The sequence below is a fragment of the Nuphar pumila genome, chromosome 6 (genome assembly GCF_984573655.1).
Source record: "Nuphar pumila chromosome 6, dmNupPumi1.hap1.1, whole genome shotgun sequence".
NCBI lineage: Eukaryota > Viridiplantae > Streptophyta > Magnoliopsida > Nymphaeales > Nymphaeaceae > Nuphar > Nuphar pumila.
The window spans coordinates 95566266-95692795 of record NC_143254.1 but is presented as its reverse complement, the minus strand read 5'-3'; the positions used below and the strand labels follow the sequence as shown (position 1 = coordinate 95692795).

The 126530-nt window shown below is 37.1% G+C and overlaps 3 protein-coding genes and 1 pseudogene across 9 annotated transcripts; 3 read left to right on the top strand and 1 right to left on the bottom strand.

Annotated features, from left to right (window-relative positions):
• Window positions 1-5515: 5515 nt before the first annotated feature.
• LOC149835272 (uncharacterized) lies at window positions 5516-62294 on the bottom strand. 5 transcript variants are annotated; one of them, XM_090010475.1, is made up of 6 exons: window positions 62112-62294; window positions 61843-62022; window positions 61052-61127; window positions 18196-18843; window positions 7242-8137; window positions 5516-6106 (listed from the first exon to the last, which is right to left on the bottom strand). In XM_090010475.1, exons 1-5 carry the CDS (start codon window positions 62229-62231, stop codon window positions 7242-7244), a joined length of 1920 nt encoding a protein of 639 aa, XP_089866601.1. In that variant the 5' UTR covers window positions 62232-62294; the 3' UTR covers window positions 5516-6106. The 5 variants fall into 5 exon arrangements, with proteins under 5 accessions (XP_089866601.1, XP_089866603.1, XP_089866604.1 ...); XM_090010477.1 differs by having other exon boundaries at window positions 5516-6085; XM_090010478.1 differs by having other exon boundaries at window positions 5516-6063.
• A 5999-nt stretch (window positions 62295-68293) lies between these two features.
• Window positions 68294-96133, top strand: LOC149835271 (uncharacterized). 3 transcript variants are annotated; one of them, XM_090011782.1, is made up of 6 exons: window positions 68294-68408; window positions 68541-68567; window positions 68693-68755; window positions 95566-95644; window positions 95727-95772; window positions 95861-96133. In XM_090011782.1, the coding sequence occupies exons 1-6, from the start codon at window positions 68367-68369 to the stop codon at window positions 95868-95870; spliced, it is 267 nt and encodes an 88-aa protein (XP_089867908.1). In that variant the 5' UTR covers window positions 68294-68366; the 3' UTR covers window positions 95871-96133. The 3 variants fall into 3 exon arrangements, with proteins under 3 accessions (XP_089867908.1, XP_089867909.1, XP_089867910.1); XM_090011783.1 differs by lacking the exon at window positions 95861-96133 and having other exon boundaries at window positions 95727-95776; XM_090011784.1 differs by lacking the exon at window positions 68541-68567 and having other exon boundaries at window positions 68297-68408.
• A 3118-nt stretch (window positions 96134-99251) lies between these two features.
• LOC149835270 (uncharacterized) lies at window positions 99252-111552 on the top strand. The gene is made up of 4 exons (XM_090009551.1): window positions 99252-99480; window positions 100495-100977; window positions 101140-101287; window positions 111444-111552. Exons 1-4 carry the CDS (start codon window positions 99252-99254, stop codon window positions 111550-111552), a joined length of 969 nt encoding a protein of 322 aa, XP_089865677.1.
• A 6088-nt stretch (window positions 111553-117640) lies between these two features.
• LOC149835269 (protein GLUTAMINE DUMPER 5 pseudogene) lies at window positions 117641-118510 on the top strand (annotated as a pseudogene).
• The last annotated feature ends 8020 nt before the right edge of the window (window positions 118511-126530 follow it).

Here is a 126530-nt window from a genome sequence, read left to right as displayed (position 1 = left end):
AAAGCACCATGGAACCAGTCCATTTTGCCGACAACTTAATTTGACTGTGCTATTCATTATGAGAACTGGACGATTTCCAATGGGGGCTCTGCTTGTCTGGTAGCTGCAGCCAGTGTACGTCATCTTGTGTTGGAAAGTTGCATGTTCAAAATCCAATGGTATAGTTGTATAACTGGTAGAGGTCTGCCTAACCCCCCAGCTTGCCTTACAAAAAAAAAAAAACTGGACGATGCCCTCTTACTTTTCTTTAGTTTTTGTAATTTGATAACTGGAAGAAGCCACCGTTATGAAGTTTTTTTTTTCTTTGATAGGCAGAGTGATACCAGTTATACAAACGATACACTGAGATTTCAACTTGCAACGTCCCAATACAAGGTGACATGCAATAACTGCTCCTACTAGACAAGCGAAACGCCTTTGGTTATTTTATGAAGTTTTACTCGATGAACATGTAAAAAACTCAAGCAAGCAAGGGCACACAGAGATGCGCACTCACACACACAAGTGCATGCAAGCATATTTTTGTTGGTATAGTTATTTTACTAATTTAATGCAGCAGAAGGTTTTTTTGAGGAAAAAGTGTAAATAATATTGAAAGTAGTAATGTACAACAGAGGACGAGTAGTCCTCAAGAGAGAAGGGGGTGTGGTTATGGTTTACGAACCATAAACCACAACGCCCGATGTGTCAATAACAGTTGATGTATTCGACCCTCAGATGTAAACAAAGGGTGAAAATCATGCTTCCACTCCGTCTGTGGGCCAGCGAACATGGATCGCAAAGAGGACATCTCTCGTGATGATTCGAGCCACTTTGACATGGTCTTGACTCCATGTTCTTAAAAATCCTGCTGTTCCTTTCCTTCTAGACCCGAAACCAGGCTGTGCAGATCCACCACCTCCAAATAGACAACCATTTTTTTGAATGTTGAAGCGTAGGTGGGCCGAGTAGCATAGTTCTGAAGTCACCATCATTGATGAATGAGATGCCAGGCCAGGTCGCAGAAAAAAAATCCTGAAAGAAGCGGCAGTGCCAAAATAAATGGATGGGTTCTTCCTAGTTGTAACACAATGGGCATCGGTTGCCTAGTTGGTCTCTCTCTCTCTCTCTTCATTTGGGAAGTTTTTCATAAAAACATCCCGTCTGTAGCCTCGTCTATTGATAAAACAGCATAACAAAATGACAATTTGTAATCCTCCTTCCCAAGGCCGCACCTTTGCTTTGCCTACCCTCCTTGAATTGAAAAACCAACTCCATCTCTCTCTCTCCCCCCCTTGTGCAGAAGATGCCATATGAGTTGAATGATTGAGGCAGGCTACTCCAAATTCCATAGGTGGTGGCCCATAGCAATAAAGAATTAAAACCATATATGGACCCCACCAAATTTACAGTAAGTGGGACCATCCTGCAACCTCAATAGATTAGGTGTGGATGCAGACTTGTTGTTGGCTAATTTATCATGTTTCCAAATAGAGAAAATGGTTTTCGTTTGCGAATTCTTATTGACCCATATTTGGGTCTAAGCCCCGCTTTTCTGACACTGACTTGTAGGTTTCAAACTTGGAAATAGCGCCCTCACAAACAATAAAGGCATCCACTTTCGTTTCCTGTAAAGCTATGCTCTTTTATTAGTTTCTCCTGTCTACCTTTTGGTGAATTTTTGATCTCCACAAATTTGACTGTTGGTTCCTCTGCCTGCCATTCTACCATCCATGTATGTGTATCTCCTGTTTTCAACTCCTCCATCTTGTTTTTCTTCTTTTACCTTTTTTTGAGTAATTTACATATAGGCACCGATGGTATGATAAATTTGTGTACTGCCTCAGTTTCCACATATCTAAGACAATCTCCTGAGTTACTTCTTATATGACCTAACTTTAGTTAGCTCTTTAAGAACGACACTTTTATCATTTTTTTCTTTAAATTATTAAATTTTTAACTCTGTACAATTTCATATTTTCTAGCTATAGTTAAGGGCAAATAAGAGACACAACCCGAGTTCGATGTTCTTCAATTTGAAAGCCTTAAGTTTACCCACCTAGCCAAGTGTATGGAGAACTTGTGGGCTTAACCAACGGAGGCTACACTTGTTTGGTAGGAGCAGCTAGTGCACGTCACCTTGTGTTGGGACGTTGCAGGTTCAAAACCCAATGGTATTGTGTAACTGGTAGGGGTCTGCCTAACCCCAGCTTGCCTTTAAAAAAAAAACTAGCATCCACTCAATTTAATTGATCTGGAGAACCCAAGATCTATCTTTATCTCTAACTGTGATATTTGTCAAGTATGGACAAGAATCACTCAGTTTGTGGGGCAATTCCTGTTTCATGTCATCGTCCTTTTTAATGCAAGAAAGATGAGTCCAACCGACAAAAAATTTCTGGCAGTTGTTGGGTGAGATCAAATCTAGAGAGAGAGAGAGTATTGATATAGGGATAAAGAGTAGCTATAGAAAAATCTAGTACCCTCTTTATGTTTCCCAAGCAACATTAATTACATAAGAGAAGAAAAATAAGGCTATCACAGTTTGAACGTGTACAAATTTATATGTATGGGTTGTACAGATTATGAATTTACCATTCAGGGCAAGCGAATGGATTTTGTATAATGATAAGAAAATATTGGAATGAAATGCAAAACTCGACGAGTACAACTCGAATTATCATGTGCAAAACTCGAAGAATAGTTGAATTTTCATGTAGATTTGGGGTCATCAATATGGGCTATTAATGGGGAATTTTTATTAGCAAACTTTCAAAACTCATATTTACAGGTGTTTCTCGCTTGATCTAAGTCAGTAAATGTGATTATCATAGTTTATTCAGCTGAAAACATGTATTAAATTATGCAACTTTAATGCTCATATGTATTTTTAGGAAAGGAAAAAAAATCAACGGCTGAGATCGCACTAAAACTTAAAAATATATTCAAGTTTTTTCATTAATACAATTCGATCCAAAAGATATTTCGTAAATAAGTAATGACAAATATTTTTATTGGTTCAGATCAAATAAAAAATACTTGCAACTATGATTTTTCCTAAGAAGTGACTTAGCTTTTTCGGGGCAGGGTTATCCATGCTCTCCGCAATGCAACTCTCACAATGCATATAGAGTTTAGTCTTGGTGCTGGCCTAATGGTTTTATTAATAAAAGTTGTCACCCAACCACTTTTTAATTTTTCACCATTTCCTGTCATGAGGGGTAAAACAATAAAGATTTGCTACTAATAAACATCTTTTTATTTACTTATATAGTTTATTTATACATTTTTTATTTATTTGCGTTTTATAAATTTGGAATTTATTACTCTAATAAACTATAATGACAATGATCTCTTTATTCCCATGGTAATTTTGTTTTTATGCTTAATGTTTTTCTAGACCCTCACGAAGGATTTTGGAGAGAGAGAGAGACAGATTTTGGGTAGTAATGTAACATTGCAATCACCCAACAATAGCACTGCATTCTCCTTGTTCTCTCACCTTTTTATTTAATCCCATCTTTTAGAGAATTGATAAACTGTAATATAATCTTGATATTAGATGTCCTTTGTCCTTCTACTTTGGTGTCTTGTCAAAATTGGCAAGCAAAGTTTATAGTGTAGAACAAGCGGCCTTACCCTTCATGGAAAGTCAAGACAAAGTTGGTGGTCAAAACAAGAAAAAAGTTTGAAAAAGTTGTATTTCTTGACGCTGACAATGTATCTGAATTAATAAAGATGTATTGAAAAGCTTATTAGGACATTATGAGGTGCTAAAGGATTCAAAGGACATTATGCCATTTAAATCGAAATTTAATTTCAAATTGTTATTTATTTCTTTAATAGTTTGTGGTTTTGAGTAGTTTTGGTAAAGTAAGAAGTTTACTCAAGGTTTTTTGTTTTCTTTTAATGCACAAAAATGTGATTTAGAAGTTTATTTGTTGGTTAAGTTTCCGGTTCAAATTAATAGTTGAAGTCTATATATTACGTGGGTGTAATCAACTTCCTTATAATCAATCCATTTTTTAAATGCGTAGGGATAGGGGGTCCTAACACTGGCTCTGCCCAACGGTAGTCTTCTTTTTCACTGGGGTGCAATGCAATTGAAGCCACAGTTGGGGCTAAAGTGAGAATGCTAAGGGTGGATCGGAATACTCATAGGAAAAGCTTGCCATATCTCTCTCTCTCTCTCTCTCTCTCTCTCTCTCTCTCTCTCTCTCTCTCTCTCTCTTATATAGGTGAAACAACACTATTTTTTCTGTTTTCCAACAATGTTTTTTTTTTTCATGAGAAACAGCGGAACCACCCTCGTGATCAGAGACCTAGTTGCCAACTTACACTCAGTTGACTCTAGCCTTTTTTGCAGCATCAGTTAGCGTAAAACCCAATATCCACCAAGTACACCCGGCTTTGGCCTTGCAGCGAGAGACATTTTTTTTATAACCCGAAGAAACCGCACTCGACATGAAGACCTGATCGCGCTGGCTCAGACAGCCATACCTAAGGTTGTCTGGTCGGCAGCGTAACACTCCGAGGCTAGGACCCCTGCACCCAGTGCCTATACTAAGTGTTGGCTTGCACAGTGAGGCGACACCCATGAGAATTGAACCTTGACTGTGCGTCTAGCAGCCAAGGCCCCACCCCCACTACGCCAAACCCCCCTTGGGGCTTGTAGAGAGAGAGAGAGAGAGAGAGAGAGAGAGAGAGAGAGAGAGAGAGAGAGACCTATGAGCAAACTCCTGTACAAGATACCTCGCACGACACTCTTGGTGGAGCATTTCACCCATCAGTTTGAAGAATCTCAAAATTCAAATCAGAATAAAAGGTCATTACCAGCCAAATTTCTTTGTTTTACAAATGTTTGTAACATAGATGCAAGATGGGCAAAACGAGCAGGTCACATGTACAAGGTGTGACATGAACCAGATCGGATAAATTGGACGCCATGTACCCACTTGATTCCTGCTTTGCAAATCACAACCACAATTAGTGAAACATGAGAAAATGCTAGTGAAACACGAGAAAATGCAAGTATCACTTGTAACTCACTTTAGAATGCTTCTCCCTAAAATCCCATGAAATCGGTCACAAAACTGACCATGTGACCAACAATTACAGCTTTTGGATTCTCGACTATGATTGCGCATTGCACCTGTGCCTGAAGCAGACACACCACCCAAACCTTACTCTGATAAGATTTATGTGCTCAGCCAGTCATTTCAGCAAATGGTTGCTTCTTCAGCTTTTAACACCTCCCCTTTCTATGCTTCTCTCTCCCGATAGACATCTCCAGCTTTCTCTTCCAACATTTTTCCTTTGTATTTCATTCCATAGATCTGATAAGCACTATGTCCGAATGTACCCTTGGCAGATAAAACTTATATTTTTTTAGTTAAAATTAGCTACAACATCTTTATTTATTTATTTATAGTTCTAACAAAATGCCTAAATACTACTTCATTGTTGTTCGATATCAAATATAGGTATACAACATTCTCCTGCAAAAAACACCTGAAGAGTCGACTTCTCATGGAAATGATAAAAATGAGTGATGCTAATAATAATCAAGAAGTTAAGTTCGAAATTAAGCTTGTACTATACAAAGTTCAGAAACAAAAACAAGACAAGTTCAAACTTGGTAGGCCAAGCTCAAGGTAAGCTGGAGCTCGAGCTTGAACTCACTGAACAACCAAAAATTTGATTCAGATCCACTCCTTTACACGGTTGGATCTGTCAATGAGAGCATGCTTAGTGCAGATAGGCAAGTCTTCCCCAAACAGCTGCAGCATAACCCACATGAAGAACCTTATCGAGTCACCAGTCCATGGACCACAAATGGCCTACAGAAGATGCATCAAGAGCATGGCACGGTTTCTGCATAGAACGATCAGAGGCTGTGGCCTATTTCAAACTTTCTGACATATCTCCGGCACGTCCTAAATCTGTGAGTTGCTTCCATGTAGCAGCCTCGTTATTTCCATACAAAACAGTAAGTGTGGGCATGAGATCACTTGACAACAGTACGAAGAACTGCTTTATGTTTCACCTCTTCATCGCTTACAAACCAAAAACCAGCATCTTCTGCTGCCACAATAAAACATTCAAGCTGCACATAAAATTCAAGCATCTGCACAATAAACCAAGGGATTCAAAGTTGAACCTAAGAACATGCGAATTTGTAATCAGGGTGGCATAGAAATCAAAAGAGGTTGAACAAGATGATTAGGTGCACTATATAACACCTTTGAATCAGTTGTGCTTCCTTCTCGACCAGCAAGCTAATAGTGAAACCTCATATCAAACCCAACTACAAGGATGCTTTCTGACAACCACCCACGTCTATAAATCTCTTGGTACATGTGCAGGAATATGTGTTTCATCTATAGCCCCCAAACAAAACCTATATAAACAATATCAATATAAGTTTATATATATATATATATATATGTGTGTGTGTGTGTGTGTGTGTTTTGAAGATGCACTTCCTGATACAAGTGATGAAGTTGCATGATTACCTTGAAATATGAGAACAATCTTGGTTCTCTCCAAATTTTGTCAGGGTATCATCACTGCGTCGGTCCATGTAATGGTGACCAATGCTACAAATTGCTTGTAACACCAAACTGGAATATTTGCTAATTGTTTGGTCTGAGCATTGGAATACATATTGCACTGCTCAATTTCGCTTATTATGACCCACAGTTAAAAGAAAATATTGCAACATGTTCTTCAACCCCTACATAACGAGCATCATGCAACAATCATCTACTACATAGAGTGTTGCATAATGCTACGTCTGTTTCTTGTTCCATACATAAGAGGTCGAAACAATTTTGTTAGTGACTAAATATACAGTAAAACATGAAATCATTGACCCCTATGTATTGAATCATGAAAAATTGCCCTATTATTTCTTTGCCTTAGATGTAGCGTTATGACTAAACACATCATAGTCAGTAAGTAGACAAGTTCTTCTCCCATAGTTATTGTACTTCTGCATACAAAAAGGTAATGAACATAATCATACCGTAATGTGAAAAAACATGCACAAATTATGAAAATTGGATATCACGTAGTAAGATAAACATACATATCATCAGCTATATATGTGTAGCATATGATAGATATTTTACATGCATTCATTTCATACATACAAAATTGAAGCACATAATGATAACATTAATGAGAACAATCATCAATCAACACAATGATAACATTCAACAAACAACAATAATGTGTAAAGGATTATGAGAGATGCATACCTAAATCTTGGGCAAGAGTTTGTCGTCCAACCACTCGACCCTCAAATCTGGCTCTAAACATAAGAATACAGTCGCATTACTGGGGACTGTCAATAAATCCAATGCCTTCATGCGCATTTTTGCATCAATCTGTCCATTCTCCACCATTTCTTTTAGGAGAGTGTTGCATTTGGTTACAAGGTTGTATGGTGAAGCATCGCTGATATTCTGCACATAATTGCAAATGCTGCCTAGCATGTCTGAAAACTGGCTTTTACCTAATGATTTACGCTTCCTCCTAGTTGCTGGCCTCGCAGATGATGATGGCTCACTGGGGGGTGGACTGTTCAGTGGAGTCTCATCGCAAGGGATGTAACTATATGATGCCCTCTCCTCAAGGCCTTCCACTTGGACACCCTGCCCCGTTGTTTCTCTAGGTGGTGCTGGTGGTGGTTGATGAGATAGAGGACCCGTATGTTCACCTACAGTAGTGGATTCCCCAAAGATTTCAAGGCCTTGTTCATAGTACCTCCATTTTTCAGGTTTTTTGTATCTCCTTCTATCTGGGTATTTCTTCACATACTCGGCCCATACTTTATCATCCACGACAACCATTTTTTTCTCGGGATCCCACCCAAACCCACTAGTGTTCAACATGTGATTCAACACAGACATGTTAGGTTTAGCACGCTTCAGCTTGTTTTTTATTTTGTCTAATGTAAACTCAGGACCAAACTTTTCGATCATTCGTTTCTCCACCATCTTCATGGCTTTATCCTTCAAACCCCCACTTGTTTTCATTCCAGGTATTCGAGCTTGTTCTAGCATGCAATCGAACAAGTAGTCTGTTTGACATGCCTCCCATGAAAGTTTGTCTATGGAGAGTTGCAGTTCTTGCACTTCATCATCTCCCATCACTGATGAACATGCACATTCAAATATACAATGACACAAATTGGCAACACACAAGAATCAAGTTACAATGCAATTAGAAAATGCAGAATAGCTCTACAAGCTCCACATATCTTGACCAACCCCTATATTTTTGCATCCACACATGTAATAAAATGCCAAAATTTTAACACACAAAAGCCCCCAACTTCAAGCCATACAATCCATTTATCTTCACCAAACATTACGTCAAAAGGGTAGGCCCACACACTTTACATGCATATACGTAATAGAATGCCAAAAAATTAACACACAAAATCCCCTAACTTCAAGCCCTAGAATTCATTTCTCTTCACCAAACACTACATCAAAAGGGTCGGCCAACACATTTTTGCACGCATATAGGTAATAGTGTCAAAAAAATAACAAACATGGAAAAGCCCCTAACTTCAAGCCCTACAATCCATTTATCTTCACAAAACACTACATCAAAAAGGGTCGGCCAACACATTTTTGCATGCATATACATAATAGAATGCTAAAAAATTAACAAACACACAAAAGTCCCTAACTTCAAGCCTTACAATCCATTTACCTTCACCAAACACTACATCAAAAGGGTCAGACAACACATTTTTGCATGCATATACGTAATAGAATGACAAAAAAATAACACACACAAAAGCCCCTAATTTAAAGCCATAAAATCCATTTATCTTCACCAAACACTACATCAAAAGGGTCAGCCAACACATTTTTGCATGCATATAGCAATAGAATGCAAAAAATGAGCAAACACACAAAAGCCCTTAATTTAAATCCCTAAATTCATTTATATTCACCAAACGCTATATCAAAAGGGTCAACCAACACATTTTTGCATGTATATACATAATAGAATGACAAAAAATTAACAAACACACAAAAGCCCTTAATTTAAAGCCCTAACATCGATTTATTTTCACCAAACACTACATCAAAAGGATCGGCACACACGTAATAGAATGCCAAAAAATTAATGAACACACAAAAGCCCCTAATCTGAAACCTTAAAATTCATTTATCTTCACTAAACACTACATCAAAAGGGTCGGTCAGCACATATTTGCATGCATATATGCATCTACTTAAAACAAAGCAAAATAATGCAAAAATGATAAAAATGAAACCCTCAAAATCCACTTATTTTGCCTAGAACCTAACTCAAAGGGTCGGTTAACAGAAAGGAAAGAGGGAGACAGAACAATAGAAAACATTTGAGAGAGAGCAACATCGAGAGAGAGAGAGAGAGACTCCCTGCCAGGAAGAGGTGTGGTCATCGCTAGAGAGGAGTCGCTGCCGGCAGGGAAGAAATGAAAGGGGGGAGAAGAGGGGTAGGTCATCTGACGTGAAGGGGGAGGCCAAATGAGAGGGAGTGTCAGGTATTACCCCAGATTCCCTTTTTCTTTTTTTACCTGTTCCACCCATCCCGGACAGTGTTGGTACTGATATCGCCGATATTTTGAAAATATCGTGATATTATCTGTAATTTCAAGGTTGCCGATAATATCGTGAATATATTGCGATATTTTCAAAATATCGGCAAATAGAAAATATCATGATATTTTCTGAGTTTTTTTTTTAAATTAAGTTTGCATTTCATATTTTTCTGTTTTTTTTTATATTTTAAAACCTTTAAAACATGTTTCTTTATATTTTTGAGAGAAAAATAATATAAAACTTACTATTTTCTTAGGTTTTTTGTTGTTATTTATATTTTTTCAATTTTTTAAACTTTCGAGATTTTCCTGAGGTTTATCAACTATTGAAAATCTCTCCGAGAAATACCCTCGCTGAGAAATTACCTTTAATGATACAGGTGACTATGATACACACACACACACACACACACACACACACAGGCTAATCATCACGTGAGTTTATGGTGATATTCCACATGTATCCCATTCAGCTTGAAACCCAAGCAAACTCTGATAAATTTGGTGTTAAACAAAAATTGTAAAGATCGATGAGATCACAATTATGTATTGAAGAACAGTAAATAATCATGCAGACTGAAAAATAACTAAAAAACTAGTTAAGATATCTTCGTTTACCAACAATAGCAAGACTATCTGATGAAGTGAAGGGAAGCATGCATAAGTACAGGAAAATCAACGGAAAAATGCACTGGAAATTGAAATACAGACAAAAATCTGTCCGCAAAAAGGGGAAGCCATATATCATGAAGAATTTTAATATGCATTTTTGAAAGACACCCTGAGCAAGAGTGGCTGAGGACAAAAATGAGACAAGTAAATTGCAGTTTTGATTCCCCTTCATCAAACTTGTAATTGGGTCCAGTTTTAGACCCAAGACAACACCAATTTAAACCAGGTCCAACACAAAGTTCAATACATAAATTCCACCATCACACAGGTCATCAGGCCCATAGTTACTTGGTTCTCTAACTTTGGGATGCAAACCACGACCCTCCAGGCACACCAAAATGCCTTTTTAGTTCAAATGATCTCACCCTGGCATATTAGGTCTTCGCACTTTGGTGACCCATGACCACAAGAAAAGATCCTGATCACTGTAATTGGGTCAACCAGGCCAGGGTCTATATCAGGTTGAGTCCATAATCAACCATATTTATGTTGGGACAGGTTTATAAATATAACAAGGTCCCAGACAGAATGGGCTTATAACATGCTGGCTCTATTTAGATTTGAAGATGGATGCAAGAGACTATGTGTGTGCTCTTCTGTTTGTGACATGGGAGTGATGGGACATGATTGAATCAAGTGCAGTTCAATTTGAAATTTTATAGAACTGATTGGGTTAGATTTTGTATCAAGATCCACAGGTCCATCCAACTAAGCTGCAGTTGATCCAACTATGTCAGATTGAGCAAACCCAAAACCCTTACGCTCGAGGGCTAGCAATCTTATTCATCAGTGTTGATCCCCCCGGGTAGAAACTTGGTGGTGATCTTACAACAACCAACTCATTGAGCAGACAAACTAAATCGGTGATACCCCAGGTACTGACAGCACCATAAAGGGGGTGTTTGTTACAAGGCACCATGATGAAATGCCCTCTGCCATGAAAGGGAGACTTTGGATGAAAAGGCATTCCCTAAGAGGGAAGGTGAGACTTGATTTTAATGGCTATCTGTCATTTAATAGGTGTGTCCCACCACCGAATTCTCACAGGGGTGTTCGTTTCACCCCTGGCAAGAAAGAGGCACCCTTTCCTCTGATAGAGGGCCTTTTTCACATGCAGTGGAGTGAAACAAACACCCCCTAATAGAATCCAAATAAGGGAACTCCAAAAGATATTTCATGATCACATCCACAAAGAAAAGTATTTGTCCAACCAAAACTTATGTGTAGATGGAGTTAACACTTAACAGCCAACATTTCTGCTTTAAAAAAATGTAGAAGAAAAAGCTCATGGTTTTCGGTAATACCCAAGTCCTCAACACTCCAAAACTGATTCTTCAGAACTCAAAGATTCCAATACGATGAAAAAACTCTAATGCAACCAAGAAACCTCTTTCTACCCTAGCTTACATGATCAAAGTATGACCACCAGGAGCATAAGCCAAAGCAGTATCAGACCAGAGCATCCATGTTGTCAATGTCACACAGGAAGTGTTATAAGGAGCGGAAGCAATTTCAAAAAAAGAGGAGAATCAGATGAACGACCATAAACATCCAGCTTTTATCAAAAGCATACAAGATTTTTCACCTGCAAGTGTTCGAGCTATTTATCTTGCTCCAAAAATATTAAAATTCTATGTCTACTTTACCATTAATAATTGACTGCACAGTATCCAAAAAGCCAGCATTTGAACAACTTTTGCAGCAAGAAAACAAGAACAAAAGAATCCAACTCTTACGCTTTCTCTCGGTGTCTCATACACAGATATGCAATCACTGTTAAAAAGTGTATATAATTATATATAATCTAATATATTTTATTATATATTATATTATATTATATATAATAATTTTATTTATTTATTTTTCTTCTTTTCTTTTATTTTTGTATTTATTTCTGTATTTTTAGGCTAGTCTAGCTCATATTGAACTAGATTCAAAACTAGTCAAACCTTTGACTAGTTTTGAGATAGCCGTTGGCGCTACAATTAGAGCCGTTGCACTAGCTCCAAATGACTCTCTTGTGTCCTCTTTAGTCTCTTTCTCTCCCTCTCTCAATGTATATAAATAGGGGTGTTCCCCCCTCTCTTTGTATCAATGCTTCTTAAGCATTTTCATGTGAATGAAATAAAGTTTATTATTTTATATTTGTGTTATTCCTTTTATACCCTTTTGTGAGTTTTGATTGTAGTGTTTAATAGACACTGATTGCAGGCATTTGTGGAAGATCCTCATTTTCTTACATGGTATCAGAGCTTGAAAGGTTGTAGATCTTGGAGAGTTTTCACCTCGTTTTTTGTGCCTCTTTAGCGAAAGTTGATTCATCATGATTCAAGTGCCTTTTTTGAAGAAAGCAAACGTTTTGGAGGATTGTTGGCTACTCAAAGATTGTGATTGTGCTCGTGTCTTTTCCTTTTTTTTTCTTTTTCTTTTTTCTTTTTTCTCTTTTCTTCCTTATCATCTCCCTTTCTTCCTCACCCTTGTAAAAATGGATGACAATGATAAAGTCACCATCACGGCCGTCAAATTAAATAATACTAATTATGTGATGTAGGCCTCAATCATAAAGCATCACATTTGAAAAAAATGGTTACGAGGAATAGTAGACGGTTCCGATTTGGAACCTAAACTAATTCTCATAAAAATTGAAAATGATAAAGAGGTGTCTTTCACACAATGAGAGCATTAGCCACTTATTAGAAAAAGTGAAAAGAATAAAGGATAGGGCATGCCAAAATCATGTCATGGCTAATTAATAACGTTGACATCAAGAAATGTTGTAGTTTAGCCAAATTCAATCATGTCAATAAGGCTTGGAAATATCTTAAAAATATATATTCTCTTAAAGATATTGCACATGTGTGCAATTTGCAAGATAAAGTTCGGACTTTGACTCAAAAAGAAAAAAATATTAGAGAATATTATAATGAGTTGTCTGAACTTTGGGAAGAGTTGGCTCTTCTTGAGCCAAAGTGGCATTGTCCCAAAGATATCGAGCTTTGCCAAAAACTCGATATGAAACATTTTTACCAATTCATAAATGGTTTGAGGTCAGAATTTGAAACAACGAAATCGGCCCCTTTACATAGCGGAAAAGTTCCCTCTATTATTGACACTATTGATGAGCTAACTATGGAGGAAAATAGGCTAAAAAAGAATACTCCAAAGAATGAAAAAGATTCTGTTCTAGATATATCTAGACCGAAAAATTATATGCGAGCTTATAAGCCACCTCATTTTGGTAGGCAAAATAATGATTATGATAAAAGAAGTCATTTGCCACCATTGTCATGAACCGAGACAATATAGGCCTCAATGTCCTAAATTAAAGAGAAAAGAAGAAAATAAGGTTGCATTTGTTGGTTCATCATAAGAATCGAAAGATCAAACCAATCAAGATGCACCTGTATCTATGGCACAATTAATGGAAATCCTTTAACCTCTTCTCAAAGGAACATCTTCCTCAACTAAAGCCTCAACCGGAGTCGTTGTCTCATCCTTCTCCAATCTCAGTAACTTTCCTTGGCTACTTAACCCTTGTGCTTCTTTTCATATGACTTCAAACATCAATAGTTTGTCTGAATGTCTTAATAATAACTCAAGTGTGTCAAATGTTTTCACAACTGACATCTCTTGAAATAAAAAGAATAGAAAATTTTGAAAACCTTCAAAAACCCAAAAAATTCTTTATTTTAAAAGTTAGACATATTCCCAAACTAAATCTAAATCTTTTATCAGTCTCTCAAATATCTGATTATGGGTGTAACATCGCATTCTCTTCTCATGGTTGTTAGGTACAGAATCGTCAGTCAGAGAAGCTGATTGCAGAAAGCCATAGAGAATAAGGACTATTATATGGATTTTTTGGAATTACCCAAGAATGACTTATTATAATGTTCAAAAAGTAGAGTTGGATCTATGGCACAAAAGATTTGGCCATCCTCGTATATCCAAAATCCAACACTTTACAAGTTTAGAAAAATTTTGTAATTCTGAAAGTTTTGCTTGTAAAGATTGTATTCTTTGTAAAATGAAAAGATTACAATTTCATGATAGAACTTTTGTTTCATCTAGACCACTTAAGTTAATACATTCAGACGTTTGGAGTCTCACACCGGTCACATCAAAAGGCGGATATGCATATTATGTATTTTTTTTTATGACTTCAATAGGCATACTTGGATCTACTTCCTTAAGTATAAATCTAAGGTCTTTTCCCACTTTCAAACATTCGACAAAATGGCTAAAAACAATTTTCAAAATGATATTTTTGTTTTTCGCACTGATTCAAGGGGAGAATTTATTTTAAAAAAATTTAAAGACTATCTCAATTTACATGGCATCACACATCAAAGATCTTGTCCACACACACTACAACAAAATGGTTTGATAGAACGAGAACACTGACACATTATAGAAACTAGTAGGACTTTATTGATAGCAAATCAAGTTCCAAAAGAGTTTTGGGCAGAAGCATCCCTAATTGCTACCTATCTCATTAATCGAATGTTATCTTCTTCTTTGAAAAATATAACTTCAATTAAAAAACTTGTCAAATTATCTCATGATTACTCTAGATTGAGAGTTTTTGGATGCAAATGTTTTGTTTTCACCAACAAAAATGATAAACTCTTCCTCTGTGTCATTCCTTGTGCCTCTTAGGTTATGCAGATAATAAAAAAGGCCATAGGTGTTTTAATTTTAAAAATGAAAAATTGTATGTATCAAGAAATGTATTCTTCTTGGAAAAGGAAAGTTTTTTTTTATTTTGAAAAGACCAAAGAAGTAACCGAATATTCCTTTTTGATAGATTGGACTTCAAAATCTGATGAATGTGGCTATGAATACGATCTAGGTACTGATGATTCTGATGTTGCTAATGAAGAGCAAACCCATAGGGACACCAATTTACAATACTCAAGACGTAGATAATTCAATCTTCCATGTGCATTAGAAAAATATTCTGAAGCACAAACCAGAAGGTCATCCAAAATTTCTAAACCTCCCAAAAAATTTGTGTCCTACGAATCATTTTCACCCACATATAAGGCATTTATTGCATTAATACCATGGTTGCCAGTTGAGGAAGCGGGAGCGGGAAGCGAGGCACTTTCAAAATTTTAGGAAGCGGGGAAGTGTGGGACCACTTAGGAGCGATTCGGGAAGTGTCTCGAAAGCGACCTAGGAAGCGTCTCGGAAGCGTCTCGGAAGCGACCTAGGAAGCGTCTCGGAAGCGACCTAGGAAGCGTCTCGGAAGCGACCTAGGAAGCGTCTCGGAAGCAAGGCAGAAGCGAAAAAAATAAAAATAAAAAATACAAAAAAATTGAAAAAAACAGGGGAAGCGTGGGGGAAGGGTGATGGGAAGCGCGCTTCCCATTAAAGGGAAGCGCGTCCCCCATTAAAGGGGAGTGCGCTTCCCAAAAAAGGGGGACGCTTCCCCCCACGTTTCGGAAGCGCGACGTTTCGCGCTTCGGTGAAGCGCGCTTCCCCTTTTAGCTAGGCGCTTCCGGTAACCCTGATTAATACACTCATATGTAGAACCTTCATCCTATACTCAAGCCAAAAACCATACAGAGTGGGTAGAAGCCATGGAGGCAGAATTGAAAACATTAGAAAGAGCTAACACTTGGACTATTCAATATATTCCACAAGGAAAAAAACCTATAGGTTGTAGGTGGGTTTATAAAGTTAAAACCAAGAGTGACAAAACTCTTGAAAAATATAAAGTCACATTAGTGGTCAAGAGGTATTCCCAAGAGTCTGGCATCGATTATGAGAAAACTTTTGCTCCAAATACCCGGATGGCCACCGTCAGGACACTAATAGCCTTAGCCTTTAGTAGAAAATGGCTCATATTTCAAATGGATGTCAAAAATGTTTTTCTCAATAGAAACCTAGTTGAAGAAGTTTATATGGAAGCATCACCTGGTAATAGTATTTCTAAGGGTAAAGTTATTCGTTTAGAAAAGGCTCTTTATGGTCTTAAATAGGCACCAAAAGCATGCTATGACAGGTTTAGTCATGTTATGCTTGATATTGGATTTAGAACTTATTTGACTGACACTGATTTGTTTATTACGATTTTTGATGCAGTGATTATTATTATTATTCTTTATGTGGATAACATGATCATCATTAGAGGCGACAAACAGGGAGTTGAAAACATTAAAAAGCTTCTTAAATCATTTTAAAACGATTGATTTAGGTTTATTGAAATATTTCTTAGGAATTAAAGTTGTTTATTCCCTTCGAGGTTATTTATTATTTCAATTTAAATTTGCTTTAGATATTGTTTCCAGATCTAGAATTACAGATGATAAGAGAGCGGATACTCCAAAAGTTGTCAACATCAAAATGAGAATCGATGATGGAGAACCTCTTGCTGATCTCTCTCCTTACAAACAGCTTACTGGAGCATTTTTCCATCTTTCTATTACTAGACCTGATATTGTACACGTTGTACACACAACTAGTAAATTTTAGCATGCTCCCACTTTTGTTCACATGAGAGCATTTTTGCGTATTGTTAGATACATCAAGTCTTCCCTTTCACGAGGCATCTTCTTGTCTGCTTCATCGTTATTAGATTTAATTGCTTATACTGATGCTAACTGGGGAGGTGATCCCAATATCAGACACTCAACCACTGGCTTTTGTGTTTTTTTAGGTGAATCCTTGATTTCATGGTGGTGCAAAAAACAGCAGAAAGTCTCTCTTTCGTCCACCGAAGCTGAGTATCGAGTCATGGCCACTACAACAATAGAGGTAGTTTGGCTTAGAAGACTGTTGGCTGACATGGGAGCTGAAGTGACACAAGCTTCATGCATGCGCTGTGACAACAAGAATGCGATCTATATTGCCAGCAACCGAACATTTCATGAATGTATCAAACATATTAAAATGGATTGGCACTATGTCAGAGAGGAATATCTACATGAAACTATTAATTTGTCGTATGTTACATCAGAATACTAATTAGCAGATTTATTCACCAAACCTCTCACTGCTCCTAGATTTCATTTCCTCTTAAACAAACTTTCGCTCATTGTACCGTAAGTTTGAAGGGGAGTGTTAAAAAGTGTATATAATTATATATATAATATAATATATTTTATTATATATTATATTATATATAATAATTTTATTTATTTATTTTTCTTCTTTTCTTTTATTTTTGTATTTATTTCTATATTTTTAGGCTAATCCAGTTCATATTGAACTAGACTCAAAACTAGTCAAACCTTTGACCAGTTTTGAGATAGCCGTTAAAGTTAGTCCAACGGCTACAATTAGAGTCGCTGGACTAGCTCCAACGACTCTCTTGTGTCCTCTTAACCTCTTTCTCTCCCTCTCTCAATGTATATAAATAGGGGTGTTCCCCCTCTCTTTGTATCAATGCTTCTTAAGCATTTTCATGTGAATGAAATAAAGTTTATTATTTTATCTTTGTATTATTCCTTTTATACCCTTTTGTGGGTTATGATTGTAGTGTCTTTAATAGACACCGATTGCAAGCATTTGTGCTTTCGTGGAAGATCCTCATTTTCTCACACACACATCATGTGCAATCCCATACACACACATGCATACATGCGAAACAAGTAACCCCATGCATACACAAAAGTACGGAGGAGACAACTCTTGAGTATTACAACTTGGCTGCAGGCAGTGAGAAGCAGAAAAATTATAAGGGACTTGAGCTTCAGGCTGAGACATAAATAAATAAGTAGAACAGGACTTAACACGGCCAATCTCATGTAGATGAGAGAAGCTTACCAACAAAATAAACAACAATGATGGTATGTGCACATCAGTGAGCATATGCATATTACTGTTACAGATAAAAACTAGACTAAATAAGGTTGCTGGTGACGCAACGCTGATATTCTGCACATAATTGCAAATTCTACATAGAATGTCAGAAAACTGGCTTTTACCTAATGATTTGCGCTTTCTCCTAGCTGCTGGCCTCGCAGATGATGATGGCTCACTAGGGGGTGGACTGTTCAGTGGGGTCTCATCACAAGGGATGTCACTATATGAACCCTGCTCCGTTGTTTCTCGTGGTGGTGGTGGTGGTGGTGGCGGTGGCAGTGGTAGTGGTGGTGGTGGTGGTAGTGGTTGATGAGATAGAGGACCCGTATGTTCACCTACAGTAGTGGATTCCCCAAAGATTTCAAGGCCTTGTTCATAATATCTCCATTTTTCTGGATTCTTATATTTCTTCCTATCCGGGTATTTCTTTACATACTCGGCCCATACTTTATCATCCACAACAACCATTTTTTTTTCAGGATTCCACCCAAACCCATTAGTGTTCAACATGTGAGTCAACACAGACATGTTAGGTCTAGCACGCTTCAACTTGTTTTTTATTTTTTCTAACGTAAACTCGGGACCAAACTTTTCGATCATTCTCTTCTCCACAAACTTCATGGCTTTATCCTTCAAACCCCCACTTGTTTTCATTCCAGGTACTCGAGCTTGTTCTAGCATGCAATCGAACAAGTAGTCTGCTTGATATGCCTCCCATGAAAGTTTGTCTGTGGAGGGTTGCACATCTTGCACTTCATCATCTCCCATCACTGATGAACATGTGCAATCAAATGTACAAGGATGTAAATTGGCAGCACATAAGAATCAAACTACAATGCAATAAAAAAAAAGGAGAATATCACTACAAGTTACACTTATCTTGACCAAAACCTACAAATTTTCAACGCACACAAGTAACAGGATGCCAAAAAATTAACAAACAAAATACCCTAACTTTAAGTTGTACAATCCATTTATCTTCATCAAACACTACATTAAAAGAATTGAAACACATTTGCAAGCATATACAAGATAGAATGTCAAAAAAATAACAAACACACAAAATCCCCTAACTTCAAGCCCTACAATCCATTTATCTTCACCAAACACTACATCAAAAGAGTCAACCAACACATTTTTGCATGCATATATGTAATAGAATGCCAAAAAATTAACAAACACACAAAAGCCCCCAATTTAATGCCCTAAAATCCATTTATCTACACCAAACAATATATCAAAAGGGTCGGCCAACAAATTTTTGCATGCATATACATAATAAATGCCAAAAAATTAACACACGCAAAAGCCCTAAAATCCATTTATCTCCACTAAACGCTACATCAAAAGGATCGACACACATATTTTTGCATGCATACACATAATAGAATGCCAAAAATTTAACAAACACACAAAATCCCCTAATTTAAAGCCCTAAAATTCATTTATCTTCACCAAACACTATATCAAAAGGGTCAGCTAACACATTTTTGCAGGTATATGCATCTACTTAAAAAAAAGCAAAAGAATGCAAAAATACCTAAAATGAAACTCTCAAAATCCATCATTTTGTCTATACCCTAACTCAAAGGGTCAGTTAACAGAAAAGAAAGAGAGGGACAGAGAGAGACAGAGTGATAGAGAACATTTGAGAGGCAGAGTGACATCAAGAGAGAGAGAGAGAGAACTCATTGCCAGGAAGAGGTGTGGCCGCCACCAGAGACGAGTCGCCGCCGGGAGGGGAGGAGAAATGAGAAGGGAGAGAAGAGGGGAAGGGTGTCGGGAGTGAAAGGGGAGGCCAAATAAGAGAGAGTGTCGAGTATACCCCCAACGCCCTTTTTTTTGCCCGTTTCACCCGTCCCGGATGCTGTTGGTCGGGGGTGATTTTATACAAACACACACGAAAACAGAGGCTAATCATCATGTGAGTTTATGGTGATGTTCCACATGTATCCATTCAGCTTGAAACCCAAGCAAACTACAATAAATTAGGTGTTAAACAGAAATTGTAAAGATCGAAGAGATCACAATTAAGTATCAAAGAACAGTAAATAATCATGCAGACTGAAAAAATAACTAAAAAACTAGTTGAGACATCTTCGTTTACCAACAGTAGCAAGACTATCTGATGAAGTGAAAGGAAGCACGCATAAGTACAGGACAACCAATGGAAAAATGCCCTGGAAATTGATCATGAAGAATTTTAATATGCATTTTTTAAAGTCACCCAGAGCAAGAGTAGCTGAGGACAAAAATGAGACAAGTAAATTGCAGTTTTGATCCCCCTTGATCAAACTTGTAACTGGTTCCAGATTTAGACCCAACCCAGACTTAGACCAAAGATCACACCAATTTAAATCAGGTCCAACGCAAAGCTCAAGGCATAAATTCCACTATAACACAGGTCATCAGGCCCACAGTTATTTGGTTCTCTAACTTTGGGATGCAAACCACAACTCACAATTCTAAGCACACCAAAATATCCTTTTAGTTCAAATGATCTCGCCCTAGCATATCAGGTCTTCACACTTTGGCAACCCATGACCACAAGAAAAGATCCCTACCACTGTAATTGGGTTAACCACGCCTGGGTTTATATGAGATTGAGTCCATAACCAGCCATATTTATGTTGGGCCAGGTTTATAACATAACCAGGTCCCAGACAGAATGAGCCTATAACAGGCTGACTTTATTTAGATTTGAAGATGGGCTATATGTGTGTGTACATGTGTGTGTTTGCTTTTGTGCTTGTGTTTGTGAGATCAAAGTCATGGGACATGCTTGAATCAGGTGCAGTTTAATTTAAATTTTTATAGAACTGATTGGGTATGATTTTGTGTCAAGATCCACAGGCCCATCCAACTAAGCTCCAGTTGATCCAACTATGACAGATTAAGTAAACCCAAAAACCGTATTCATTAGAACCATCAACATATTGACCCCCCCCCCCCGGGTAAAAACTTGGTGGTGATCTTACAATAAACCAATTCATTCAGCAGACAAACTGAATCGGTGAAACCGCAAATACTGTCAGCACCATAATGTGGTGTTTGTTACAAGGTACCATGATGGAATGCCCTTTGCCATGAAAGGGAGACTTTGGATGAAAAGCCATTCCCCAAGGGAGGAGGTGTGACTTGATTTTGACTAGAGAAAAGCTATCTGCTATTTAATCGGTGTGTCCCACTGTTGAAGTATATATATATATATATATATATAATAAGTAAAACCCATTAGCGGTATTTTAGTCATTTCACTCTATGTAATAGGTTGTGCCCATTAGGGGCACAACAGTAAATTGTTTTAGGTATTTTTTGTTTTTTGCAAAATTGTAAGTAGTGTATCGTTGCCTGTATCAGCCGGGCCAATAGTAACACCGTATCATGAATTTTTAATAAAAAAAATTAAAAAAATCCGAAAAAAAAAACAAAAAAATTTAGTAAAAAATCTAAAAATTTATATCACGTGAAATAATGATGAATTGCACAAAATACAGCCATAAAATCACATATGAAGCATTTATGTTTCAATGGGCCGCATAAGATATCATCAAACATCAACTAATATAGAACCATAGATAATATTGCATGCATATCTCGGAAGAACAATGCAAAATATTAAATATCTTGCAATCAAGAACATGCCACAAGACTCGTACTTTAATATTACATAAACAAAAATATTATGGCAATAGTTGCACTCTATTTTTAATTGGTTTTCACTCATTACTTGAGTGTCACATTTTCATGCCGGATGATCTTATGTCATCTTTGTTGGAGTGTGGAGCCTGATTTCTACCTTGATATAAATTTTTTATTTTCCCGCTTCTAATGGCCTCTAGACAAATGGAGAAGTCGGCCCACAAAAGGTATTTAAAACCCAAAATAAAAAAAAATAACATTTGGCCTTTTTAAAATGTGCCAAAAGTGTATTGTACGATACACCCGATACGGATATGACACTCGTATTGTGATACGAGTGTGTATCGTATCGTAAATGGCACAATACGGGCAACCTTGGTTTTTTTTATATAAATATCTTTTAGCCAAAAGCTAAAGGGCATTTAGGCCTTTTTTGATAAGAGTCCTTGGGACCTCACCAATGGCTTTATTTCTAGTAGTTGGGGAGGGTCCCAAGGCTCTCTCTCATGCTCTCTCATGCCTTTACGTATATAAAGGGGTTAAACCCCTTTTGTATTTTTATGTTTGTAAAGGGTTGCGGTAGGCCTGTGACAGCCAGCATAAAAACTTTGTCATATCCTATGATAATGAACCAATATGAGAATTTCGTTGGGGCGTTCCCTACTGAGCGACGCGCTGTACTCTCTAGGCCCGGAGGCAGTGATAAATGTGCAAGGGTTGCTAGGTCGTCGCCCAGAAGCGACGCGTCACACCGGCGCCCGGGTGTGGTGTCAAATAGGCAAGGGTTCCCTCACTTTGTTGGACGGGTGGGGGTAAAGAAGTTAGTCCAAGACCATAAAATTAGGTTAGCCACTTGGAACATAGGGTCTTTAACTGGTAAGTTGGTAGAGTTAGTAGATGTTATGTGTAGGAGAAAGATTGATATTTTATGTCTGCAAGAGACCAAATGGGTAGGTGAGAAAGCTAAAGTGATAGAACCTTGGGGATATAAGATTTGGTATACAGGAATAAATAGGAATAGGAATGGAGTAGGGATTGTTATGAGTTGTCAGTTTATAGATAATGTAGTTGAGGTCCGTAGGAAGGGTGATAGAATTTTACTTATTAAATTAGTATTAGGTACGGATATTATTAATATTATTAGTGTTTATGCACCTCAAGTAGGTTTAGATGATTCCATTAAGCATCAATTTTGGGAAGATTTAGATGGAGTAGTACAAGAGACATCTTATGGAGAAAAGCTTTTCATCGGCGGTGACCTTAATGGACATGTAGGCATTAGTAGGGATGGATTTGAGAATATCCATGGAGGCTATGGTATAGGAGAAAGAAATGAAAGTGGAGAAAGGATTTTAGATTTTTGTTTGTCCTATGATATGATCTTAGCAAACACTTGGTTTAGGAAGAGGGAGTCTCACCTAGTAACATTTAAAAGTGGGGTTAATACGAGTCAGATAGATTTTTTCCTACTTAGAAAGAGAGATAGGGGTTGTTGCATCGATTGTAAGGTTATACCAGGAGAAAGTGTAGCTACACAACATAGAGTCTTAATTTTAGATCTTAGAATTAGACAATGCCGCAAAAGGGATAGACATAGGATAGATCCTAGAATTAAGTGGTGGGCACTGAAAGGAGCTAAACAAGGAATGTTTGTAGAGCAGGTAGTTAAGGAAGTTGATTGGTGTCTCGAGGAGGATTCAGAATCAATGTGGAATAAGATAGCGGGTGGTATGAGAAAAGTAGCTAAGGAGGTATTGGGTGAGTCTAAAGGCGGTGCACCACTAGGTAAGGATACATCATGGTGGAACGAGGATGTCAAATTAGCTATTAAGGTTAAAAGAGAGTGTTATAGAAATCTAAGTAAGAGTCGTGATAATGAGAATTTGGAGAAGTATATGATAGCAAAGAAGGAAGCTAAAAAAGTTGTTCGAAACGCGAGGGCTAAGGTATATAAGGAGGTTTATGACAAGTTGGATACCAAAGAAGGCGAGAAGGATATTTATAGGCTTGCAAAGATGAGAGATAGGAAATCGAAGGATTTGGGTATGGTTAGATGTATCAAAGATGAAACGCAAAGGGTTTTAGTCAAAGATGAGGAGATTAAGGAGAGATGGAAAGATTATTTTGATAAGCTATTTAATGATAGTCATGCTCAAGATCTTGGAGACTTCTCCATTCCTTTTCATGAGATAAATCGTGACTTCATGCGCAAGATTCAAAAGAAAGAAATTGCAGAGTCTTTGAAGAAAATGAAATCAAGAAGGGCAGTTGGCCCAGATGGTATACCTATCGAGGCTTGGAAATGCTTGGGAGAGAAAGGTTTAGAATGGTTGACAAATCTTTTTAACTTGATTTGGCGAACAAATAAGATGCCTAATGAGTGGAGGAAGAGTACTTTGGTGCCTTTATATAAGAATAAGGGTGATATACAAGATTGCACAAACTATCGTGGTATAAAACTCATGAGTCATACTATGAAACTTTGGGAGAGGGTGATTGAGTCTAGGTTGAGGAAGGTTGTCATGATATCGGAGAATCAATTTGGTTTTATGCCTGGAAGATCAACTATGGAAGCTATACATCTTCTTAGACAACTTATTGAAAGATATAGAGAGAGGAACAAAGATTTGCATATGGTTTTTATTGATTTAGAGAAGGCATACGATAGAGTACCTAGGGACGTTCTCTGGTGGACAATGATGAAGAAAGGTGTTTCTCTCAAGTACATTAGTATAATTAAAGATATGTATGAAGGAGTAGTAACCAATGTCCGCACTTGTGGAGGGGTGACAACCAATTTCCCGATAACGGTTGGGTTACATCAAGGATCTGCTTTAAGCCCTTTCCTATTTGCGATAGTGATGGATGAGCTTACGAGATCAATTCAAGAAAATGTATCGTGGTGTATGTTGTTTGCTGATGATATTGTTTTGATTGATGAGTCTAGAGTTGGGGTTAATGCTAAGTTAGAATTATGGAGACAGACATTGGAAGCTAGAGGTTTTAAGTTGAGTAAGAGTAAGACTGAATATATGGAATGTCGGTTTAGTAAGCAACGAAGTAGTGATGGGAGTGTAGTGAAGCTTGGTGAGCAAGATATACCGGTGAATGATTATTTCAAATATTTGGGATCCATCATTCAAAAGTATGGAGAAATTGATGGAGATGTAAATCATAGGATAAAGGTTGGGTGGATGAAATGGAAAAGTGCTACTGGAGTGCTGTGCGATCGTAGAATGCCATTGCGGTTGAAGGGAAAGTTTTATAGGACGACTATTAGACCCGCTTTACTATATGGTACGGAATGTTGGGCTGCCAAGAGACATCATATTCAAAAAATGAGTGTAGCTGAGATGCGGATGCTTAGATGGATGTGTGGAAATACAATAAAAGATAAGATTCGGAACGAAGAGATACGTAAGAAGGTAGGTGTTGCACCCATTGAAAATAAGATGCGAGAGAATCGTTTACGGTGGTTTGGACATATTCGGCGAAGGCCTAATGATGCTCCAGTTAGAAGGTTGGAGAAATGGGAAAATATATTAGTTAAAAGAGGTCGGGGTAGGCCTAGGAAGACTTGGATGGAGATGATAGGAAAGGATATGAATGCTTTGAACCTCACCGAGGACATGGCGTTGGATAGAAATGATTGGAGGAAAAGGATTCATGTGGAAGACCCAAAATGAATTTCTTTTTTGGTTCATATCGCTGACCCCAATTGTTTTGGGATGAAGGCGTAGTTGTTGTTGTTGTTTGTTCTCAAGCATACTCTCAATAAACTCTTTATATTTTTTATGTTGTCGCTCTTGCCCAATGTTGTGAATAGCGTTGAGGCGTAGAGAGGCGTAAGACCCGCTCGTGAAGTGAGGCGTAAGCCTCAAGGCATAAAGCATGAGTTTCACAAAAATATTAAAAAATCAACTAAATAAAAAAACAAAAATAAATATGCATCATTTATGTGCTATTAATGAATAATTGGATAAAGTGAAAAATCTACACTAAATTATAAAATGAATTCCAAGCAACGACTACACAAATAATTGCTTGTTCAAAAATACAGATCATGTGGAGAAAGAAAATTGTTATCAATAATTATAAGCTAAACATCAGCAACTGCCACGTGTGCCAATCATCATTTCATCAATATCTTAGATACACCACATAACATTTGTCAATTCATAATTCATTAAGGAGAACACACAGATGAACTAATACAAATGGAGCACTTGGCATTTTCTTCACTTAACAATTAATGCACTTTCAAATATGAAACTATAATTTTAGGCAGTATTGAATAGATGCAAAGGAAAATAAATAGAAAAAATTATCCAATATGATCCAGATTTTCAAATATGCCAAACCAACTAATATTCCATGAATTTACTAATTAAAAAAACAGTTTTCAGAATCAGATATCAACATTAAAAAGGAAAAACAGGTGCTTTGAGAAGAAGGTAATATCTCTCGCTCTCACCAAAAAAAGTAAATGACATTGTAACAAAGGGAATCTTGTTGATATTTTATTTTAATTTTTTTATAAAACAAATGAAATTTTCATCAAACCATGCCTTCAACAAATTTAGTAGGTGATATGTATAATCCTTGATGTTTCAATTGAACTAAAATTGAATAATCATGTTTTACAGGTCAGATACTACAGCAGGAAAAAAATAGCAAAGCAGAAAGGACAGTTTGTGCATCAAACAGTTTTCTAGTCTACTTCATCCTAAAATAAATTAGAGGAATGTCCAACTCAAGAATTATCAAATCCGGCAGTGAAGGTAAAGGATAAATTTGTTAGGAGTTACCTGCATGTGTTTTAGCTTCTCTGGCTATTGAAATGTTGCAGCATAATTTCTTTCTAACAAGAGTCTTTTTAGAAAGAAATTATGTTACACCTCCACAAGAAGTTAGAGGCATAATGTCAATTGTTTACCAGAGTTACACCTCCACAAGAAGCTGCAACATTTCAATAGCCAGAGAAGCTAATATTCCAACTATTTCATACACACAAAACCAACTAATATTCCATGAATTTGCTAATTAAAAAACAAACTGTTTTCAGTATCAAATATCAACATTAACAGAATTTCTCCTAAATTTCTATGACATGATTTTGAACAAGTGTACAACTCTGTTCTCATTTTCATAAATCAAACTTATATTTGATCAGCATATCTTATATTGGGATTTGATATTACAATAACAATGCCTTCACAGTTCTCATTCCAACAAATTAGGTCCTGAAGACATGGACACAGTCACAGACATGAACACAACCAATTTCCATTCCACACAAATGGACCCCCATTGCGCACATGTACATGTTCAGATTTTAAACAGAAGAAAAAGAACAGTCGCCAGAATGGTCAGTCAACGAAAAATATTGCCGAAACAACGTTGATTCGTTTGTCGGAACAACGTGTAAGAGAGAGAGAGAGAGAGATGTCGATCAGTTGCCAGAATGGTCAGTCACCGGAAGATTTCATTGAAACAACGTTGATTCGTTCGCCGGAACGTGTAAGAGAGAGAGAGTATCGTGACTATCATCGGTTGGTTGTCAGAATGGTCAGTCGCCGAAAAATAACGCCACAACAATGTGTCGGTCGATCGTCAAAACGTGTGTGTGTGTGTGTGAGAGAGAGAGAGAGAGAGACAGAAAGTTTGGTGGAGACGACACCAGAAAGTATCGCTGGTGGAAAAGAGGTGGAGAAGGGGAGAGGTGGAGGAAGGGAGAAGGGGCGACGATGCCCTAAAGGGTCAGACGTCTTCTCCTTTTTCACATTTTTTAGACAAAAAAAAAGTTTTTTTAACAACATTAAGGTGGTCAAATGGGGCCTTTGACCACATTTGATCACCTTGTATACAAGGTGTGTGCCTCATGGTAAGTCGCGCCTTGAGGCAAAAGCACACTTCGAGGGGCATGAGGCGCACAACTCATGCCCCCGAGCGCTTTATAGGTACGCATTGAGGCACATAGCGTTGTGCCTTGCTTCGAGGCACGCTTTTTACGCCTTGAAGCATGCTTTCAACAACACTGCTCTTGCCCATAAGTGGCATTGTGTTTGTGATTGTATTTTGACCCATAAGTGGTCTCCATTTGTGTCTGTTGTAGTTGCCCATAAGGCATTTGTTTGTATCTCATTACATGGTATCAGAGCTTTAGTGCTCTTGGGTTGTAACTTGTACGTGAAAATCAAGAGGATCGTGAGATTGGTAGAGCATTGGTTTGTTGGTTTGTTACCTCGGGAAGTGTGTCATCCTATGGTACTTGGACACTTCATTTTGCCCTTCATACTTGTATCAACATGTGTATCTCCGTGTTGACATGTATTGACACCTGGACAAGCCATTTACCCTCTGTATATACAAGTTTGTATTCAATTTATAACTTATAAATTATATTTTTAATTTATAACTTTATATTTTCAATATATAATATATATTTTAAATATAGCATATATATTTAGATTATATTTAGTTTATTTTGTACTTATATGACATATATATAGTTGTGTTCCCGCACCCACATTTTTTTTGAAATTGTCGTGCCATACCCTCCGTACCCATACCCAGGTGACAAGTGCCATCAAACTTCTTCTAACACTTTTTTTTGTTATCTTCTCCTCTTCTTCCCTCTCTTTCTTGCCTCTCTCTCTCCTCTTTTATTCGCTATGGCCGATAAAGAAATTGTAACGATTATTCCCATCAAATTTGATGAGAGAAACTACAATATATGGGTCGTGGCAGTGAAAAGAATCCTCATGGTAAAGATATGTAGCATTTTGTTGATGGATCCGCATTGGAACCACAACCAGTTCTCACAAAATAGGTTATTGAAACCGATGGTGAATCTGAGGAGGAAAGTCTCAAGGGAGTTGAAAGAGAAAAGGCTATGTTTGAATACAAAACAACCTATAAGGAGGGGAAAGTAGGTCATGCTAAGGTTCTTTCTCTATTTATGGGTAGTATGCATGATGAGTCTTGCTCCAATATTCTTGAATTTGAAAGAGCCGATGAAGCTTGAAAATATATTAGACAAACATATATCCAAAAAGATGTTGCTCACAAGTGAAATCTTAAAAACAAAATACATAGTTGCAAGCAAGGAGATAAAACGGTGAGGGAATACTATAATACCCTCAAAAGACTATGGGATCAATTGGCTAAGCTTGAACCTATATGGGAGATACCTAATGACGCTCAAGAATGGAAGAAGTACAAGCATAAGGAGCAATTGTTCCAACTTTTTAGAGGTCTTAGACCTGAATTTGAACAAGTTTGGGTTAATATCATTCATAGGGAAAAACCTTTTTTCTTGCATAAAGTCTTGGCGCAAGTATGCATGGAGGAGACAAGGTTGAAATCCATGTCCGATTCTAAGGAGATTAAGGAGAACGTTTTGGTTGTTTCAAGACCAGGTGACAATACAAATGTTTACAAACCACCTCATTTTCCAAAACTCTATTATGGGAGACTTAGATATGACAACAAGAAAAAAATATAATTATATGTCATAATTATGGAGAATTGGGACACATTAAACCCTATTGTCCCAAATTTAAGGGAAGAGAAGACAAAAAGGTGGTATCTATGGGAACGTCTCACGAAGAAAGAAGTGGAACCAATGACGATTCAAAATCCATTGGAACTATCTTCTCTCAAATCATGAAGGCCCTTCATCCACTAATCAAGAACTCCTCTTCTTATCTTTCAGGAGTCGCGGTCTTCACATCTTCACTTTACGGTAAGGTTTCTTGCCTTTTAGATTCCAAAGCCTCTTTTCATATGACTTCACATAATTCTTTGTTTTCCGAATGTTAAACTAATTCAACACAAAATAATGGTTTTACCGTTGATAGATCATCTCTTAACATAAAAGGCCTAAAATTTCTATTCCAAAAATTAGATTTGACCCAAAATTAAATTTAAACCATATCTGTTTCTCAAATTATCGACCATGGGTATAGTGTCTCCTCATCTAAGCAATGTTGGGTGCAGGATCTCCAATTGGGGAAGGACATAGAGAATGAGGCCTCTACTACATGGATCGTATCCTTCCAAAAGATAATTTTTGTTATAATGCTCAAAATGTAGACATAATTTTGTGGCATCAAAGACTAGAACATCCTAGTTTATCAAAGTTATCTAATGTACCACATTTGAACAAATTTTGTAATGAAAAATTTCATTGTGATGATTGTATTCTTAGCAAAATGAAAGCCCTTTCTTTTCCTAAAAGGACTATCTTTTCTTCCAAACCGTTTGAATTAGTGCACCCGGATGTTTGGGGACCTTCTCCTATCTTATCTAAAGGTGGTTACTCTTATTATGTGATATTTATTGATGATTACACTGGATTTTCTTAGATATATTTTCTTAGAAACAAGTATGAAGTATTTGAAAATTTTTAAAAATATCATAACCTTGTCAAAAATCAATTTAAAATTGAAATTTCTATCTTCTGCTCCGACTTTGGGAGAGAGTTTATGTCAAATGATTTCAAAATTTAGTTTGAAAACAATGGGATTTTACATCAAAGATCATGTGCTTATGCACCTTAACAAAATGAATTAGCTGAAAGAAAACATAGGTACGTAATTGAGACCACTAAAACTCTTTTAATTTCAAAAAATGTTCCAAAACAGTTTTGGGTTGAAGTTTGTTTGACTATTGTATATCTTATTAACAGACTTTCATCATCAAAGTTTCAAAATATTTCTCCTTATGAAAAACTCTTTAAAATTTCTCCTAATTATCTTAGATTAAGACCTTTGGATGTAAGTGTTTTGTTCTCACCAGTGTTAAAAACGTTGTTGAAAGTGCAAAAAGCATGCCTAGCCACAAGGTGATGCCCTTGGTGCCTTGAGGCACAGGTAAAAAGCGCAAAAGCCCTCAGGCACATGCCTCATGGGTTATGAGGCATACGCCTCAGTCAAATGGGGATCAAAGCCCCATTTGACCAAAAATTTGGGGTTGCCCGCCCTAATTAGGGTCGAGCCTCTCACCTCTCGCCTCTCCCTCTCGATGTATCTTGTCCCTCCCTCTTCTCTCTCGCATCTCGCCTCTTTTTTTGTCTCTCTTTATGCCAAAAGGAAGAAGGAAAAGAAGAAGACTATCTCTCACTATGTTGCTCTATCTATTTTTTGTCTCCCTCTTTCTTTTCTGCTAACTGACCCTTTTGAGTTAGGATATAGGCAAAATGTGTGGGTTTTGAGGGTTTCGTTTTTGGCATTTTGGCATTATTTTGCTTTGTTTTAAGTAGATGCATATATGCATGCAAATATGTGTTGGTCGACCCTTTTGATGTAGTGTTTAGTGAAGATAAATGGATTTTAGGGCTTCAAATTAGGGGCTTTTATGCGTTCATTAATTTTTTGGCATTCTATTACGTGTGTGCATACAAAAATGTGTGTGTTGATCCTTTTAATGTAGTGTTTGGTGAAAATAAATGGATTTTAGGGCTTTAAATTAGGGGCTTTTGTGTGTTTGTTAATATTTTGGCATTCTTTTACTTGTTTGTTAATTTTTTGGCATTTCATAGCGTATACATGAAAAAATGTGGTGGTTGACCCTTTTGATATAGTGTTTAGTGAAGATAAATGGATTTTAGGGCTTTAACTTAGGGGATTTTAAGTGTTAAATTTTTGGCATTTATTTTTATAGTGTTTCTTTTATTTATTTGCATTATTTTGCTTTGTTCTAAGTAGATGCATATATGCATGTAAATATGTGTTGGCCGACCCTTTTGATAGTGTTTCGTGAAAATAAATGGATTTTAGGGCTTCAAATTAAAGACTTTTGTGTATTCGTTAGATTTTTGGCATTCTATTACGTGTGTGGAAGCAAAAATGTGTGTGTTGATCCTTTTAATATAGTGTTTGGTGAAGATAAATGGATTTTAGGGCTTTAAGTTAGGAGCTTTTGTGTGTTTGTTAATATTCTAGCATTCTTTTGCTTGTTCATTAATTTTTTGGCATTTTATTGCGTATATACATGCAAAAATGTGTTGGTTGACCCTTTTGATATAGTGTTTGGTGAAGATAAATGGATTTTAAGGATTAAAATTAGGGATTTTTAAGTGTTCAAATTTTGGCATTTATTTGTATGTTTAGATATTTTTTTTAGTTTCTCAACAAAAAATTGAGGCTTACACTTTACGCCTCGCCTCAGTTTTTTTTTGGAGCAATGCGCTATGCCTCAACGCTTTTCACAACATTGGTTCGCACTAACAAAAATGATAAACTCTCCCCTAAAGATATTTTGTGTGCATTCTTTGGATATGGGGAAACACAAAAATGATTTAGATGTTTTGATTTAGAAAAGGACACTTTTTATCTCAAGGAATGTTGATTTTTTGGAGAAAAAAAGATTTTTTCAAAATGTGCCTAAGAAGAACTCTGAGTATTCTTTTTTATTCGAGATGTTGCCTAAAAGTAGTGAAGATTCTTTATTTAAGGATGTTAATAATGAAGAGCCTCAACTCAATCTTCAGGATGGTGAAAACATTGAACAGAAAAACCTAATGTAATTCTATATAGAAGATGTGGAAATGATAGACAATTAAGTGCTCTAGAAAATTATTCCACCTTAGAAACCCATAGAGTTTGTCTAGCTAAGATTTTGTCTTACTTTGAACTTGCTGCATATAATCAAGCAAAGGAATATCCTAAATGGATAAAAGCTATGAATAAAGAATTAGGAGCCCTTGAAAAATCCAAAACTTAGAAATATCTTATTTGCATAAGGTAAAAAAAAAAACGTAGGTTGCAGATGGATTTATAAAATTATAACTAAGAGTGATGGGACCCTAGAAAGGAACAAGGTCAGGTTAGTTTCCAAGGGATATGCATAAAAATACGAGATAGACTATAATGAAACATTTGCAACTATAGCTAGGATGACTTCAGTTCGGACTCTTATAGTTGTTGTTGATGTTAAAGGTTAGGCTATCTAACAAATGGATGTAAAAAATATTTTTTTAAATGAGGATTTAAAAGAAAAAGTTTATATTGATGCACCTCCTAGATATGAAGTTCCTCCAGGTAAGGTACTTCGATTGAAAAAGGTTCTTTATGGCTTAAAAAAGACATATGATCATTTTAGCTCTGTTATGCTTAAACTTGGTTTTAAATCTTGTTATACTGATACTACTATGTTTACTAAAAAATCTACTGCAGGGATTGTTATTCTCCTTTGTGTTGATGACATGATCATCACAGGTGACGACAAAGGAGTAAAGTATATTAAATGTATTCTGAAAAACTACTTTCAAACGACTCATCTTGGATTTCTTAGGTTTTTTCTAGGAATTACAGTTGTTTATTCACCTAGGGGATATTTACTTTCTCAAACCAAGTTTGCTAATGATATTATTGATAGGTCGGGAATAAATGACGAAAAAAAGAAAATACCTTTAAAGTTACTAATGCTAAAATAAAGATTGATGATGGGACACTTCAGGATAATCTTACTTTGTATTGTCAAATGATCGGTGCCTTAACTTATTCAACTATTAATAAGCCTGATATTACGCATGCAGTTCATACTGCTAGCCAATTCCAACATTCTCCCACCAAGTTCATATGAGTTGTGATGAGGATTGTTAGATTTTTACAAACCTCTACCTCTAGAGGTCTTTTGTTATCCTACTTCTCTTCTCTTGAGTTGATTGTTTATTCAGACTCATATGTTGAGGAGGAGATCCAAATGATCATTGCTCAACTACTAGCTTTTGTGTATTTTTAGGTGACTCTCTGGTGTCGTGAAAATGCAAAAAACAACAGAAAGTAATGAAGTTGAGTATCGTGCAATGGCTACTACAACATATGAGATTGTTTGGTTACGAAGATTACTTGAAGATATGAGTGTACATGTGCAATCATCCTCAAGGTTATGTTGTAACAATAAAAGTGTTATCTACATAGCCGGCAATCACACATTTCACATGTCGAAATGGATTGTCACTATGTTCGTGAACATTACCTAAACAAGACCATCATTTTGCCTTATGTAGCATCGGAATTTCAGTTGACCTTCTTTGCAAAAGCTTTCTTCTCCCTAGTTTTATTTTTTACTTGACAAACTTTCAGTGATTACACCATAAGTTTGAGGGAAAGTGTTAATATATATATATATATATATATGTGTGTGTGTGTATTTCTTGATGTAATAAGTAAAACCCATTAGGGGTATTTTAGCTATTTCACTCGATGTAACAGGTTGTGCCCATTAGGGGCACAACAATAAATTGTTTTAAGCATTTTTTATTTTTTGTATATAAATGTCCTTTAGCCAAAAGCTAAAGGGCATTTATGCCTTTTTTGATAGAGTCGTTGGGACCTCCTCAACGGCTCTATTTCTAGCCATTGGGGAGGGTCCCAAGGCTCTCTCTCTCTCATGCTCTCTCTCATGCCCATCTTGTATTTTTATGCTTGTTTTCAAGCACTCTCTCAATACCCTTTATATTTTTTGTGTTGTCTCTCTTGCCCATAAGTGGCATTGTGTTTGTGATTGTATCTTGACCAATGTTGCGAAAAGCATTGAGGCAAAGAAAATCTTAAATAAATACCGAAAAAAATTAGTATACATAATTACTTTTTCCTAACACATAATTATACAAAAAATTATTGTTTTTTATATTCTAAATGAGTTCCACGAGAAAAACTACACAGGATATTCATTACCCTAATTATCTTCTCTACCATCAATGCTTAGTTTGTTTTAGACTTACCAACCTAACATCCTATGGACTAGGGGTGCAAATAGATCTGATATCGTCAAATATCCAATCCAAGTCTGGCATATTATTTTCATATTTGAATCATTCAAGTAAGATCCAAACATGCATTTGGATTGGACTCTGATTCGCTTAGCATAAAGCGCCTCTGTTGATGACCATCCATCTCAACGTATGTCAGAAAGAAACGTCGTTGAGACAAGGACGCATGAGCAGGTTCGACTTGTATGTTTGAAAATGTTTTGAAAAATAAGATATGAGGACACAATTTTTTGTTCTTAATTAATAAAAAACTATTTTTTTGTTATTTTTTTGTTAAAAATGAATTTTATTAAAATAATAATAAATAATGCATATTAATGTTTTAAAAATGCATTTTTTGTTATTTTTTGTCATTTACACCTCAAACATGCGCCTCAAGGCAAAAAGGGCCTCGCCTCAAGGTGAGGTGCGATTTTAACAACACTGGTCTTGACCCATAAGTGTGTTAAAACATATGTACTTAAGTATATATATATAGAGAGAGAGAGAGAGAGATTGCTTCATACCCGATAAAGGGTATTCTTGTATTTTTGCCCAATAGGGCCATTTTAGTCATTTATTTTTTCGTTTCTTTTTCTTTCTTTATTTTTATTTTTTTTACTTTTTCCTTTTTTCTTTTTTTTATTGGATTGCATTGGGATCCCAACTAAGAGTCGTTGGGACCCCCAACGGTCATTAATATGACCGTTGGGGGCTCCCAACAACTCTTAGTGGGAGCCCCCAATGGCCTCCCCTTTAGTTGTATAAATAGGGGTGTTCACCCCTTTGTAAGATAGGCTTTTCCAAGCCCTTATGCTCAATAACATCCTTTTTTTCTTTGTAAGCCCTTTGTTGGCTTTTGTATTTGTCCCTTGTGGGCTTGTTCGTTGTGATTGCACTTGTGGTTGTCCTTTATAGGACATTGGGTATGCTTTAGCATTCCTTATATCTTTTTCCGCTTCTTCATTACATGGTATCAAAGCAAGGTTGTGCTCTTGATTCTTGTTAAAGTTGTATTTGCTTTTCTTGTATCTCTCTCATTGTTCATCCTCTCTCTAATTCACCATAAAGAGTGAACAAAAGATAGATCTCTCTTTCAAGCTAAATGGTACAAACTATTTGGTATGGGCATCCGCTACGGAGAACAACCTCAAAGGCAAAAAGCTTTGAGGTTATCTGATGGCACCGTTCCGGAACCTCAACTTCATCTTACCAAAATGGAAGGAGGACAAGAAAAGGCTTTGGAAGGAGGTGCACGAATCAAGGCGATTGAAGAACATCAATCCAAGATTGAGGATTGGGAGAGTAAACATGCAAAGATACTTGCATGGTTTATGAACAATGTAGAGTTAAAAATTTATGCAAACATTGCCAAATTCCGTAAAGCTAACGAAGCATGGTTCTTCGTGAAAGGTATGTACACACAAAAAGACCTCGCTAGACAATTCTTTCTTCAAGAAAAGATTTGCACCATTAAGGGGACGTGTGTCCGTGACTACTTTAGCTCTCTTAGTCCCTTATGGGATGAGCTCTATCTCCTTGAACCCAAGTGAGTCGCTAGTGAAGATGTAAAACTTAGAAGAGAACAAATGAAAAAAGAACACTTCTTCCAATTTTTACATGGGTTTAGGCTCGATTATGAGCAAGTTAGATCTTCTCTCCTCCATAGATCTAAGCCCCTTCCCCTAGAAGACGCAGTTGCCGAAATATGCCAAGAAGAAACTCGTCTTGGCATGATAAAATGAGGAGATGAAGTCAGCCGTATCCAAACCCGGCAACCATGTTAAGACCTACAAGCTTCTACATTTTGGGAGGCAAAATGACTATAATAGTAATTATAAGAAGGTCATATGCCATCACTGTCAAGAACTGGGACACATAAGACCTAATTGTCCCAAGATAAATGAAGCTCCCAAACCTAGAGTTGTTTTCATTGATGAAACCACCCCAAGGAAGGAAGATTCAACCAAAGGAAAAGATTCTTTTTCTCTTGCTCAACTATCGGAGATGCTTTAAATTCTACTTAAATCTTTATCTACATCGGGTGTCGCCATTGCCTCTTCCTCTCCTCTAGGTATGTCTTCTTGGATCCTTGACTCAGAAGCTTCTTTTCATATGACACTGGTTGAAAATGGGCTATCTGAGTTACGTTCTAATTCAAAAACCTCCTATGTTTCAACTGCCGATGGAACATCTTTACAAATCAAAAGTGTTGGAACATTAAGCTCTTTTAAAAAACTTCTTGTGTCAAATGTTAGAGTCGTTACACAACTAAATTTAAACATTCTCTCCGTTTCTCAAATTTTTGATCATGAATGTGAAATCTCCTTCTCAAATAAGGGTTGTTCTATGTAGGATCTCCGGTCCGGGAAGCAGATTGGGCAAGGCCATAGGAGGGGGGATCTCTATTACATGAACTACTTGAAACTCCCCACCAACTCTTTTTGTAATTATGTCCAAGATAAAAATATTGAGACTTGGCACAAAAGACTTGGACATCCAAGTTTCTCAAAAATGTATTTTTTTCCCTTTGAGAAAACATTTTGTAACGAGAAAAAATTTGTTTGTAAGGATTGTATTTTTGGAAAAATGAAATCCACTCCTTTTCCAAATAGAACTTTTGTGCCTAAGAGGCCTTTTGAATTAGTTCATTCAGATGTGTGGGGCCCTTCTTCTGTCATATCAAAAGGAGGATACTCATATTATGTTACTTTTATTGATGAATTTACTAGATATGTATGGACTTATTTTTTTAACTTAAAATCCGATGTCTTTTCATTTTTTAAGAAATTTTATCTGATTGTCAAAAATCAATTTTTAAGTAATATCTCTATCCTTAGGTCCGATTCGGGTGAAAAATACTTGTCAAACGAGTTTCAAAATTATCTAGAAACCAATGAAATTTGCCATAAAAAAATCGTGTCCTAGAACTCCTCAACAAAATGGTTTAGCCGAAAGAAAACATAGACACATTTTGAAAACTGCTAGGACTCTTCTTATTTCAAAAGAAATTCCAAAAAGTTTTTAGGCCGAAACCGCTCTAACATCAATTTATTTGATAAATAGAATGATCTCATCATCTTTACAAAATATATCTCCCTATGAAAAACTATTTGAAAGAATACCTGATTTCAATAGGTTAAGAATTTTTTGTTTTAAATGTTTTGTTCTTTCACATAAAAGAGATAAATTGTCACCAAAAGCTATTGAATGTGTATTCTTAGGTTATGGAGAAAATAAAAAATAATTTAGATGCTTCGACTACAAAAATAACAAACTATATGTATCTAAAGATGTAACCTTTTTAGAAAAGGAAAATGGCTTTTAGAAAACTAAAGACATTAATGAAAGCGAATATGCTTTCTTGTTTGATCTTCTTCCTCAAGAAGAAGTGATTCCTATGTCACATGGGTGCGGGTGCGACACGGATGCGGCGCAATTTTAAAATTTTTGGACACGGGGACTCGGCTATATATATATATATATATATATATATATATATATATATATATATATATATATATATATATATATATATATATATATATATATATATATATATATTATTTTTATTTTATTTTATTTTTTAAAAAAAGATATTATTTTATTTTATTTAAAAAGTGCACAGTCACAGCACTGTGCACAGGCACTGTGCACTGTGCACTGTGCACAGGCACAGTAAACAGGCACAGGCACAGGCACAGGCACAGGCACAGGCACAGGCACAGGCACAGGCACAGGCACTGTCTCTTTTTATATAATAAAATCGTTTTTTTAGTTTTTTCAATAGACATTTTTGGACTCGGTCAAAGTTGACCGAGTCCAAAATGTGGACGGACTCGGCCTCGACTCGTTGACCGAGTCCGACTCGGCGTTGACCGAGTCCGACTCGGCGTTGACCGAGTCCAACTCGGCGTTGACCGAGTCTGCCTCGGCGTTGACTGAGTCCGACTCGGCGTTGACCGAGTCCAGGCCGAGTCCGAAGCCGCACCCGTGTCAGGGCGTGTCGACTCGGGTGCGGCACCTCCCTAGCCGAGTCTGTGTGACATAGAGTGATTCCTAATGAAAATTTGGTGAATGACCAAGAGGACACTCTCCTCTTAACAATATTGAAAATGATAATGTTGATAAAATAATACATGAAAACGATATCATCGATAGTAGACCAATTCAAACCTATATTCGGTGTGGTCAACAAGTTTCCATGAATGCCTTGGAAAAATACTCCCAAGATTTTAGCATAGAGGAAACTTCACTTAGAAGATCCAGTCGTATCTCTGATCCCCCTAATAGGTTTGTTTCCTATGATTCACTAACATCAAAATATAGGTCATGCCTAATTGCGTTACATTCATTCCATGAACCATCCCACTATAATGAGGCTAAGAATTTTCCCCAATGGGTTGAAGCCATGAACTTATAACTTAGTGCCCTTGAAAAAGCAAAAACTTGGGAAATAACTTCATTACCTATGGAAAAGAAATCTATAGGTTGTAGATGGGTCTATAAAATCAAAACTAAGAGCGATGGGTCCTTAAAACGCTACAAAGCTAGGTTAGTAGCTAAAGGATGTTAAAAGTTGTAATCTCATATATAAATACCCCATCATATGTAATCTTTTAGTCTAGTTACAGTAGGATAGCTAGTTAACTTTATTTTTTTGGTGTGGACCATAGTTAACTTTATTTTTTTGGTTTGGACCATTATAAGTTTATGCTTTTTGACTTGAAACCTTTGGACACTTTCTTAGACCTTTGTTTTTTGACTAAGTCAAAAAGCAAAGTCCATGAAAGAGTCGTTAGACACTCCAACGGCTCTATTAGAGTCGTTGGAGAGTCCAACAACTCTTTTTATGGCTCCCTTCTTCAACATTATAAATATGGGGTTTTGTCCCTTTGTAATACATACTTTTGAGTTGGGATTTCTCCCATTTTAATGAAGTTTATTTTTCTTCTTTGTGCATACCCTTTTTCGGGTATTTTGTATGAACCCTAGTGGTTCTAGTGCTTGAGTGAGCATCATTTGAGAGCTATTTTTGTTGTGGGCTTCTCTTCCTTACATGGTATCAGAGTCATTGGTAGAAGCAATCAAATTGAAGTTTTTTCATGCATTGGGAAGCGTGCCACTCAAGTTTCTTTCAAAAAAAGTGGTCACTTTGAAAGTGTAATCGTGTGAAGGTTTGAAAGCTTGGAGGATTACTTATATTCACCGTTTTGTGATAGAGTATTCTCTTCTCTAATCTCTCTTTTATATTTTATCATTCTCTTCTTCCTATCCTTTCCTTCTCAAATTGTAAAATGGATGACAATGATAATGTCACCATTAAGCCCATAAAACTCAATGATTCTAATTATGTCACATGGGCTTCAATTATGAAGCATCTCATTTGGGAAAAGGGATTATGGGGGTTAGTGGATGGAACCGATGTGGAACCTACACTAATCCTTATCAAAGAAGGAGAGAAAGAAATACCTCTCTCGGAGGTAGAAAAGGTTAAAGTCATTTCCACTTACGAAAAAAAGTGGAAAGAATAGAGAATGGGACATGCCAAAATCATGTTTTGGCTCATATCAAGTGTTGACATAAAGAAGTATTCAAGCCTTGCAAAGTTTGAACATACCAATGATGTTTGGGATTATCTTAAGAGAATGTACTCTCTTAAGGATATTGCCCACATATGTAATCTTCAAGAAAATGTTCGCAATATGATTCAAGAGGATAAGAGTATTAGAGAATATTACAATAGCTTATCCGAGTTATGGGAAAAATTGACCCACCTTGAACCAAAGTAGCATTGTCCACAAGACATAGAGCTTCGTCAAAATCAAGTGAATGCGGAGCATTTTTTTCCAATTGAAATCCGAATTTGAATCAACCAAATTTGCTCTTCTCTGTCGAGGAAAAGTCTCTTTCATTGAAGACACAATAAAAGCATTGAGTATGGAAGAGAATAGACTCAAGAAAAGAATTTCCAAAAGTGATGATGATTCGGTTCTAGCCGTATCTAGACCGGGAAATCATGTTCGCTTATACAAACCTCCACATGTTGGGAGAACTAATGATGAAAAACAAAGAAGCGACTTTGAAAGAAGAAAAGTCATTTGTTATTATTGCCGTGAACCGGGACATGTCAAAACTTACTGTCCAAAATTAAAAAAACCTTATGAAAAGAAAGTAGCTACAGTTGAATCTCCGCAAGAATCAAGTGAGACATCTATTGGAAACATGTCTCTAACTCAATTGGTGGAGGCACTTCAACCACTTCTCAAAGGAGCTTCTTCATCTACTGGAGCCGCTGTCTCTTCCGTCGGCATTTCCGATCCCGGTAAATCTCTTTGGCTCCTTGACTCTGGTGCTTCCTTTCATATGACACCCAACATAAAATTGCTATCACAATGTCATAACTCAAGTGGATCAAATGTTTTTATTGCAGATGGAACATCTCTTGAGACTACAGGAATAGAAAGTTTTGAAAATATTTCACAAAACTCAAAAGGCTTTTGTATTCCAAAAATTAGATATATTCTTAAACTTAATCTAAATATTTTATTTGTTTCTCAATTAACTGACCATGAATGTAATGTTTCCTTCTTTTCTCGTGATTGTCGAGTACAGGATCACCAGTCAGGAAAGCTATTAGGGAAGGCCATAGAGAAGGAGGCTTGTACTACATGGATTTTTTGAAAATACCCAAGAATACACTATGTTGTAATGTTCAAAAATTAGACTTAGGATCTTTGGCACAAAAGGTTTGGTCATCCTTGTATGTCCAAGATTCAGTTTTTTCTAAACATGGAAAATTTTTGTAATTTTGAAGCTTTTACATGTGAAAATTATATTCTTGAAAAAATGAAAAGACTACCTTTTCAAGAAAGAACCTTTGTTACTACACGACCACTTGATTTGATACATTCTGATGTTTGGGGTCCCGCACCGGTTATATCAAAAAGTGGTTTTATGTATTATGTGATTTTTGTAGATGACTTTACACAACACACTTGGATTTATTTTCTTAAACATAAATCTGAAGTGTTCTCGTATTTTCAAATATTTCACAATATGGTAAAAAATCAATTTAAAAATGATATCTTGATATTTCGCAGTGATTCAGGAGGAGAATTCTTATCAAAAGAATTTAAAGATTATTTGAACTTATATGGGATTTCACATCAAAAATCATGTCCCTACACCCCTCAACAAAATGACTTAACTGAAAGAAAACATAGGCATATTATAGAAAAAGGAAAAACATTACTCATTACACATCAAGTACCAAATTTTTTTTGGGCCGAAGCAACTTTAACTGTTGTTTATCTTATTAATAGAATGTTTTCTTCCTCGATAAACAATACTTCTCCCACTGAAAAACTTTATAAGCAAACTCCAGATTATTCTAGGTTGAGGGTATTTGGGTGCAAATGCTTTGTATTTACAGATAAGAATGATAAACTCTCTCCACGTGCTATTCCATGTGCCCTTTTAGGATATGCAAGTCATCAAAAAGGTTACACGTGTTTCGATTCTAGAAATAATAAACTATATGTTTCAAAAAAATATCATTTTTAAAAAACGAAAGTCCTTTTGAAAATAAAAATTCTATGAAAATAGACGAGTATTCCTTTTTATTGGACCTAGTTCCAAAGAGTAATAAAAGTGATATTGATCAAGATGATCAGAGCGATATGACTAACACAAAACCAATTAATAGCAATCAAGAGTGTATTCAATATTCTAGACGAAGAAACTTAGAAAGACCATGTGCCTTTGAAAAATATACAAAAGAACAAGACCAAATATCAACTAGAAAGTCCACTAGAATCTCAAAAACTCTTGCAAAATTTGTATCATATGAGTCTTTTTCACCGAAGCATCAAGCCTACATTGCCTTAATACACTCTTATGAAGAACCTTCTAGTTATGCTACAGTCAAAGATCACCCCGAGTGGGTTAAAGCTATGACAATAGAATTAGAAGCCTTAGAAAAGGCAAATACCTGGATCGTTCAAGACATTCCACCCAACAAAAAACCTATTGGTTGTCGATGGGTATACAAAGTTAAGACCAAAAGCAATGGCACTCTTGAGAGATTTAAAACTCGGTTAGTTGCCAAAGGCTATTCCCAAGAATATAGAATAGACTACGAAGAAACCTTTGCCCCAGTAGCTAGAATGATCACTGTTAAAATCTTGATAGCTCTTGCTTCTATAAAAAAATTGCATATTTTTTAAATGGAGGTTAAGAATGTATTTCTAAATGGAAGTTTAGTTGAAGAAGTATACATGGATCCACCACCAGGAATTAATATCCCTGAAGAAAAAACTCTTCGCTTAAATAAGGCTTTGAATGGACTTAAACAAGCTCTAAAAGTTTTGTATGATAAGTTTAGTAAGGTTATGCTTGATTTTGGTTTTCAATCTTGTTTTACTGATATAGCTTTGTTTGTTAAGAACTCTGATGTAGGTATTATTATCCTTATCCTCTATGTTGACGACATGATCATTACCAGAAGTGATAAGCAGGGAGTTTACAATATTAAAAAGTTTCTTAAAACGCATTTTGAAATGAGTGATTTAGGATTTTTGAAATTCTTTTTTGGTATAGAAGTTGCATACTCTTCTAGAAAATATTTACTAACTCGGTTTAAATTTGCTTTAGATATTATTGTCAGGTCAGGTATTTCAGATGAAAGACATGTAGACATTCTTGAGATCGTAAATAGCAAAATGAAGATAGATGATGGAGAACCACTTGAGAACCCAACACCTTACAGACAGCTTGTTGGGGCATTGTCTTACCTTTTCATCACTCGACCTGACATTGCACATGTTGTCCACACAGCAAGTCAATTTCAACATGCACCTACTACTGTTCATATGAGAACAGTATTGTGAATTCCTCTATTTGTAGAGGACTTTTTTTGTCTGCTTCTTACTCATTAGAACTAATTGCTTATACTGATGTAGATTGGGGAGGTGATTCAAATGATCGACACTCAACTACTGGGCTTTGTGTGTTTTTAGGAGAATCATTGATCTCTTAGAGATGCAAGAACCAGCAGAAAGTCTCTTTTTCATCAACCGAAGTCGAGTACAGAGTCATGGCTACAACCACCACGAAAGTAGTCTGGTTGAGGCGACTGCTGCAAGATATGGGTGTTGAGAGCACAAAAGCATCACGGTTATGTTGTGACAATAAAAGTTCTATTTACATTACAAACAATCGAACATTTCGCGAATGGACCAAGCATATTAAAATGGACTGCCACTACGTGCGTGAAGAATTTTTACAAGGCACCATTGAGCTTCTATATGTCCCCTCAGAATATCAACTGACAGACTTCTTTACCAAACCTCTTGCTGCTCCACGATTCCACTTTGTTTTAGACAAACTTTCGGTTGTTCAACCGTAAGTTTGAGTATGAGTGTTAAAAGTTGTAATCTCATCTCTCATCCTTCTCTCTCTCATCTTACTCTCTCATTTACGGTTCTGCGATTTGTTCTCTTTGAGTGTTTTCGGGTTTTCATTCTAGATTCTGATTCTGTCTTTCAAATCTGAAACTGAGTATTCAATCTTATATTCTCTGTGTATCGCATCTGTGAAACTGAATTGGGTTTTGTTTTTTGTTATTTCCTTCCTAAAAGTAAGTTGGGTTTGATTCAACGTAATTGTTACCTCTTGTAATCTGAATTGGGTTCATGCTAAAATTAGTTTTACGACTTTTCTTTGCTTGATCCCATCAAAGGTCTTTTCTTTCTTCATACTGTTGTGTGCAATCAAATAGATCTATGGGTCAGATCTGATAACTTGCTAGAGTTGTATATCGGGTTGAACTTGCTAGAGTTGCATATCAGGTTTACTTGATTCTATCAAAAAAAAATCTTTCTTTCTTGGTACGGTTGTGTGCAATCAAGCATTAGGCTTTGACATTAGATTAGATCTATACACCAGATCTGCTTTTTCTCATTCAAGTTAAGTACTCGAAATTCCTTCATAAAAAAAAGGGGAACGAGACTTATTGCATCGGTATCTACAGAAGCCTTCATTCTGTTATATTGATTGCACACGCCATTTTATTAGTCATTCCGTTCACCTAAATCTCTTTTACCTTTAACCATGCACTCTTCTTCTCAGTCATTTCTTTCATCCAATTTTCTCGGTCAACTCATTTCTGAAAAACTCACCAATTCAAATTTCCTGATATGGAAAAGACAAATCCTCCCTTTTATTAAAAGCCAAAGTCTCTCTGGACATCTCACTGGATCAACCCCAGCTCCTCCAGAATTTCTCATACAAAAAGTTAAGAATGGAAATGAGGCTGATTTCATACAACACATTCCAAATCCCCAGTATGAGTTTTGGATGAAGCATGATCAAACTGCAATTGCCTTTATTATTTCAACTATCTCTCAAGAAGTGTTAGTGGGAATTCCAGATGAATGCTCAACAAAGGAATTGTGGGACAGACTAGTAAAGACATACTCACAGATATCAGAGGCTAGAATTTCCTTTCTTCAGCGTGAGTTTCAACTCCTGACTAAGGATTCTATGTCTGTCATGGAATACTTGAATAAGGTTAAGACCATCAGTGATCAACTTGCAGTTATAGGGTATGAAGTGGCAGATAAAGACAAGGTCAGACAAACCTTGAATGGATTGGGACCGGAGTTTCATGTTCTCTCGACTTCTTTGCTATGTCTACCTGATCTACCAACATTTGAAGACTTGCAAGAAAAATTACTTCAATATGAGATGACTTTGAAAAGGATGTCACATGAGACTGATAGGTTCTTGCTACTGGTGTTTCCTTTGGACAGGGATATGGTGATAATAATTTTGGTGGCGGCAGAGGACGAGGATGAGGTACTCTAGGGGGACGTGAGCTATTGGCTACCCCGAATACTTTCTATCTTTATAATGCAAGAAACGTACCCACATGTTATCTTTGCAACAAGCGAGGCCACATAAAAGCTAATTGTTGGCACAATCCTCAAAACAAAGGAAAGTTCCAAAAGGGTGAAAGCTCGTCAGGACGAAAGGAGAATCCTCCAAAATTCGGGGGAGATGTGAAAGAGCTTCTCTTGGCAACGTTGTCTGAGCTTGATCTGAAATGTGATGATAAAGGGGTGTGGTATATTAATTCCGGGGCCGCTACTCATGTCACAGGTAATGCGGGTAAATTCTCTACTTTAACTCCCTATTTTGGAAGAAGTAACATTGTCACTGGAGACGGGTCACACCACCCCATTACTCACATTGGAAGTGTTTCTATCCCTTCGTCTAAATCCCCACTTCATCTTTCCAATGTCCTTCATGCCTCAGATATTACAAAAAATATTGTTTCCGTTTCTAAGCTTGTTGATCATACCAATTCTTTCGTTGAATTTACTGTCTTTTGTTTATGTCAAGGTTCTACAAACGAAGGAGACGTTTGCTAGAGGGGAACGCCAAGGAAATATGTATGTCTTCCAGGAGGACCCTTCTACTTGTGTTCGACCTACCTTGAAGCCATCTCCTCAGTCTATGTCGTCAAAGAATATTCATGTGTTCAATTTGCAATCTTCAAATAAATGTAATAAGCCCGATTTCTGGCATTTGCGTCTTGGTCATTGTGGTCGAGTCTTTGTTGAGAGACTAGTATCTGATGGTCTTATTCATGAGTCTAGCCTGATTCCTAGACCAGATAATAAAATGTGTTTGAGTTGTCAAATGTGTAAGAGTCATGTTCTTCCTTTTCATTCAATAAATGAGAGAGCTTCAAGGCCTTTTGAAATCGTCTGTTCTGATGTATGGGGATTGGCTCCTAATCCTTCCCATTCTGGCAGCAAATATTATGTTATTTTTATTGATAATTTCTCTCGCGTCACTTGGATATATTTCATAAAAAATAAATCGGAAGTCTTCTCTATTTTCCGTTGTTTTCATGCATTTGTCAAAACTCACTTTTTTTGTAATATTTTGCATTTCCAATATGACGGTGGAGGGGAATACTCCTCCAGGAATTTTATCAATTACCTCCAAGATAATGGAATAAATCGTAGAGTATCTTGCCCGCATACACCCAACAGAATGGAGTTACAGAACGGAAACATCGTCATATTATTGAAAGTGCCATGAGCATGATGCACGGAAGTCATACCCCCATAGGACTCTGGACAAAGGCTTTTCACTCTGTTGTTCATATTATTAATCGTCTGCCCATGAAGCTTTTAGAAAATAAATCCCCATATTTCATCCTATTTGAAAAGCATCCTGATTATGATGAACTAAAAATTTTTGGCTGCATGTGTTATGTTCATATTGACTCTTCTTTGCGAAACAAGTTTCAGGTTAAGACATCAAAGTGTAGATTTGTCGGATATGCAGATCATCACAAAGGGTACAGGTGTTATGATCCTGACAGCAGACGAATCAAGATATCTAAGAATGTAGTTTTTGATGAAAATGATTTTGGAGATGGAGAATATGTTTCTGCCCAAACTAATATGAATGCACTATTTTATGATCCATGGCTCAGTGCAGAACTCTTTCCAGCAATCAACAATGAGTGTTCTTCCTCCCGTACTCAAGGAACATCCTGTCAAGATGGACACAATGACATTAAGGAACTTAAAGTAGAACATCCTCCAAAGATTAACAAGTTTGTTGGGCAAGTTTATAGGAGAAGAGAAAGGGACTCACTCTTGACCCCGGATGGTATTGAAGAAGAAGAGGCTATGTTTCATCCATCCAACGACATTACTTCTCCAATTTCTAATCCAGTAGCAATTCCAATCATCATCAGACGATCTAAAAGAGCTCGGCATCCTATTGAAAGGTGAATCAATTATGAGAATTTCACCATGGATTTTCAGCTATTTTTGTCACAGATTGAGAAAGAGACCGAGCCTAGACATTTTCATCAAGCCATTAACTCCAAAAAATGGATTCAAACTATTAATGAAGAGATGAAAGCTTTGTACCAGTGTCAAACATGGACAGTTGTCCCTCGACCTCCAGATAAAAATGTCATTGGGTTACGATGGGTCTATAAGATCAAATATAAACCGGATGGGAGTGTTGAACGATACAAAGCTCGTCTCGCAACAAAGGGATTCACTCAAGAATTTGGACAGGACTATGTTGAAACCTTTAGTCCAGTTGTGAAAATAGGCAAAATTCGCATTGTTCTTTCATTGGTTGTGGATTATAGTTGGAGAATAAGTCAGCTAGATGTGAAGAATGCTTTTCTTCATGGGGATTTGAAGGAAGAAGTATACATGGAACAACCGTCAGACTATACAGAGGGAGATTCAAAGGAGTATGTGTGCAGATTAAATCGAGCACTCTACGGACTGAAACAAGCATCTCGATCATGGTTTGAGAGTTTCTCCTTAGAAATTCAAAAACATAGTTTTTATCGATCCCAATTGGATCACTCCCTATGTATTCTTCGAGGTAAGGAGTTTACTACTTTCTTGTTGATATATGTTGACGATATAATTATTACAGGAAGTAGTGAGAATCATGTTCAAGAAACTAAAGATCTTCCGAGTCATAGGTTCAAAATGAAAGATCTTGGGAACCTTCGGTACTTTCTTGGAGTAGAGGTGGATAATCAAGGAAATAAGCTTACCTTGACCCACCATAAATACACCCTGGATCTATTAGAAAATGGTGGAATGAAAGATTGCAAGCCTCTTGCTACCCCTAGTGTGCTTAACCAGAAACTAAGTGTGCAAGACGGAGACTTGTATCATGATCCCACCAAATATCGAAGTATAGTAGGAATGCTTCAATATCTTACTTTTATCAGGCCCGATATTACATATTCAGTCAATCAAGTTTCTCAATTCATGCATGAGCCAAGGACGAGACACATGAAAGTCGTAAAAAAGATACTGAGGTATTTGAAGAGTACTGTTGGAGATGGACTTTTGTACACCAAAAGCAGATCCATGAATATTGCTCATGACATCATTGTTTATTCAGATGCAGACTGAGTCGGGGATCCTGATGATCAAAAGTCAGTTTCAGGGTATGGCGTTTTCATTGGTGCCAATCTTGTTTCTTGGAGTAGTAGAAAACAGAAAGCAGTGGCTAGATCTAATACATAAACAGAATACAGGGCGATGGTAGCTGCTACAGCAGAAGTAATATGTACTAGACATTTCTTGACAGAGCTCAAAGAGCCGATTGCGAGTTGTTCTCTCTTTTGTGACAACCAAAGTGCCATTCAAATATCTCTCAATCCCATTAATCATAGCAAGACCAAGCACATTGAGATTGATCAGCATTTTATCAGGCAGAAGATTGAAGAAAAAGAAATTAAGCCCCATTATGTTAGAACAGAAGACCAAGTGGCTGATTTGTTTACTAAAGGACTCACAAAATGTTGTTTTTGGTTCCTAAAGAGCAAGTTGTCCATGATCCAAAATCATGCACAACTTGAGGGAGACTATTAGACAGTGCATTGTTTTGTATTTAAGTTTGGATCCGGATCCGGATCCAAACTATTTGTATGTACCATGCGCACATCATAATGGCATACTTGTAAATACTCTCAAAATCTGTATTAGGGCTTTGCCTATATATTAATGAAAAGGGGTCACGGTTTTTCTTAATGAAAGTCGTGACTCAATGCAGCCTCCTTCTCTCTTTCCCCTTGTTCGCAGATTCTGGAGAAAGCTAATACACCAGGAGCATAAGCCAAAGCAGTCCAGACCAGAGCATCCAAGTTGTCAATATCACACAGGAAGCGCTATAGGGAGCAGAACCAATTTCAAAAAAGGAGAAGAATGAGTCGATTGACCATAGATCAAAACACTCAACTTTTATCAAAAGCATATCTCAGGATTTTTCACTTGGAAGTGTTGTTCGGGCTATTTATCTTGCTCTGAACTTATTAAAATTCTAGATCTACTATACTATCAATAATTGACTATACTTCAGCATTGCAAGAAAACAAGGAAAAAGAAAAAAGAATCAACTCTTTCTCTTTATTTCTCATACACAAGTATCCAAGCACACACACACACACACATGCATACATGTGAAACAAGTAACCCAAGCATACACAAAAGTATCGAGGAGACAATGTAATGAAATGGTGCTCTTACAAGAAAGCACTAGAATCACGCAAGTGAAGTGTCTAAAAACACTCTAAGCAAAACCCACAAAAGGGTAAATATGGAAAAAGACAATAATGAAAGGAATTTATTCATAAAATGAAATGCATAAAAAACATTTTGGAGAAGTATTTTACATAAGGAGCTGCACCCTTATTTATACAAAAGCAAGAGGGAGAGCTCACAAGGAGCTCTCCCTTCTAGTCGTTGGACTAGTTCCAACGACTAGAAGTTTGGTCAAGTTCCAACCGGAACTTGACCAAATTCTATTATCTAGTTTTAATCGAACTAGATAATAATACAAAAAGAAAAAAAGAAAACAAAACAAAAAAATATTATATACAAAAATACATAATAATAATATTATTATATATATGTGTATTTTACATTTTAACACTCTCCCTCAAATTTATGGTACAATGAGAGAAAGTTTGTCTAAGAGGAAGTGAAATCGGGGAGCCGCAAGAGGTTTGGTGAAGAAGTCTGTTAACTGGTATTCTGACGTAACATATGACAGATCAATGGTTTCATGCAAGTACTCCACTTTGACATCGTGACTGTGAAGAATCCTTGCAAACAATCAAGTTTTCAAATAACTTGATAATTCAAATACTCAAGACATAAATGCACAGTGTTTATAAGATTTACACCACAAAAGAAATGCAATAAATGCACAGTGTTTATAAGCTTTACACCACAAAAGAAGTGCAATAAATGCACAATGTTTATAAGCTTAAGGAGACAACTCCTTACTGAAATTCACACTTTACAATGGGCTTCCAACCCTTATTTATAAGTTTTAGCAACTCATAAGAGCTGTTGGGCTGACTCCCAACGACTCTAATTAGAGCCGTTGGGAGTCAGCCCAATGTCTCTTATTCTTACCTGTGTACAACAGTAAGTGGCTGACCAGCTACTGACTTTGTACAGAAATAGTATATAAAAAAAAGATAAAATAAAAATAAAAAGTTACAAAAATAAGAAAAATTAAAAGGAAGAATTACAATCATATTCAACGACATGAATATGCATAAAATGATTAAAATACCCCTACAACTAATACACGAAAGAAATATTATATATATATAAGTAGATGGATACATGTACATATATATGAAATATATATGTATATGTATCTTATTTTATACATATAAAATATATATTATATAATACATTGTCTTATGGATTACAATTTAACACCCCCACTCAAACGTAGGGCATAATGACCGAAAGTTTGCCAAGAAGGAAGTTGAATCGCGGAGAGCACAACGATTTGGTGAAGAAATCTGTCAGCTGATATTTTGAAGTTACATATGGAAGATCTATGACTCTTTTCAGATATGCTTCTCGGACATAGTGGCAGTCCATCTCGATGTATTTGGTCCGCTCATGAAATGTGTGGTTTTTGGCAATATAAATTACACTCTTGTTATCACAGCATAGCTTGGTGGGCTCTTCTATATTAATCTTCATATCTTCTAGTAGCTGATGAATTTATACAATCTCCATGGTAGTAGTCGACATGGCACGATATTCAGCTTCTGTTGAGGATAGAGACACTTTTTGTTGCTTCTTACATCTCCATGAAATCAGCGAGTCTCCTAAAAACACACAAAAACCAGTGGTGGAGTGACGGTTATTTGGATCACCTCCCCAGTCAAAGTCAGTATAAGCAATTAATTTTAGTTCAGAAGAAGAAGATAAAAATACTCCCTTGTTTAGTGTGCCCTTTATGTATCTCACAATCCGCAAGATGGCACTCATGTGAACTGATGTTGGTGCATGTTGGAACTGACTTGCAGTATGAACTGCATGAGAGATATCTGGTCTAGTAATACTCAGATACATCAAAGATCCCACAAGTTGTCTGTAGGGGGTGAGATCGGAGAGAGGAATACCATCATCAATCTTCATTTTGGCTCCTATTATAGCAGGAGTTTCACAAACCTTATCATCTGTAATACCTGACATGTCAATAATCTCAGAGGCAAGCTTAGTTTGAGATAAAAAATACCCTCTATGAGAGTATGCTACTTCAATACCCAAAAAATAAGTTAGAAATCCCAAATCAGACATTTCAAACCTATCTTTCAAAATTGATTTTATGCTTTTAACCCCTTTAGAATCACTTTCGGTTATAAGCATATCATCCACATATAAGAGCAGAATGACAATCCCTACATTGGTTTTTCTAACAAATAAGACAGTGTCAGTGAAACAGGAAGAAAAACTATTTTCTAACATTACGGAGTTAAATCTATCGTACCAAGCATTGGGGGTTTGTTTTAAACCATAAAGTGTTTTTCGAAGGCGGAGCACTTTTCCTTTGGGAGTCTCCATTCCTGGTGAAACATCCATATATACCCTTTCATTCAGATCACCATTTAGGAAGACATTTTTAACATCCATTTGATAGATGCTTCATTTGTTGATTGAGGCAACGGTAATGAGACATCGAACAGTAACCATTCGGGCCACAGGGGCAAAAGTTTCTTCATAATCAATCTCATATTCTTGACTATATCCCTTTGCAACTAATCGAGCTTTATATATCTCAAGAGATTCATCGCTCTTAGTTTTTACCTTAAATACTCATCTACACCCTATTATTTTCTTACCCTTAGGAAGATCTTGGAACTCTCACGTTTTTGCCATGTTGAGAGCAGAAAACTCACATTCCATTGCTTTCAGCTATTCATCATTATTTTTGGCTTCTTCGAAGTTTCTGGGTTCTATATAGAAATGAATGGCGCTAAGGCATGCTCTATGTTTAGGACTAAACGAATCATATGAAATAAACCTACAAGACATCTTTCTACTTCTCTCAGATCTTCGTAGGTTTTCATCATTTGTTGAATTGGACCCACTAGGTTCACTGAATTTTTCAATTGCACTCCTAAAACTGTTTCTATCTCTATGGGTATATGTTATAGGATCTCTCAATGCTCCTTCATTTCTATGTTGGGAGATAGGTGGATGGGAAGAGCCATTTTCTTTGTCATTGACGTCATTATGAATGAAATCATCATCATGTTCTAACATTTCAAATAAAAAAGAGTAATCTATGTTTTCTTCAAAGGATTCACTCCTTTCAAAACCATTAACATTTTCCAGAAAACTCACATTTCTGGAAACATATAGCTTGGCATTCTTAATATCATAACAACGAAACCCTTTTTGGGTTTCGAAATATCCAAGAAAAGCGCAGGCGATGGCTTTTGGTGAAAGCTTGTCGTTCTTGTCAGTAAGAACGAAGCATTTACAACCGAAAATTCTCAACCGACTATAGTCGGGTTCTTTGGTATACAATTTTTCAAAAGGCGAGATATTGTTGAAGTTTTTAGAAGGTAGCCGATTTATACGATAGACAGATGCTAAAGCCGCTTCAACCAAAAAACCTTTTGGGATGTTTTGAGAAACAAGTAATGTTTGAGTTGTCTCTATTATATGTCTATGCTTCCTTTCGGCTAATCCATTTTGTTGAGGGGTTTTCAGACAAGATCTTTGGTAAAGAATACCATGACTTTCAAGATAATTTTTGAATTCACTTAAAAGGTATTCTCCACTAGAGTCAGTTCTAAAAAAATTTAGATTCCCATTAAATTGATTTTTAATCATCATATGATAGGTTTTAAAAATTGAGAAAACTTCATATTTGTGTTTAAGAAAATAAATCCAACAATATCTCGTGTAGTCGTCAACAAAAATGACATAATATGCAAAGTCTCCTTTTGATAGGACGGGTGCCGGTCCCCATACATCCGAATGGATAATTTCAAAAGGTCTTGTTGTAAACATAGATCTTTGACAAAAAGGCATTTTTTTATTTTCCCAAGAATACAGTCGTTACAAGTGAAATCACTTTTACATAGACTTTTAACAAAAGGTAAATGAGAAATTTTTGCAATATTTGGATGTCCAAGTCTCTTGTGCCACACATTAATATCATTTTGTTGGACAACATTACAAAACGGGTTCTTTGGAATTTGAAGAAAATCGATATAGTATAGATCGTCATTCCTAGAGCCTTCCTCAGTCAATCTCCCGGACCGGCGATCCTGTATCCAACATTTGTTAGATGAAAACTTTATATCACACCCATGATCCGAGAGTTGAGAAACGGAAAGCAAATTTAAGTTTAATTTGGGTATAAATCTAATTTTTGGAATAAAGAACCCTTGTTTTTCAAAATTTCTTATTCATTTTACTTCAAGAGATGTTCCATCCGCGGTTGAAACAAAAGATGGAGAGCGATTTTTTGAGTATTCGGAAAAAGAACTAAAACTTGGGGTCATGTGAAAAGAAGCACCTGAATCTAAAAGCCAAGAGGTCTTACCGAGAGGAGAAGAGGTTGACATGGCGGCTCCGAAAATAGCCCCTTTTAGAAGAGGTTGAAGTGCATCCACGATTTGTTACAATGAGAGAGCTTCATTTGAAGATGATGAGCACTCTTCCTTTTGAGGTTGGGATGTAGTAGCCATGGCAAGTAACTTTTTTCACTTTGGGCAAATAGGCTTGATATGCCCCGGTTCCTTACAAAAATGGCATAAAAGCTTGATATAATCCTTCTTCCCCCCTTGACCACTTGAGTTTTGATTCTTGAAGTGAAGAGGCTTGTAAGTCCTTAAATTGCTCCTCGATCTTGAGACGGCATTAACTCCTTCATTTTCTTCATTATTGGAAGGTGTAGCTAGAACACTGGGGTTGTTCTTGCTTATACTCATACGAGTCTCTTCTCCACTTAGTTTAGTAATTACATCTTCAAGAGAGGGGGAAGTGAAGGTGGATAAAAGAGAAGACCGGATTTGTTCGAATTCAGGCCTAAGTCCATTCAAAAAATTAAAAAATCTATCTTCTTTCAATTGTTTATGACGAAACTCTATGGCTTCTCCACTCCACTTGGGTTCGAGCATAGCAAGCTCATCCCAAATAGAAGAGAGTTCGGCAAAATACTCTCTTATAGTCATTTCTCCTTGATGAATAGTTAGCGCCCTCTTTTGGAGGTAATATTTATAGGACAAGTCCCTAGAGGTGTACATCTTCTCAAGGTACTCCCACGCTTGAGAAGCCTTCTTAAACTTGATAATATTGGCGTTAATTCTTGTTTCTACGGATGAGAAAATCTATGAGAGGATTTTAAAATTTCTCATCTCCCATTCTTCATGCTTTTTGGTGTAGTCTTCAAGAGCCTTGGCTCTTTCTTCGCCTTCAAAGATTTTTATTTCTCCTTTCTCCATCAAGGTTATCTTTGGCTCCGGTTCGAGAATCGAGCCTTGGACATATCCCCAAAGCTCTTTTCCTTTAATATGAGCCTCCATGTTTCCGACCCAAACGTGATAGTTGGACCCATTGAGTTTGAAGTCGAGAGAAAAATGAGTCTTTTTCAACCATTAGAGATGAGAGATGATGAAAAATAATACGTACCACAAAGGATTTTTAGACCTTTCTTGATAGAAGAGTCTTCTAAAATATTGGATGAACAAGAGGATCCACTCCAATCACCGAAAAATCGAGGGCACGCTTTTTGAGGGACCCGAAAAAATGAGAATCCACACAATCTTTCTTTTTCCAACCTTGCTCTGATACCATGTGAAGAATCCTTGCAAACAATCAAGTTTTCAAATAACTTGATAATTCAAATACTCAAGACACAAAATAAATGCAAAGTGTTTATAAGCTTTACACCACAAAAGAAATGTAATAAATGCACAATGTTTATAAGCTTTACACCATAAAAGAAGTGCAATAAATGCACAGTGTTTATAAGCTTATGGAGACAACTCCTTACTGAAATGCACACTTTACAATGGGCTTACAACCTTTATTTATAAGCTTTAGCAACTCATAAGAGCTATTGGGCTGATTCCCAACAGCTCTAATTAGAGCCGTTGGGAGTCAACCCAACGTCTCTTATTCTTACTTGTACACTATACACAGAAATAGTACATAAAAAAAAGATAAAATAAAAAGAAAAAGTTACAAAAATAAGAAAAATTAAAAGGAAGAATTATAATCATATTCAACAACATGAATATGTGTAAAATGACTAAAATACCCCTACAGCTAATACAAGAAAGAAATATATATTATATATATAAGTAGATGGATACATGTACATATATATTTATATGTATATGTATCTTCTTTTATACATATAAAATATATATTATAAAATACATTGTCTTATGGATTACAATCAATCTCAATGTGTTTGGTGTGTTCATGGCACGTCTGATTGCTTGCAATGTAGATTGCAAAACACATTCGTGAAGTTTGTATTGTTGCAGCTCCCATATCAGCAAGTAGTCGCCTGAGCCATACGACTTTCATTGTGGTGGTTGTCATGACTCTATATTCAGCTTCAGTGAAGGATAAATAAACCTTTTGTTGCTTCTTGCACCTCCACGATATTAGAGATTTACCTAAAAACACACAGAAACCAGTGGTTGAGTGCCTATTATTAGGATCACCTCCCCAGTCAGCATCAGTATAAGCAATTAAATCTATTGATGATGAAGCAGACAAGAAGAGTCATCATGAAAGAAAACTCTTTAAATATCTAATAATACGTAAAATCGTTCCCATGTGAACAGAAGTGAGAGCATGTTAAAACTGGCTAGTTGTGTGTACAACATGTGCAATGTCTGGTCGAGTGATGGAGAGATAGGAAAGTGCTCCAACAAGCTGTCTGAACGAAGTAGGATCATTAAGACGCTCTCCGTCATCAATTTTCATTTTAACATTGACCACTTCTGGAGTGTCCACCTTCTTATCGTCTGTAATGTCGGACCTAGAAACAATATCAAATGCGAATTTAGATTGAGACATCAAATACCCAAGAGAGGAATAAGCAACTTCAATTCCTAAAAAATATCTCAATAATCCTAAGTCAGACATTTCAAAATGAATTTTAAGAAGAGTTTTGATATTGGCAACTCCCTGTTTGTCGTCTCCAGTGATGATCATATCATCCACATAAAGAAGAATGATGATACCTGCATCAGATTTCTTAATAAACACAGTATCAGTAAAGCAAGAATGAAATCCAATATCAGTCATAACATGACTAAATCTATCATACCAGGCTTTTGGTGCCTATTAAAAGGGACTTCTCAAGACGAAGAGTTTTGCCCTTGGGGATAAAAATACCAGGCGGAGCATCCATGTAGACTTTTTCAACAAGACTCCTATTTAAGAAAACATTTTTTACATCCATTTGAAATATAGAGCATTTTTTGATAGAAGCCAAAGCAATTAAAGTTCTAACAGTGGTCATACGGGCCACAGGGGCAAAGGTTTCTTCGTAGTCAATTTCATACTTTTGAGCATAACCTTTGAATACGAGTTGTGCCTTATATCTTTCCAGGGTCCCATCGCTTTTGGTTTTGACTTTGTAGACCCATCTACAGCCTATAGGTTTCTTTCCAAGAGGAAGGGTTTGAATGAACCAAGTGTTTGGCCTTTTCTAATGCACCCAATTTTGTTTTCATGGCTTCAACCCATTCTTCATGATTTTTGGCTTCAGAATAGGAGGAAGGTTCAATATTGGATTGGATTAATGCAAGGGCTGCCCTATATGAGGGTGAAAAAGAGTTATAAGAAATAAATTTGTCAGGAAGTCAAGAAATTCTAGAAGTCCTTCGAGGGGGAACTTCAGAAAACCTTTCTAACGCACATGGAGGGGGTTGCTCTCCAAGTCTTCGTCTTGAATATTGCATACCAACATCCCTACTGGTTTGGTCTTTGCTATTAGTTTCAAAGATAATAGGGCTTTGATCATTGTCAAAATTACATTCAAAATCCTCTTCATCAAATTTTGAAGTTAAATCAATTAAAAAGGAATATTCAGTAATATCCTTAGATTTTTCACTTTCAAAAGAACTTTCTTTTTCTAGAAAAGACACATTTCTTGATACATATAATTTGCCATTTTGAAGATCATAGCACCGGTAGCCTTTTTTATTTTCAGCATATCCTAAAAAGGCACATGGGATAGCACGAGAGGAGAATTTATCATTTTTGTTTATAAATACAAAACACTTGCAACCGAAAACTCTCAATCAGGAATAGTCTGGTGCTAAATCGTAAAGTTTTCCAATTGGAGATATATTTTTTAAAGAAGAAGATGGTGCTCTATTGATGAGATAGGTGGTGGTTAGAGCTGCTTCAGCCCAAAACCCTTTTGGAACTTGACTTGCAATTAGCAAAGTCTGAGTGGTTTCCATAATGTAACGATGCTTGCGTTCTGCAAGATCATTTTGTTGAGGGGTGCGTGGGCATGATCGTTGATGAGTAATGCCATATAGATTAAGATAGTTTTTAAATTCTCCAGACATAAATTCTCCCCCTGAATCGATGCGAAAAATGGAGATATTATTACTTTGAAATTTGTTTGTAACCATCTTATGAAATATTTGAAAGTGAGCAAAAACTTTGGATTTATGTTTAAGAAAATAAATCCAAATGTGTCTAGAAAAATCATCAACAAAGATGACATAATATGCATAGCCGCCATTAGAGATAACTAGTGCGGGTCCCCAAACATCCGAATGTATTAACTTAAGTGTTTTTGTAGAGACAAAGGTTCTACTAGAAAAAGGTAATCTTTTCACTTTACCAAGAATACAGTCTTTACAAGCAAAATTTTCAGGATTACAAAATTTCCCCAAACTTGGAAAGTATTGGATTTTAGACATATGAGGATGGCCAGGTCTTTTGTGCCATAATTCTGTTTTCAATTTCTGAACATTTAAACAAAAAACATTCTTTAGTAGTTCCAAAAAATACATGTAATATAGCCCTCCTTCTCTATGGCCTTCCCTAATAAGCTTCCCTGACTAGCGATCTTGTATCCAGCAACCATCAGAAGAGAAGGATATACTACGTCCATAATAAAAAATTTATAAAACAGATAAAAGATTCAAATTCAATTTTAGGATATATCTAACTTCAGGAATACAAAAACTTTTGGATTTTTGAAAACTTTCAAAACATCCTACTCCTTTTATTTCAAGAGACGTTCCATCTGTTGTAAAAACCTTTGATATACTTGAGTTATTTTTAAGACATTCGGATAAGCATTTCGCGTTTGGGGTCATATAAAATGAAGCACCAAAATCTAAAAGCCAAGGAAGGTTACCTGGACCGAAAACATATGTGATTGCCGCTCTAGTTGAAGCTTCAGTTAAAGAGGATACCCTTTTGAGAAGAGGTTGAAGAATCTCCAATAGTTGAGCCATGAAAACTGGTGCATCTTGATCTTTAGACTCAGTTTCAATAGATGCAACCTTCTTCTCATCTCGCCTTTTTAGCTTTGGGCATTGAGGCCTATAGTGTCCTGGTTCATGACAGTGGTGGCAAATAACTTTTCTTTTACTAAATTCTCCATTCTGTCTCCTGAAATGGGGTGGCCTATAAGTATAAGTATGATTCACTGGTCTAGATACAGCTAGAACATAATCATCATCAGATTTTCGAGTATTCTTTCTAAGACGATTTTCTTCCATGGTTAATTCTTCAATAGTGTCCACAATAGTGAGAATTTTTCCACGATGAAAGAGGGCCGATTTGGTGGATTCAAACTTCGGCCTTAACCCATTTATAAACTGATAAAAGTGTTCCATATCGAGTTGCTTTTGGCGAAGCTCGATATCCTTGGCACAATGCCATTTTGGCTCTAAAAGAGCCAATTCTTCCCAAAGTTCGGATAACTCATTATAATATTCACGAATGGATTTGTCACTTTGAGTCATTGTCCGAACTTTCTCTTGAAGATTGCACACATGTGCAATATCTTTAAGGAAATACATATTTCTAAGGTATTCTCATGCCTTATCGGCATGTTCAAACTTAGCAAGGCTAGAACATTTTTTAATGTCTATGCTATTAATAAGCTATGACATTATTTTAGCATGTCCCATCCTCCACTCTTTCCATTTCTTTTCGTAAGAGGCTAAAGCCTTGATTTTCTCCTCTTCCGTTAACGAAACTTCCTTATCACCCTCTTTCTTGGTGAGGGATAACTTGGGTTCCGAATCGGAACCATCCACGATTCCCCATATGTGGTGCTTTATGATTGAAGCCCACATTACATAGTTTGTGTCATTCAATTTCATGGGTATGATGGTGACTTTATCATTGTCATCCATCGTTTACAAGGGTGTGAAGTAGAAAAGATAGAAGAAAAAGAATAGAGGAGAAGAGGAAGAAATACAATACAATGTCGGTAAAGTCCTTCCTCAAATGAATTCTCTTGTAGCCGATAGTGAAGTGGTAAAACACTCTTCTGGCAAGTGATAAAACACTTCTCTCCAAGTGACGAGACACTTTTTGTAAGAACAAGGTGATAACACACCTTTGCACAAGAAGCACGGAAATCGAAGCGAAAGCTTTTCAAGATCTAATAATTCTGTAGGCTTTGATACCATGTAATGAAATGGTGCTCTTCCAAGAAAGAACTAGAATCACGCAAGTGAAGTGTCTAAAAAACACTAAGCAAAACCCACAAAAGGGTAAATATGAAAAAAGACAATAATGAAAGGAATTTATTCATAAAATAAAATGCTTTTTTAAGCATTTTAGAGAAGTATTTTACATAAGGAGTTGCACCCCTATTTATACAAGAGCAAGAGGGAGAGCTCTCCCTTCTAGTCGTTGGACTAGTTCCAATGCCTAGAAGTTTGGTCAAGTTCCAACAGGAACTTGACCAAATTCTATTATCTAGCTCTAATCAAACTAGATAATAAAAGAAAAAAGAAAAAAATAAAATATTATGTACAAAAATATATAATAATATTATTGTTATATATATGTATTTTACATTTTAATAGACAACTCTTAAGTATTACAATTTGGCTGGAGGCAGTGAGAAGCAGAAAAATTATAAGGGACTTGAGCTTCAGGCTGAGACATAAATAAATAAGTAGAACAGGACTTAACATGGCCAATCTCATGTAGATGAGAGAAGCTTACCAACAAAATAAACAACAACAATGATGGTATGTGCACATCAGTGAGCATATGCATATTACTGTTACAGATAAAAACTAGACTAAATAAGCTCAAAATGTTCCCCCCAAAAGAAAAAAAAAATCTTAGCTAATCTGTCTCTTCAAAGTTAAAATTCTCAATAAGCTCATCAAATATTGCCATACAATTTATCCTCCTCTCTACAGTTTCTAAATTAACAATAGCCACCCCGTGAAAACCCGGAAAAGGTTAGCCAAGAAGCAGACCTTTCTTATCCACCTTCTCATAAGTAATTTTCACATCACAAGAACAATAACAAAAACATGAACATAAACGTATATCCACTTAATAATTATGATATGTTTGGGCAAAAGCAGTTTTACTAGCAAGATAGCTTTCAAATTCAACAAACCCCAAAAAACAAAAAGTTATTTGACCAGATGTTACATAGAGCTGAAGAAAATCTCCAAATAAAGCAATACAATTTGAATTTTGATAACATACCGCTCTTGAAAAATAGATCCTTCTTCGCCATCTCAGTATGCAAAACTGACTTTGTCTCGTTATCGAAAACCATGTCCTGTATACACATACAACACAAGGAAGATATAATTGTCTAATTATGAGGCTATTAGCAATACGACCATCATTTAGTCATATGATCTAACACATGGTACACGTTATAACACTATAACCGTATCGAAAAAGGTGAAATCTCGCAATGTTGTAGCCATGTATACAAACTAATAGAAAAAAAAAATCAAAAAAATAGAAAATCGAGTTCACCGAAAACTTGCCCATCTATATGAAAGTTTTTTCCAACACAAACACCAATGGCACAGTGAGAATTTGGGCAAGACTAGAGCATAAATTTAGACAACATACCTAACAATTGGACTTTCAACAAATAGGCTGTTTTTCAAGATCCTCATTCTCACAAGTGAAATAACCAGATATATGAACAAACAAACATAGCCTATCCAAATCCACAAAACACAACCCCACTGACTCATTGTAGATTATTCGTGTGCAATTTCATATAAGGTACATTCCGTCGGTTTCTTGAATTGATTCAGCATCTTTGAACTCGATTTCAGCGACCAGATTAGCGGCGACTTGGCCGCATCACTAAGATCTACCATATAAACGATAATCCGGCACACATCCTCGCGCAAATTAAGTATAGTAGCCAGAGTTTACAGGAGGAGCAAAATGCTCATTCAAGAATCAGAAGCGACGGGACGATCAACAGCGGAACGCATCGAACGGGGAAGCTCGTAATCGGTCCGGCGTACCTTAAGGGCATCTTTGGCGGCCATCGCAAACTGAGGAGTGGAGAAGAGGGCGAATCCCGTGGGCTGCTCGCCCTTGTAGTCGATCTGGGAGGCCTCGTAGCCCTGCAGAAACCGCAGCAGGTTCTGCAGCTCCCGCTCCTTCACGCCCTCGGGGAGGCCCGATATGAGGATGGTCCTCACCTGAACAACGCAGCGAGCAAGAAACACCCTCGATCGAGAACCGTAGGAGAAGCAGGATAGGGAAAGAAAGAGAGGTTAGGGTTTCGCACCTCGTCGTGGGTGGGCTGGGCTCGTGCCGGAGGGTTCTCCGACTGGATTGACGGAGCCGGCGACCGCGCCGGCGACGGAGCCCATCGCAGCGGGTAGGGAGGCGTTCGCTCTCCCGCCATCGTCCCCAAAAAACCCTAGAGAGAGATCGTCCCCAAAAAACCCTAGAGAGAGAGTTGGCGCGTCTGCTGCTGGTACGTTGCAAATGCTACAGACTGTGTCTGGGTGCGGGTTACCGACGAGCCGAGCTATCTCGGGCTCGACCCGTTTAAGCTCGGCTTGGGCTAGTCCGTGAAAGTAAATGAGCCGAGCTTGTACACAAGTTACGGCTCGATTTACAAAAACGAGCCGAGCTTGATCAAGCCACTAAACTCAATAAAGCACGATTAAGCTCGAAAAATAATGTATATAAAGTATATTTGCAAAAGTAAATTTAGTAGTTACTGTTTCACTAACGGGTAGTTTTTGAATTTTTCATCTAAAAGGTCACGGTATCAAATCTCTCGCCGGTATAATTTTTCAGCCCGTGTTTCTAGAATATGTATTGTTTTTCATCATAATAGTAAAAAATAGCCAACAATGAGGCATTTGTACACATTTTGAAGAGGTTGGGGTTTGAATCTCACCTTTTCAAAAGTGAAACATGCATGTTTTTTAACTCGGGTAAAGCTAGGCTCAACTGGAACTCGAAACCGAGCCAAGTTTGAACAACGTTGTTCAAGCTTGGCTCTGAGCTTGAGTCAAGTTTGAACAGATGCATTTTGAAACTAGCCGAGTTAGAACAGCCCAGGCTCGACTCGAACTCGGCTCATGTCCATGCCTATTTACCGGTGCAGATGGGGGTCAGATTTTGTTGGACCTCAAACCCTATCTAATATAAAGTTCTAAGATATTGGTCTCAGTATAAGATCCATATTCGGTTTTCTAGCTTTGGAATAGGTTAGTACTTCATCTTGGGGCTACATTTGGATCCCAACCAAATCCATCTGTTCGAATGTTTGGGAATTGGTAAAAGCATGGTTGACCAAACTTGGTGGCAGAGGTTTGGACACTGGTAGTTGGGATGTTGGTTTATGCATTAGGAAGAGGAAGAGAAACTTTTTTTCCTTTGTATTTGCACCAAATCTTGGATTCCGCAACTACCACCTACTTGAGGTGGTAGCTGCCGATTTTAAGATTTGGGAGCTACCACGTCTCCAAGGGTACATTTGGTTCAGTGCCTATTTGGAATCTCGGTGTTGGGATGGGCACTTATGGATTTGGTGGTCCCGATGCAAAATCTTGGTAAAACGCTCACGGTGGTACCGTTTGAAATCTTGGCCCTAGGATGGGCATTTATGTATTTAGGATGGAAAGTGAGGCCCTTTCTTTTTTGTATTTAGATTTAGTAACTGGGAAAGCCACTTCCTCAAATGCATAAACTTCATAAACGCTAATCCCAGCTACTAATCCCAAGTGTTACATGAGATTCACTTCCTAATACACTTTAAAAAGCGAGCGACCAAACATAAACAAAAAAAACTCAAAAGTGAGATTTAGAAAGTGGATCTCATTTGTGTGAAATTCACTTTTTCACGGTCTCATGAGGTTGTTCCTCTAAGAATGATTCATAATCAACTGCCTCCCTGCCCAGTTAAAAAAAATAAAAAATTTAAAACCCAGTCCTAGCCCAGACCTGACTGCAGCAAATAGTTTGATTTGTCCATATGAAATAGATTTTTATTAACAATTGTAGACATTTTTTATTTTATCTAAAAAAAAAATATTTGGAGGTGCTGCCCCTAAACCCCAGACTATCGCACCAATTTTTTTTTTTTTTTGCTACAACCCTGTTTGCCCCTTCCCATGAATCCTAGCTACGCCTCTGAACCTGATTTAGCATCACATGGGGTCTCAAACAAACATGAAAAGGTAACCCGTGAGAAATTGAATCTAGAGTCACTTTCTAATTTGAGTGAGATTCAGAATCGCACGAGACACCATGTGATTGTGAATCACGTTAATCCTGAATCACTTTTTAAAGGAGCAAACCAAACGTGCCCTAAATCTCATGAGATTTTAAAAGTTAACAGTAATTTTACTTTTAAAAAACACAACCAAACGCAGTCCAAATGCATAAACTTTCTATGGCAATTAGTTTTCACATATATTTACCGCCCTCGCTTATTTCAAGTGTGAAACCCTTTGTTTTCAAACTTCTTATCGGGTTTAATATTATCACTAAAAATTTTGATCTATATTTGAATGTACTACATTGACCAACCTCCTCATATTCACCTTTAATCATCCCAATCAAGATATTCCCTTCTTTTTTGAAAGGCAAGATGGGGTTCGATTATTATTCAATGTACCACTGGGTTTTGAACCTGCAACGTCCCATCACAAGGAGACTGTGCACTGAATCGCGATATTCCCTTGCCAATTTTGTGTACAGAAAAATTTTCAAAGCTTTGATTGGCAAGGGAATATTTGGAGGTTGGTCATTTTGTGGGCAACAATATGTTGTTTTCTGGCTTATGGGTCCTCCATTGCCTATGAATGGTATGTTCCAACTGGCTACTTGAGCTAAGATTGATCTGAAAGCTCAGAAGGTTCGTTCAAATAGGAGTGTGTGATATGTTGAGCGAGAGTTTGTTGTGATTGAAACGATAATTTTTCTTGTAGGGTATAACAATGCATGATTACATATGTTTACTAGGCCATTCTGATTCTCCAAATGCATATCTTACATTTTTATATGCTGAGTCCAGTTACTTGCTTCAATGCTCTCTATGGTAGCATCTATATTTAATGTCATGCAAAATTTCCATTTTTTTCATAACCATTTTTTTGTTACTTGGAGAAACTGCTTCGGGCGCAGAGACCTAGCCACGCTCGCTCAGGCTGCCGTACTTATGATCGCTGTACTGTCAGCATAAAACTCCGAGGCCTTACCTCTCTACGCCAAGGAGTCGCCAAGCTTTGGTTTATGCAGGAGGTGACACCCATGGAATTTGAACATTTGTTGTCCTTCAAACAGCCTAAGCACTATCTCACTATGCCAAATCCCTTGGGTCTATTTTTTCATAAACAATTGCTCGCGCAATGGGTAGGAAGGAGGATCGCATAATAGGGCAACACTAGATTGCGTGCTCTATTCCACTAATGGGTTCTTACCAAGGTTGAGCACTTGAATTGTATGTTTTATGACCCCTCACTTCTATTGGTTACTTTTCAAACATAATAACTGATCTATCCGGATCCATGCGTGGTAGGTGCTTAGCCCCTCCATCAAGTTCAAATGACTAAAGGCTCGTTTTTTAATGAGGAATAAAGAGTTTTTTTTTTTATGTATCTTTTCAAGATCTTTAGCAAACTTAGGTGAGGATCAAGTCCTCAAGCTCAATTGCTAGTTCAATCATGAATTGTGCTCATCCCAGCAAAATCTTGTAACTATTGAGAATGGGGATAAGACATTTAGTGGAGTTACGTGCTAACGAAAACATTTTCTTGCTACAAAAAATCATGCATGATATGGTTGATAGGTGGATAACAATACCAAGCTCTTCAATGTTATAGTACAATACAGTAGGAGGCTGCACCCTATCACCAAGGTTGATTAATGATAGCAAGGACGTTAGGCTTATACTGATCTTTAATAGATTCACATATTTTGTTAATAGAGTAGGTTATATATGGCCTTGGGAAGGTGACATACTATAAGGCTCCAATGATATTTTTGTATTGGGTGGCATCTTCTAATAGTGTCCCCTAGTGCTTAGTAATAACAGTATTATGAACAATCTGAGTAACCACAAGTTTACATTCTATCATGCTTATTATAAGCAAGAGATCCAAAATATATTTTCTTTGACACAACATTATTACTAACAGAGGACTCGTGAACCACTTCAATTACAAGGAAGTAATATAGTGGACTCAAGTCCTTATTTATCAAAATCATGAACCATATGTCCCATGTTCTCATAAGAATTTTCTATGATAATGATATCATCAATATATATGAGAACAAACATATGAAAAATAGTATTATGGCATATGGACATGAACAAGCCATGCTTGGATTCAATAAACTCCACATTTTTTAAGTACACACGAAGTATCTCAAACTATGTTCGAGAATCTTGTTTCAATCCATAGACAACACAATCAACTTGCATACAAAATTAGGGTGATTATTATCTTTAAAACCAGGGAGTTGACTCATATGAACCTCTCATTTTTGAAGAAAAATGTTATTAATACAACTGATGATTGAGCCAACCTAAACTAACAATTAATAAGACCATGACATAAGTGAATTTGATAGCAGGGGCTTAAGGTTTCAAAGTAGTTGTCCTCTTCTTCTTGAATTTACCCTTTGGCCACTAAATTTACCTTATGCTAAATATTGTTCCATTTGAGTGAATTTTAATCATGTAGATCCACTTACACCAACAAGCTTAATGACTTTATGAACAATGGTCCAAGTCTTATTTCGGTAAAGAGACTTAACATTTTTCTTTCACAACGTTACACTACTTTGGTTCGGTAACAACTTAACGAAAGGAAGACGGTTCATGTTTTTCTTGGCTCATTTCACTTAAGAGTGCAATGAGATATTTTGAGTTAAAGAATAATCTAGGTTTTAAAGTACCATGTTGAGACATTATGCTTGGGAGGTCAACAATAGAATCCACACCTGAGGACAAGGGTTTGTACTCATCACGACTACTTAAATGGTTAGGACAAGGGTTTGAGCCTAGGTGAGGGTGATTTAGACTTATTGAGATTTAAGAAAGATGTATAAGAGTACTGGGCAAGGCCTATTTTGTCCGAATACAATACATGAACACGTTGGTACAAGCTTTGGGTTGATTCACTTTTCTACGTATAGTTGATATTCTTAGAGCTTGAGTAGTTCTTAAGTTTGGAAGGGCTTAAGACTACTTCATATGAATCGGATGAACCCTGGGGCAGGGTGAACAAGTATGACGGTAGAAACTTGAAGATGGTGAAGACAATGAAGGCCAAAACGTATTTATGAGGAGAGATTTCTGGAAAATGAAGTAGGCAATTCCAATATTTCAATTCATGATTTAAGCTTACAAAATGCGCACTATATATTTGCTTAAGGGGCTCATAAAGTCATCACGTCTACCAAGAAAAACTTAAAAAAAATAAATACAAATCCCAAAACCTAAGAGCCTTTTACATAACCAAGAACTCTTATAAAGCCAAAATACTTTTTTTGGAGTCTTCCTCCTTTACACCATTCTAGGCTCCTCCTAATCCTAAGAGGAGGTTGACCCCAATGTGGCTCCCACATGGGTCAGCCGCCCCCCTCCTTGGATTCGGGTCCCACCTTGCTGCTCCACTTCACGCTCTGGACTGCCCAATGTTGAATTTTGGGTTGGACCCTTTCTTACTCTGCTCTATCTATGATACATATTGGGTCACGTATCACATTGTTTCACTTAGACTCATCATATGAGACTTTGAATAGGCATTCACGAACATGGATCAATTGAATACAGGCCAAGGTCCATTACCTTAACATCCTCTCTCAACCCGCTCAACTTCACCGAGAGAAATATTTTGATAGTGAAAGATCTTTTTTATAAAATTCATTTTTTTTTTTTAAATTTCTCTAGTTTGGAACGCTTGAAAAAATGTATTTTTTTCTTTCCTACTTTAACTTTTCCTACTATTTTCTCACTTTCAAACTTGCTCTAGTAGAAAAAAAAAAAGTGAGTACCCACGTAAAACAAAACATATTTTTTCATATTTAAAAAATGCAAATTTAACTGCAATTCAATAAAAAAGTGCAGTTTATATATTAAAACATCAAAACGTAATTAATATTGATTATTTTTTTTTTTTGTTGTCGACTCTATTTTTTTTATAAAAGGACTTTCGCTTACGTGTCAGGTCGTACCCTGCACCTTTGCAACATAACCCTAAGCATTTCATTTACATTTTTAAACGTTCAATCAGTAACCCTATAACCCTGGATCGAGATTCAGTTCCACAACATCAAATCCAGTTGTAGTCCGGCTCGGATTCGAACTCCCTGCAAAGAATTCGAATTCTAGATCGGACCTATCACAACCCGGACTTCACTGACCCATTTGGACATATCACGACCAGGTTAACCGCCCAACGAAAACAAAACCCCCGCTTAAGCCCTAAAGTCTCCCTCCTGCTTCCTCTCCTCTAGTTTTTTTCTTTTTTCTTTTTTTGGGGTTTCGATCGAGAGAAGCAGAGCAGCAGCAGCGATGGCGACCACGAAGGTTCAGAGGATCATGACACAACCCATCGTACGTATCCAATGCACCCTCTCTCCCATTTCTTTTTTAAATCGTTTATTTTTTTTTCATAAACCCTATTCCCCCCCTTCAACGGGAAACGCTAACTCTGGATTCCTCCAAATCTCTTCGCCTTATTTGCAGAATCTCATCTTCAGATTTCTTCAAAGCGTAAGATTTCGCGCTTTTATTCCGTTCGTTTTGATTCCAAGAAATTTCGCTCAGCGTAGAAATGTCGTTTTTTCTTTTGTTTTGTTTAATGTATGCTATTGTTTTCTCGTTCCATTTGTTTTCAGAAAGCGAGGATCCAGATCTGGCTATTTGAGCAGAAGGATCTGAGGATCGAAGGTCGAATTATCGTAAGTCGCGAGCTTTCATCGCGTCTTTGCTTTTGGAACTTGTATCTATGGGGGTTTGGTGTTTATGCCCACGTGCTACTGCATGATTCACTGTTTTTTCTTTATTTGTTTTCCTCTTTTTTTTGGTTGAAACTTCAATATTACGATTTGCTAGTTTTCCTGTGCATAAAAAAGCTAGTGATTTGCATTTGGATGTTGAATTTGATGTGTTTCTTTTTCATCACTACCTTATATTTGATGATTATATCGGTTCCCTTGGGCATCTGTGCTCAGATTCAGACTGATGCCTGTCAGACCTCGTTTGGGGGGTTGTATCGGTTCATTGTGTTAGAACATAGGTGTATATCAGAAACAAGGGGAGAAAAGCAAGTTTCATTGTGGTGTTCCAACACAACTTATCTATAGAAACCATCGGACATCCAAATATGTCATTTATTGTTTTTAAATAGCTAAGAAAAAGATCAAATGTGGCTTTCACTAATCAGTATAAATGCTTATAGGACACCAAGATAATGGTTGATATTTGGTTTGGATCTAGGTAGAACAAAATTCAATTAATTAGACGCAACAAAGTGAAAAGAAAAAAGAACAGAAAGAGGTAGAGTATTGTTATCATCGCAAAATTTTACTTTTGTAAGTCAAACTGACTTTTGAAAAAGATTTTGAAAATAACTCGCCTTCGTTTTTAAAATGAAGGATAATTCTGAAGAATGGGACTCGCCTGTCGGTACGAGGTTCAATCATTCTTGACGCCTTTACAAGGGGTAATCAAACCAAGGATCAAAAGTGTGATTAGCTTTGCTTAACTTGTCTAAATCGTGTTCTATTTCCTAAATGCACAAAAAATTAGGCATGTGCTATGAATTTCAGGAAAATGCAAATTTAAAAACATGATGTTTGCTTCAAAGTTTGGAAAATACTTGGAAAAGAAGCCCTTTGAAAATCGTGAATCCTTATTGAGAGAATGTTTCCGAGAAAATGAAAATCGATTTATGAAGAAATCTTGAAGTTTTGTGAAAATCGATTCTGGGAAAACTTGGATAATTCTGAGAAAAGTTTGAATTTTGAACTTTGGAATTGAAGATGTTAGGATTTGGAAAATCATGGGTTTGAACTTGAAAAATACTTGAAATATCCTTTGAAAACTCATAATTTTGAGAAAATCGATTTTTAAATAAGACTTGGAAAATTTTGAGAAAATCAATTTCTCTGAATTGGATTTGGGATTTGTAAATTGAATGAAATGAATGAATATGGATTTGAAAATCATGATTTTGAGGAATTGAGAAAATCCTTTTGTATTTTTAAGAAATGCAGTGCATTTTGAAGTTAGCCTAAGATTGTAGGCTGAATGTGGCTAATACGAAGATTACAAATCTGAGTCTCGTTCATATTCTGTCTATGACCATAAATACGAATTCCACCGAGTTTGTGAACTTCCTAAGAGTCTGTGCACGTGAATTTGTAAAAATGTGCATGAATTGACATACATAACAATTATATATCAAAGTTTAAACTATATGCAATACAATTTCTAATATAAGCAGAAATTGAAATTCTTATTCCAAAGTTTACATTTAATTTACATCACTAATTGAATTTAAATAAAGAAAAGTAAAGGAAAGTAAAGTCTTCAATATCCCTGCAAAACTAAAAAACTTGTTAGTGAAGATATGTCGGTTTTTTTAGATTTATCCAATAATATTTGGAAATTACTGGATTTTGCTAGATATAAGCATTTTTCATGATTATCTGAAATAAACATAATGAAATCTGAAATAAAATAAAAGAAATAATGAAAATGAGATTTGAAAATTCGAAATTGGAGTCAAAATGATCAAAATACCCATGATAGCAAGACTATGGCCTTGAAATCAAGATTTTCAGAAAGATATTTTGTAAAAATGTGGTTTTGAAATTCAAATGAGGATAAATTAAGCCAAAGATGATACAATATGATTAAAAATGAGAAAACCAAAGTTTGGAATTTCAAAATTGAGGTCAAATGACCAAAAAGCCCCCAATAACAAGACTATGACCTTGAAACCAGGGTTTTCAGAAAATATTTTGGTAAAAACTTTGAGTTTAGGGTTTAAAAAGATTCAAATGAACATAAAATTGAGCATAAAACATCCTAATATGATTCTAAACATGAACAAACCCTAAAAACATGAACTTACACACGAAAATTCAAAAATATCATGAAAATCACGATTTTGGCAGTGTTTCGGGATTATGCGGGCACCCTATTTTGCAATTTAATCCATTCAAGCATCAAATGAGATCCAAAATTCTCAAAAATTGGTATCTGCACTTGTTATCACCCTAGAATTGGATTGGAATCATAAAAATATATTTTTGACATTATTCTAATTAAAAAATTGCATTAAAACCCTAAAATATGCTATTTTTAACCCGCGATCACATACCTGTTTCAATGTCAGACCCGAATTAGGGGTCAATTCACCATGAAAATTCCTGAAATTTTACAGAGCAATAGTAGACAGAAAAACAAAGAATCTCCCTTTTACAAATCGGAAAAATCATCTCCGGTTAAGGAGATATCGTTATGACAATCTGAACTTTAATTTAACAAATATAAAATTGATCAAAACAGACACTTCCGGTTGCAAATACAGAAAAAAATAGCAGACTTCATAAAAAATTTCTGAGATTTCAGCAGTGAATAATAGACAAATAAACAATGAATTTCCTTTTTTATAGATCATGAATCAGATCTACGGTTAAGGATCTATGATCAACACAAGTTGAACTAGGGTTTTAGTAAATCATAACGAGTTTTAAAAAGTTGATCTGATTCATTTGACAGAAGAAAAATATCAAACAGTGACAAAAAAATATGAAAATGTTATAATAAATATATGACATTAACATGAAGCTACTGCACTTTACAGATCTCGAATCAGATATCGGATGAGAAAAATATCACATCTACAAGTTATACTTGAATTTGAACAATGATTATAATCAACAAAAATCCTGATTCGACTTTGTATTTTTCCAACAGGGTTCCCGAATCCCAAAGCTTCTGAATTTTTTACAGGAACTCACTAACACATCCATGGATTACATATAAAAAATTCAGAAATTTTTAACAAAGATTTAAATGCGAAATAACATGATTTTTTACAGATCTAGAATTAAAACACATGAAAATCCAATAAAACACTTAAAAAGCATGATTTAACAATGAAAAATAATAAAAAATATGTAAACAGCAAAACGAAATTTAATTTAATGCTGGAACACATGCAATGAACATTAATATGATAAAAAAAACAGGGAATCCATGGTTAGATTTCGATTTGCCCATTAAAAGTTGGATTTGACCCATTAAACGAGTGAATCATAATCTTTTTTGGGCGTTTAGCATAATAAATAAAAAAAATAAAACATTGTTAATGAATCAAAACGTGTAAGGCACCATCAAACATCAGCTTAACATCATTTTGAGGTCCTCACATGATTTTTTTGAAATAAAAGAAAAGAAAAAGTATGCTAAAAGAGGCGATAATGGTTATTTATGGAATAAAGTAATTAAAATGATGAAAATAATAAAATAAATTAAATAAAACCTTACCTTGGGGCTGCAACAATGGAGGAATGAGAGGAGGACCCTAAAGAGAGAGAAAATCATGAATTTTGAGAGGGAGAAAAGAGAAAAAGAGATCCTTTGACCCCCCCTTTAGGTCTCCTTTCATAGGTTTTTCAAAATCCCTTTAATTAGGGCCTAATTAATACACAACTTTGACTTTTTCAAACTCTATCTAAAACCACCGACGATTTTAATGAAGACTCCTAACCTAAATGGACTCTAGTTAACTATCTTAATTGACCTAATGAAACTCTAAATGACTTGGGAGACTCCAAATGTGATGCCACTTGGCATTTAAAAAAAACTAATTTTTAAAACTTTAAAATCAAGTTAAAAACAAAAAGTAAAATGGAGGTTTTAAAAACAAGCTTTGACTCACCTAGACATCTAACCTATGTAGGACACTGACTAACCCTTGTCTAACCCTGATTTCTTCAATTGTGGTGCCACCCCAAGTGGGCCCCACTTGAATTTTCAAAAACGATTTTAGAGCTTGAGAATGAGAGTTTTTTTAAAAGATATTAAAAAATAAGCTTGGAATTGAAAGTTTTGAAATGACACAGAGTTCTGACTGGGTCAGAACTCCTCCAGATATGGCGCCAACTAAGTGGACCCCACAACAGAGTTTTGAAAAATTTGAAATAAAGACTGAAAATAGCTTTGAAAATGAGTTAAAATCAACAAATAAAATTCAGAGGCTTGAAAATAGAGTCCTAAGCGAACTGAAACTCCGGGCTAGAGTCCTGCAATTCTAGGACTCTGAGATTTTAAAATTTTGAAAGCCAAATGAGGAACTTTTTGAAAGATTTTATCAGAAATGGTAAAATAAGTCAGAAAATGCAGTCAGGGTTAGAGTCTTAACTCAGTCAGAACTCTGAAATAGAGTCCTGAATTAGCTGAACTCTGCAAAATGACCTAATTTTTGAAAAACAAATGAAAAAGAATGAAAATGGAAGTAAAAACATACTTCAGAACAGACTCCTTACTGGATTAGGATTCTGGGACAGAGTCCTGATTGGACTAAAACTCTAGATTTTTTTGGTATTTTCTGAAAAACAGATGAAAAAACTTATGAAAACAGTGAAAATAATAACAAGTATTGCAATCAGAGTAGAGTTCTAATCCAACTGAGACTCTTGGGACATAGTCCTAATTGAAGTAGGACTCTCAGAATTTTGGATTTTCTGAGAAAACGAATGAGAGGATTTTGAAAAAAGAAGTCAAAAACTCAGAGTTTTAGTTGAACCAGGACTCTGTTTGAAGAGTCCTAGTTGGATCAGGACCCTAATTTCAATTTTGAGAGAATCTTTCAAAAATCCTTTTATTTATCCTTTCAGGAATCAAAATTGTTATACCTTTATTATGGGATTTCAAAATTCAGAGGTTTTATCCCAGAGTCCTTATAGAGTCAAGACTCTGTCCAAAGTTTCTTTTCTCGCTTTATTTTCACTAGTTTTCAAAAGCTTTATCTAAATCTCACCATTTGTTTCTCAGAAAACCAAAATTTTTCAGAGTTCTAGTCGAATTTGGACTTCTTCAAAGTCCTAGTCAGATCAGGACTTTGAACCGAACTTCAATCATATCTTGTTTTTACTTGTTTTCCCAGGTAAAAATAACGATGAATGATAGAGTCCTGATCCGACTGCAACTCTGAGGAGGAGTCCTAATCCGACTAAAACTCTAAAGTTTTGGCTAAAATGGAAGATTTTGAAAATCAGATGAAAAGATTTTAAAAACAAGTGAAGAACATGAGTAACAGACGAAATCGGGATAGAATCCTGCTTCAATTAGAACTCTGAGAAAGAATCCTAATTCGACCGAGACTCTAGAATTTTGGCTAAAAACAGGATTTTGGTAGGTTTTCCCAAAATAGGTAAAAAGGGTAGTAAAAAAATAGAGTTCTGATCCGACTAGGACTCTTGAAAAAGAGTCCTGATCTAACTAGGATTCTAGAAAAAGAGTCCTGATTGGACTGAGATTCTGAAATTTTGGACAAAAATGACGAGAATGGGCAAAAATATGACCACAACTGGTTTAAAATCAGAATGAAGTTTCAAAAATGTTCAAAACGATGAAAATACAGAGTCCTGATCCGACTATGACTTTGAAATTTTTGAGATTTCTGATAAATAAAGGGATCCAGAAGCGACACCACCTAAATGGGTCTCATGTAAGAATTGAAATTGGGTTTAAAACGAATCCAGATTGTTTTTTGAGGAAAACATTTCAAAATATAAGATCCTGGGGGTTGGAAAATGACCAAGATGTCGATTTAAAACCAGGTTTTGAAATTGATTTCGAAAGAAAAGTTTTAAAAACTCGAATCTGGATTTAATAGTTTGAAAACGTGAGTTATGGATCTCGATAATGAGATGAAATGACATACAATGCTATGCAATGCCATGAAATGACATGTTGAATGCATGCAGTGATATGCAATGACACATGAAATGTAAACACTGAATGAGAGTGAAAATTTGGGGTGTTTACAAGTATGTTCATAACATAAGGTGAAGAAAAGAAGAAGAAATAAAAAAATAAAAGAAAAAAGGAGAAAAGGGTCAGAGAAGAAGAAGAAGAAGAAGAAGAAGAAGAAGAAGAAGAATAATGAAGAAGAAAAGAAAGAAAAAAAGAAGCAACAACAAAGAAGTAAAAAAAAAAAGGTCAAGTGGGGGCTTCAACACCCATTTGGCGACTTATGTGTGAGGCATGCATCCCAAGCTTGAGGCATGCTTGAGGGGCAAAAGTCAGTCGAGGAGCGACAAGTGATCCAGGAAGCGGAAAGCGAGGCATTTCTAAAATTTTAGGAAGCGGGAAACACAAAACGACTTAAAAGGTAATCGAGAATCGAACCGGAAGCAACTTAGGAATCAAACTGAAAATAAACAAGGATTCAAAGGGGAAACAAAGAGGGAAACAACCTAGGATTCGAGTGGAAAGTGAACATGAATCGAAAGAGAAGCAAAAATATAATTATATATTTTTTAATTTATCAAAATATAAGATTTATGTTATCATTGATAAAATAAAACATGAGTAGATACTCGATAATATTAAAACTAATTTATTAATCTCAAAATTGAATCATATATGCAAGTGTAACCATTTAACAAATGCATTATGTTGCAAGCATTTAATAAATAATACATCAAGAAAAATTCATAACACATATTCCTGTTGCAACTATTAAAACAAATGCATCATGTTGCAAGCATTTAATAAATAATACATCAAGAAAACTAATAAATTTTATTAAGAAGCATAATTGTTTCAAGAAATGAATCAAATGATTTATTATTATAGGGTGTGATCTCTGCAAGATAGAAAAATCAATAAACTAAAAGATTACATGGAGATATGGTTAAAAATTTTAATGCACAAAACAAATTATGCATCACATTTATTTCAGATTACATTGAATTTGTTTTCCCTTTTTTTGGTTTTTTCCGTTTCCAAAGCTACTTGCTGCATAAATTAAAAAAAACAAATAATAAATTTTTTATGAACTAAATAAAGAGGCATTACATGAGGAGTCCATACAAATAAGTAAATATTTTAAAGCTTAAAAAATGATAATTGCTATCTATGTCACACAGACTCGGCTAAGGAGGTGCCGCACCCGAGGCTAAGGAGGTGCCGCACCCGAGTCGACACGCCCCGACACGGGTGCGGACTCGGCCCGGACTCGGTCAACGAGTCCAGGCCGAGTCCGTCCACATTTTGGACTCGGTCAACTTTGACAGAGTCCAAAAATGTCCCTAAAAAATCATTTTTTATATTTTTTATTTAAAAAAATATATATAAAAAGAGTCACAGACTGTGACTGTGCTGCAGTCACAGACTGTGACTGTACTGCAGTCACAGGCTGTGCAGTGTGCACAGTAGCACAGTCTGTGACTGTGCACAGTGCACAGTAGCACAGTCTGTGACTGTGACTGTGCACAGTCACAGTGCTGTGGACTGTGCCTGTGCACAGTCACACAGACTGTGCTGTGGCATTTTAAAAATAAAATAAAATTATATATATATATATATATTGCCGAGTCCCCGTGTCCAAAAATTTTAAAATTGTGCCGCACCCGTGTCGCACCCGCACCCGCACCCATGTGACATAGATTGCTATCAACATCCAAATTCTCAAATAATAGGGCAACATTAAATCAGGTTAGAGAACAATCATTATACAATATACAGTTATACACATAGTACACACTGTCAAATTCGCTGGATTTTATCTCAAAATGCAGAAAAATAACAGAAGAAAAGGATCCATACAACTAAGTATTTTTACGACATGACGACCTTATCAAAGCACAATCAGAAGTGCAGAACTAAATAAGAAAGAGATCCTAAGTACCTAGCATGAACTAGACCAAACATTTTAGCCAAATTAAACAAAAAAACAAAAAAACAGAACAATGTTGAGAGAGAGAGAGGTTGCCGTAGCTCGCAGCTGGAGGTCGTTGGAGCTCGAGGGAGGTTGTATTGAAAGAAAAAAACCATTTTACCCTTTTCCAAAACAACCTCTCTTTTATTATTTTGGTAAAAAAAATAAATTGAAGGCTAAAAAAGAAAACATGCTTCTTGATATTGGGAAGCACACTTCCCATTAGTGGGGAATCCCACTTCCTACCAATGGGAAGCACGCTTTCCATTTAAAACAGTCCGCTTCCCAGCGCGTTTTGGAAGCGCCACATTTCGTGCTTCTGAAACGCTCTTCGGGGAGCACAGTTCCCCAGGTCCTATAGCACTTTCGGTAACCCTAGGAAAAAGTGCACATCAAGGTTTATGGCACAGACCTCATCCTATTATTTTGCTTTATGCATGAGCCTTGAGGTAAAGAAGCCTACACCTCACATAGAGGCATGCCTTTTGCGCCTTCTGGCACACTTTTAACAACATTGATTTTGATATTAACAAAATAAAAAGATTTTCCAAAAAAAGTATATAATTTATTTTGTTATTTATGTTTACATATTTATATATTTTGTATCTTGTTATCACCTTGATATTTCCCAAGAAAAAAACATAAATTTTAATATGTTGCGAGCTTTTACCTCATTTAGAATTTCTTAGAAAATTAGATTTGTGACATTGCTTGAAAACAATGTGCTGCTCTTTGAAAGGAAAACCATTGTTGTCAGAATCACTGCAGTCGATCCATATCGGCCAAAAATCGATTCAGAAATCGGCATCGAGCTTATTTTATTAATTCTTTAAAATATTTAAAAATACTTTTAATATTTTTAGTATTAGTAGTATTTTAATATTTTATCGACACATCATCAGCTGGTAAAAAATTGGCTGATTCACTAGATTTGTTTAAGTCTGAATTGATCAATTCTTTGAATTGTTTTGAAAATCAATTCAACCCCGATATTGATCCTGCCAACATCGAGGAAAACTCACAAGTAGTGTTGTTAAAAAGTCGCTTCAAGGTGCAAAAAGCACCCTTCCAAGTGAGATGCAATCAATTTTTCCTTGAGGCACACCTATAAACCACAAAGGAGTATGAGTGCACCTCATTTACCTTGAGGCATGCCTCGTACCCATGTGTTCAAATGCGGCCAAAGCCCTCCATTTGATCCTTTTTAATTCACTAGAAAAAAAGGAGAGGGGGTTCCGATCAATTAGGGCTATCCTCCCTCTTTTCCCCTTTCTCCTCGTCCTTCTCCCTTCCACCTGTGGCAACGAGTCCGCCAAGATTTTTGGCCGTCCAGAAACCCATGAGTACTCTCTCCTCTTCCTTTTCTTCTTCTTTTTCCTTCTCTTTCTGTTTTTTCCTTTTCCTTCTTTTTTTCCCCTTCTTCCTCTTTCTTTTTTGTGGCTGTGCATATGATGTGTGCATATGATGTGTGTTTGTGCACGCACTCTGTCTGTGCACATTGTTTACGTGTTTGTATGTGTCTAGTACTGTAGTGTATATGAGAGAGAGAGAGAGAGAGAGAGAGAGAGAGAGAGAGAGAGAGAGAGAGAGAGAGAGAGAGAGAGAGAGAGAGAGAGTTGTTTCATATATATGTGTGTAGGTGAATGTGTAGTTTATTATGTTCTTGTGAGTGGTGTTTTGTGTATATAGTGTAATTGTGTGTAACTCTTTTTTTTTATAGCATGCTGTGGTCTACAAAATTATGTAACTGTGTTTTCTATATGTATGATATATGATATATTGCCTATATCTATGTAGAATGTTGATTCTTGCTGGTTATTGTGATTTTCTTAGAGGTATTCAAACTTTTCATATATATTACATCTATCTTAGTTTTTTATCTGTCACAGGGATTCAGCCTACCAGGTGCCGCACCCTCGTCGACGCGATGCCGGTGCACGTGCGGTCTATAATGAGATATTGCGGAAATATAAAGAGTGCTTATAATCCCTTACAACAATGAATAAAAGAGACAATATCACAAGTCCACTAAGGGACAATACAAGCACAAGCCTTGAAGAATGCAACAATATAAAAAACCTCTTATTGAAAAGAGAGAAAGCTCTCAAGAATAAAAATATACAAGGGGTTCACCCCTATTTATACAAGAGGGAGTGGAAGGAAAAGGAGGGCCAAGGGCCTCAAAAGGAGAGCCCAAAAGGGGGCTCCCATGGAGTCGTTGGGAGCCCCCAACGATCACATTTGTGATGATCGTTGGGGGCTCCAACGACTCTATGGTTGGAGCCCCTTTTGGTTCCTAAAAAATACAAAAAAAAAGAATTACATTTTAACAAAAATCGAAAATAGTTGTTTTCTAAAACAATTATGTGAAATTACAAAAATACCCCTATCGGGTATTGATGTAATATATATATATATATATATATATATATATATATATATGTGTGTGTGTGTGTGTGTGAAGTACATTTTAACACCCCCTCAAACTTTACGGGGGAATGACAGAAAGTTTGCCAAGAAAAAACATGAAGTGGGGATCCGGAAGAGTTTTAGTAAAGAAGTCCACCAACTGATATTTTGAAGTGACATACGGTAGAGCAATTGTTCCTCGTAAGTATTCATCACGAACATAGTGACAATCCATTTCAATATGTTTTCTACGCTCATGGAAGGTATGATTGCTTGCAATATAGATGACACTCTTGTTGTCGCAACATAATTTTGAAGCTTCGGTAATATCAACCCCATGTCGTTCAGAATGCGAAGCCATACAAGTTCCATTGTTGTGGTTGCCATAGCCCGATACTCAACTTCATTAGATGATAGTGAAACTTTCTGTTGCTTCTTGCATCGCCAGACAATCAAAGAGTCCCCTAAAAAGACGCAAAAACCAGTAGTTGAAATTCGATCATTAGGATTACCTCCCCAATCTGCATCAGTATAAGCAAGAAGATTCAAGGAAGAAGATGATGATAAAAATAGCCCTTTATTGATGGTGTTTCGAATGTAAGAGATGATCCGGAGAACAACACTCATCTGCATAGTTGTAGGAGCATGCTGAAATTGACTAACTGAGTTAACCAGATGGGTGATATCCGGTCTGGTGATGGTTAAATAGGTGAGAGACCCAATGAGTTGTCTGTAGGGTGTGGGATCTTCCAGAAGAACCCCGTCCTCCAACCGTAATTTGGCATTATTAACCTCAGGAGTCTCTACCTTTTTGTCATCCGAAATCCTAGACTTAGAATATATATATAACAAGCTTCATCTGTGACAAAATATATCCTCGAGAAGAGTATGCAACTTCAATTCTAAGAAAGTATCTAAGAAAACCTAAATCAGACATATTAAAGTTATTTTTTAACATATTTTTAACACCAATAATACTATTTTGATCATTCCCAGTGATAATCATATCATCAACATAAAGTAACAATATTACGATACTAGTACCTGCATTTTTAACAAAAAGCGCAATGTCAGTATAACAAGAGTGAAATCCTAATTTTATCATGATATCACTGAAACAGTCATACCAAGCCTTAGGGGCTTGTTTAAGGCCATATAATGCTTTTAAAAGCTGAAGAGTTTGACCTTGCTTAATATTAATTCCGGGTGGTGGATCCATGTAAACTTCTTCACTTAAACTTTCATTTAAAAATGCATTTTTTACATCAAGTTGATAAATAGACCATTTTTTGGTTGATGCGACAACTATTAAAGTCCTGACACTGGTCATTCGAGCTACGGGAGAGAATGTTTCTTCATAATTAATTCCATATTCTTGTGAGTATCCCTTAGCGACTAACCTAGCTTTATATCGTTCTCAAGAGCCATCGCTTTTAGTTTTGACTTTGAAGACCCAACGACACCCAATAGGTTTTTTGTGTGGGGGTAGATTAACTATTTCCCAAGTATTACCCTTTTTTAATGCATTTAGTTCAACTTGCATTGCTTCAACCCAATGTGATATAGATTTAGCTTGATTATAGTGAGCGGGTTCAAAATAAGAATGTAAGGTTATTAAACATGCTCGATAGTTGGGCGTTAAGGAATCATAAGATACAAACCTATTTGGGGGTATTGATATTCTAGAAGAATGTCTAACTTGTGGTTCCTCAATAGACTCAGAATTTTGAGAGTATTTTTTGAGGGCACTAATAGGGTTTTCTTGATTTCTTCTTGAGTAAACATTCATATTTGTATTATTATCATTTGAGGGTATTATATCAAGATGGGACGCCTCACATGTATCTTCTATGTTTTCAAGGAAATCTTCTTGTATGTCATCAATAAGCTCATATAAAAATATGTAATCAATTTCATTTGTTTCTTCTATTTTATCAAAACCATTCTCTTCTTCTAAAAATGTTACATCTTTTGAAACATATAGTTTATCATTCTTAAAATCATAACATTTATATCCTTTTTTATTTTCACCATATCCTAAAAAAACACATTCGATTGCTTTTGGAGACAACTTATCTCTTTTATGTAATAGGACAAAGCATTTGCAACAAAAAATACGAAGACGATTGAAATCGGGTGAAAGTTTAACGAGCTTTTCATAGGGAGAAACATTTTTTAATTTAGAAGAGGGCATTCTATTGATTAGATAAGTTGTGGTTAGAACGACTTCAGCCCAAAACTTCTTTGGAATATTTCTAGAAACAAGTAATGTTCTAGCGGTTTCTACAATGTGCCTATGTTTCCTTTCCGCTAGGCCATTTTGTTGAGGGGTCCTAGGACATGATTTTTTATGACAAATTTCATTTTGGGTTAAATAGTTTTGAAATTCGTTAGATAAATATTCACCACCGGAATCGGTTCTTAAAATAGATATGTTACTTTGGAATTGATTTTGAATTTTTCTATGAAAATCTTTAAAGAAGGTAAATACTTCCGACTTATGACTAAGAAAATAAATCCAAACATACCAAGTAAAGTCATCAATAAAAGTAACATAATAAGAATAGCCCCCTTTAGACATAACCGGAGAAGGCCCCCAAACATCCGAATGCACCAATTCAAAAGGTCTTGATGAAAGAAAAGTTCTAGTTAAAAATATAATAGACTAAATTTTTTCAAAAATACAATCTTTGCAACTAATTTCTTTTTCCTTACAAAATTTGTTTCCAAAGGAAAAAAGATACATTTTGGAATAACACGGATGACCAAGTCTTTTATGCCAAGTTTCTATATTTTTTTCTTGGACATAAGAACAAAAATAATTTGTAGGAAGATCGAGATGGTCCATATAGTAGAGGTCTCCCTTTCTATGGCCTTGCCCAATCCGCTTCCCGGACCGGAGATCCTGCACAAAGCAACCATTAGATGAGAAAGATATTTCACATCCATGCTCGGCAATTTTGGGAGACCGAAAAAAGTTTAAATTTAGTTTGGGAACAACTCTTACTTTTGGAACACAAAATTTTTGAGAATATTTAAAAGAACTTGAAATTTTTAAAAAGGTTCCATCGGCCGTAGAGACACAAGAATCCTTTGAATTGGTGCAAACATCAACAAGTGCATTTTCATGGGGGGTCATATGAAAATAGACTCCGGAGTCAAGGATCCAAGAATACGTACCGAGTGATGATGTAGAAGCAATAGCCGCACCCGATGTGGAGGAAGAAGCTTTTAGAATTTGTTGGAGAGCCATAAATATTTGCCCAAGAGTCTCTTTGAAGTCATTATTTTTGCCTTCATCTTCTTTGGTGGCAGTTTCTTCAAGAGAGGTCACCTTAGGCTTGAAAGTACCATTAAGCTTTGGGCAAGCGGGTTTGATGTGACCCGGCTCATAGCAATGATGACAAACAATCATTTTTCTTGCTCCATTATAGTTTCCTTGTTTCCCAAAATGAGGAGGTTTATAGGTTCTTACATTGTTACCAGGTTTCGATACGGCAAACACTTCATCAACATGTTTACTCATGCCAAGCCTTGTCTCCTCTTGTGTGATTTCGGCAATGACATCCTCAATGGGAGGAAAAATAGATCTATGGAGAAGTGAGGACCTCACTTGCTCAAATTCGGGACGTAGCCCAAAAAGAAATTGAAACAATCGTTCTTGTTCCATTTGTTTTTGTCTTAATTCAATATCTTCCATAGAAATCCATTTTGGCTCTAAAAGAGCCAATTCATCCCATAGTGGGTTTAGGGCAATAGTCTTGAATGCTAGAATCACCTTGTTTGGTGGTTCTAATCTTTTCTTGCAAAAAATATGCTCTTGCAAGATCCTTTTAGGTATACATACCCTTCATAAAGGACCAAGCCTCATTGGCCCGACGAAATTTAGCTATATTATCACATACCTTAAGCTCAACATTGTTCATAAACTACACAAGGATTTTCGCGTGATTGCTTTCCCAATCTTCCACTTCTTTTTTATGATTTTCAATGGCCTTGAGGGCGAGCATCTCCTTCAAGAGCCTTTTCTTGACCTCCTTAGTTCTTCGTGAGCATAAACTTAGGTTTCGGAACGGTACCCATGACAAAACCCCAAAGTTTCTTTCCTTTGAGGTTGTTTTCCATTGCCGATGCCCACATCATGTAATTCTTTCCATTGAGCTTGAAGGATAGGTCGATCTTTGCCTCCATGATGTTTCCAAGAAGTGAGAAGAGATACACAAAATATGAAATACACGAACCACACTTTTCCTTCAAGAATCAAGTGGCTCTGATACCATGTAATGAGATATTGCGGAAATATAAAGACTTCTTATAAGCACTTACAATGAATAAAAGAGACAATATCACAAGTCCACTAAGGGACAATACAAGCACAAACCTTTAAGAAGGCAACAATATAAAAAGCCTCTTATTGAAAAGAGAGAGAGCTCTCAAGAATAAAAATATACAAGGGGTTCACCCCTATTTATACAAGAGGGAGTGGAAGGAAAAGGAGGGCCAAGGGCCTCAAAAGGAGAGCCCAAAAAGAGTCTCCCATGGAGTCGTTGGGAGCCCCCAACGGTCACATTTGTGACTGTTGGGGGCTCCAACGACTCTATGGTTGGAGCCCCTTTTGGTTCCTAAAAAATACAAAAAAGAAATAAAAAAAATAAAAAAAAGAATTACATTTTAACAAAAATAAAAATAGTTGTTTTCTAAAACAACTATGTGAAATTACAAAAATACCCCTATTGGGTATTGATGTAATATATATATATATATATATATATATATATATATATATATATATATATATATATATATATATGTGTGTGTGTGTGTGTGTGTGTGTGTGTGTGTGTGTGTGAAGTACATTTTAACACGGTCAACCCGACCCTGGGTGCGGTTAACGCACCCAGGGTCATTTATGTCCAACTTTTGGACTTGAAAAAAAAAGAGGCCCGCTGAAATGGGCATGACAGCCATAAAACTTAGGAACTGGTTTGTCAACATGGCGAGTTTCGAGACACAACTCTTCAACTTTATTTACGGCAACCACATGCCGTAGCCAACTACCAAGGAGTCTCTTCTCCAAATCGTTTCTTTGGGTCAAGCGCAGGTTTGGGTGCTTGGTTCAACAAGAATCGATTGACAACAGTGAAGAGATCGGTTCCTTCTAGCGGCGAGTGCGACTCGCCGAGCTTCTTCTGTCTCTTGTGTTGCTTCGTGGTCGAAGGGAAATGATCCTCATCGAAATCTGCAGAGCGGATTGCGTTGGGGAGATACCTCCATCTCTTGGACAGGATGCTGGTCCTCACCGCAACTTTGATGGGGAGTGAATCAGGCAATGCATTGATACTACACCCGTGGCTTTCTTCATCATTCTCACCTTTTACTGAAGATCTGACACCTCTCGTAGTTGATGAGAGCTTAACTTTTCATGAAAATCTGGATGGTCTCATAGAACAACCATACTGTATCCTGAAAATTGAAGAGAGCACAAATGGTTCTTTTAAAATAGAGGGTTCAGGAACGCAAAAGGGTAATGATGCCCATGTTGGCCTGTACAGATTGCAGTCCACTGTACCTGCATGCAAATATTAAATCAGATTTTGATTTCCTTCGAGATATGCGCTGGGCTGGAGGTTACGTACTACAAAAGTTAATACAAAATATCTAAAGCCAATGAGCTGCCAGATTTTGGGGCAGGATGTAATGATCATTTACAATACAACCTTTCTTCAGGGATGACCAGCTTGGTTACCATTCAAAAGTAGCTCAGTTACGGAACTAAGAGAGAATAACTAAAAGAGTCGGATGGAAAACCAATCATATATGTCTTGGCTAGGGGGAAAATGGGGTCTCGCCCCGTTTGGACCGGTGTTCGTATCTTATTTGGTTCTTTTACATGTAATCAGATATCCATCAAATCCTGATATTTGTCTGATTCAATAGCAAAAAATTAAAACCATATATGCATCCAGCAGTGCTCGATTAAACTATTAAACTCGGCTCAGACCAGTAGAGCTTAATGAAGAAACTCGATTAAGCTTGGTTAATACAGTCTTATAATGATGAATTTTAGCATATATATAATTTTTGTTTTTTAAAATGTACTCACGATATTTGTTTTTATTTTATTAGTGTTACTGTTAACTGTTAAAACTTCAATATATATATATATATATTTTATTTTTTTACATTTTTGCCCTTGCCGCACCCCTGCACCCGGGTTTTTTGGAAGTGCCGAATCCCCGCACCTGCACCCATGTGACATAGTTTTTTATATATAAATAACACATTGCTTATTTGTCTTTTTTATTTCTACCAAAACTTTTTATATTCTTTGTGAAGTTTAAACTTTATGCTTCGAGGCTTATGTGTCACTTCTTAGGGGAGTCTTGTGCTTCGCTATACCTCAACACTATTCACAACATTGTTCTCGATGTTTTAGAAGACTTAGCCTTATTCACCAATCAGCTCTACTAGCACAAGGAGCCGCTCCCAATGACAACCTATGTGACAAGGACATGAATGCGAATAGGGACGCAACACAAATTTGTGCGTGTGTGTTTCAATTAGGACACAATGGCATGTGCATATGTGTCTATGCAAAAAAAAAAGTATATTATCAACCAATATGTTAATATTACTAATTATAAGTAGATATTTTGTGTATAGATAAGGCATTTCAAATTTAGAGAAATAGAGAGGGTACAGGGAGACAAAAATGAGGGGATATCAGTTTTCATTTTGGAGAAACTATAAAGGGGAAGAGGGGCCGCATGGCAAAAAGAAGGATGGATTGAATTGAGAGAGAGAGAGAGGTATTGTTATTTTAGTCTTGTATACAACAACAACAACAACGCCTTCATCCCAAAACAATTGGGGTCGGCGATATGAACCAAAAAAGAAAATCATTCTGGGTCTTCCACATGAATCCTTCTCTTCCAATCATTTCTATCCAATGCCATGTCCTCGATGAGGTTCAAAGCATTCATATCCTTTCCTATATTCTCCATCCAAGTCTTCTTAGGCCTACCCTGACCTCTTTTAATAATATATTTTTTCATTTCTCCATCCTTCTAAATGGAGCATCATTAGGCCTTCGCCGAATATGTCCAAACCACCGTAAACGATTCTCTCTCATCTTATTTTGAATGGATGCAACACCTACCTTCTTACGTATCTCCTCGTTTCGATTCTTATTTTTATTGTATTTCCACACATCCGTCTAAGCATACACATCTCATATGCACTCATTTTTTGAATATGATGTCCAGTTGCACTTTTCCATTTCATCCACCCAACCTTTATCCTATGATTTACATCTCCATCAATTTCTCCATACTTTTGAATGATAGATCCCAAATATTTGAAACAGTCATTCATCGATATTTCTTGCTCACCAAGCTTCACTACACTCCCATCACTACTTCGTTGCTTACTAAACCATAATTCCATATATTCTGTCTTACTCTTACTCAACTTAAAACCTCTTGCTTCCAATGTCTGTCTCCATAATTCTAACTTAGCATTAACCCCAACTCTAGACTCATCAATCAAAACAATATCATCAACAAACAACATACACCATGACACATTTTTTTGAATTGATCTCGTAAGCTCATCCATCACTATAGCAAATAGGAAAGGGCTTAATGCAGATCCTTGATGTAACCCAACCGTTATTTTAGTCTTGTATCATGTAATTATTTTAAAATAAATAAAATGATCACATTTGTAATAATTATAAATATATTTAATATTAACAAAAAACACATTTAAAGTTAATGCATATTTAACCACATTGGATGCTCTCTTTCTCTCTTTAACACAATCCATCTGACCATTGTCCCTCTCTCTCTCTCTCTCTCGCGCGCGCGCACCAGACTATCCTATGGCCATCCATCTCACATAGACATGCTGAAAAGAACAAGGGACATCATTTTTGTGTAGATTCCCATTAGGAATAATATATATGGGGACACAACACAGACATAAGTTGACATATCTCTACGGCATAAATCTCTCTCTCTTCATTTGTTTAGAAGACTTTGACCAATATTTTAGTCTTGATGGATCAAAATTGCCATTTTGGATGGGTTCTTGTGAGTGAGATTCAACACAAAGTCACTATCTTCAAGTAGGCGATTTTCCAACTAGAAAATTGGAGGAAACTTCAATTTTTCTTCCTGTGTTCCCACTTTTTTTTACCAACATTCAACTTGATTTGAAGTCCTTATTGGTTCTCGTGAGTGGGTTTCAGCACAAAGTCACCATTTAGAAAATTGCAGGATTTTTCAAGGTTTCCTCCTTTTTACCCTATTTTTTACTGGCATTCAACTTGATTTGAAGACCCTTTGCACCACCAAACCGTCAGAAGAACACCTGATTCGAGAAGCGCCATGGAGATTGAGGTTGAGGAGACTCACTCACACATGTGTATTGCCTTCCATACCTTCCATAAACATCTGACATTGGTGGTGGAAGATGGAGAGTCATCCGTGAATGGAGAAGATGGGGTGCATGGTAGATTAGAAGTGCAAAGAAAAAGAAGAGGACACTGGATAAAATCGTAAGAATTGTGAAGGGTAAAAGTAAAACTAACTTTTTAATAATTTGCAAGCTATGTCACTTGGGTACGGGTACAGGTACGGAGGGTACGACACGACAATTCAAAAAAATGTGGGTACGGGGACACGGCTATATATATCACATAAATACAAAATAAATTCAAAAGAAACTGAATATAATCTAAATATATATGCTATATCTAAAATATATATTATATACTGAAAATATGAAGTTATAAACTGAAAATATAATTATAAGTTATAAATTGAATACAAACTTGTATGTAAAATGGTGTGTCCGGGTGTTGATGCGTGTCGACACGAGGATACCCATGTCGACACGGGTTCAGAGGGAAAAATGGAGTGTTCGGGTATCATAGATTGCAAGGGAAAAATGAAGATCTGAAGTGAGAATACAAACTTTCAAATTAGGAAACTGACCACAAGTATGGTTTTGGTCATTGTTACACAGACTCTTCTAACAGGTCACCGCACCTGTGTCGCACCCGCACCCAGGCGGGTGCGACACTTGGACACAGCTTCCTTTGTGTTAGGTGAAGTCAACCACACTGAGGTCCATTTCTATCCAAAAGTAGATTCAGTTAACCCTAATCAAGTCCATTTTTATCTATTATATATATATATATACATATATATATAAATACATAACTGCACACAAATACACATAATGTTAACTTAAAACTGTTAAAAATTATATATATATATATATATATTGACAGGTTTTGGTTAAGAATAAGATAAATGATGTATTTGAATTACTAAATTTCCTGAGTGTGAATTCAGATTAAAAAAAACTGGGTATATTTTATTTTAACAATGTTTCAGTGGAACCAACATTGTAAAAAGTAGTTATCCACCAGTTTCTTATCTTTGATATATATTTTTATTAATTAGAGTAAGAGACTAAGAGGTGGAAACTAGCTTCAATCACGCATGCAAGAGGTTGACCGTAATATAGTGCCAACTTTCACTTCTAGGCCTGTTATGCTTCAACGTTTAATTACTGTCTTTGTGATTCTTCAATGACATCTTGTTCAAATGACAAGGTCTTACATCTGTACATCAAATGAGACACGTGTCTGAAGCTTTGAGGATATCTTATGGCAATCCAAGAGGTGTGCTGGGACACATTGACTCGTTATTTTGTGTACTATTTCTTATATTCTCTCCAGCTTCTCTAGAGTGACAAGCAGTGTAGTTTGGCTTTTGGCACTTATCACCCATTGCTGCTATTTGTTGCTGGTTTAGATTTTGAGAGCTTTAAAGTTATGTAGTTAAAGTTGTCCCTGGCCACCTAGGCCCATTAGATAGTGTCCAATACCTAGCCATTGCCGGTGCAAGGTGAGTGCCTAGGTGGAGCTGACTAACTGAAATACTAAAATTTGCTACAAAGTTGTATTCTTTTTTTTAGTAATATTATTCTACAACAACAACAACAACTACGCCTTCATCCCAAAACAATTGGGGTCAGCGATATGAACCAAAAAAGAAATTCATTTTGGGTCTTCCACATGAATCCTTTTCCTCCAATCATTTCTATCCAACGCCATGTCCTCGGTGAGGTTCAAAGCATTCATATCCTTTCCTATCATCTCCATCCAAGTCTTCCTAGGCCTACCCCGACCTCTTTTAACTAATATATTTTCCCATTTCTCCAACCTTCTAACTGGAGCATCATTAGGCCTTCGCCGAATATGTCCAAACCACCGTAAACGATTCTCTCGCATCTTATTTTCAATGGGTGCAACACCTACCTTCTTACGTATCTCTTCGTTCCGAATCTTATCTTTTATTGTATTTCCACACATCCATCTAAGCATCCGCATCTCAGCTACACTCATTTTTTGAATATGATGTCTCTTGGCAGCCCAACATTCCGTACCATATAGTAAGGCGGGTCTAATAGTCGTCCTATAAAACTTTCCCTTCAACCGCAATGGCATTCTACGATCGCACAACACTCCAGTAGCACTTTTCCATTTCATCCACCCAACCTTTATCCTATGATTTACATCTCCATCAATTTCTCCATACTTTTGAATGATGGATCCCAAATATTTGAAATAATCATTCACCGGTATATCTTGCTCACCAAGCTTCACTACACTCCCATCACTACTTCGTTGCTTACTAAACCGACATTCCATATATTCAGTCTTACTCTTACTCAACTTAAAACCTCTAGCTTCCAATGTCTGTCTCCATAATTCTAACTTAGCATTAACCCCAGCTCTAGACTCATCAATCAAAACAATATCATCAGCAAACAACATACACCACGGTACATTTTCTTGAATTGATCTCGTAAGCTCATCCATCACTATCGCAAATAGGAAAGGGCTTAAAGCAGATCCTTGATGTAACCCAACCGTTATCGGAAAATTGGTTGTCACCCCTCCACAAGTGCGGACATTGGTTTGTCATACATATCTTTAATTATACTAATGTACTTGAGAGAAACACCTTTCTTCATCATTGTCCACCAGAGAACGTCCCTAGGTACTCTATCGTATGCCTTCTCTAAATCAATAAAAACCATATGCAAATCTTTGTTCCTCTCTCTATATCTTTCAATAAGTTGTCTAAGAAGATGTATAGCTTCCATAGTTGATCTTCCAGGCATAAAACCAAATTGATTCTCCGATACCATGACAACCTTCCTCAACCTAGACTCAATCACCCTCTCCCAAAGTTTCATAGTATGACTCATGAGTTTTATACCACGATAGTTTGTGCAATCTTGTATATCACCCTTATTCTTATATAAAGGCACCAAAGTACTCTTCCTCCACTCATTAGGCATCTTATTTGTTCGCCAAATCAAGTTAAAAAGATTTGTCAACCATTCTAAACCTTTCTCTCCCAAGCATTTCCAAGCCTCGATAGGTATACCATCTGGGCCAACTGCCCTTCTTGATTTCATTTTCTTCAAAGCCTCTGCAATTTCTTTCTTTTGAATCTTGCGCATGAAGTCACGATTTATCTCATGAAAAGGAATGGAGAAGTCTCCAAGATCTTGAGCATGACTATCATTAAATAGCTTATCAAAATAATCTTTCCATCTCTCCTTAATCTCCTCATCTTTGACTAAAACCCTTTGCGTTTCATCTTTGATACTTCTAACCATACCCAAATCCTTCGATTTCCTATCTCTCATCTTTGCAAGCCTATAAATATCCTTCTCGCCTTCTTTGGTATCCAACTTGTCATAAACCTCCTTATATACCTTAGCCCTCGCGTTTCGAACAACTTTTTTAGCTTCCTTCTTTGCTATCATATACTTCTCCAAATTCTCATTATCACGACTCTTAGATTTCTATAACACTCTCTTTTAACCTTAATAGCTAATTTGACATCCTCGTTCCACCATGATGTATCCTTACCTAGTGGTGCACCGCCTTTAGACTCACCCAATACCTCCTTAGCTACTTTTCTCATACCACCCGCTATCTTATTCCACATTGATTCTGAATCCTCCTCGAGACACCAATCAACTTCCTTAACTACCTGCTCTACAAACATTCCTTGTTTAGCTCCTTTCAGTGCCCACCACTTAATTCTAGGATCTATCCTATGTCTATCCCTTTTGAGGCATTGTCTAATTCTAAGATCTAAAATTAAGACTCTATGTTGTGTAGCTACACTTTCTCCTGGTATAACCTTACAATCGATGCAACAACCCCTATCTCTCTTTCTAAGTAGGAAAAAATCTATCTGACTCGTATTAACCCCACTTTTAAATGTTACTAGGTGAGACTCCCTCTTCCTAAACCAAGTGTTTGCTAAGATCATATCATAGGACAAACAAAAATCTAAAATCCTTTCTCCACTTTCATTTCTTTTTCCTATACCATAGCCTCCATGGATATTCTCAAATCCATCCCTACTAATGCCTACATGTCCATTAAGGTCACCGCCGATGAAAAACTTTTCTCCATAAGATGTCTCTTGTACTACTCCATCTAAATCTTCCCAAAATTGATGCTTAATGGAATCATCTAAACCTACTTGAGGTGCATAAACACTAATAATATTAATAATATCCGTACCTAATACTAATTTAATAAGTAAAATTCTATCACCCTTCCTACGGACCTCAACTACATTATCTATAAACTGACGACTCATAACAATCCCTACTCCATTCCTATTCCTATTTATTCATGTATACCAAATCTTATATCCCCAAGGTTCTATCACTTTAGCTTTCTCACCTACCCATTTGGTCTCTTGAAGACATAAAATATCAATCTTTCTCCTACACATAACATCTACTAACTCTACCAACTTACCAGTTAAAGACCCTATGTTCCAAGTGGCTAACCTAATTTTATGGTCTTGGACTAACTTCTTTACCCCCACCCGTCCAACAAAGTGAGGGAACCCTTGCCTATTTGACACCACACCCGGGCGCCGGTGTGACGCGTTGCTTCTAGGCGACGACCTAGCAACCCTTGCACATTTATCACTGCCTCCGGGCCTAGAGAGTACAGCGCGTCGCTCAGTAGGGAACGCCCCAACGAAATTCTCATATTGGTTCATTTTCATAGGATATGACAAAGTTTTTATGCTGGCTGTCACAGGCCTACCGCAACCCTCCTCCTTTATCCGGGCTTGGGACTGGCAGTGTATAACTACACAGGCGGAGTTGTAATATTATTCTACATTTTCAGATTTTTAATTATTTTTTTTTGTCTTATTTTTTAAAGTAAAATATTAATTTGGGTTTCTAGGTGTCACGTAAGCACTAAGGGGACTTGGCACTTAGGTGCTGCCTAGTGCTTTTTGACTAGTTACCTTCAAAGTTGAGTGAGTGAGTGTGCATCTCTGCAGATACACATATTATAGGCACAATTATCGGTAACATTTTATAGTGCACCAACAAAATGATATCAAGGATAAAATACCATGGTATTTTTGAAAAATATTTCCATTTTTAACCAACTTGGTAATTTTTCCATAGATTGCAATATTATCATGTTATTTAACTTATTTTCAAACTAAATTTACTTCTTATTTGTTTCTACATTTTGGATATGATTTTTCTCTTGCTTTATTATTATAAAAGGAATTCTTAAGTCTTTTTTTTTGCATAAAACTGTTCTTTTGTTTTATTTTGTGTGTTAATTCAAGAGTTCAGATTTCTGAAGTTTCCTAGAGATTTATGAGAACCCTACAATATCCTGGGAAATTGCCTTGCTGAGATATGGTTATGATTGATGATCTTTATATGCGCCTATGTGTACATGTATGTGCACGTGTGTGGGGGCTGGGCCAGGGCGGGCGGTGGTTGAGAGAGAGAGAGAGGAAAAATATTTCTATACATGTATGTGCGTGCTCCTCAATCTGATTTCATTTTAGATTAATTTAATGTTCATCCAACTTATGGACTGTTGGTGTTGGTGACACCTTCCTTCAACTTCTATTCCATATTAATATTGGAAAGTACATGCTGTTAATAGCTATGTCACATGGACACTTCACTTCCCATGTTGACACAACAGGACAATTGGACACTTGATTGGCACAGTGAAACCAGTTTCACACAGTCAACATTGTATCATTAACTTTATCTATTTCCTTTGACTATCTTATTTGCTTCTTTTATATTTACTTGAGTTCTTTTTCTTTTTAAAATTTGTTATTAATTACATTACATTTCAATTTCAACGTAGTTTCATTATCTGATGTTCCTAATTATAATGATTTAGAATTGTTGGTTTTTATACACCCACACATACATCTGTGTGTGCGGCTGTCCTTGTGTCCTTATTTTTGAGAATCATCATATTGTACCAACCTTGTCTGCATTGTATCGTATTCTGCATCTGTATCCATGTGACATTGGTTAGCAGAGTTTCTCTAGTACCTTCGAAACCTTCTAATGCCAAAAATGTCTTATGGCAACCTGAAATTTGAGCATGTGTTCTAATTGCATTCGGTACACAATAGTTGGGACTTGTTGTCACCAAAGTCTCATAGGATAAATTGGATGGAGGTTGATAACATAACTTGGAGTTAATGATGGACTCACGCACACATGATTTACGTGTACGCACTAGAAAGGTTGCCTAGGTTGACTATATCAATTCTAAACTAGTGATATTCATTCATGATGAATTAATGTGTATATAAGTGTGCATTTGAGGCTCTGTTTGGGAACCCGAGTTGAAAGCTGCAGATGGGGATTCACCAAATCCCTGTCGGCTCTGCTGTTTGGTGTCAACGATTTGGGACAATGAGAGGAGATTAGAGGGGCGTTGGTGTTAAAATTTGTGGATTCCATGAGAGGACGATGTTGTCAAATATGCAGATGCTGAATCCGCTCCTGTCGCCCCTCTCGTCTCCCTCCTGACATTGACTCTCAAACAGAGCCTGATTCTTCCCCTTTTTGGCATGGCCCACATATAATGCAAATAGATTATTTCCTCACCTTTGTATATTTATCCTAAAAGAATAGGATAAATAGCATTGTCACAAATATCGGTGATATTTTCAAAATATTGCGATATTATCGCTATATTTTCAGCGAATGATAATATAGGTAGAATATCACGATATTTTGAAAATATCACCAATTTGATAATATCATGATATTTTGAAAATATCACCAATTTGATAATATCACAATATTCTCGGGATATTATCATGCTATTATCAATTATTTTTCAATTCTTAAATATGTTTTTCTTCTTTCTTTTACATTTTTATTTATTTCTTTTATTATATATGTATTTTTGTATAAACATGATATATTTTTTACTTATTTTTGTTATTTTTTAAGCCTCGAGATTTATCACCAAACCTATAATATTGTGAGAAATAGCCTCACCGAGATATAGCCGATACCGATATTTGTGACTATGATAAATAGGCTTTGACTATTTCTCGGTGCATTCAAATGCACTCTTGGGAGAAAAATAACTATCAATGTTTCAATGTAAGATGTTCCTAAAAAAAGATGGATCTCCATTCCATTTTCAGAGAGAGAGAGAGAGAGCATCCATCTAAAAGGTTGCAGAGGAAAGCAACAAATGTTGCATCGTAACCCCTAAAACACAGTTTCTTGGAATAAGAAACATATTGCATGCTGTCTCCAAGACTCAGCTTTTGCATGTGTGTGCACGTGCATTAGAAATCTGACAGGACACGTGTTTGTTTTAGGTTTGTAATGCCTTCCCTTTTTCATTGAGATAACTAGTATTTGTTTGATATACATTTCAAATTTCAAGTAATGTGCTTCTTAAAGTTGCAAAGCACATGCTGTTCGTATTATTTGTGAATCTTGTGCATTTGTGTTAATAAGCTAGCCAAGAACTTTTACTGATTGATGTCTAATTGCCAGAAAACTGTGTGATGCATTAGTCAATATTGGTGGTTTTTTAAAATCCACCCGAATGGTGCATATTCTGATAAGCTGACCTCTTTATTTCTTATATCTAAAAGTTTGTGGACTGTTCCATTATTAATTATTTTGGCTGCATAAATGTATTTGATTGTGAACTCATAATTTGCACCTAGTCAGATGATTGCATTCTTAAACATCTTTGTGGGCAATGGCAATCATATTTCACTATTTCTACCATGAAAATCTCAAGTTGTACGTTTTTTGTTATTTGACTTGAACTTCAAACATTGAAGTTTCTTATACATTACTACTGTTATGGCTTGAAGGTGCACTTGTTGGCCTTATAGGGGGCCAACCTTTCACCTCGTTCACTTTCTTTTCAATCTCTATGATGGACTGGCACTTAGTAGCAAAATCATGCATTGATTTGTTTTTAATCCTGGAAATTAATGTATGGTATGCGTTTCACAGGGTTTTGATGAGTACATGAATTTGGTGCTGGATGATGCTGAAGAAGTCAACATAAAGAAACACACAAGGAAGTCTTTAGGTGGGATAATTGGCACGTCTTTTTTTCATGTTTTTTATCATGCAATTGTTTTAGCTTATTATCATTTGTCTGTTTACTGAAGGGAAAATTCTTTTGAAAGGAGACAACATTACTTTGATGATGAATACGTAAGTGTTCTGCCTTTCCATCTCATGTGCCAGCCTAAATATCTCTGTATTCATTTTATCCAAATCCGCCTTGGCCTTTTCTTTACAGGGGAAAATGATGGAAGCTATCCAAATGCTTTAAAGAAAACCAACTGGAGTGTGGTAGTCCTAAAGAACATGATGTGATGATGTCTACATGTATTGTTGGGCATGCTTTTTTCTTTTCGTTTATTTTTTTTAGATTGTACATTGTTCTGTTACTGCTTTTTGTGGCGTTAGGACCACATGCATTTAGCAACCTTTTCAGTCTTTCCCCTTGGCGGCTATGGTCTGTTTTCCTCTTTTTGTATGAATACGGACAATTTAGTTTGGTATGCATGCATATTTATCATGTCTTGCATGACTTTGAGGTCTTCTTTTTGTCCACATTTGTCCATATGTGCCTCGGTCCCTGTTTGGTGGTATTTATCTCTTTATAGATAAAAATAAATAATGTCTATAAATGTTTATAAACAATAAATGTGAACAAATTACTGTTTGGAAGGAAAACCATTTAAAATAATGTTAAATATAAACTGTGGTTGGCTGGTATATGCTTTGCATCAAAATGAATTCCATTGGGTGAATATGAGTTTAATGGAACTAAAAATTGACACCATGAATCTGGCATGGTATTAATCTTGTGGATCTATAAGTTAAGAGCGAGTTCACTTTGTACCTAATTTGGGCTCAAATGGGGCGCCAGGAAGCACTAAGAGAGAAGTTAAAGATGTTTCTATTGTCTGACTTTTTTTAATCCAAACTAAGTTGAAGGGTTAATTTTAAGTTCTTTGAACTACCCACCTCTTTCATAAAAGGCTAACACCTTATCCATCTGAGCAAAGCTGCATGTTGTGATATATTTGTGAACATAAAATATACATATACTATATCCCGTGCATTATATTATTATGCAAATCGAGCTCAACTGAGCAATCACGAACTTGATTGCCTGATCAAGCTAGACTCATTTATCTACCCGAACAAGTTCGAGCTTAAACGAGTAGAGCCCAAGCTAGCTCGGCTCATTGTGCATCCTTAGTTCTAACTGAATAAGTAATGTGCATCCCTAGTTCTAACTGAATAAGTAATGATAAATACATCTGTTTGGATTAAGCAAATTACATATATAAGTATGTTTTTAAAGTGTAAGCGACAAGGGTGTGTTCAATTGCTTGTTCAAGATTGAACAAAATAATAAAACATAACATGCATAATACATGTTTTATATGTTCTGTAACAACCAAAGTTGTCAGTCCAGGAAGTGGGAAGCAACACTTTCAAAATTTTAGAAAGTAGGAAACTTAGATGACTTAGAAGTGAACCGGGAATCTTATAGGAAGTGATAACAAAAACAAACAAGTGACCTATGAATTGAACCAAAAGCAAATCAGAATTCAAAGGAGAAATGAAGATATAAACGACCTATGATTCAAGTGGAAAGCGAATATGAATATAAAAGAAAGCGAAAATATAATTATATATTTTTTAATTTATCAAAATATGATATTTATGTGATCATTGAAAAAAATAAAATATGAGTATCTAAAAACTGAATCATATATGTAATGTACAACCATTTAACAAATATATTTATTGCAAGCATTTAATAAATAATATATCAAGTAAAATTTAGAATTCATATTTGTTGAGGAGTATTAGGCGTGTGCCTATGTTATTTTAAAAGTAGTAAGGGGTAGTTTGTTATTTCCTATTGTTTCTGGGTCTTTATTGTAATTAAGTTTATTTTGGCTAATCTCTATTTAAAGGAGATTATACCTAATGTTAATTACTTTTTCGGGCATTGTATTATTCTTTACGTCTCACACAATATGGTATCAGAGCTCTTCTTGATTCTGGATGCCAGAGTCTCCCGCGTCTTCGTCTTCATCCTGAAATCGATCTGGTCGACATCTCAAAGCTAGCATATCGACTGGTTCTGGTGGATGTGGACAAAGGAGACCTATATTAGATTTGGCCTCAGATTCTTAGTCTGGTTTGTCACCATGAAAAGGATATGATCTGGTGATGGGACTTGAATATGAAGTCAGATCTTGTTGTTGCTCGTCGTGGTGATGAAAACTCCAAATTCTGTTGAAGATGGATCATCGTGATTTGGTTGATATCTTGGTGTTGATTCAATTGCAATTGGTAAATTAGAGCCTGTCACATGGCGTGAATCAGATTTGTCTTCATTGCAGATCAGATCTGATCTGTTGTGGACGTGAGTTGTTGCCGTTAATGTTGCTATGGTGCTAGCGATCAATAGTCTCTGAGTTGACGTGGATTGCTGTGCAGATTTGATCTGTTCTGTTGTGGATGTGGGTTATTGTTAAATTAGGCCTGGTGGATCTGATCTTGACTGTCGTGGTGGAGGGTTCAGTCTACCACAGTTAGCTGAAATTGATGCAGTCCAAAAAAATCTTAAATTTTTGGTAATGCACTTTTTTTCTTTGCTATTTTTTAATGGCTGAGTCTCAAAACAATGATAAGAAAGTAGAGTCATTGCCTGAATACAAAGTGTTTGTAAATCCTTTTCTTATGAATCATCTGTAAAATTAGATGAGACAAATTATACTAGATGGTCTCGTACTTTTATGATGTCTGTTTCAGGCCATCGCAGGAAGCATATCCTATTAGAATCTGAACCCAAGGAGAAGACCGATAAATATGCTACATGGGAAGAAGACAATGACATTGTTATGTCATGGATTATGAATAGTGTGCAACCACATATTGCTGATAGTCTCATTTATTATGCTACTGCAAAACAAATGTGGGACAATCTTAGGGATACATACTCTCAGGAAACCAATGTAAGTTGTATTTTACAGGTTGAATGCTTATAGACCTCTATATTGTGACAAATACAGAGCCTCAGAATTTTCAGTAGCAAAGGTCCAGATGCTGACAAGTTCTGATGTTCCTACTTTGGCTGAAGTATACAATCGACTTAGTAGACTTTCTATGTCATTGTCTCCGTCCCAATCTGAATCCCAGACTTCTGCTCTTTCTGTATCATCTGGTCATGGACGGGGTACTTTGTTCAACCTGAGAGGGAGAGGTCATGGTCGAGGTACTAGAGGTAGAAGCAGATTTCAATGTACCTATTGTGACAGACTTGGTCATTTGGAAGATAGATACTTTCACAAACGTGGTCGCCTTCCTGTTCCTTTATCCAAGGTTGCTCCTAAACCTCAGTCTGCCAACGCCAATACAGATGCTCCTGCAAACTTAACTTTTCAAAGGATACCATCACTCGTAGTTGTGCTGAATATGATGAACTAGTTGCTCATCGTTCAACCAGTTCAAGCTCTCCCATGGCAGATGTTGCATGTTCTGCAAGTGATGGCTTATCTTGCCAAGGTAGTAGATGGATAATTGAATCAGGAGCATCTAAACACTTGTGTGAAAACTCTCATGATTTTTTAAACTTGAACCCTATTTCAAATCATCGAAAGATGGTTCTAGCTGATGGTAGTTCCTCCCCTATTGTTGGTCGTGGAAATGTTTCATTATCTCCCACTCTCCAATTGACAAATGTGCTCCATGTTCTCTCTTTTCGACAAAATTTAATGTCAGTTAGCTGCGTTGCCAAGGAACTAAATTGTAGGATGATATTTGATTCTGTGTGTTGTATGTTTCAAGACTTGCTGATATGGAATAAGATTGGTGGAGGTTATGAGGAAGGTGGTGTTTATTATATGCATCATTCAATTGGAGCGGCCCATGTTGCAGTCGAGTCTTCGTCTAGTCTTTTGCTGTGGCATCATCGTCTTGGACATCTTCCCTTACCTAAACTTCACAGAGTTATTCCCCAAATTTCTTCATCATCTATCTTACAATATGAAGCTTATCAACTTGGCAAACACCACAGAAGTTCCTTTCTGTCTAGTTAGAGTCCGTCTAATAAAAAATTGTTTGATCTTCTTTATGTAGATATGTGGGGTCCTAGTCGGATTTTGAGTCGGTCTAAATGTTGTTATTATCTGGTCATTATGGATGATTTTTCAAGATTGTCTTGGTTGTTCTTAATAAAAGAAAGATCTAAAGTTTCAAATATTCTCCAATCTTTGATTATTGAAATACAAACTCAATTCTATTCATGTATCAAAATTGTCCGCACTGATAATGCTCTTGAATTTAAGACTAAAGACTTGTTATAATTTTATAAAGACCGTGGGATCGAGCCTCAAACATCTTGTGCCCATACTTCTCAGCAAAATGGGGTGGCCAAATGAAAGCATAGGCAAATTTTAAATATAGCCCATTGCCTAATGTTACAATCTAATATGCCTATATCATATTGGGGAGATACAGTGTTAACTGCTAGGTTCCTCATAAACTGCATGCCTTCATCTTCTGTAGGGGATCATATACCCATCCAAATCCTTCATCCAGAAGCTCTTCTTTTTCATATTCCACCTAAACTGTTCGGGTGTGTGTGGTTTGTGCATAGATTGAGGCAAAATAGGGACAAGTTGGCTGCTTAGTCTACCAAATGTGTTTTCTTTGGGTATCATAAAAATCAAAAGGGATATTGTTGTTATGACCCTATATCCAAAAAGGAGTATATTAGTGCAGATGTCTCGTTCTTTGAGTCTATTCCTTATTTCTCAAGTGTTACTCCCAGATTGCAAGTAGGTCAAAGTGATACTTTTCCTCTACCTGTTCCTCCATTTCTTTTAGAGTTTGCTCCTTAAGAGTCTCTTGTTGAGTATCCTTCTGTGCAACGATATCGGGACCCTCCACTGGTGTACTCACATCGATCACCACCTGATTGCATGCCTTCATCTTCCCCTTCTCTTGAGGTGAGTATTCCTGATCAACTAGAAGCTTCTGTTGTGGATGATGATTTGCCTATTGCTTTACGCAAAGGAAAAAGACAATGCACTTTTCATCCTATTTCTAAGTATGTTACAAATGTGTACCTTGGAAGGAACATGCGAAATTTCATCTCAGTGTTGTCTGCGACATCTGTTCCCTTCAATCATCATCACGCTCTTTTGGATCTAAGCTGGAAGCAAGCAATGCAAGATGAGATGGATGCTTTATTGTCACTTGGTACATGGGATTTGGTTGTTCTGCCCAATAATGCAGATATTGTTGGTTGTAAGTGGGTCTTCACTATCAAGTATAATTCAGATGGCTCCCTTGAGCGGTATAAAGCTAGATTGGTAGCCAAAGGTTATACTCAGACTTATGATATTGATTTCTTTGAAACTTTCTCGCCTGTGGCTCATCTTGGCACCATCCGATTGGTCTTATCTGTTGATGTGCACTATGGGTGGAGCCTTTATCAACTCGCTGTGAAAAATGTCTTTTTATATGGTGATTTAATGAAAACAGTCTACATGCAGCAACCTCCTGGATTCGAGCTTGAGGGCGAGTGTAAGCAGGTGTGCAGTTTGAAGGTGGCCATTTATGGTCTTAAACAAAGTCCTCGTGCGTGGTTCCAAAAGCTCTTTGAGATAATGTCTGCATTTGTCTTTGTTAGGTCAGTCTCAGATCATTCTCTGTTTATTAAAAAATCTTGCTCTGGGATTGTTGTGATGGTGGTATATGTAGATGATATCATACTGATAGGGAACAATGCCAAAGAGATTTCAGATACAAAGGCCCATCTTCAGACGCATTTTGTTACTAAAGATCTCGGTCCTCTCAGATATTTCTTGGGAATAGAAGTTTCAAGGAACCGTGAGGGTTTGGTATTGTCCCAACGAAAGTATATTCTAGATTTACATTCATATTCCTGTTGCAACTATTTAACAAATGCATCCTATTGCAACTTACAAGCATTTAATAAATAATACATAAAAAAAATCATAACTCATATTCCTATTGCAACTATTTAACAAATGCATGCAAGCATTTAATAAATAATACATTAAGAAAAGTAATAAAATTGATTAAGAAGCATACCTTTTTTAAAAAATGAATCAAATGATGTTAATTTGATATTGTGATACTTGCAAGATAGAAAATGAGAAATCAATAAACAAAAAGATTACATGGGGATATGGTTAAATTTTTAAGTGCACAAACAAATTACATATTTAAGCACAGAAAAGTAAAAACATAATTTAATCATGATTTACAAAACCTCTATTAAAGCTCAAGAACATTCAATTGGAATGTGAAATGCAAAAGCATGAGTTTATGGGCAATAATCCAAATGCTAAGCAACTTTTTATAAAATACACTTAGCTAAGATAATAAATAAATTCAAAACACATTTTTTATTTTTCAGATAAGGTTTTCTAAGAAATAATTAACAAGTTTAGTTGTAACTTGTAAGATTCATACTCGATATGACACAAAAAGCAAATGAGGATCACAAGAAAAAAAAAACAATATGACTAATTTTAGGTTTAAAATTTGGATTTTTTCATAATGACTAAAGCAAAGAGAAGAATTCATTGGTAATAAAAACACAATTTTCATCAACTGAGTTACATTAATTTTGTTTTTTAATAAAGAAAAAAGCTATTTCAAAATTTTATCAAATCAGAAATGCATTGCGAAATTTGAAACTAAAAAATCATATTTAAGAACAATACATAGAGAGTGAGAAAGCATGCAAGACAAAGAGCAAGCGACAAACAAAGAGCGAGAGAGTAAGAGAAGAAAAGAGACAGAGAGCATGAGAGAAAAAGAGAGCGAGTGAGAGACAAATAGGAGATAGAGAGTGAGAGAGGAAGAAGAGAGACTCAAGAGTGTAAGAGAGCGACCGAGAGACAAATAAATAAATAAATAAATAAATAAATAAATAAATAAATATATATATATATATATATATATATATATATATAGAGAGAGAGAGAGAGAGAGAGAGAGAGAGAGAGAGAGAGTTGAATAGGGGTTTGACTTTCTCTTTTATAGAGATCATTTATCATAATACCCTTTAAAAAAAGTGTTTTACAATTTTAATTCTTTTTTTTTTTGTAAAAAATCAAAACATGAGGTTAGAATGGGAAGATCGCTTCTCTAAAATGTGAAGCGAGCTTCCCATTTAGGGGAAGCACATTTCTCAATTAGAGGGAATTGTGCTTCCCATTTTAAGGAAGCACATTTCCATTATAAGGGAAAGTGTGCTTCCCAGGGGAAGACAATTCCCAAATTAAAAGTGCACTTCCGTGACATTTTTGAAGCACGATGTTTTACGTCTTGAGAAAACGCGCTTTACCATGTCATGTAGTGCTTTCGGTAAACTTGGTAACAACTATACTACGTCTAACATTTGTTTCAACTAGATATGAAGTTGTGTTCCTTGTGTTCGGTGTTTGATTTTTATACTGTGTAGGCAACTTGGACAAATGGATAATGTGACAGATAACTTCGGTTTGGATCGTATAACTCAATCTGCCCCACCATATGAGCATTTTAACATGGATTTTAGCCTTATATATGGATCTCAGATTGGATCTAAATACCAAAAAATGTTTAAAATGTGGGTAATTTGAGAAATAAATAAGAATTGATATTTTTTTGATATATAAATGCTTTAATCAGTGTCATATTAGATCTAATTATAAAAGATAATAAAACAATTATGGATTTTGTCCCCAAATATGGATCTCAAACTGAATCCAAGTACCCAAAAAAGTTTAACATGTTTATTATGAATTTTAGCCCTAGATATGAATCTTGAATTGGATGTAAATACGAGAAATGTTTAAAATTTGGATAATTTAAGAAAAATAAGATTTGATATTTTTTTGATATAGAAATGCTTTAATCAGTGTCATATTAGATCTAATTATGAAAAATTATAAAAGAATTATGAATTTAATCCCTGAATATGTTCTCAATTGGATCCAAGTACTAAAAAATGTTAAACATGTTTATTATGGATTTTAGCCCTAGATATGGATCTCAGATTGAATCTAAATACCAAAAAATATTTAAAATTTGGGTAATTTAAAAAAAAAAAGAATAGATATTTTTTTGATATATAAATGCTTTAATCGGTATCATATTGGATCTAATTATGAAAGTTTATCAAAAAATTATGGATTTTATCCCCAAATATGGATCTCAAATTGGAACCAAGTACCAAATATTTGAGAAAAAGTATGAATTCATATTTTTTTATATACAAATGCATGGACCATAAATAAAACATAAAACCCTAAAACGTAAGAAAATTAATCATAAATAAACCAAAAACCCTAAACTTCAAGAAAAATAAATCATAAAATCAAAGAAACAATAAATAAACCATAAAATTAAATATAAAAGGTCTAATTCAAACCCTAATCAGAGAAAACCAGCTATAATCAAATGCAAGAAAATTCCTAATCAAATTAACTATACAAACCCTAATTAAAAAAATTTGATTCAAAGCCCTAAACAAAGAAATCAAAGAAAAACCTTAATCAAATTAATTATAAAAATCTCTTTTTAATAAATTTGATTCATAGCCCTAATCAAAGAAAAGCAAAGAAAAAACCCCGATCAAATCAAAGAAAAGAGCCTCAATGGGGGTTGGCGTAGTGGGGTAGGGCCTTGGCTGCTACACAGGCAATCAAGGTTCGATTCTCATGGGTGTGACCTCTCTGTGCAAGCCAATGCGTAGCAGGGGCATGGGTCCTACCCTTCGAGTTTAACGCTGCCGGCATGATGACCGTAGGTATGATAGACTGAGTCAGCACGACCAAGTCTTTGTGCCGGGTGCACTTTCTTTAGGTTATAAATCAAAAAAAATTAAAGAAAAACCCTAATGAAATTAAATATCAAAATCCCTAATTAAAGATATTTAATCCAAAGCCTTAATAAAAGAAAATCAATGAAAAATCATAATCAAACTAATTATAAAAAGTCCTAATCAAAGCTCTAATATTTTTTTATTTAGAGTCCTAATCAAAACTCTAATCAAAGTCCTAATCATAGCCCTAATCAGAGAGAGAGAGAGAGAGAGGGTAGAAAGATGAAAAGGCACATGTTATCCAGCGCGGTCAAACACACCCTAAATGGTCTGGAACCTACAAATTATGACAATACAAATTAAACAAAATATAGATACTAATGATCCGCCTTAGTTAAAAATATGGAGGCCTTTTGTTTATGTTTCTTAAAGATTAATTGTAATAAGTTCATCTAGACAGCAACTACCCTTTTCAGAACAAAAAGAAAAAAATAAAAGCTAAACATGAATGAGTTTTAGACGGCACATACACTGTCAGAATCTAAACACTTCCAGACATTAACCAGCGGCCGACTCGCTCGGTAATGAATTTCCATTGCGGAAGCAACTCTTTGATAAAGTTAGCTACCGCAAGTGATCCTTAGAAGAACCTTTTATTCATTTTTCTTGTTACTTTTTCCTTCTTTGGCAGTTGTCAATTCTTGAATGAAAAATTGGAGGAGCATGTGATTATCTCACTAAATTGTAGTGAAAGCTATTGAAGAGTCTTGTATGCTTCTCTGAAGAAAACCACTTGGAATCTGGTGAAAGTGTGAGCTCGTGATTTTAATGATGTTAAGGTTTTGTCATTTTAGCTTCATGGGTACCTTAGCCTATTGTATGACATGCAGCAATTCATGTTGTCAAGGCCAAAAACCTGGTTGAGAAGCAAAACCAAGTTTTTAAAAACTTGGTTTTTGCCCCTTGTCACCCAAACGAGGCCTAAGCCACTAGCTTTTCTTTTCGGGAGTGTGTGTTCAAGGAAACCACCTCACTTAGATCATTGGTGTAAAAACCCTAGGTTATCCTTGCCCACTAGGGAGCTCTTCAGTGTTTTAGTGTAATAAGTGCAGATTCTGGAACTAATGAACCCATAACCTACACAAAGTATCTAGGTGATCAACATGATTGTCAGCTTCCTACTCATAATCATAATACGCGCAACTGGTTTCCCATGTTTGTGCAGGAAAAAACATGGGAAATGATTCTTGTAGTTCGATCAATTCGTCCAAGTGGAAGACTGCCATTGAGATATGGAAGGTGGGAGGGTGTATTTGCAATGGTGATCAAATTAAATATTCCATTAGGAGAATTTGAGGCCAAATCGTCATCAAATGGTAACTTTGGCATACTGCGTCAGCATGGCTGTCGTGATATTCTCTCTTAGGATTCATTGATTCGCATTAGTAGGCACAAAGAACTCAAGTAATAAGAGGACTGCCTTTGCTTAGATTCTGTGGAATAGCAGAATCAGAAAAGTTTTTTTGGGACGGCTGAACGGGATAAACATATATCCTCTGCACTAGAAACAAAAGAGAGCGACAGAGAAACTAGTGGATTGCCTATTGAGTGGGATTCATCTTTGCATATTTTTGGATCTTTTAGTGGGTATCCCCCTATTACATTCTTCTGTTAATCTGTCAAGTTCTCATGATGCCTTCATATGTGCTAACAACTCAATTTGAAAGTGAGGGGTGGCAGATCTTATATGTTGCATTACTGATATGAAGGTGAATTAGTAGATTTAATCTACATCCACATCACAAATATCATTTTCAGGGAATATTAGTCATTATTTCGACGGATTCTTAGGGAGTTGCTTTTCACACGGAAACCTTGAAAAAATCTTGGCAAAGGGAAACAAAAAAACAAAGGGCGAATTTTGAGTTTCTATTTGACCTTTGACATATCAAGATAATCTTGTTACAAATTCAGATCTCTGAGATTTTGCGGGGTGTAGCATACTATGGAAATTATGCCACGATAAAAGGCAAGTCTGATATTTTTGGAAGAATCAGCATAGTATGGAAAATATACCATCTTGAGAAATCTCAGTGAAACTACAGTTATATACTCGGAATATTTTTTTTTGACAGAGAAAGCTGGGGTAAGGCAGACCCCTACCAGTTATTACAATCATACCATCGGGATTCGAACTTGCAACGTCCCAACACAAGGTGACATGCACTAACTGCTCCTGCGATCGACAGATCCTTGCTAGGATCTTGTCGAATTTGCTGAATGACTGAATGTGGAGGGACAAGTATCAGCAGTTATACGTATGTGTCCATTGTCCAAGATGGTGTTATATACAAAGGTGGCTGAGAAATAGGGAATACTAAATGTTAACCATCCTGTTATTTATTGTAAGGGAAATTACTGTCAAATTATCATTTGCTATGGAACTAAGCTCTTTTATAATTACTGTGGTCTTGGGGCTTATAAGAAGGATTGTCAATGGGTCGGGTTTGACCCGAACCTGACCTGTATCAAACCCTATAGGGTCAGGGTTTGGTGATAAACAAGGAGGTCCGATTAGAATCCGGGTCAGAATAAAAGGGTCTGATTAATATATGAAGCCGGGTATGGTTTGTGAAATTTTATACCAGACCTGGGCCCAACCCGAGCTTCGACTAAGATCCAAATTTTCTCAATGTAGAAAAAATAAAAAAATATTATTTTACAGGGTATATTTCATATAGTCCTTATATGAGATCTGGGTTTGCTTCCACCTGGGTCCAAACCAAACCGAACTTGTTGACAGTGTTGACACCCTTAGTTATAAGTAATTAAGTATCATTTATTAGAGATAATGACAAACTTGTCCAAGAAGGATGGAATAGTAAAGGTGGCTAAGAAGACTGTGTTGGGAATAAAAGTGAGGCGAGAGACGTCATTCACATCCTACCTACAAGGGAACAACTTTGTGCACTAAGCCATAATGCTGTATTTGGACGGGATTCCAACATATCAGTTATTTGTAGTTGTGCCCTCCTTTGCTTTCTTTAATTTATTAAAAAGAAAGGCATACATATAAAAAAACTCAGAGATGCTTTTATGCAGTGGCATTGTAGTACGGTGATGATCTGGAAGCCGTCCATCTCACACATATCTGAAGAATCGAACATCAGATCGGAAACTGTCAGGCAGGTACTGTTCAACAGTATCACTGCATGAAAGCAATTCTAATAAATGTACTGTGGCACTTTAGCTTTCTAACACAAAAGCTCTGAAAAAAAAGAGGACATTCTTTCCTAGACTCCTATTAGATGCTGATAAGCATCAATCTCAGAGTTGCTTGCATAGGCTTGGACACTGTTAAAACCAGCCAGACTCCCGTAAGCCTTTGGAAACATAAGATGTACATTGAATTCCATTATTCCATCTATGCCAAATTGTTAGATGGCTAGAAACCTAACTCGATCCATTGAGCAAACTCCTCTTTACTTTGAATTTACTTTGCATGCTGTTTTGAAAAGGATTGGGGCAGCTTAGATGGTCTTGGTATTACACACACATTGTTCCAGAAAATTAGGACAGGTTCTTGATATTGCGTTGTGGAGCAGAATACAGTACACCAACTTGCGCTAGTGGGTGCACTCAAACGCCTCTTTAAGGTGTGTTTTGGTTAAGTGGAGAGTAGCTTGATATGAACTTGGATTTCCTTTCGAAGATGGAAATGGGATGCATCACCGAGATGGAGCCCCAATTGGTCCCACCCTATAGTATTGAACCCGGTGCGACTGCATTCCTGCTTCATACCTGCCATGCCCAAGGTGAATCGAGCTCATGGCAACCGGGGCCTTCGGGCATCCTGCTAACCTACTAGGTGACTCCAGGGTGGGGGTAGGGGCTAGCGACTCCATGGTTGAGAACTGAAATAGTATAACTCTACCAATCCAGCTACCACATTCGAACTGCATCAAGAAAATGGAACCTTCATTAATATGGTAAATAGGATTCCTAGGATTTGAAGGAGAATGGATGGATTTAGCATAGATAAAGTAAAGTCTGTTGGTGAGTCAATGCCCTGCATAGATGCATAGTGTGTTCCAGTATGTAGTATAAGCATTGGCAATCTCTGTCACAAGGATATTTCATTTTTGTGTAATGTTCCATTAACAATAGTATATAAGTGGACACTGCACTTGCATGGGGGCACGTGTGTAGTAAGAGCCGAAGAGACTATGTTACGAGGTCATAAAACAGGGGTACGTTTGGTATGAGGATATGTACAGAGTGAAAAAAAGGAATGGCGTTCAAGTGTTTTGATCCAACCTTTTTTTTTCATTTGAAACAAGCTTTGGATCATGCGGTTACGATGCATATCTAGATTTTTAAAATCTTCAAAGATCAATAGTCCACATTTATCCAAATTTTATGACAAACATGTTTTTAGATATAATTCCTGACAAACAAACTATGCAGAATACATCTATAAGATCTGTTGGATAAGTTGCAGCTTGCACTTATTGTTTTTACTGTGGATGTAGGTGCTCTTGTAGTACTCTATCATCACTTTATATATATATATATATAAAGGTCACTCGAATGTGAGAATTGAAAATATAATATAAGAACCAGAGTGTGTACTAGACATTTCACTACAAGAAAAACGTTAATTAGCGATGACAATTTACGACAGATTATTTTCGTAGCAAATTTACAACGGATTAGCTAGAGAAAACTAGTCATCCCTAAAATTAGAATTAGCTGCGGAATTAAAGATGAAAAATTTATGTCTTAAAATCCGTTGCTAATTAGCAACGAAAATATTTCATCACAAACTCCGTCGCAACTTTGCGACAATTTTTTTTTCGTGGCTAATTAGTGACGGATTTTGAGACTGAAATTTTCCATCGCTAATCCTTCACTATTTTTCAATTTAAAACTGCCCATTTAGGGCACAAAATTCTCATCTCGTTTTCCCCAAATATCGCCACCCCAAGCCCTTTAAGAGCATCGTTGTAGGTGAGGGTGGGCTCTCAGCGCCGCGCCTCTCTCCTCCCTCGTCTCTCCTTCTCCTCTGCGCCACACGACCCATCTCCCCTTCTCTGCCGACAACCTCCCCTTCATGCCACCGGTCCTCGCAGCATCGTTGGAGCCCTGACACCGTACTCATTTAGGTAACCCCCTAGATCCCTCTCTCTCTCATGCTCTCTGTCTCTCCCTGCACCCCATTTCTCTCTCCTCCCCTGCTCGCCCCTCTCCTCCTCTCCGGCTTCTACTGTTCCCCCTACGGCTGCCGACATGGAGAGCTGTTGGTGACAACGCCGATGACCTCCCCGTCGCCGTCTCTCTCTTTCTCTATTGCCTTTATTCCTCATCTCCTTACATGTGCCGATGATGCCCGACATCCTCTCGTCGCCCCGACCACTATTGTTGCTGCTCAGAAAGCTTCGTCGGTGCCTCCTCTTCGGGCGACCGACCCCGTCCCGCCACCTTTGGTGAGCTCCCTCTTTGTGTAATCGCAGGCCACTTTCGATCTCCTCTTTGCCTCCCATCTTCTTCCTCTTCTGAGTAGTCGCCAACAATCAAAGCCGCTGACGACCTTCATGCACCCCCGATGACCTCGGTACCCCTCAGCCCCTACCATGCACCCCCTTTCGGCAGAGGGCTTTGTCCCTGCCACTCGCTCTATGGCAGATCGACACCGACTGAGTTCTTTCGGTGGGTCGATATGGGCTGAGCATTTTCTTGAGAATTTTCTGGCAGTTGAAAATTTAAAACTTTTGATATTTTCTTGAGAATTTTCTAAGATTTTTTTTTTTAAAAAAAAACTTCCAAGAAAAACCTTGTCGAGAGTGACATTGGCAACTATGATTTTAAAAGTATTAGATGATGAAAACATTGGATTCAGTAATAATTCTATTGTTGCATGTCGTACGTCAATTGGTTGCTTCAATTAACTAGGTGTTTTCTATAATATGAGAATTTGAAGTATACTGTAGTGGCAAGTAACAAAGAAATTATTAGATATACAATTTGTGGTAGAAATGCATATGTGAAGATAGATGTTTGAGTTGCACCTTGACAATCTGTCCAATTCATTTTGATACAAAGTTTCCTTTGCTTTTCAAAATTAAAAAGTGAAGAAGAGAGAGATAATCAAGAAATGTTGTCTGAGATGGTTTGTGCATGTCACTTTTAGACCTTAAACAATAATGATAAAAAAGGGGAACATAGTACATGTTGGGGGAAGTATGAAAAGGAGACCAATAAAGACTTTTTTTTTTTGTATATTAATTGCTATTATTGATTTGGGGTCTCTGCCCTCCTTTCGTTGTGCTTTTGCATTTCCTTATTTCCTTAAGCATACATTTTTACCATCAGATTGTTTGACTATTATCTTGATTATTGCTTGTAATCACTAAACATGACTTTTATAGATTCTTTAACATTGTTTGGTTTCTTGACCATATAAGAATAACCATTAAGGTTATAATTCAACTGCCATTTGAAAACTCATCTCCTTCAAACCCATACAGTTAGTTGGTGTGCCATTGATTCTGATGGTTCTTTCCATTGTGAGAAATACTTGAAAAATAGGGAACTATCCTTTTCCATATTATTGTTTATCTGCCTATCCTGAAGTGTCTCATTAGATTGTTTCTCTTCAAAACTAATGAGTATGCTTTCCTTAAATTGATTTTTTTACTTCTCTTTCTTTGCTATGTAAGGGGGGCTTGACGACTACAGATGTTTTTGCTATAAAGTGGATAGAGACTGGTGCAATACACTTTGAAATGACTGTTTCATATTATGGGTTTGTCAGTGATGGTAATTCATTAACCGTGCTTTATTTGCTAGTGAACATTTGATTCCTGTCAAATAAATATTGGATGCTTCTAAAGCCCTTCTATTGCTTTGTTTTGTTGCACATGATTCTCTATTGGCACATAAAAGAGTACATGTTAGCCGGATTCTCCTCTTGACATGGGTCATATTTGCTTTCTGCATTTTGTAGATGTAATAGACTTGGAATTGCCAACTTAGGTGGTCTTGCCACTAATGCAAATGCGACCAACTGTCACATGGATAAGGCTTCAGATATGGGGATACAACCATTCTTGTGATGTTTTCGATATGACTGGTATTTAACGGGGGGGGGGGGGGGGGTGATAAAATCTATCTGTGTGACATAGACTTCCAGCTATTATGTGACATTTGTAGTCTTTGATTTTCTTATCCTAACTTTTCTAGAGACAGTAGATAGCCAATTTCTTCAATTTCAAACGGATGTGTTAAATAAATATTTTCATGTGAGGAAAATAGTGAGGCCTGTGCATAAGCATCTATAATATGACAATACAGGTGCAGTTTTAGTAGGGGTGATAATTGAGTCGGGTTGGCGGGTCAGCATACCTCAACCCGAACCTGACCCATTTAATAAACGGGTCGGCTGTGGCAAACATGAACCTGACCCATTTATTAAACAGGTAACCCGACACGACCCGCCAACCCGTTTAATAAACGAGTTGGGTTGGGTAAACAGGTTGGCGGGCGGGTCGGGGTCAAGTAAATGAGTTGGCAGGCGGGTTGGCGGGTCGGGTTTGGGTAAACGAGTTGACCCGCTCGCCTAACCCATTTATTAATTAGGTCAGCCGGGTTGGCATACCCCTAACACGAACCCGACCCATTTAATAAATGGGTTAGGAGGGTCGACCCGTTTATTAAACGGGTTAGTTTAAGCCAAACCCGAACCCACCTAAGAGGCGGGTTGGTTGGGTCGTGTCAGGTTTTGCCACCCCTAAGTTTTTGTATGAGTTTTACTTTTCGGTAATGAGTGTCATCTTGGATAGATGTCATTCCCATTAGCACTCTGAGTTCATTTTTTTTTTCTTTTTTTGTGCCAGCGCCACTACATCTATAATTGATTCTCCAAAAGCTGCTATTTCTCAGTAGACAGACATCATTTCAGATCCGTTTGAGTTCATTTTTTTATTTTTATTTTAATTTTACGATGAATTAGTGACGGATAATATTCATCGCTAATATTCAATGATGGATTTTTGATGGTTTGCGATATAATGTATTTCATCGCTAAAATAGCGACGAAATATAATCGATCGCAAAACCAAATCAGTGCTTATTTAACGATGGGCTCGCAACGGAATATGACATTTGCTAATCCGTCGCAAATTAGTGATGAAAGTAGCGATAGATAAGTTTTGCCGCTAATTAGCGACCATGAAATTACGATGGATGATATCCGACGCTAATCCATCGTCAATCCGTCGCTAAAATGTTTAGCAACAGATTAGCATCAGATATCGTCTGTCACCAATCCATGTTTTTCTTGTAGTGTTTCTAATACTTTTTTTTGAAATTCCGACACCACAATATATGTTTGGAGAGAGAGAGAGAGAGAGAGAGAGAGAGAGAGAGAGAGAGAGAGAGAGAGAGAGAGAGAGATCAACATTACTAAGGCAGGGAATCAACAAAAAGTTGAGCCCACAAAAACAAAAAAACAACAACAGACCCAAAACAAAGGGCCGAACATAAAAATAGGAGAACATAGAGATCAACTAGGTTCTTGAGGAAGAGAAGGTAGCTGAATGGGGTGGATAACATGGGAGCAGAGGCGCAGAATTGTGTACACATCAGCCAAGATGCAATGGATGAGCATATTGAAAGCAACCAAAATTTGATGGAAGATGGCATTGTTGCGAGTAATCCACACAACCCACCAAGAAGTAAGAAGCCAAGTTCTCCAGATCAACTGTCACTGCTTGCAACTGCGAACTCGCAGCAGACCCTACAGAAGGTCGAGCGTGAAGGATTCCTGTCGCACGATTACTTCAGGCTGATTTCACGTACTTTTAAAGAGATCCACAAAGATTGAGTAGATCCAAAAGAGATGGTAGGTTGATTCTTTTGCCGCTTGGCAAAGGACCCATTTACTCGGATACTGAAAACCCACCTTCTTGAGGAAGCTGTTTGTCTGTACCCTATCATATAAAATTAACTAGGCTAAGAACCGAGAGCGGGGAGTTAGCCCATTTGCCCATAAAAGATGCTCAGGAAGCCAATCAGCCCCAGGAGGAAGAATAGATCAATGCAAAGTTTTGCTATACAAAACACTGCTAGGCGCAATTGCCCATTGCAAAAACTGCACGTCAAGATCGGGATCACCATCTTGTATGAGGATAAAAGACACGACCTTAAGCCACATGTGACGCAAGTGCGAGATATGAAGCCTGCGGGGATGACATATATAATGGATCGACTGAAAACCGCACTTAGCATGAAGTAGAGGAGCACACAGATTGCCTGAATGGTGTGCCATCCAACATTGCTTCACGACTAGAGCAACCACACATGTCTCCAGAAGCGGCCGCAAAATCATACAAAACGGGAGCACGTGCGTTGGCTGATAATGACACAACGACCTTGACAGTAGAGATATTAGAAACATGAGCATGTGGAAATGGGATGGTGGCAAACTGCTGAACATGAGTGCCATCATCATAGGTCGGATTCTCAAAGCCTCGATAGCGCCAAACAAAGAGGCTCTTGGCGACAGAAAGGATCGAGAACAGAGAAACCACCTACATGAGAACATGAAGGATGGTGGATTCTAAAATAACAGGCTCTCGAGAAGAGCACCAACATCACCATGCGCCGTCAAAGCACTTCTGAAACGAGCACCAAAAGAGCAATCATTAGAGGTAGGATTTATACATTCTTCGAGAGCACCTATCAAAGATGATGATGTCGACAAAGAGGAGCGGGAAACGATTGGAGCACCGGGCAAGCTTGAGCGGCCACCGAAAATGATATTGCCGCTGGCTGCACGAAGGCTTTGTCGGTGGTTGATCGAAACCCAGATAGATCCGATTTTGAAAGCCTGAAAAGATGATTTGGGCTCATGCAGTTTGCCCACCTGCACCCAAGGAGAGAATGAGGCATGGTGTCAGGGCATATGTGATCTTCCACTATCCTGACAAAAAATCAACTTCTGCAGTAAATAGCAATTCAGGAGGATTGTGGCACGCTTACTCTTCCAGATTGGATGCCGTCGAGAGAGAAAAGAGGTGGTACAACGATGACATGCAACACGCTTCCGAAAGTTAAGGGAGAAACACTCAGTGCACCACCAATCCCTAGGCTTCACGCGGTGCAGCTGAGCACGAGAACGAAATTCGGAAAGAGAGAGAGAGAGAGAGAGAGAGAGAGAGAGAGAGAGAGAGAGAGAGAGAGAGAGAGAGAGAGAGAGAGATTGTTTTGTGCGAAAAAACCGGGCAATTCATTGTAGATCAATACTTTTCCCCTCAACAAACAAGAACCTAATTCAACTCATTCTCTGTGTGCCTCTCTCCCTTAAGCCCTGGACAGGTTGGCCGTGTCTTTCTTAAAAAAAGGATCGCATCCCATGACATATCTTTCCTAATTTTGTTATGTTGCCATCACAAGAATGACACACGAAGGAGGTCTGCCAATGCATCTCTCTCTCTCTCTCTAAATTGTTCGATTGGGAATGGTCACTTCTTTCCCACAGCAGCATTCCTTTCACCGTTATAATGATGAGCAAATAAACCTACCCAATGCCCAAAACAACCTCAAATGCAGACAATCATAAACAAACACCACACCACACTTTTCTTGATGTACAAGAGCCTTATCCTAGTAACCAAAGCAATCCACATCCAGACAAAGAAAAATAAAAAAATGAGTGCAGGGGCACCACCAGTACTTATTAAAAACCAAAGTATCATCAGCATCAGTTTTTTTTTTTTACTTTATCAAAGATTTGGCACATCCGCACTGCCCTCAAGAAATGGATATGATTCCCATGAAATGGACCAAATTTGTTTGTGGGCAATGAACTCCTCAATTAATTATCAATAAACCCATCTAATCCACATCAAAAGTACACATGAAAATATCCATTAAGATATAAAAATCACTATATGCTGGCATTAAGAATCCAATGTGCCAAAAAAAAGTTGGATTAATCATAGCATTGTGCTTAACAATCAAATCATCAACCCAACAAAGCAAAATGCCATCTGAGAAGACGATGTCACGCAACTGCGTCCCTCTTTCTGCAATTTTTTTTTTACCACCTTTAACGTATACTTTAAAAAAGAAAAGAAACTTTTCTTTATATTGAATAGTGGGAAGAAAAAGGAGAAAAAGTTTTTTGTTATATTGGTTTTGGCGAAGTCTCCAAAGTAGATTCTTTGTCCTTGCCGTGTACGTGGTGCTAACGTAGGTGGTGGCCGACTAGGGTCATGGAGGTGGGCCCGCCTATTTGGAAGCCCCACGTCAGCATATGGCCGGAATCCGGCGGTCGGCCGGTGGAGAAAAAGAGCATCTTGGTGGTGGGCAAAAGGACCGAGCGGGTGGATCCCACAGAATATCTAAACCATTGATGAGGGCGCCCACAGGAATATGTCTTCGGCGTGGGCCCCATGTACTCGTCATCCCGCCTGAGCGGAGAAAGCTTCTCGGCTCCGGCGTCAGACCCTTGGCTCCCTCGTGGATCACCGGGTCAATAACATGGATCTTGGTCTGTTGTATACTTTGTCTATCCGGGTCAGTGACCCATGGGTAAGTCAAGCTTGGGTCCAGTCCTTATCCTAAGGAATGTTGTCTGGCGTAGTGGGTCCGCTTAGGTAGTTAATCCGAAGAAGCCTCAGTTGAAACCCCACCCGGATCCAAATAAGGTCCAGACGGTTTTAATCCTGGACCAGTTAAAAGATCGCAACCCGCACATGGACCTTGCATGTTTTTGGAGCATTACGAGTGCAAAGCAGTGTCTCCATGCGATGAGTTTAGGATCGCCAATGGATCGTGCCTGATCAAGAGTGATCCGGGTACGTATGATCCCATCTTGTGGATTATCAGAGGTTTATTATCGTGGTGGGCTGTAGGGCCCATTTGCAAATCAGACAATCTTTTATTCAGACCACATCCGAACCAATATCAGTTATAGGCTTAGTCTGCCTCCTGCACAAATGAATAGCTAAGGGGTTATGACCAGATAAGCGAAGCCACGTGAGCGATGTGAAAATGAATCCAATTAGCTTAAGTCACTAATCTGTTTTGGATTGGATAATAATATCTTTCATCTCTGTAATTGAAATCAGCTAGGCCTAGATCAGAATGACCCGGGTACACTAATGCCTACATCCGACCCTTTGACCTGTCCACGATGAGGGAAGAGGTGGCCTTTGCCCAATACAGTTGGACCCGGGTCCACGGATCGAAGCCGTTAGTGAGCTTTTGCTTGGAGGCCAAGGCATGATAAAGAAAGAGGGGTAATCTGGTAAATGTGGTACGTCTCGGCAGACAAGTACAGCTCAGACGCCTTGATCGCCACAGTGGCGCGATGTGCGCTACCGCGTGTAAGTCCAAGCCCCCACATCACACGTCACGGAAAACTGCCTCAACAAACCCCAACCCCACGAACCACCAGTCGTATCGTCCATCTCATTTATACCCTTCGACTTTTCGGTCAATGACAAACAGTCGTACCCCCAGCCCCTTGGGTCTCGGTCGCTTGCTTGAACGCGCGTTGGTTGCGCTTGGTTGTGTGTTACAAACATGCCTTGCTCGGTAGTAGTGCACTTTGAGGACCAAGAAAAAGGACCAAATTAGTTGTGACAACAGTTTCTTTAAAGTCCTCCTTGCCGTCCCAACACAAGGGTGCGTATCCATTTTTGTAATTCACGATCCTCAAAGAAAAAAAAGGCCAGCAGAGGAGAATCATATGTCATTTCACTCCCCTAAGGGGCAAATGTGTACTAATAATAATCATAAAATCATTCACACCAACAATTAGTGCACAAACACTCACCTTTCCATTTCTTAATCATTGCGCTCTCTCCATGCACGAGTGGGATTCACTGTTCATGAGATAGAGAGAGAGGTTTCCAGATAAGTTTTTCCACAAAACCAGAGTGGGAAGTCTTTTTCACACGTACCACTCTCAAAAGCCAAACTTTGGGGGTAGGACGACACCCTCCGCCACCCCCCAACAAAACCCTAGCTTTTTCACATTGTATATAATTGTAAAAAACTTTAAATACACCCCACCACACCCCCTCTTTCACTCACCATCTGGGTTTTCCTCTCTCTCTCTCTCTCTCTCGGTGTTCCATTTCCCCAAGCCTCCCTCCACACATCCCATTTCCATTCAACTCTCATTTAAAAAAAATGAGGCCAGACAGCACCTTCAATGCAACAGCCCTTTCAGGGGTGCAGCAGCATCACCCCTCACCCTGGCACTCGCCTGTGCCCTACCTCTTTGGTGGCCTGGCTGCCATGATGGGCCTCATTGCATTTGCCCTCCTCATCCTTGCTTGCTCCTACTGGAAGCTCTCTGGTTACTTTGGCAGTGGTGAGGGTGGCCAGGCTGGTGATGTGGGTGAGGCTGCTGGTGACAAGCCCTTGGAGTCCATCAAGGTCTGCAATGATCACTTGGATGAGAAGATTGTGGTCATCATGGCTGGTGACCAGAAGCCAACTTTCTTAGCAACACCAATCTCTAGCAAACCCTTTTCCTTTGTTGAGCACAAAGAGGTGATGATCAAGAGCTGCGGTGAAGGTGGTGACAAGAAGCAGAGTGATCAGACCCAGAACCAAAACCAAAGCCAGACTCAGGCTCAGTTCCAAGACCAGCAACAGCACCAGACTCAGGGTGATGAAAACCATTGAGACTGTGAAGATGGGTTTGATAAGAAGAGGTTGGTTTTCATGGAAGAGGAGAGTTATAACTAAAAATATGTAAAATTTTCCTTTTCTTCTCTGTTTGTTGACTTGTTAGGACGGGAAAATGTAAATTTTTGAGTTGAGTTCAATGAGAAGTTAGAGGTTTTTTCTGAATAGCATTTGTTCCTCCTTTATCTCTCTTCTCTCTGTTGGTGTCTTGCTTTTCTCCCCATTTCTTTATTTTGGAAAGAGAGCATAAAAGTTTGATGGGTTATACAAAGCACGGGTGAACTATGATGCCCTCTCTTTTTTATTCAGCTTTTGCAATTAAAAAACTTTCCAGTTTTCGCCCCATCAATCCTAGTAACAGAGATGAAAAACTTCAACCAAGAAGCATAGGAAGGAGGCCTTTGGCACCCTTTTTTTTGTTCCTTTACACATCTTTTTCACTTCTTTTGTGAAATGAATGAACATCTTCAACCTTCGTTTCTTTGCTGTTTTTTCTCTGCAATCCGGCTGTTCTTTCTTTGGGGTTTTGTGTATGGGAAAGAAGCGGCCGTTAAAAGCCAAAAATTTCCGGCGGACATGCCGGAATTCCTCTTTGGAGAGGCGTTTCATTTGAATCTTGCAATCATAAAGAAGGAAAGTGGGCAAATGATAACGTAAAAATAGGAACACCAAGTTGGCCTTTCTAGAGAGCGAGAGAGAGATGGAGAGAGGCGGGACAGTACGGCAGGTGTGGTGCCACGTGTCATGATTTTTTATGTGATACGAACACGTGTGAAGAGAAGAATAAGGAGATTTTTGTCGGTGGAGGACACGTATTGAATGACTAATACGTTGTCGTTGTGTATGCGGCGAGACGCGAGCGTTGTTGGTCAGAGAGAGAGAGAGGCCAGAGATAGGGTGTAAATGAGCGGTTCAAACGTAATCGGATACGGACCGGATCAAGAATAAGCGGATCCGGAACCGATTTTAAGTTCAGAACCTAACACGGATCCGGACGAGAAACTGATGCGGTAAAGTTAATCCAGACCGACTTTCTTTTTCTTTTTTTTTTCAATTTTTTAATGGTAAGGAAACAAGCGTTTTACATGCAAAAATTTATAAAATGGGTTGGATTTGATTAGTATCTAAATATCGATCCTACAGAAAATTCTGGTTGGGGATCCAAATTTGGATCCAAATACATCTCTGAATCTTAAGATCACGGATCCATAAAGTATGTTGGATTCGGATTAAAAGTCCACTCTGAAATCAATCCGTTCACACCTCTACTGATAATCTAGCTATATTGAGCCAACTGTTTTATGGGTGGAATTGGATATGGGCTAATCCAAATCTTGAACCAAAACATATAAGTATGAATCCGACCCAAATATGCATATGGATCTTATTCTAAGATCTATCTTAGGATTGTCGGATCCGGAGTATGGTTCCGAGCAAAACCAATCCATTTTACCCCCACTTACAGATCTGGCGTTTCTTGTATGCGGAATGTTCTGTTGACAAATATTAGGTGTCAATCAGAATCGTGACATGTGTTAAAACCATTAAAATAATATTAAAAAGATTTTAAAGTTATTTTTATATTGATTAAATCAATTTTCTGGCGATACGATATGTATTGGACGATTCAGGTCGACACTGACAACACTGGTTCAAACATTAAGAGCTCAGTAACAAATATCGACACATTCTTGCCATAATATGGCGACAAATTGCTTGAAAGTTTAAAATGGCAATTTCTCGTGAGATTTTCAAAATATCAAGAGATTTATGAAAAAACATAAATACCATGATTTAAACGTGATATTTACATTTTAAATGGCTATTTATCATGAAAAAACTGTGTATTTTTATTTTTAAATAATTTTTATTAATATTTTCTTATAAAAATAATTTTTATATTTGTAATTTATTTTTTTTATTGCCAAGATTTTGCTGAAAAAATGTGAGATTTATGATTTTTTTTTTATTTCTCACGAGTTTTTAACAAACTAGATTTTACCGAAAAAAACGTTTGTCACTATGATTAAGAACGATTACCGAAAAAAAATTAAGGAGATCACCTTCTCACACAAGAACGATTACGAAAATTGGGCTTCCACCTTCCAAGCCGATGCTCATTATGCGAAGGTGAATCGAAGAATGCGAGCCACCTATCCTTCCTATGTCAGGGTTAAACAAAGCACATTCATGTGGATATCGATCTCACTCAGTCACTGACGCTCACACAATGCATGCAGAAAAACACAAGCACAAGAAGAACACCGATTTACATGGTTCGGTTAGAAAATAACCTATGTCTACCGTGCCTTTGTTCAATCTTAAACAAAGACTATTTTCTTCTTCTTATTTATATTCTGATTACAAGATGGGTTGTTCTCTTCACGATTTTTATATTTCAAAGTTTGCTGAACTTTCTTAATTGTAGGATTCAATAATCCTATCGTCTTCAGCAACTTATCGTTTTTTTTGAATTTAGTTGAGTTACCATCATTTTCCTTGATCAGCTTTAGGTAAGTCGATATCCCTAATTCCTTGAACGACTTCACCCATTTGCATTATCTTGAGAAACCCATTTTGAATATCTTCTCACGAGAGGCACCTGACATATTCATACCGTTAACAGCTCCCTTGCAAACTCAATGGTTCACTGCAAACATTGAGTTTGTAATGTAACGTAGAAAATCACTAAGTAGATAGTGGTTTGGTGAAAATATCTGCAAGTTCATCATTAGTGTGAAGATACTGCACTTTAAGCTTCTTCTTAGCCACCTTATCTTTGATAACATGCACATTGATTTTAATATGCTTTATTGGAGAGTGAAAAACGTGATGTGAGGCAAGATATGTTGCACCAATATTTTGCACTAAATAGTTTTAGAGGAGCCATATAATCCTAGTTCATGCAAAAGATAACTAATCCAGGTAACTTCGGCAGCGGAATTTGAAAGAGCACGATATTCTGCCTCGGTGCTTAAACGAGAAACTGTTATTGGCTTTTTCAAACTCCATGAAACCAAATTAGGATAAATGAAAACCGCATATCCACCAGTGAATTTCTGATCATTAGGACATCTTGCCCAATCCGCTTCAGTATATACAAAGACATCAAGATTGTTGAAGAGAACCATAGAGATGTTAGGAAAAACCACGAGCAAGAGACAATAAAAAAGAAACAAAGAACAAGAACGATCAAACAAAACACAAGAACACAGATTTACGTGGAAAAACCTCTCCTTAAATCCGAGAGAGAGTAAAAAACCACGGCCGCCCAGAGAGAAATATTATTACTCTTAACAGACGGTTACAAGCTCGGGAAAGAAAAGTGAGAATATAAACAAGGCAAGGGTGACAACCCTAACCCTAACCAAACCGGGTCGGATCCACTGAAAACCGGGTCCCAAACATAAGCCTCAGAAAAAACAATGAATCAGGCTCCACAACTCATCAAGAGAGACCATAGTGAATAGTAGCTTTAAGGTAAAGTAGGATCCATTTGACAGTTTGCCAATATTATGTAGTTGGCCGATACTTGAACTGACATATATACCTTATTGACTGCAAAGGCGACTTCCGCCCTAGTCAACATGATGTATTGCAAAGCACCAACATTATTGCGATAGAGTGTGGGATCTTCAATCGTAGAACCATAAAATGCTGATAGAGATGTGTGTGTTGTTAGGTGTAAGAAAGAAGGGAGAGAAATTCAAAGAAGGAATGGGGTGTTTAAAGATAGAGGTCTTGATGAGGTGGAATAGTCCCATATTGCTTTTGCTTGAGTTTTCTGAGAGCTTTATAAGCAATTAGTGGACTCATACACTTGTTCCTGAGAACAAGGGAGTGGGATGACCACCACACACACACACGCGCGCGCGCCCCCGCCCGCCGTGCCGTGTCGTGTCGTGCCGAGCGGGTCGGTTCGGGTTCGGGTTCGGGTAATTGGCCCTTTAGGGCCATATCCAATCAAGACAAGTATCTTTTTACCCAAAGTTTCTTTGGATTCGGTAACGGGTTATGGGAATGGATAACGGGTCACGACTCTTCGTATTCTGTGCCCGTTATGACGCTTCGGATTCCGTAACGGGTCTCGATCTTTCGAAGACCGTTAATGGATCACGACTCCTCAGAATCCGTAACGGGTCCTTCCACGTTTCATAACCGTTCGTGGGTTATAAAAGCGTGGTGAGGGCTGGGGTTACGAAAAAGGTTGAGAAAGGCGATTTCTGGCCGAAGCTCTGCGATTTCCCATCTCTCTGTTACTCTCTCTCTCTCCTTTTCCTGAGATATCCCGAAGAGGGTTGTTCTGCAACTTTGGTTCGAAGAGGCTGTTTTCGAAGGACGACCCGCCGGAGTGCACCGTTCGGTTCATCGTGGCTATTGTATCCTGGGGGAAGGACGTCAGACCCTGTTTTGCACAGTATGTGGGGGCGAATCTTCTCTAAGGGGAGTACCTTCGTACGCCTTAGCCTATTACATAAACTAAACATGTTCCTGTTGTTTTCTTTATGTTCTATGCATCTGTTTAATCTTATGCTGTCGTCTGGATTTTGGTCTGATGCGGAAAATGTCATGCTTGCTCCCTGTTATTGTTTCGGTCGTCTGTTAATCATGTTATTTACACTGTTGTATTTCTTGATTTATTTTGTGTTTTATATCATGATGACGATTGTGAAACTGTGTGATCTGAAAAATGATCCAACAGTCTTAGAGAAGATTCTAAGCATGTCGTCTTCTTCTGCGTTTGTACCAAAAGTGGACATGTCCGGTATGCCGGAAAAGTTTGCCGGACAGAACTTCAAGCGTTGGCAGCAACGCATGAAGATCTGGTTCACTACGATAGGGCTGTTGAATGTTCTGGAAGTCGACTGCCCTTCGGTGTCTGATACTAACCCTGACCCTGCTGCAGTTACTGCGGCTGTAGAGTGGAAAGAAAAGGACAATATATGCCGTGGTTGCATACTGTTGGCTCTGTCCAACACATTGTTCGATGTATACTGTTCTTCGTCTACCACTGCTAAGGGTTTATGGGATCAACTTGACAAGAAGTACAATACCGAAGACCAAGGTCTTGAAAAGTACTCTGTTGCCAAGTTTCTGAAATATCAGATGGTAAAAGGCAAGTCGGTCACTGAGCAGGCACACGAGTTTCTGCTACTGCTCCATAGTTTGGCTGAGGCTGAAATGAAACTTCCTGAGAAGTTTCAGGTTATGACCATCGTAGAGAAATTTCCTAAGTCTTGGGTAGACTTCGGTATGTCTCTCAAGCACCGTAGAGGAAAAATTTCTCTAGATGATCTTATGGTAGCCATTGCCATTGAAGAAGAGCATAGGAGCCAGAAACAGATCGTAATGCCAACTGAACCGCTTAAGGTGAACATAATGACCGGAGCTTTTAAGGGCAAAGGACAAAAATCGAAATCTGCAATGAAAAACCAGTTTAAACCTAAGGCCAAAATCCAGAAAAAGGCAAAGAACAAACCGTGCTGGAACTGTGGGCAGGTTGGGCACTGGGCTAAGGAATGTCCTTCCAAGAAAGCCAAAGCTCATGGGACCACAGAAGGAACGCCTCAAGTCAACATGGTGACTGAGGTCGTTGGGACCAGTACTAGGTATGTTTCTGTTAACCCACAAATCTATCACGTTTATGAGCCAACTGAGTGGCTGGTTGACACTGGGGCTAATGTGCACGTCTGTGCTGATAAGTCTGTCTTTGTCTCATACCAGGCTGCTGTAGGCAGATCCGTGACTATGGGCAATTCAACAGCTGCAAAGGTGTTAGGAATTGGACGCGTGGATCTGAAGTTTCCTTCAGGACGAATTCTATCTTTACATAGAGTGCACCATGTGCCTGTAGTTAGAAGGAACATTCTTAGTGGTTCATGTCTTGTTAGAGAGGGTTATGAATTTAACTTTAAATGTAATAAAGTTGTTATTTTATATTCTGGAACTTTTATTGGCAAGGGGTATTTAGATGATGGTTTATTTAAAATTCGTGTTGAACATGTTTGCAGTGATAAATTAGAAGATGATGTATCTTTTGACTCATTGTCTAATGTTGCTTATAACATAGAATCATCTGACTTATGGCATAATAGATTAGGTCATGTGAATTTCAACTCTGTGAAACGCATGATGAACTTGAAAATGATTCCTGAACATTCCATTGATAAAACTAAAAAATGTGAAATTTGTGTGCAAGCAAAACAATGTAGAAAACCATTTCATACGATTGTTAGAGATTCTGAAATATTGGATCTGGTGCATACAGATATCTGTGAGTTTAATGGAGTGTTAACTAGAAATCATAAAAAGTATTTTATCACTTTTATAGATGATGGCACTAAATACTGTTATGTGTATCTGCTAAAATCAAAAGATGAAACTTTTGATAAGTTTCTTAACTTTAAGAATGAAGCAGAAACACAAACTGGTAGAAAACTTAAGAGATTGAGGTCTGATAGAGGAGGAGAATATACCTCTAATAAACTCGATGAATATTGCAAATCTGTTGGAATAGTTCAAGAGTTTACTGCTCCATATTCTCCTCAATCCAATGGGATTGCAGAAAGAAAGAATAGAACCCTAACTGACATGATAAATACTCTACTTGGGAGTTCTGGATTACCTACATATATGTGGGGAGATGCTCTGAATACGGCTTTTCATATTCTGAATAGAGTACCTCAGAAGCATAAGGATAGTAGCCCTTTTGAACTCTGGAGAAATAGGAAAGCTAGCTTGAAATACCTTAAAGTGTGGGGGTGCCTTGCTAAGGTACTTGTCCCAGAGCACAATAGGAAGAAGTTGGGTCCTAAAACAATAGATGTTGTCTTTTTGGGTTATGTAGAGAACAGCTATGCCTACAAGTTCTTAGTAATTAAGTCTGAGATATCTGGCATAGATGTTAACTCTATTGTAGAGCTTCGAGAAGCTACATTCTTTGAGGATGTATTTCCCATGAAAGTTGGTGTACCTCAGAATCTGTCTTCTTTAGATATACCTTCAACTTCTGGTTCCATTCCCGAACATGTGGAAATGATGACAGATGTGGGGGTAGAACCATCTTGTTCCCATCCTAGACCCGATGAGTCTGAGGAAGTGGTTGAACCTAGAAGGAGCAAGAGACCAAAGATTACCAAGGATTTGGGAAGTGACTTTATCACTTACCTTATCGAAGATGATCCTCCCACTTTCCGAGATGCAATGGCTTCACCTGAAGCAAAGCATTGGAAAGACGCCATCAAGAGTGAAATGGACTCCATTATCTCTAATGGTACTTGGGAACTGGTTGACCTCCCTCGTGGTAGTTCCACAATTGGGTGCAAGTGGATCTTTAAGAAGAAGTTGAAACCAGATGGATCTATTGACAAGTACAAGGCGAGACTGGTTGCCAAGGGGTTCAAACAAAAGGAGGGAATAGATTACTTTGATACCTATTTTCCGGTTACCCGGATGACCACTATTAGGGTGCTTATTGCACTGGCTTCCATTTATGATCTTTCGGTCCATCAAATGGACGTGAAGACCGCTTTCTTGCATGGCGATCTTGAAGAAGAGATCTATATGGATCAACCTGAGGGTTATGTGGCTCTTGGTAATGAAGATAAAGTTTGTAGACTTGTTAAGTCATTATATGGACTGAAACAAGCCCCTAAACAATGGCATGAGAAGTTTGATAATATTATATTATCATTTGGCTTTGTTGTCAATGAATCTGATAAGTGTGTTTATTGTAAAGTTAAAAGTGATGGTTGTATTATTTTATGCCTGTATGTAGATGATATTCTACTGTTTGGTTCCAATATGGGAATTGTTAATGAGACAAAGTCGTTTCTTAGTAGTAAGTTTGATATGAAGGATATGGGTGTTGCAAGCGTGATCTTAGGCTTAAAGCTGACTCGTTCAGCTGAAGGGTTAACCATTTCTCAATCTCACTTTGTCGAGAAAGTACTTGTGAAATTTGGTTATAACCAAGGGAGATCTGTAACAACTCCATATGACCCTTCTATCCCTCTTCATAAGAATACGACTGGTGTTCCTGTGTCTCAATTGAGGTATTCCCAGATTATTGGAAGTTTGATGTATCTTGCAAATTGCATGAGACCGGATATTTCGTTCTCCGTGATAAAATTAAGTAGATACACAAGTTGTCCAAATCGCACTCATTGGAAGGCATTGAACAGGGTACTTAGATACCTGAAAGGAACCATTTCCTTGAGTTTGCATTACAAGAGATTCCCTGCAGTTCTTGAGGGATATAGTGATGCGAGCTGGATAGCCATGAACTCTGGCAGTTATGGCGTGATAGGGTATGTATTTACTTTGGGTGGCGGCGCAGTCGCCTGGAGATCAGTAAAGCAGACCATCTTGTCTCGGTCTACTTTTG

What these genes read in the sequence shown, in the direction of transcription:
- LOC149835272 (XM_090010475.1), bottom strand. Translation starts at nt 62,231, where the DNA reads ATGGCGGGAGAGCGAACGCCTCCCTACCCGCTGCGATGGGCTCCGTCG. An exon ending in CCCAGCCCACCCACGACGAG is followed by an intron (nt 62,023 to 62,111) that starts GTGCGAAACCCT and finishes TGCGTTGTTCAG; the next exon opens with GTGAGGACCATCCTCATATC. An exon ending in CCGCCAAAGATGCCCTTAAG is followed by an intron (nt 61,128 to 61,842) that starts GTACGCCGGACC and finishes ATGTGTATACAG; the next exon opens with GACATGGTTTTCGATAACGA.
- LOC149835271 (XM_090011782.1), top strand. Translation starts at nt 68,367, where the DNA reads ATGGCGACCACGAAGGTTCAGAGGATCATGACACAACCCATC. An exon ending in GGATCGAAGGTCGAATTATC is followed by an intron (nt 68,756 to 95,565) that starts GTAAGTCGCGAG and finishes TGCGTTTCACAG; the next exon opens with GGTTTTGATGAGTACATGAA. An exon ending in ACACACAAGGAAGTCTTTAG is followed by an intron (nt 95,645 to 95,726) that starts GTGGGATAATTG and finishes TGTTTACTGAAG; the next exon opens with GGAAAATTCTTTTGAAAGGA.
- LOC149835270 (XM_090009551.1), top strand. Translation starts at nt 99,252, where the DNA reads ATGGTTCTAGCTGATGGTAGTTCCTCCCCTATTGTTGGTCGTGGAAAT. An exon ending in TGGTGGAGGTTATGAGGAAG is followed by an intron (nt 99,481 to 100,494) that starts GTGGTGTTTATT and finishes TTGCTCCTTAAG; the next exon opens with AGTCTCTTGTTGAGTATCCT. An exon ending in TCTGCATTTGTCTTTGTTAG is followed by an intron (nt 101,288 to 111,443) that starts GTCAGTCTCAGA and finishes TGCATTTTGTAG; the next exon opens with ATGTAATAGACTTGGAATTG.